This window comes from Ursus americanus, chromosome 2 (assembly GCF_024610735.1).
Source record: "Ursus americanus isolate L20-20 chromosome 2, mUrsAme1.1.p, whole genome shotgun sequence".
In the NCBI taxonomy this organism is placed as follows: domain Eukaryota; kingdom Metazoa; phylum Chordata; class Mammalia; order Carnivora; family Ursidae; genus Ursus; species Ursus americanus.
Window position 1 is genome coordinate 98058504 of NC_142128.1, and position 144179 is coordinate 98202682.

The following is a 144179-nucleotide window of genomic DNA, read 5'->3' on the forward strand; positions in this document are numbered from 1 at the left end:
AACAAAGTTTGAGATTAAACATTTGTTCTCCTACATGCAGTTTGGAGAGAGCTGCGTTTCTACATTTTCAAGGAGCCTGGGCTGCGTGTGTCTGCCTCTTCTCCCTGATTCCTTTCTGGGGAGACAGCCCAGCCTGGAGCAGGAGTGGATGTGAGACAAGATTTGTAGCTCTTGGTGTCCAGAACAGAAGGGCAAGATCTGACCTGGAGGCCAGACAATATATTTTAAACAATAAGGCTTCTAAGGTTATTCACACAGCAGGAGTCTCACAAACAAATTCCTTAGCCTGTCTGTGTATGTGCAGGTCTAGGTGGTCAGTTTGCAGGACAAATCATGAAAATACTTATCTATACAGAGCAGTTGTCATGGATATTGGCCTGTAGTTCTCTTTTTTTATGATGTCTTTATCTGGTTTTGGTGTACGATAATGCTGGCCTCATAGAACGAATTTGGAAGTTTTCCTTTTCTGTTTTTTGGAATAGTTTGAGAAGATTAGGTGTTAACTCTTCTTTAAATGTTTGGTAGTACTCGCCTTGAAGCCATCTGGTCCTGGACTTTTGTTTGTTGGGAGGGTTTTTTTTTTTTTTTAATTACTGATATAATTTCTTCGCCAGTTATCGGTCTGTTCAAATTTCCTATTTCTTCTTGGTTCAGCTTCCGTAGTTTGTGAGTTTCTAGGAATTTCTCCATTTTAGAAGATGGCATTTGAGCAAACTCGTAAAGAAGGTAAGGGAAGAGCTGCATGGCTATCTATAGGAAGAGCATTCCAGGCAGATAACCCAGCATACAGGCCCTACGGCGGGAGTGTGCCTGGAGTGCGAACCGAACAGCAAGAGAATAGTGTGGTTGCCGCAGAGTGAGCAAAGGAAGGGGTGGGAAGCAAAGTCAAAGAGGTGGTTCAGGGTCTTGGTAGTTACAGAAAGAACTCTGTTACGTGAATTGAGAAGGAAATCGCCATTAACGGTTGACTGGTCTGTTTTGAAGTAGTTTATTCAAGTACGTATTAATTTCTTAGGACTGCCATACAAGTTACTGCAAACTGGATGGCTTAAACCAACAGAAATTTTATTCTCTCAACGTGCTGGAGTCTAGAAGTCCAAAACCAGGGTGTCAGTAGGGTTTATTCTTCCTGGAGGCTGAGCCCTGAGGAAATATAAAATCTGGAGGAAGGGAGATAATACAGCTAAGACTGATGAACAATTAGTAAGCAGGAACGAACCAAGAGAATGTGGTGTCCTAGAAACCAAGTGAAGGACCTGTTTCAACTGTATCTAAGAAATGCTGCTGGTAGGTTAATTAAGACTGAGATCGAGCATTCAACTTAGCAATATGAAAGTCACTGGTGACCTTGATAAGAATAATTATGGCTGAATGACAAGGGCCGATGCCCTACTGAGTTCAGGAGACAATGGGAGGAGAGGAAAGGAAGAAAAGACAATTCTTTTGAGAAGCTTTGCTCTAAGAGAGCCGATAATGGAGCAATATAGAGAACTACAAGGATTACTTATTTTTTTTTATTTATTTATTTTTAAATTTTATTTCTTTTTTTAGAGAAAGAAAGTGGGAGGAGGGGGAGAGGGAGAGGGAGAATCCCAAGCAGGCTCCACGCTGGATGCGGGGATTGATCTCATGACTTTGAGCCAAAATCAAGAGTCAGATGCTCAACTGACTGAGCCACCCAGACGCCCCAATTGTTTTTATTTTTAATGGGAGAAATAATAACAAGTTTATAAAGTAATGGGAATTATCAAATAGAGAAGGAAGCATGAAGGATGCCAGAGAAAAAAAGAATTGCAGGCACAATGCTCTGAGTGAGAGGGATGAGATTTAGATCGAAGGAGTGGTGTTGACCTTAAGGAGAAGTGTGAGCAAATAATCCCTTCCAGCAGGCTGGGGTGGCTAGGACACAGATAGAGGACAGATGCCAGTGGCTGCGTATATGTCATGGTGGGAGCTTGTATAAGTTCTCTTCTGAATGCTACTTCTTTCTCAGTAAAGTGCAAAGCTAGGAGTGAGGATGGGGTAGGAGGTGTTGGAGTTTTGACGAAAGAAGGTATGAAAGAGCCATCCAGAAGAGTGGGAGAGTGAGGGACTAGGGTAATACAGTAGCGTTAAGGGTGCCCTTGAGGTGATTATCATAAATCTATAGTGAGATGACACAGCCTGGTAATGCGTCTTTCTCTAGTTATTATCAGATGCGCAGGTGACAGAGTGGGCAGAATTGGGTTTAGCAAGGAGTGGATTGTACCAAAGAAAGGAAAAGATCAGCAAAGGAGATAAGATTGTATGCAAGGGGGTGACACTTGATTGTGCATTTTAACATGGTAAAAAGCAAAATGAAGACTGTGTGTGGTAAGAGATGGGGAAATGGTGATTGAATCAACATATTACAGGTTCCACATGCAACAGAAGAACTGTCGAACTTGGGGTGCCAGAAGATATGAGCTAAAAAAACCGAGGTGGTGAGTAGAGCACAGAATTTGAAATGAATGTATTCTGGGGTTGTGTTACTGGTAATTATAAGGATCAGGATATGAGTAGGAGAGTGGATAATTGAAGTGGGGTGCAGGACAACTTCACCGAGGAGAGGATGTCAAAGAACTGAGACATCAGGATTTGAAAAGATCATCTCCATGGAGACTGAAATCACCAAGAACCATGGTTGGCAGAGTAGGTGACAACAGCAAGGAGGGGTAGGTGACTATCCACAGGACACGCCAACCTGGAAGTTCTTAGGGAGAGGTGAGGGAAAATGAGGAGCCAGGGGCACCTGTCTCCCGTCCGGGCCCAGGGGTATGAGGAAGGTGGGAAAGAGCCAACCTGAAGTGGAGAGAACAGAGAAACATGAAGAAGAAGGGAATGTTCTGACAAGAGGTGGTGTATAATGGAGGATGCACCCACAACCCCCCTTGAGCTCCGGAGGTCCCAGTAGAAGGGTTTATGACATGGGGAGGCTGGGAGATGGGACCAGAAAAGAAATGTGCAGAGTTGTATGGGGATCCTCAGGATGACCTGAGTCTGGTGTTTGGGAGCATGGGGTGGGCGTGGTTGATGTAAACAGAAATAAATGAGATTGGTTTCAATAGTCTCAAGACAGGAGGTAGTGAAGCCACTCACAGTGGTTGGGTGCGAGGGAGTGGTAGGGTCTTGGGCCATGGTAACATTCCTGCCAACCAGAGATGAGAGGCAGGGGAGAGGACATCTTATCAGAGCATCAAGACATCCCCGAGGCTTGTGGGGGGTGACGGCAGGGTTGTCTTACATAGAATTTGCTTGGTGCCAGGAATATTCTAAATGTATTAACTGTTTTAATCCTCATAACAACCCTAAAAGGTAAGTGTTACTATCACCACTTTTAGATGAGAAGCAGAGAGGTTAAGCAATTTGCCCAAGGCCGTACAGCGAGTCAGTGGTGGAGCCCAAATCTGCATGGAGACTGTCCGCCTCAGGGGCCATGCTCTTGACCGCTAACTCTACCAATAGTTGACGTTCACTGGGTACCATGTGTGCCCACTTGTCCGTGAACTCTCTGAGAGCAGGGACCGCCGTTCACCTTTTTCTCTCCGGCGCTGGTATAATGCCGGGTATTAAGAAGCTGTTTAATAAATGTTTGACTAGTAAATAAATGGCTGCATGAGTGGAATGAATAAATAGATAAATAAAATAAGCAAACTTGACCTCGCAGAAGGGTAGGGATTGGGTTAAAAATGAATGAATCATTCCTTTGCCATACCAAATAATTACAGATGTACAACCAGATACTTGTTGCAAAGCTATAAGTAAAATAGGACAATGAGTACATGAGTAGAACAGAAAGTCTGGAATTAGACCTAAATATACGTAGGAATTTATTAAATGAAAAATCGGCATTTTGAAATTATTGTGAAAACATGGATTTAAAAAACGATCTGGGGAAACTGGTTAACCATCTAGAAAAAATGCAGTCTGAATCCATGTCACACTGTCACCAGGATACAATTTAGATGGATCAAAAATTAAAATATAAAAAAATGAAATTCTAGAAGTCTGAGAAGCGAGTATATATAAATATATATTTAAAATATTTATTTTAGAGAGAGAGAGAGAGCACGAGCAGGAGGGGCAGGGGGAGAGGGAGAATCTCAAGCAGACCCCACGCTGAGTGTGGAGCCCAACACGGGGCTCAGTCTCATGACCCTGAGATCATGACCTGAGCCGAAACCAAGAGTCAGATGCTTAACCAACTGTACCACTCAGGTGCCCCAGCAAAGATATATTTGTATCTCAATGTGTGGAAGACATTTATTAATGCAATATAAAGCTCTAAAACATAAAAGATCGATGAATCTGATCAACATAAAAATAAAAATTTCAGTATGGCAAAAGCCGCAATTAATCAGGATAATAGAAGCACAAAAAGATGGGCTAAAATATTTGCAGCTCATACCCTAAAGGGCTTCCAAAAATTAAGGTTAAAAACAATTCAAAAGCATAGCGGACAAAGAACAGGAATGCTTAGTTAATAAAAAAAGGAAACATAAAATTGTTTTTAAGCATATAAAATATTCTCAGCCTCATAATAAGAGAAATGCGATTTAAATTAGACTGCATTACCATGTTCACCTCTCACACTGGCAAACAGCCCAGGTTGATAGCACACTGTGCGGTGAGAGTGTGGGGAAACCTGCACACGCGCAGAACTATGTATGTACAAGGCTATTCATTGCAGCTTTTGTAACAGTAAGAGATAAGAAGCCATTGATGGACGGGGATATGCCACACCCACACAACAGTGTCTTGCTACACGCGCTTATAAATACAAGCGCTTGTTAAAAAGCAGGAGGAAACTCTATAGGATGATGTGGAATGAGCTCCAAGATACATCGAGTAGAAAGAAATAAGGTGCAGAACAGTGCTCCCCTTTCTATTATTTTTTTCTGAGAGGATAAAGAATATACAAATGTACACATGTTTGGTATGGTTTGATAGGTGTAAAACACGGACGAAGGATATCCAAGAAACTGGCAATATTGGTTGCCTCGGGGGAAAAAATGGAGTACGCGGGGAGCAGTGGTGTCATGCGTGTCATGCATAGAGGTTACTGCGTACCCTTTGTACCTTTTGAATTTGTACATAAAGTACCTATTCCAAATGATCGTAGTGATATTAAAAAGAATGTCTTTTTGTCCTCAAGTTGGGGAGACAAAATATACCTACACTGCTTTACTACAAGATGAAAAGTGTTCCGTGTCCTGAGAGAGGCGGAGATGAAATTATGTTCCGTTGGCTAGAAAGAGCTGGTAGAAATTTAGCAGGAGTGTGCTTGTATTTTATTTAAATATATCCAAGTGGAACTGGAATGAGTACGCTTAATTCTAAGTTTAGGTCGCGGCCAGCAGCACTTTGGCCCCCAATAAGTCCTTTTCTGGTTAAAAGCAGGTGCCTGAGAACTTGAAGAATTCCACAAGAGCTCAGATAGCAAAAGCCAAGGGCCTGATATTACTAAAGGCTTTTTAAGCACTCATCACCCTCCTTTGTGACCTGTTCTGGCGGTAAAATAATCATGTTTAACACCATTGTGTGCCCGTGGGAGACAGAAGATGTATGTTATTTTTTTTTTAAAGATTATTTATTTATTCGACAGAGATAGAGACAGCCAGCGAGAGAGGGAACACAAGCAGGGGGAGTGGGAGAGGAAGAAGCAGGCTCCCAGCGGAGGAGCCTGATGTGGGGCTCGATCCCATAACGCCGGGATCACGCCCTGGGCCGAAGGCAGGTGCCACCCAGGCACCCCAGAAGATGTATGTTATTTTGAGCAAATTTTAGTAAAAATGGTAGATGCTCTTTGGACTCTGCTAGCAGATTTGCCTCTCAGCTCCCGGGAAGCCAAATTTATTTAAATTGCCATCCTTGTCTGTCATCTCAAACGGAGAAATGGACTTTTTAGGTTCCTCAAACTGAGATGTGGTGGGTGAATAAATTCCCAACGTGGCATCCAGCCGGGGCTGATAGAAAGGTGTGGGTTTGTTTTTCTCTTTAAAGCCAAGGAAAGAGACAAAGTCTCAGGGTAGCCGCTGATTCAGGCACCTAATTTACTAATGCAGCACATTGAGCACTTCTGCCTTTATCTTCTTTTCCTTTCCTTATTTATTTATTTATTTTTTAAGGTTTTGTTTATTTGGCGCAGAGAGAGCGAGAGCACGCAAGCAGAGGGGGGGCAGCAGGCAGAGAGAGAGGGAGAAGCAGACTCCCTGCTGAGAAGGGAGCCGGACAAGCCGGGCAAGCCGGGTCTCCCTCCCAGGACCCTGGAATCGCGACCTGAAGGACCTTGGGATCACAACGAGCTAAGGCAGACGCTTAACCCACTGAGCCACCCAGGCGCCCCATGTCTTTATCTTCTGAAGTAGAAGTTTCAGGTGACTCATGAACTCTGGCCCTTTCCATATCAACTAGCAGAAACCGTCTTAAAGATTAAAAAATTGTTAATTTGAGAGAAAGAAACTCTATCTCACTATTGCTTGAGCCACCAAAAAGCCTCTATTAAGATTTGCTTTGTATTGTCCCTTTAAATGAAATATTTGACACATGTATTTCTCTGCTTTCTCACTCTCATTCCCCAGAGGCAACCACTATCCTGACTCCGCGCTTATAATTTCCAGCCTGTGGATTGTCTTTTCACAGTCTCTGTAGTCTGTTCTTGTTTTAACGAACACAAATTCTTTGAGGTAGTCACACGTATCAATAGTTTTTTATAGTGAACTCTGTTATGTCTTCAAAAAATCCTTATGACCTCAAAGTCAGATATTCCACGTCTTCTAAAATTAAAAATTTTTCATATTTAAATCCTTAGACCAAGTGGAATTGCTTTTTTTTTTTTTTAAGATTTTATTTATTTGACAGAGATAGAGACAGCCAGTGAGAGGGGGAACACAAGCAGGGAGAGTGGGAGAGGAAGAAGCAGGCTCATAGCAGAGGAGCCTGATGTGGGGCTCGATCCCAGAACGCCGGGATCACGCCCTGAGCCAAAGGCAGGCGCTTAACCGCTGTGCCACCCAGGCGCCCCTGCTTTTTTGAATAAAGTAGGGAAGGGGTCTAATTTCAGTTGTTTTCCCTTCATGCATTTATCAATTGTTTCTAAATAGACAAGCGTCTAAGTGGACCATTTTCTAAATAGTCCCATTGGTCTGAAATGTCCCTCCTGTCCTATATCAGTTCCATAAATGCATGGGTCTTTTGACTCTGTTCCATTCATTGTCTATCCTTACTGCAATATCTCCATCTTAATTATCATTATAATAAGCTCTATAATAAATCGAAGGCCAGGCCAACTTGCTCCTTACCACATTCTTCTACAGGAGTGTCCTGGCTTTTTCCTCTATTCTTCCCAGAATTGGCTTACTAAATCCCACAGAAACAAGGTTGGGATTTTAAAATCGCATTCCATCTATAGATGAGTCCAGGCAGAATTGAAATCTTGATTTTTTTTTTTTTTTTTTGCTAGAAAACCAATCTACAGAGAGAAAACCTATCTATAGAAAGACTCAATATTAAAGAAATCTGTGTAGGCCTTTATTAATGTTTTCCACTAAAGTTGTATAATTTTCTACATATGGGTCTTATATGTCTTGTTTTGTCAGATTTATTCCTTTGGTACCTCACAGGTTTTTTGCTGTTATAAAATGCTGTCTTCTCTTTTTAAAAATATTTTTCCAAACTGTTGCTGATGTGTAGAAATGCATTTTATTTTTAATATTGATCTTATAGCCAGCCAAACTTACTATTTCTACCCATTATCTGTAGATCTTTTGAGCTTTTATGTAGACAACTGTATCTGTGATTATGACAACTTATTCTTTTCCAAATCTTCTATTTTCCTTCTTACATTGTGTGTGATAGAAACTCCAGTACAATGTTGAATAGAAGCAAAACGGAGGGCATTTTGTCTTATTCCTGATTTTAAAGGAGCTGCTTTTAAAGCTTCTCCATTAACAACATTTGATGTAGAATTTTTGTAGATGCTTTTCATCAGGCTAAGGAAGTTCCAATCCTATTTCTAGTTTGCTTGGAATTTTTGTCATGAATATGTGTTGAATTTAGTAAAATGCTTTTTTCTCCATCCATTCTAATAACATGCTTTTCTCCCTTGAATCTATTAATGTAATAATTGACATTTATAGATTTTCTTTTTTTTTTTTTAAAGATTTTATTTATTTATGTGACAGACAGCCAGCGAGAGAGGGAACACAGCAGGGGAGTGGGAGAGGAAGAAGCAGGCTCCCAGCGGAGGAGCCTGATGTGGGACTCGATCCCAGAACGCCAGGATCACGCCCTGAGCCGAAGGCAGACGTTTAACAACTGCACTACCCAGGTGCCCCATTATAGATTTTCTAATGCTAAATCACTTCTCTCCTGAATAAGCCCAGATTGGATACAGACTTTTTTTTTTTTAATATTGGACAGATCTATTCCTCGAAAATTAGGAATCTCCAGTTAAACCATGTGGCTCTGACATTTTATTTTTTTATTATTTTAAAATTGTTTAATTTTTTAATTTAAATCCAATTAATTAACATATAGTGTATTATTAGTTTCAGAGATGGAGTTCAGTGATTCATCTGTTGCATATAACACCCAGTGCTCATTACATCAAGTACCCTCCTTAATGCCCATCACCCAGTTACCACATCCCCCCACCCACCCCCCCTCCAGCAACCCTCTGTTTCCTATAGTTCAGAGTGTCTTATGGTTTTGTCTTCCTTTCTGATTTCATCTTTTTTTTCCCTCCCTTCCCCTATGATCATGTTTTGTTTCTTAAATTCCACAGATGAGTAAAATCATGACATTTGTCTTTCTTGGACTTATTTCGCTTAGCATAATACCCTCTACTTCCATCCATGTCACCACAAATGGTAGGATTTCATTTTTTTGATGGCTAATATTCCATTCATCTTCTTTATCCATTCATCTGTTAATGGACATCTGGGCTCATTTCAGTTTGAGTATTACGGACATTGCTGCTATAAACATTGGGGTGCAAGTGCCCCTTGTGATCACTATGTTTGTAGCCTTTGGGTAAATACCTAGTAGTGCAATTGCTGAGACATAGGGTAGGCTCTATTTTCAACTTCTTGAGGAATCTCCATACTGTTTTCCAAAGCGGCTGCACCAGTTTTCATTCCCACCAACAGTGCAAGAGGGTTCCCCTTTCTCTGCATCCTTGACAATACCTGTTATTTCCTGTGCTGTTGATTTTAGCCATTCTGCCTCATGTGAGGAGATATCTCATTGTAGTTTTGATTTATATTTCCCTGATGAGTGACGTTGAACATCTTTTCATGTGTCTGTTGGCCGTCTGTAGGTCTTCTTTGGAAAAATGTCTATTCATGTATTCTGCTTAATTTTTAACTGGATTATCTTTTTAAGTATTGAAAAAGGATGGTCTCTTCAACAAATGGCGTTGGGAAACTGGACAGCAACAGGCAAAAGAAACAGGACCACTCTCTTACACCACACACAAAAATAAATTCAAAATGGATTAAAGAGCGAAATGTGAAACAGGGAACAATTAAAATCCCATAAGAGAGCACAAGCAGTAATTTCTCCGACATGAGCTGTGGGAATTTTTCTAGATAGATCTCCTGAGGCAAGGGAAACAAAGGCAAAAAAACAAAACAAAAACAAAAAACTACTGGGACTTGATCAAAATAAAAAGCTTCTGCACAGCGAAGGAAACAGTCAACAAAACTAGAAGGCAACCTACCAAATGGGAGAAGATAATGGCAATTATTCATTCTAACATTTACTGAACATCTTTGTACAGAAGTATGGGCACCTCAAAGTTGGCAACTGAGGAAAAGATAGCTCATGAACCCAAACAGCAACAATTAAAAGCTAAGTGTTGTCAGATAACAAAGAAAACACTCCTGAAGATAGAGCAGAAATCACTTTCAACCAGTATAGTTAGGAGTATCCCCCTCACTCGTAAAGTCTTCTTGAAGGGTAGTTAATACCTCAGATTTGCTGCCAAAAGAATTTTCAGGGGGAAAAAAGGAGACAGGAGTTTGAATTTTACTAATATGGTTTGGGGGGTTGATTTGCTCTCAAGAGAAAGAACAGCTATTCTCCTATAGTAAATTCTTGGGACCTATTGTTTGGTTTATCTGACACATATACATCAAAAGTATAACATGACCTATAAAATTTTTAAAATATGTTTTAGATTAAATTCAGATGGGGGCGCCTGGGTGGCACAGCGGTTAAGCGTCTGCCTTCGGCTCAGGGCGTGATCCCGGCGTTATGGGATCGAGCCCCACATCAGGCTCCTCTGCTATGAGCCTGCTTCTTCCTCTCCCACTCCCCCTGCTTGTGTTCCCTCTCTTGCTGTCTGTCTCTATCTCTGCCGAATAAATAAATAAAAAAATCTTTAAAAAAAAAAATTCAGATGGCACAGGACTTAGGCACCTAAATCCATGGATCTGAATTTTAATTTTAGGCCTTCCCTTCACTTCCTCAGCCAATCCAATTATTGTCATGCTGATTTTTTTCCCCCAGAGAGGAAGAGAGGGGAGGGTAGGAGGGAGGGGCAGAGAGAGAATCTTTTTTTTTTTTTTTTAAGATTTTATTTATTTATTTGACAGAGATAGAGACAGCCAGCGAGAGAGGGAACACAAGCAGGGGGAGTGGGAGAGGAAGAAGCAGGCTCCCAGTGGAGCAGGGAGCACCCTGCGGGGCTCGATCCTAGCACCCTGGGATCATGACCTGAGCCGAAGGTAGACACTTAACAACTGAGCCACCCAGGCGCCGAGAGAGAGAGAGAGAGAGAGAGAGAGAGAGAGAGAGAGAGAGTGTCTTAAGCAGGCTCCATACCCACACGTGAGCCTAAGGTAGGGCTTTGATCTCACAACCCTGAGATCATGACCGAAGCCAAATCAAGAGTCGGGCACAGTTGAGTGAGCCACACAGGTCGTCCTTCTGTCATGCTGATTTTGAAAAAAGAGATGTATTCAAAGCTCAGATGTACGATTTTTTTTTAATCCGCTAGTAGAAAATGTAATATAAACTTACATTGTGTGAGTTGTTTCTTATTCAAAGATCTGATACCAAAAATAGATGGAAAGGAGGTTGCAGCGCCATATATGAGAAACATTTTTTGGAGTCAGTTAACAGTTTCTCCTGAATACGCCCTCAATCTCTGAGCTTGCATTTGTGTCCGTGTGTGTAAAATGGAGGTGATCTCCTTTCTCAGAGTGGTTGTAAGGACTGCACAAGAGGATACAGATGTCCATAAAGTAGGTACTCAAAAAAGTTCCAACATTTCATAGTGGGAAGAAAGAGATTAACACTATTTAAAAAGCCTTTCCTAACAGATACTCAATACCTTTATTGTAGAGGGAAAGATTATCAAAATACTCTCAAAAGGACAACTCTGAAATGCCAGTTCTGTTCTTAAAGGACTCAAAACTTTAATGGTGTTCACATCATACAATCAGGAAGTAGAACCACCCCTCAAAAAAGAAAAAAAAGCAAAAATGCCAAGATCTTCTCCAACTACTTTTTTACTATGAAACAGAATTTTCTTACAAATTAAGTAGTTTTTACAGTGGTGACATTTTCATTGATGTGATCTGTTTTAATTACTGTAGTCAGAAGGGAAGTTGGGCCTGTTATTTTTCCAGAAATTGAAAAAAATACCATCATTAAGATAAGGAAGAGAAAGATTTGTATCTATCTTTCTGGGACATGTAAGGTGAGAGTGCAGTCTCACAGTTGGAGAATTTGTGGATATTGCTGGAGGAATTGGAGATGCTCTCTAGCAAGCGGGTAATCCCTCTTCCCCGAACACTGCTGTTTTGGCCAGAAATTCTCACCCCAGATGGTTGGTCACCTAAGGATACTGGAAATACAAGAAGAGAAATGCAGCAATTTTATGGTTTTATTATATAGAGATCCCTTGATGGACTCTTATCCTACTGTAGACCTTTCATGAATAGGACAGAGATTCTTAGGAAAGGAAAACAGACCCTCAGAGCAAAGGCAAAAGGCTGAACAAGAATATTTTTTGGTTTTAGCCCCAGAAACCTTAATTGAAGTTCTTCAGGCGCCACTTGAAATTTCATGTCCCTAGCTTTTAAATTTTCCTATCTGCCCAAAGACATCACAAAACTATAAAACTACAGCTGCTACAAGCTAACAGGCTTTATTTTCAATGCCTTGAACAAAAGTCTGGAGGCTAAGTTAAATTGTATTAAAGTGATACAAAAATGTACATATCCAAATGGTTTAAGGTGCTAATAATGCCAAATCAAACTCTCAATTCAACCAGGTCCTATATCTTAAAGCTAATTTAGAGCACCTGTTTAAGTACCATACCATACCCTACGCTTGCTGAGGTGCGTTCTTAGGAAACAGAAGATGCTTACCGGTGGGTGTGTTTGGTCTTTGTTCCTGATTAGAAGGGTTGAAATGAGAAAATCCCGGACTCTCAACCCTTAGCTTCTGTAAGTAACAAAGAAAAATACAAGGGAAAAGAAGTTTTATTTCTTATCAATTATTGGATCATCTACTTTGCTTTCAAATTATTCTTTATAAAATATCAACTAACACCCATTTTCCCAATGTCTAATTAACTTTTGAAGAGTAATGCTGTACAGGGAAGCAGAAAGTAGTGTCTGGAGGGGAATTACAGGGTCAAGAGAGGGTTATTTTTAAAGATGAGATTATAGCATGTTTCCTGGTAAGAAGGATTCGGAACTGAGAGAAACCCTGATGACGCAAGAAAGAGAAGTAAATTGTTGGAGCCATCTTTGAGCAGGTTAGAGAGTAAGATCTAAAACACAAAGACTGGTCTTAGCAGGAGCACAGACAATTCATGCATTAAGACAGGAGTCAAAACAGAGTACATGGTAGATGCAGTGGGAGGAATACGTAGAAAATCTCTTCTGACTGCTTCTATTTTCTCAGAGAATAGGAGGCAAGGGCATCAGGTATGTCAAACAAGGATTGAGTCTGAAGTGAAAGGAGGTGAGACGTAACCCCAGGAAACTGGGAGACATGGACAACTGACGGTGTTCTACTAAGGACTCACTTGAAGTTGGTAGTGATATTTCATAAGACCAGTCAGTATAGGTAGTTTCTTTTCAGCCCCATTTAGCTTCATGAGTATAGAACAGAGTAGGTGGAGAGTTATAGTTAATCCGGGTTAATGTCTGTCAACCAACTACTGACTGTATCAATTATTTATTCTATTTTGGGGGTTCCCTTTTTATTGTTTTATCAACTATTTTTAAATACCAACATTTTACTTATTACCTCCTACGTTCCAAGGCAGAGTTCTTGGCATTTTTATATACCGTTGCATTCAATCCTACAACTACTAGCCCTTATTACTGTTCTGTTTTACAGATAAAGAATCAGCACAGAAAGTTCAAATAACTTGCATACAGTCACACAGACTATATGAAGAAGGCCTGAAATCCAATTCAGGAATTCTAACTCCAGAGTCTATACTCTTGGCTGCTATGTTGTTAGTATTATATAGAGGCCTACTAATAAATAAATTTCATGGAGGGAAGAAAGGTAGGGAAATTAGATAGCTTTTGACCAAATCCTGAATCAGGTCTTATACATTCTTGAATATTTTAAATATTTATATTATCTACATTCAGATTTTAATTTTTGAGATGAATTTTGGATATGATTTGTATAAAGACTAATTGCTAATGCTAATTTTCTCAAAACTTCACTAAATATATAAAAAAAATACCAGTAAGGAAAAAGATTAATGCAACTGGGTCCAACTGGATTAAGAAGTGTTCGACATTCCAGGGGTGCCTGGGTGCCTTCAGTCAGTAAAGCAGCCAGTGGACTCTTGATTTCAGCTCAGATCAAGATCTCAGAATCCTGGGATGGAGGCCGGCCCACCCTGGTCTGGCTCTGCGCTCAGCAGGGATCCTGCTCCGTTTCTCCCTGCCCCTCCCCCTGCGTGCTCTCTCAAATAAATAAATCTTTTTTAAGAAGTGTTTGACATTCCATAAAGGATTTAAAATAATGTCTTAGAAAAGAGAACCGAAGTCCTGATCTTTAGCTATTGTTGACCAGGACCGCACTGAGTAGCACATATAAAGTCATCAGTAGCTCCTAAAAGTCAGTTCTTTACCTGGTAACGCCCCGCATCCAGTACAACCATTTTGGGTGTCACGCTATTGCTGGCCTCATAATCTTGAAGTGGTACATGAGTCTCTGTGAGCTGGATTCCAAAGAGAGTAGCCAGAGAATTACTGATGCAGTATCTTTAAAAGGAAATAAGAAAAGCTCATTATCAGAATCTGATCTAATTTATTCTAAAATGATTCATATTTTTAAAATGTCTAATATAAAGAAAAAGCATGTAAGATATACTGTTCTAAATTGGGGAAAAAAGAAATTTAGAGATTTGGAGAAGAAATGGGAATGGGTAGCGATACGCATCATAAACTGGTCATTACTGGTAAGCAATATTCTGATTAGCAGATAAAATTTCAGGTTCATTATAAGGGAACAGGATTAAGAGTAAAGATTACCAGAATTCTCAAATGTTTAAGGCTGGCAAAGGGCAGCAACAGAAATTAGGCTACCACTTTAAAAAAACTTATTTATCCTCAGAACCAACTGTAACCAGCCACGGAAAGGGACCACCACAGCACCCAAAGATCTGAGGCTCCAGATGCTTTCACTACAAAATGAGAAAAGTGTCTATATTTTTGAAGTACTTTAACAAGGAAATGCTGTTGTTAATGATATTAGGGAATTTCACATCCTACAAGGAAAATTTTCAGTAAGTGCTTCTGAAAGGTCACCCAAATTACTCAGGTGGTAACTATACCAACAAGTATTACATGGACAGAATAATAAAAGTAACATGAAGTTTAAAAAAACACCAACCCCCTCCTCAAAAAAACCAACCCTTTGTCTTAGAAGAGAATTATGGAAATGGAGGTGAAAAGTGTTTAACCCCATTTGCAAAAGCAACAGCAACAGCAAACAAAATGGCAAAGAACCCAGTGCAGAATACAGCATCACGAAGAAATGTCTTTCTCCAACTTACGCAATTTTCTTGCAAACAGCTAAAGCACAGAAGAGAATATCGTTTTCTTCATGCCACTTGCACCTGTACAAAAAAAGGACTTTAATATCTTTAATGGCAGCGCACTGCTTAAAGATTTTTATATGCCAGCTAACTTACCTAGTTAAAATCATTTAAGAAAAACTGACGCTATTACTCAAAGATGAAGGTTTCTCATTTAACCAATGAAAAATAGATTTTATTTTTCAATAAAAAAGATTTAAAATGTTATCTCCTCTGATGCAAATTCATGATGCTATGCAAACCATACATAACTGTAACACATAAATTCTACCTTGAAATAAAAGGAGTGTTACAGAGACGCATTAATGACTATGGTTAACATGCAGTTGTTCCACAACTGTTTACTAAGTGCGTACTTCTTTACCAGGTATTGTTCTAGGCACTAGGGATACAGTATTGAATGAAACATGGGCTCATGGGCGTGGAGCCTAGTTTAAAAAAAAAAAGAAGAAGAAAAAGAGTGAAACACAGAAACTCTTACCCACACAAAACTTACTTTCTAGTAAGGAAGACAGATCAAAAAAGATGTAGACATAATACACAGTAAATTAGATAAAGACAAGTTCTAAGGAGGAAAAAAATACAAAGACAAAAAAGATGATATGAAACATTAGAGAGGTGACATCTTAAATAAGGCAGCCAGGAGAGGGACCACCAAGAAGCTGATGTTTGAGTGGGGACCTCAGAAGGTGAAGGACTGAGAGGGACTGACGAGCCACATATTTTTACAACGGAAGCCACTATAAACCTGTATCTTCTCACGGAGCATAGCCTATTCAGACTCAACAGTACTACCTGCATAATTCAAAGTTTGCCTGAACCTAGCAGTGATCGTTTAAAAATTACAATCATGCTAAACAATAAGTGTAAAATATCAGTTATCTACACTTAAAGTTATTTAACTGAATGGAAGACTACCTAAATGTTAGATTAAGAATTTCTCCCGCCGGGGGCGCCTGGGTGGCACAGCGGTTAAGCGTCTGCCTTCGGCTCAGGGCGTGATCCCGGCGTTGTGGGATCGAACCCCACATCAGGCTCCTCCGCTATGAGCCTGCTTCTTCCTCTCCCACTCCCCCTGCTTGTGTTCCCTCTCTCGCTGGCTGTCTGTATCTCTGTCGAATAAATAAATAAAATCTTTAAAAAAAAAAAAAGAATTTCTCCCGCCGCCTTTCTAAAAAGTGATTCAGTAAATAGGATTCATAAAACTTTCAACCTAAGCCTATGAAACTATTTCAACCTATTACTAAGTGCGTACTTCTTTACCTAGTTTAAAAAAAAAAGGAGGAGGTTAGGTTGAAACTAAGCCTATGTTCTTACATATGCACACAGAATCAAGTAATAAATTTCCAGTTAGTTTGGCTCCTCTTCCAAAATTAAACCTCAAGTTCAGTACCTCATATACACATTTCCATCACAAATCATATTTGAAATAAAAGCAACAATTGAAAAACCAACAATGCATTCCAGGATTAAAAACATACTCAAGAACAAACCTATGGAAATCTGATCCCAGGGAAAAATGCCTCCAAACCTACAGTTACACTGTTAAAAATAACATGGTTTTCATCTGTTTTTGTTTTTATTTTAATTCCAGTTAGTTAACATACAGTGTAATATTAGTTTTGGGTGTACAACTTAGTGATTAAAAACTTACATACATCACCTCGCACTCATCACAAGTGCACTCCTTAATCCCCACCACCTATTTAAGCCATCTCTCCATCCCCCTCCCCTTGGTAACCATCAGTTTGTTCTCTATAGTTGAGAGTCTGTTTCTTGGTTTGCCTCTCCCCGCCCCCCCCCCACCATCATTTGTTTCTTAAATTCCACATATGATGAAATCATATGGTATTGGTCTTTCTCTGAGATTTCTTCTTGGTTCTCTTCCCCAAAATCATCCCACAAATCCCCCTAAAATAGGAGTGTATTTTCTAGTAAAAGAAGATTCACTCTAAAAATCTGTCGAAAATCAAAACTGCTTCGTTCACTTTGTTAAGCTATTAATATTCACTTTGCAGCCTCAAATCAAGGCCTAGTTTTGACACATCTTAGATGGGCTTCTTTTATGAAATTCCACCCTGAAGTCATAAGGTCACAAGTGAGTCGGCTCTTTTGGGTAAATCTGTCCAACACTATCTCATTCACTCAAATGATGTGTGGCATAAAGGCCTTGACACCCCTCTTTTCTTATCTCAAAAAGTCTCGATAATCTCCTTTCCTCCTATTTCAGCATTAAGATTCCTCCTTCGTTTCAAGGATAACCCAGCCTTTACCTTGCTCAGGAATCATGACCACCTGACAGCTACAGACACCCTACACTATAGTCAAATGGAGTCACTAGTTTCTCTTCAACAGTTTCTGTGCTTTCAGTCCTTTGAGTCACTGTTCAGGCCATTCTCTTCTCTTGGAGGGTCCTTCTTTCAACCTAAATCTCTGCTCACAGAAATTCTATTCATCTTTCCAAGAGAACCATTTACCCCATTAAGTATTTCATATATTTTTAGCCCTTACCCTGAAGTGCTTTCTCCCTGATGTATCATATCCTTTGAAACACCTAGGAGTTATCAGAAATTATCATATACAACTCCAGTGTCTTTACTGTTCTTGTCAGACAGGAGGCACTGAGGGCTAGGACATGCTACTCTTTCCCATATTTCCCACAAAAACTCGTCACAGGCCTTATGTACCAGTGCTGCCCAAATACTGGTTAAAAATTAAAAACTCGGGGCGCCTGGGTGGCACAGCGGTTAAGCGTCTGCCTTCGGCTCAGGGTGTGATCCCAGCGTTATGGGATCGAGTCCCACATCAGGCTCCTCCGTTATGAGCCTGCTTCTTCCTCTCCCACTCCCCCTGCTTGTGTTCCCTCTCTTGCTGGCTGTCTCTATCCTGTCGAATAAATAAATAAAATCTTTTAAAAAAAAAATTAAAAACTCAATAAATTGGGCCAAGAAAAAACAATTCTAAAGTGACATCAAAATATAAAACTGCACCCCTTAAAACTACTATTGCTGGGGCTTCTGGTTTAAAATGCATAAATTTATCTCCTCTTGCTCCCAGCACTCTACCAAATGACAGTCAAAGAATAAAGATGGTAGCAGCCCACGATAAAGGGACAACAGAAAGAGGCCTCCACGGAAGAGAGTTTAACAAATGTGTAGGATACAGAAAGCAAACGAAGCCATGGTAACTAAGGAGGCTAGACAAAGGAAGTCACAGCCTTCGGTCCTCACAGAGCTGGCTGCACAAGGGGAGATCTGCCCACCAGAAGTCAAAAGAGGCACTGAACAGATGCACTCGTCCCTGGCCAGAGAACAGAAGTAAGACAGGAAGCTGAACTTCTGAACAAAGAATGGTCAAGTTCCCTGGCCCTGTACAAAGAAGTAAACTGTTCTTAGGAGAACCAGGCAGCAAGAATGGATGTTGGTACCTTAAGGCAAAGCCCTCAATATTGTGGCATTTAGGATTCTGTCTCAGCTTGACATCTAGCTCCCTCATCTGCTTCCCCTGTAGTAAAGCCCAGCTAGTTGATAATGCCCACCGAACACAGAGCACTTAGTCAGCTTTGCAACCCGATTTCTAAACATGAACATAACCAAGGACAATCAGACATTCAAAGAAAGGATGCAACACAAGACAGGAGCACCACAACTCACAACCTCAAAGAATGAGACAATCCAGAGAACAAAAGCAAACAAACATCCCTGCCCCACCACCAAGTACCCCAATGAGACCTGTGGAATTATTGCATCTATGATCCTAGTTTTCTTCCTCATATCTTCAACCCAAATCAGCACAGATGATGGCAATGACAATCTGTAACATGATAGTAACTGCAGGTTGAGGGGTACTGAGACCTCCAAAAGTCAGCCTCTGCCAGTTTTAAAATGTCAGAGCTTGTCTGGGCTCTGTGCTGGGTCCTCTTCTTTTCATGCCCTCTGCCAAAGTGACCTCATCAATATGCTGTAAGACCCACTAAAGCAGAAGACTGGTCTCTCTTCATTGTATTTTCAGTGCCCAGAATGGTGCCTGGCACACAGTGAAGTGAATGCTGGCATTATCCAAACCTTTTCACTGAGTTCTGGGCCAGGACCACCAGCTGCCTGCTTGTTATTTCTAGATCTTCCCTCACCAGGGCCTCAAAACATTCTAAACTTGCTCCTCTCTCTCTTCCCTGTCTACAAACCTAAGCATGGTCTTTATTCCTTTTCAGTCTCCCTTCTTGTATCCAGTCCATCAGCAAGGTCTACTGGTTTTTATACCCAGATGAAATCTACTTATTCCTCTCCATTTCTACTGTCACCCCCCTCCAAGCCATTTCTTGCCTAGAGAAATAGTCTAATAGTTATAGACTGTACTTCCTTTTTTGCCCCTTTTCAATATATCCATTAAAAACTCAGGAGAGCTTTTAGAAATCTAATCAAATTCTGTTAATTTCCTGCTTGATTAAAATCCCTTCCTATACCCCCTAAATACAGAGAACTGATGGTTGCCAAAGGGGAAGCGGGGGGATTGGGGAAAAAATTCCTTCCTGTAGCTAAGAAGGTCTATGGGGCTTATGGTCCTTGCTTATTTCTTCAACCTCACCTTGTGTATTCACCACTTTGCTCACTACCTTCCAGTCATACTGACAACGATTTCTAGTAAACACCAAGCTTTCACCTCCAGGCTTTAGCACCTCTCTGCTCAGGATGCTCTTCCATTTTTCACACAGCTGCATCGGTCTCTTGCTTCAGATCTCAGTTTTAATGTTACATCCTCAAAAAAAAGTCTTGACTATTCTAGAAAGTAGTCCTTGTACACACTCTTCTCTGCTAAAAGAGGAAGAGTATCCTATTGATTTCCTTCTTAGCACTGGTCACAAATTAAAATTACCATTTTGTTATTTACTATAAGTTTCGCTTTCCCATTAAAATGTTCGCTTCAGGGCACCTGGGGGCTCAGTTGGTTAAACGACTGCCTTCGGCTCAGGTCATGATCCTGGAGTCCCAGGATCAGAGTCCTGCGTCAGGCTCCCTGCTCATTGGGGAGTCTGCTTCTCCCTCTGACCTTACCCCTCTTGTGCACTCTAATAAAATCTAAAAAAAAAAATTTTTTAAATGTTAGCTTCATGAAGGCAGAGACCACATTAATCTTGTTCACCACTGTACCTTCAGCACAGTGCCTGGGACAGAGGAGATGCTCGATAAATACTGGCTGATTAAATAAAAGCTGCCTTATTTCATCCATAGGTCACACACAGTGAATTAATTCAAAGACAATTATGACAAGAAGCAACAAGGAGAATGGCAGATCTATAAAAGTTATAAATATGATGACCAGGATAGTCATCAATAGCCTGTTTAAGATTCTGATACTCACTTTGTCTGTTACCAATTTCACCAATACCTACCCATTTCACCTACCCATTTCTCCTAAAGCTAGAGACAAAAATTTACTACAAACTTTAATGTAAATGCAGAAGTTTAAGAGAAGTGTTTGAAATGAGCCCCATCTGCTTATATTAACAGATTCCAACAATAGTTTCTGTTGGCTACTAAACCCAATCTCCCTCCTAAAGTGCTATATATTGGAATCTTACATTAGGAAGCTCAGGAAAAGGCAGATCCATCCTGATCTAAGCGGTTTATTACCGAGGTGCTTACAGTACTACGTAACAGTTTCATCATGAGCAAAACCCACGGTGCAGCCCGCAGTGTCTTACACCAAAGCGACTCTTGCTGCGGCCTGTACTTGTTCAACTGAGCTCAACACTATTTCTTCGATTTTAAAACATGGGTTTTTTTTTTCACATTTTAGCTGAAGTTGGAATGCATCTTACAATTGAAGGTATTTTACAATTGCTATTGGTCAGCCTAGAATTAGTTGCATTGCCTGACCATGTACAAATCTGCTTGTTTTTGATGATAAACAACTGTAACTCATTTTAGTCAATAAACCATTTGAAGATTATTTGAGAAAGTATTGGTTTGTCTCTGAACACTTTCTGCTGACATCATCTGGTAAGATCAAGAAAGAACCAGCATCAAAACTCACAGAAAAGGTGTTTGTCAGTGGCAAAAAAGTATTTTAATAGACTGGCATATAAATACACATAACTGTTATGTAGGTATCATTCTAATTCATTTCATTCACTTTCTTTGTAGAATAGTCTATTCTGTACCTTTTTTCTCCTAGTAACCATACATTTTATCCTTCCCCTAAAATTATTTTTCATTTTTTTTATTTGCAGTATAGCTGACAATGTTACATTAGTTTCAGGTGTACAACACAGTGATCCCACAAGTCTATACATTACACTATGATAACAAGAGTAGCTACCATCCGTCATCATACAACAATATTACCATACCATTGACTATATTCCCTATGCTATAATTTTTTTTTAAAGATTTTATTTATTTATCTGAATGGGGGGAGCACATGCATGCACAAGCAGGGTTGGAGAAGCAGACTCCCCGCTGAGCAGGGAGCCTGATGCGGGGCTTGATCCCAAGACCCTGGGATCATGACCTGAGCCGAAGGCAGACATTTAACCGACTGAGCCACCCAGGCTCCCCTATACTTTTCTTTTTTTTTTTTTTAATAATAATTTTTTATTATGTTATGTTAGTCATCATACAGTACATCCCTAGCTTTTGATGTAAAGTTCCATGATTCATTACTTGCGTATAACACCCAGTGCACCATGCAATACGTGCTCCCCTATACTTTTCATCCCCAAAACTTATTCATTCCATAATTGGAAGCCTGTACTTCCTACTCCCCTTCAGCCATTCTGTCCATCCCCCACCCACCCCTCTGGCAACCATCGGTTTGTTCTCTGTATTTATGAGCCTATTTCTACTTTTGCTTTGTTTTTTAGATTTCACCCATAAGTGGAATCCTATGGCATTTGTCTTTGTCTCAGTTAGTTCACTTAGCATAACACCCTCTAGGTCCATCCATGTTTTGTAAATGGCAATATCTCATTCTTTTTTATGGCTGAGTAATATTCTAGTGTGTGTGTGTGTGTGTGTGTGTGTACACATATAACATCTTTTTTTTATCCATTCATCTACAGGTGGGCATTTGGGTTGTTTCCATGTCTTGGCTATTGTAAATAATGCAATAAACATAGGGATGTATATATCTTTTCTAATTAAGTGTTTTCATTTTCTTTGGACTAATACCCAGTAATGGAATTACTGGATCATATGGTATTTCTATTTTTTATTTTTTGAGGAACCTCTATACTGTTTTCCACAGTGGCTGTACTAATTTACATTCCCACCAAAAATAAACAAGGTAAAAAAAAACCTCTTGATTTCCAATGGAGTAACTTCTCAAGTTCACACCCGAGCCTTTATATGGCTTTATAGGGGTGTGGAGTGCACAAAACACTGGGGAGAGACAGAAGGGAAATAGCCTACGATTAAATTATAATGATTCTACAATGAGAAGATCTGTAAATATTCAGAATCTTGATAGATCACAGCACTGACCACAGCAAAGAAACTTAAAAGTGCCTTTAAGGCTCTAGGAGGCTGTCTGGAAGGGAGGGAGAGAGAAGAGTCATTTAAAAACTGTGTGGAGGGGGGAAAAAAGCAAAGGGGAAGGGGAAAAATTTAGGATTTTTCAGGACAAAAGAAAACAAAGAAAAATGGGAAGCCCCACAACCACACCCCTGCCACCCTGAAAGTACTCAAAGAAACCAGTTTGCTACACTGACAGAAGAGGGAGCCACTTGAACTACGAATCCCAAACCTCCCCAAATCACCAGCCCTGTCCAAGAAATACAAAGGAACATACCTCCATTTACTGAAACTCCCACAAGAAAACTGAAAATGAGACTCCAAACACTCTAGCTGATAAAGCCTCCCCCCTCACCTTCTTCCCCTCCCCGCTAAAAAACCACGAAGGGAAAACTAACATAACACTCTTGTGTTGAATTAAATAGCCTCAAACAAGAATTTTAAGATATGAAAACATGCCCTGAATGAGAAATTTCAAAAGAACAGGAAAAAAAAAAAAAAGAGTTGATGAAACTCTGGAAATAAAAATTATATCAGAAAAGAACTAAATTACATACACATGCTGGACTCCCTTCGGAAGAGAAATTAAATAGAACAGAACTAATATCAAACTCCCATCAAAGACAAATCTCCAGAAATAAAACCTGATTCTGCACACTGAAAGGGTTCACCGAACAGCTGAGAAAACGGACCTGCAATAATACACTCAGAGAAATGTCCTAATAAAACTATTAGACTTAAAAGAGGAAAAAACATTCTTAAATTCTCCAGGCAAAAAAAGATCAAATAACTTAAAAGACCAAGAGAATTAAATGAGCAAACTTCTCAAAAGCAGCACACAAAGACATACAACAGTACAGCTGTATTTTCTAGAAACTCAAGGAAATAAAAGTCAAATAAAAAGTTTTCAATAGGCAAGAACACGGGGACTACTGGTTCCCAAGAGCCCTAATCAATCTACCAGATCAAGATTCAATTTTTGTTCTGTAAAGTCCACAAATACCATAGTAACTAGCTTAAAACTACAGGAGATATAATGAAACATAGAAATGCAATAGTAACAGGAAAATTTTAATACACCATTCTCAACACATGACAGATCAAGCAGACAGAACTCAAGCAATTAAGACTTTTTTTTTTAATAACTGGAAGTGTGTACCTCTTAATCTTCTTCACCTATTTAGCCTATCTCCTCACCCACCTTCCCTCTGGCAGCTACCAGTTTGTCCTCTATAGTTAAGAGTCTGTTTGGCTTTTTGTTTGTCTCTTTTGGTTTTTAGTGTCCACATAAATGTGAAATCATGGTATTTGTCTTTCTCTGACCTATTTCACTCAGTATAATATAGACATAAGAAAGACAATTATCATACGGTTTCATTCATATGTGGAACATAAGGAATAGCACGGAGGACCATAGGGGAAGGGAGGGAAGAGAATGAGAAGAAATTAAAGAGGGAGACAAACCATGAGAAACTCTGGACTCTGGGAAATAAACTGAGGGTTACAGAAGGGAGGGGTGTGGGGGGATGGGGTAACGTGTGGTGATGAGCACTGGGTCTCATATCCAACTAATGAAACTTATTCTCAGGTAGTTCAGAAAAAGAAACAGTGTATATACATCTTGAGAAAAAGTTATAAGAATATGTATTAATAATTAGGGAATTTGAGAGAATGTTATATAGAACATTACTGTACTATTCTTGCAACTTTTCTATAAACATGAAATTATTTCAAAATAAAAAATACTTTCAATTTATTTCACTTACATATTTCTTATATGTAAGTCTAAGAATTCCATGTAATAAAACATGTTTAATAATATTCTTTCATCAGCACAAAAATTCTAAGTGATAAAGCACCATGTCAGTGATTTGGTAGTGTGTTTTGTTTTTAGTTGTAGACAAAATGACAATGTATCAGACAATCAATGGAATCTTACTATTCAAGGAAATGATTCTGAAGTTTCATAGGAAAATACTGCCTGTGATGAAAAAGGAAAAACTAATCCTGCCATATTTCCCCAGTTCAAAAAGTCAAAATCACTATTACAAAATCACCATAAATACCTTGTGTTGCTAGAATAATCCCACATGGCCACATCTAGGAGGCTCCGAACCCAGGTTTTAGAGGGCTCCTTAAGAAATTTTTGCTGGTAGATCCCCACTACAAGATCTTCTACAGTGAGAAGTTCTAGATTTTGCCTGATTTCTTCCATTGGTAAATAGAAAAAGACAAACAATTACTGAATTTAGGCACACAGAACTATATACCAAACTGGAAATACAGATGTTATTGTGCACTTCAACGGTGACCTAGTTTTACTTACCTGATGCCTTTGCCATATGCCTCAAGCACCAGTTGACTCTGGCTCTGTCATCAGACTGGAGAAGGGAAAAAATTTACTTGTATTTTCTCCTACACTGAGTTAATTTTAATCAATTGCTGTCCTTTCAAACTGAGGAGGTGGGGGTGGCAGGAAGGGAAAGACTAAAGAGTTTGTGACAACTAAATGAGAACCATAAAAAAGAGCAACATGTATTTTAAAAGACTACTGCTTTTAATAACCAGTTACATTTATAAAGCAACGGTAACAGACTCTGTGAAAAGCAAAGGGAATCTAGGGTAGGCACATGAAGAAACCAATGTTCAGAAAAAGATAAGGTAATCTGTTTATGGTTACACTTAAATAGTAAGGTTAAAACCAGTTCTTCAACTCCTAGCTAAAAGCATTTAGACAAAATGAAGAATAGAGCTCTCAAAAGATTACAAAAGAGGGTCAAGAGATTGCTACAAAAACAGTTCTGAATAAACAGTAATCTCACTTAGAAGGACAGGTGTACAGATTAGAACACACTTTTTTCAGAGTAAAAAGATACTGAGAAGATATTTCAGCAGGAGAAACTAAAAACATGAGATCAAAATAGAAATACATTCAGCTTTTGCAGTCTTCAGAATCCCTCTAATACCACAGAAATCATTCTACCTAATCACATTCAAAACAATTCAGAATGAACATGTTTTAGCTCACACAGCTAACATACAAGCACATTTACTTTCTTTGGGTACCTTTCATGGATGTTTCAGTATCTAAGTGGATGCCTTAAAAAAAAAATTCTTACAATGAATTACCTTGCAGTAGATAGGTGGCCAGTTTCCTGGGTTTGGGTGAATAAACCTATAAAGGTTTTTTAACACAGTTGCTTGGTTATGCCCAGATTCAAAGTTTGAAATAGGAATCTTGTGACTAGAATCACCTGAAGGGAATAAAAAGGAGGAAGGAGTTCAAAATTTGACCAAGACAAATATTACGAAGTAGGTAAGGAAGTAGGGGTACAGGAAGACAGCACTGGTAACTCATAGTTAAGCACTTGTACCAAGCCTAGTTATGGTTAGGTACTTTCTATAATTTATCCCATAATCTTAGGCGATAGGGGATACACACATATTAGAGAAGACACAACCAACAATCACAGAAGTTAGCGCAGTAGGTTAATAGTTGGCAAGCAATGGAGCCAGGACTCAAATCTATGTTTTCGCCATTCCCATCTTCCTTTCATAAATGTTTTATATATAAGGCTGGAGAACTTAATAGCAATAACTGCTTCGTAAAAAGTTGTATGATTAAGATTTCCACTTCCAGTTTAAAAAAAAATGGACAAAGTAATTCAGACCAATTTCCCACAGAAATCTCATACATCTGAGGATATCAAGAGCACATACCGTAGCAAGAAATTATTAGATCCAGATGAAAGAGAATACAGAAATCCAGAAAGGCTCTCCAGAGAGTCTAGCTTTGGGGGCAACTTTGTCCCTGCAGTTATTTGCCAATTCCAGAAGAGGAAACTGAATAGCTGAGAAGTGTGCTTTTGACAGCTTTTGGGACCTGGTTTGCTAGGCCCGCAGTTATCTAGCAAAAGCAAACCTAAATCCTCTCTGGATGATGGGAACATCGTTGTAAGACTCAAATTACTTTAAAATCATTTTTTCAGTGTGGCAGGGAAAAGGGCAGACGGGAAGGTGGGAGAGGAGAAGCCTGAGAAACTAAGGTAAGCTGGAGCCTCTGGAGTAATGGAGGGGGAATTTCCAGTTGCAGTGCTGAGAAGCGAGCAGCTGAAGAAGCAGCTTGCAGACCTCCCAACAAAGCCTACAAAGATCTCCAAGTCTGGATTTGCCATGGTAGTCAAACGACAGAGAAAGCCTCAGCCATAACCATCAAACTTGAATCAAATAAGCCTAAAAAAACTGTTTTAACTCTTGCTCCAAAAACCTTTTCAGCAGCAGCTTTTTTTTTTTTTTAAGATTTTATTTATTTATTTGACAGAGATAGACAGCCAGCGAGAGAGGGAACACAAGCAGGGGGAGTGGGAGAGGAAGAAGCAGGCTCATAGCGGAGGAGCCTGATGTGGGGCTCGATCCCATAACGCCGGAATCACGCCCTGAGCCAAGGGCAGATGCTTAACAACTGAGCCACCCAGGCGCCCCTCAGCAGCAGCTTTTTTTTTTTTTTAAAAGATTTTATTTATTTATGTGACAGAGAGACAGCCAGTGAGAGAGGGAACACAGCAGGGGAGTGGGAGAGGAAGAAGCAGGCTCCCAGCCGAGGAGCCTGATGTGGGGCTCGATCCCAGAACGCCGGGATCACGCCCTGAGCCGAAGGCAGCCGCCTAACGACTCAGCAGCAGCTTTTAACGAAGAGGAAAACAGTGAACCAGAGGAAATGCCTCCAGAAGCGAAGATGAGAATGAAGAATATTGGAAGGGATATACCTACATCAGCAGGACTAACTCCTTCAATAAAGGAAAGCATGGTTTTTCTGATAACCAGAAGCTATGGGAGCAAAATATAAAATCTTGTCTTGGAAATGTCCATGACCAAGACAAAGGATATGTTTTGAAACTGGAGTGTGGAGTGGGTGTTAAGTTAAAAGGAATAGTTTCCTTTTGTAAAGAATGGTAAAAGAATATCCTTGGAACCACCTCCCCCCCTTTTTTTTTAAGATTGGGTGGTGATACACTAATAAATAAGAGTTTGAAATTAGAGTTAATTTATGTTTTGTATTCAGATTTCAAGGCATTTGTTAATTTGTAGTATCATGTGATTAGTTTCTAAAAGGTTACAGGTAATAAAAAAAATCAGAAATGGTACTTTTCTAAGAATTGCATATTTTTTTAAGACACAACTATTAGCACATTAAAAGGGAGGCAAAAAGTTATTGTGTATTTAAACTGCAAGCAATTACTCTTAACTCCCTTATTATAACCTACACTGGCTCCCAGGAATAGCCTTATATAGAGGGAGTACTGTATTGGGAGGAAAATGTTACTGGAGTATATTAAATTAAAATACAGTTTTCCTAATGGGCATTTGTTTTGTTTCAAGTCATCATAAATGAGGTATTGCACTGCTATCAGTTGGTACAGATGCTTAGCTCTTGAAAAATTTTTTTAAAAATTTTATGTAGACTGTTGCATATTTGAAATAGCCCACTTCACCTTAATGGGTCTTGTCTACCTTCATTACTCTTCAAAGACCGTTTGCTACCAAAGTAAATCAGTATCTTGAATGTGCTTCCCTTGGTTTTTGTTATTAACTAGTTCCTGTAAGCATTTCCACCAGATCCAAGGCAAATCACAAAGAAGCTCTTTTCAAATACAAACCACCACCAAAAATTTAAATGTACGTATAATAAATATTTGGCTGGGGTTTTTTTTTAAGGTAGAACCAAAAAAGCAACACTGTATGAAGATAAAAAGGAGAATGATGTACTTTCTGTAACTCTGTTAAAGCTTAAGTTATTAACTTGTGAAAGGGAATTTGATTTGGACTTAATACAAGAATTCTTATTTTAGCCCAGTAATAGGATTTGAAGTGTATACGTATTAATCAATGGCCTCTCAAAAAGTACAGTTTAGGTACTGAAGGACCAAACTAAAATGCATCTTTAAACATACCTTATGGAATCTTTGACCACATATATGTTGTTAGATCTATGTATTGTAGGGTTTTAAAAAACTTTTTGTACATGAAATTTTTTCATGTGATAAACACATCTTTAAAAGCATAGTCACAGATAAAAGAAACATACAGTATAATGATTTCCTTGAAAACTCCTGCAGTGTTCAATCTGGAGGCAGCTTCAGACTATCTTATTGGTGATAGCTACTGGCTGAGCTCTTTTAATAGGTAATAGAGAAGCAACCTGTATATATTCTTAATACTTTATTTGCATTTAAGTTTAGAGTAAGCCCCAAATAAAACAATGGAAATGTATATAAAACTATCAGTTCTTACATGATTTAATTATATCAAGATATATGAATTTAACTTGCTTTAATGTAAGCAGACTTTCCGCTTTTATCCATTTTACTCTTTACGTTAAAATAACAACCCTCTCCTACATGTTCTTTTCTTGACTCAAATGAAATATTAACCTAAGGTCAAGATGGGAGAGAAATGACTGAGATCAAGGTCTTTACTAAAATACCAGTAAATTTGGGGCACCTGTATGGCTCAGCTGGTTAAGTGTCCAACTCTTGATTTCTTTGGTCATGATCTTGGGGTCCTGAGATTAAGTCATGCTGGGCTCCATGCTCAGCAGGGAGTCTGTTCAAGATTCTCTCCCTCTCTCCTCCCTCCTCTAAAATAAATCTTAAAGGCCAATAAATTTGTCATACTAAAGAAAAAAAATCATTTTTTTCAGTCTATATGAATAACCAGGTGCATGAAGAAAGAAGAATGAAAACCAAACCAAATTTGGTAGGAAGAGATCCAAAGGTACTCCAGCAGCTGAAGTTATTCAGCACAGATTTTAAATAATCATGCTTATATCTGAGGAGGTCAAATTATGAATTTTAGCATATAGTTAAAAAAAAGGATACAGAAGAGTTCAATTTCTGATAATTACAGACTAGAGAAAAGCTGAACAAATCAAACACCTGCTTGAAAGCACTGCAGAGACAAAACTGCAGTAAGGAATTAGGGGTCCAAGACCCTGGAGAGGGAAAAATGCTGGAGAGCTTGATTCTGGCATTTGGGTTCACTGGTAATTTGGGCATTTACCAAATCTCGAAGAGGAGATTTAAAGTCTGAGAAAATGAGCAGTTTTCAATAGACCAGACTTGTAAGAATTAAAAATATTACTTCACGGGCACCTGGCTGGCAACATGGGTGGAGCATGTGACTCTTGGTCTCTGGGTTGTGGGTTCAAGTTCCATGTTGGGTGTAGAGATTACTTAAAAATAAAATCTTAAAAAAAATCTTACTCCAGTATTACTTGAATATTTTTAAATTACATACTTAATATATACAATTGTCTTCTGGCTTCCATTGTCTATGCTATGGAGTCAATTACAAATTTCACAGATGGTCCTTTAGTGGTCATCTGCCTTTCCCCCTTTTTTAGAGATCAACTAGAAATAGATGGGACTCTTAAAATATGTGAACCCAATTCTGTATTATCTCAATCCCTAAAACTGAATTAAGGTACTCTGAGTAGGCTAGTGACAGCAGCTTTCTGCCGGAATCAATCATAATTTTTTTTTTTTTTTTGGAGAGGAATAACAAGTTTTCCTATCTACTGTCCTCACTCAAAAATAATCAGACATATGAAGAGATCTGATACCTTGACTGAACATCAAGAGAACCAACAGATCCAGAAAGAAGACCTCTATAATAAGGTTATCAGTCCTAAGACTTAAAATGTTCAGGAAAATAAAAAATATCGATAATTTCAGCAAAACCATAAAAAAAGAACCAAAGGTAAATTAAAAAAACTAAAGACACATTCTCTAATCCATGTTAGAATGGCAAATAAGCTTGGTAACAAAACTAGGTAAGATTAATCTCAGTCTTTAACATGATTGCACAAATCCTAAAACAAAGTATTAGCAAACCAAATTCAGTGACTATATTGGGTTTAGTGCTGGAATGGAATGTTGGTTTAGCATTATCAAGTTACCAGATGAACAAAAGACACAAATCACGTGAGACACAGAAAAACCATTCATTATAATGTGCAACTGGTATCTCTAACCAAACTGGAATAGAAAGGAACTTCTTTACCCTGATCAAGAGTGCATACAAAAAATGAGAGAAGAAAAAAGAAACAAAAAGCAAACAGCATATTCACTGGTGAAACATTAGAAACTAGAGTCCCTAGCCAGCACCCTAAGACAAATTTTTAAAGTTTTAAATAAAAAATTTGTGTAAATTAGAAAAAAGTCATTTCACAGATATGACTACATAAGGAATGTACTAAAAACTCAATTATAGTTTAGCAATGGCTGGACAAAACTAAAATACAAAAGTAAATAAAATATAATTTTAAGAGATCTCACTTATAAATAACAAAATGTATAAGTCATAAATTAAACGATATTAAAATCATTGTGAAGAAAATTTAAAGTATTGTAAGGCATTACAGATCTAAAAAATAAGAGTAGACCCCTGCTCACAGATAGAATTACGTGAAGCTGTCAGTCTTCTCCAAAATGATCTGGAGATTTAAGGTAATCCCAATCTAAATTTCAACAAAGCTTTCTGTAAAGCATGATACTCTGACTTTAAATTGTATAGAAGAGCAAAGGGTCAAAAATAACGATGATGTTCCAAAATAAAGTCAAGGAACTTGTCTAAGTATTAAAATATTGTGTTCCACGGTATGGATACCAAAAACCAAGCAGAGCAACAGAACAAAATAAAAGATACCAAAAAGACCCAGGCATCAACAGAAATGTGGCACTGCACACTAAGGACCAAACTGATTATTGAATAAATGATGCTGAGGCAACTGATTATCTACATGGGAAAAAAGATGAAAAAGATCCCTATTTCACACCATATAGAAGTCAATGCCAGGTGGATTAAGAACTTGGATATGAAAAACAAAACTTAATAAAAACTATCCTTTATGGCCTTCAGGTAAAAGAGGATGCTTAAAGAAGACACTAAAACCCCTCAAAACATAAGGGAAAAGACTGATACATTTACTAAATTAAAAATAAACACTTTCATTCATTAAAAGACACCATAATGACAATAAAAAATACAAGGCACAAACTGAAAATAGGTATCCGCAATTAAATCAATAAGCAGATACATAATAAAATTCCACAAACAAACATGAAGGACAACCCAACAGAAAAATTAGGAAAAGGTAATACTGAGTTAAAAAAATACAGGTACAGAAAGAAGCACACAATGTTAATTATATAAAAGTTCAAAAAAGCAAAATTAAATACATAATTTAAATAAATATGTATTCACAGGATGCCCGGGTGGCTCAGTTGGTTAAGCGTCCAACTCTTGGTTTCAGCTCAGGTCATGATCGCAGGGTAGTGAGTTTGAGCCCCACGTCGGGCTGTGCACTGGGCACAGAGCCTGCTTAAGATTCTCTCTTTCTCGGGGATGTACTGTATGGTGACTAACATAATATAATAAAAAATCATTATTAAAAAAAAAAAAAAAAGATTCTCTCTTTCTCTCTCTGCTCCTCCCCTCCATCCCCCCAACTCCCACTCAGGCGCACTCTTTCAAAAAAACCAAAACTATGTATTCACAATAAAACTATTCAGGAAAAGAAAGGAAATGACTAGCACAAAATTTCAAATAGTGTCTCTCTTATAAAGAGGGAGGGGGATGCAATTAAGGAGAGATATAATGACCTCCAATGATAGCACACTGCCCTTATTTCTTCGGCTGACTGGGGAATGCCCTGCTGTTCATTAATATTCTTTATAACTTAAGTCAATGTTACATTCTTGGCGTATGAAGATTTTAAAAGCTGACAGACCTTTTGTACAGGAAGCTGAAAGCAGTTTTTAAAGCTTTGCTTGTTTTAAAGCAGAACTTCTCAAGGAAATTAAGCAGTAAGATGGACAGAATCAGAGCTCCCGTGGTTAAAGTGGGGGAGAATGAGAAGGACCAAAGACCTCCTATCCCCACAAACTCATACAGAACCTGAAGGACCCTTCCAAGAAAAACATGGCAGTGAGGTGGGGAAATCAATAGATTCCTTATCAACACCTCTTCAAAACCTGAACTTCTTTGATTCTGATGTGCTAAACCACGGTGCCCATCCATGAAGTGCTCCCTTGAGTTCACTTACGCGTATTTCATAAAAGGCCAGGTAGCACAGGAGCACTTGAAAGATCTGCATGCACATTCCTTAGCTTCTACTCACTCTGCATCCACATGTAAACTTGCTCCAGTGTACTCGTCTATGAACCATGATCTTTTCCTAAGCATCAGGTTGATTACACCAGCATCAGCATTTTTAGTGATGTTAACATAGCCATCACTCTAATACAGTCATTTATTTATCTTTTTTAACTGGCATACCTCCCAGGGTTATCAAATTGGCAATTTAAAACCTGTCTAAATTGCCGAGCTCCAAAGCAGCTCACCGATGAGCTTTCCTGAATGGTGTTAAATTAGTTTGAAAAATAAATTAAGAAAACATTCCTAGAGTCTTTAATAGGTTTCTGTTAATCTGGTTAACTTGAAAATGTTGTAAAAATACGCCTTAAAAACTTTTTTTAAAATCAAGTATTTATCAGAACCAAAACAATCAACAGTAAGTCCAGTGGCACTCTCACAAATTAAGAGTCTGGCAAATAGCAAGGATTCCAACGCACTCGATAGATGAACCAACCAGAAACAGCTTAAGTAAAAATGAAGTTAATTCACCAGCTAAGTTTCTATTTTTGTCTTTCCACCAGCTATTTCGTGAATAACCTCAGATGATGTAACACGTGGGGGAGATTAGCCAGGTTCACACTTCAAAATCTACAACAGAATTTTTCTTCTGTATTATGTTTTTCATTCAAAGCTATAAAGGGACCAACTAAAAAAAATTTGCCCTTACCTTGTTCCACATTCTACTGCCCTGATCCCAGGCAAACAAAAAAAGGTCTAGTACGTATTTTTTATTAAGACCAGAAAAAACTCAAAGGACATAACCAAAAGGGACTCTAAAATATTCTCTTTATAAAGAACAGCATTATAAATATAACAAAATACCTGCTTGTTATGGCAGATTTGAAAAACTTATTTCTAACTTCAAACACTTCTATTAGGCTAGTTGTTTACATTTTTAAGTAAAAAACAAAACAATGATACTTTTGAATATAAATTAAAAATAAAACTATTATCATGATTTTCATTATAACCAGAGAAAACTGGTTAAAACCTAGTTCGTAGAAGAGTTTAGCTCAGAGCTTAGGTAATACAGTCATACCCTTCGGTATCCCACAAGTCTATTTAATGTTTTTAAGGATCACATACGCCATCTACCATTTCTATGACGATTCTCCAACAATAAGGTGATTCCTCCCCCGATTTATGTTTTCTGTGTCCATGTAAAGCAGTAAGTCTTTACCAGTTAGATACACATTCAATGCCTATTATTCTACCCCATTCCCTTATACTTACTTGCAGCCTGACAATGAAAGCGAAATCCTCGTGGAATTTCACCTGTAATACAAAATATTTTGTTGAGAGAAGCTCTCTGGTTTTACTATAGCCATATGCCATAGGATGACCAAGTCATAACACAGGTAGGTAATGGCTGTTGCTACGTGAAAATACAAAAAAATTAAACCTTCATAGAGGTTGTTTTTTTTTTTAACCAAAGGAATGACATTAAAGAATATTGGTATATTGTCTAAACTACTTTAAAAAGGAAGTTACTCCTTACAGAAAAGAAATAGTAGGTACAGAAAACTTGTTTAGGGAGTCTTAGTGAGGGGTCCGTGAGGCCCTTAATATAGGGCCTCATGTACACATATCTCACCAAAAAAGAAGAAAAGTCTCCAAATTCAATCTTTTTGATGTTTTACAACCATATGAAGAAAAGCAGTTATTTAATTTATCCTAAGCAACAGCTCTCACAAGTGTGAGTAGGATGATTAGTTTCTCTGTCATCAAAACATGAGAAAAAGCGCTGGCTTATTCTAATGAATTTTAAAGCGACTGACAAAACTAAAGATGAAGTTCTTCTTTCCCCAACCTCTACCCCTACACTCTTCTCCTTATATATATCTCCTACTTGCCTTTAAAGGTACACTGGTCCTTGAACTACCCTCCTGGGAACCTAACTGAATCCTATGTCTTCATTACTACTTGGTTTGCTGGAGTGGAATAGCCAGAAGAGATACTGAGAACATCTGAGAGACTACTAAGAATTAGGATATTTCCATACCTTCGCCTGTATTCCTTAGAACAGTCAACAATAGGTATTATTCTCACTTTACAGATAAGCTAATAAGTTCAGGAAGGTTAATAACTTTGCTCAAAGTTACAAAATAACAGCAGGTTAAAATCTAGTGATCTCCGAGGTGAAGGATGGGTTAAAGAAAAAAAAGAACAAAGGCTCTTTTAGAAAATTCCAAGATGTAAGGCCACAGGGAAGCGAATAGGCTACACATATTTTAGGCATACTATCCACCCAACTCTAATGCTTTCTTGAGGCTAAAAGCTTAAACTAAAAAAACTCTGTGTAAACACCTAGTTCTTAACAATTTTTCAACCAATTATGATGAAGTCTTATTACACTTTAAGAATTATACATCAGCCCTTAAGAAAACAAATACTGTTAAATAAAGTCAAGATTAAATGCATACTGTTTAAGATCTAGCATCTAGGGGCGCCTGGGTGGCGCAGCGGTTAAGCGTCTGCCTTCGGCTCAGGGCGTGATCCTGGCGTTATAGGATCGAGCACCACATCAGGCTCTTCCACTATGAGTCTGCTTCTTCCTCTCCCACTCCCCCTGCTTGTGTTCCCTCTCTCGCTGGCTGTCTCTATCTCTGTCGAATAAATAAATAAAATCTTTAAAAAAAAAAAAAAGATCTAGCATCTACTCACTCTGACTACTTACCGGGATTTATAAAACTGTGGAAATCTGCCATAATACCTCCTTGGAGAGAATATTTAACACAGCCTATTTCACAAGGGAGGAAGCGCTGTTCACAATGAGGAGGTAGCTCACCATGGCTAAAAATGTTCAAAAAATAAAAAATGCCTCCAAGGAGAGCTAAAAAATAAATAAATAAAAAGAAGAAAAAGGTAAGACAACACAAACAGTTGAGAGTTTACTCCTCAACAAAAGCAAAAGTTTTAGAACCATTTTTCTTGTGTTCCTATAATCCTAAGAGCTGGAAAAGAGAAAACTAATCATCTGTACCAGGTAAACTAATCAAAATTTTTATAATTACACTTATCAAGAATTACAGTGGTAACCACTCTGCATGAAGCAACAAAATTATTCAAACTTGCAGCCAGCTCTACATAACTTAGCTAAACATAAGCCCTGAATTTTAGGAATGACTTAAGAAAAGCTGTGACCCATATTCAACAAATACAAGAGGTTTGGAAAATAAAGCCAAGTAGAATCAGTATAGAAAAACTCTGATATAAACTATGGACAATTTAGGTCACTCTTCACTTTTTAGCAATATACACAAGAACACCGATAAATTCTCTAAAGGAAGAAAGAAATATGAGAATGTGTGAAGGGCCTTATTTAACAGGATTGGCCACATTTAAGACTGTTAAAAGTTTATTAATCTTCAACAAATTCAGAACACAAAACAGCCAGAAGGAATAACAAGGACTCTCATTAGCTAAGTTCTTTTCTAGGCTAGCTCAATAATTCAACGTCTTTATAATTTAAATGTATTTAAGAGTCTAGCTAAAAACACTTAAATCTAAGAAATATATTTAGTAACATATAAAGTGGTTATTAACCAAGAGACCAGGTTTTTGTATAAAACAAAACAAAATCTCTCCACTGTTATTTCAACAAATGCAAATTACCCCAGCTTTTACAACGATAGCACCACCATATTTCAACACTTGTAGTCAATTATTCTGAAATGCAGGATCAAAATGAACAGAACACTGATCAATATATCATAGTGTTTTGAGCACCCACATTTATCTTAGCGTTCTGCTTTTAGGATTACTCTACCTTGATCACTTTTTAGAGACAAATTTGACATATCCGGGGGTGAAACATTCTGCCTTGGTACAAGCATGCCTGGCTGCTTCAGTGGAGTAGAAACAGGTTTCTAAAGAGGAAGAAAATAATTGATCACATACTCACACTCTTAGGGGGCACTTTACACAAATACTTAAATTTAACAAAAGAACTGAAAAACAGTTCACAGATTACTTCAGTAACCTCTGTAGGCCAATGAGCCCGATGAGTAAATAAGCACGTATTTGTCAGGGACACCAACATCCAAAGGCAGACAAGGGCAAAATCTATAAATATTTCTGAATCAAAAGGTGAGTGGTAAACAACCAAGTCAACTATCGCTGAGAACGATGTGCCCACCACTGATAATCTACATGAATCCCACCGAGTTACATAATACACGCCAGCCCGGTGGCCAAAAGAACATCATTCGACAAAGCACTCTAATTTGTTTTTCACTTAAAGTAAAAAGCCAATCATGCTGACTTCAAGACTCCATGAGGGACGTATACGACACGGCTTACATTTTGTTTAAAAAAAATATATATCAAGGATCCCCTGTATAACTAAGAACCAATTCAACCGATTAGAGCTTCTATTCAAACATACATTTACAGAATAAAAATCTCTCAAACCTAAAGCAAGCAAAGCTCTCTTGAATTTCAATCCAATGCTGACAGTTTAAAGAATGGACTTTTACTATGTAAGAATGGAAAGCACACAGAGGGAGGGGAAAGAGTCCACAATTACACTGAATTTTCCTGATACAAATCAACAAGAAAATTTTTATTTAGTACTTTATCATTCTACTACACATAAATTTACCCAAATCAGCTTTATTCAACTGTTACCTATAAGGCACACTAACATTCACCAGCATGTGCAAGTTTTGTTATTTCAATATTTTAAACACAACGGCTTGCCTGGTTCTGGGTGTCATTGAAAAAGAGAGAATGGTCCAAGCTACTTTTAAACATAAAAAAAAAGGAGGGGCCTTTAATTATAAAGGGGTTGAAAGGAACCCTTAGAGATCATCTAGTACAAACCTTAAAACCCAACACTCTCATCACTGATCATGGTTTATTGGTTGCAGGTTTCCTAATAAGGATTCCCCCAGCCTTTCACCACCAAATAATGACGACATGTGCTCTAGTTAGAGAAACTGCTGGCTTTTTAACAGGCATTCTGACACCAGGAAAAAAAAAATGAAAAATTCTTCTTTGCACTAGACTGAATCACCCACTAGTCCCCCCCTTGGCATTCAGCCACTCACTCATCCAGCACTTAGTGAACATGCCCATGTTCCCGACAGGTAGCTGCTCTTCCCACGCTAACTTTACCTGCTTCTCTGGAGGCCCAGCTTCTTTTACCTGGGCTGCTCTCCACTCTCGAGCCATTTCTGCATATTTCTCCTTTTCTTCCTCCCTCAAAAGCTGGGAGACATTAAAGGGGGTTGAGAAAGGAGAGAAACAACAGTAAGGACCGAGTGCCCTTAGGCCCCAAAAGCAGAAGCCTAAACATTGTAAGTGGTTTGGTTTGCCCTAGGGCGGGAACGCGTGGCCTTCCTTTCCCTCCAGCAGGGGGCACGGGGTCCCTGGTCTCCTTGAGGCCTCTTTCCTTGTCGTCTCGCCCTTGCACTTGCCCAACTGCCTGGTCCACCCCCTGGGCCCCCTTGCCCCCCCCCAACACCCTCCCGTCTTACCGCCCAGTCAGCAGAGCAGTAGGGGATGGCATCAGCTACGCGAGCCACAGGAAGGCCTCGCCTCCGTAGGTCGGGGATCTTCTCCTGCACAAAGAAATAGTACGCATTACGGCTGGTCCTGCGGTTTGGCATGGCGGGCGAGGCCAGGATTCGACGACCTGAGCCAGAGACACCACAAGCCGCCGGCGCCCTCGCCGGGCTCCCGCCCTTAGTAACCGCGGCAAGCGCCTGCGCGCGAAGGCCTGCAGCACGCAACCAATCAGGGCGCAGTGCGCAGCCGCATTGACCTCGCTGGGAGAAAAACAGTCTGAGACGGACTCGTGGGGCGGTGGGGGTGGGGTGGACGGAGGGGAGCTTGGTCACAGGCTCAAAGCATTCTGATTGGCTGGGATGAGGCGTTGGTGGGGGAGCGGTCACGTGGGCGATTTGGCGCAATTCCTGTACATTATTGCGTAATTTGTGTCAAAGCCGGTAGAGAAAAAGAGGATGAGAGAGTGGTTGAAGTTCCTTCATGTTTTATAACTGTGAAAGGCCAACTCTGTGCCAAGCACTGTGGAAGGTGTTGGGTGGTGCAGTGAGGAGCGCGAAAAACACGATCTTTTCCCTCGAGAAGTTTACAATCCGGTGGGGGTTGTTTGAGGGGAAGATGACAAAACAAGCGCTTCAACCAATATCGGGTTTTTTTGTTACTGCATTTTTGTTTTTCCCCCATTCTTGAGTTACATTGGTTACAGTTGCAAAGAATATGGTTTTTTTTAAAGCAAAATTTAATGTGTTAGGAAGAAAGTGTACAATAAGAAGCTAGATTTAAAATAATGCCCTTGAATAAAATTTTATAGATTTTCTCATAAAGGTTGTGCCATTTTTTTGTTAGTTTTATTCTTGGCATATATTTGGAACTACTATGAAAGCTTTTGTTTCCATTGCATCCTCTTTGTTTTTTATTCTTTATTTAAATTCAATTTAGTTAACATATACTGTATTAATAGAATTTAGTGATTCATCAGTTGTGTATAACACCCAATGCTCATTACATCAAGTGACTTCTTTAATGCCTATCACCCAATTATCCCTTGTCCCCACCCACCTCCCCTCCAGCACCCTCAGTTTGTTTCCTAGAGTTCAGCTTCTCTTATGGTTTGCCTCCCTTTCTATTTTTAACCTTATTTTATTTTTCCTTTCCTTCCCCTATGTTCATCTGTTTTGTTTCTTAAATTCCACATGAGTGAAATCGTATAGTATTTGTCTTTCTCCGACTGATTTATTTCACTTGGCATAATACCCTCTAATTCCAGCCACATCGTTGGAAACGGCAAGATTTCATTCTTTTTAGTGGCTAAGTAATATTCCATTGTATATAAATACACCACATCTTCTTTATCCATTCATCTATTGATGGACATCTGGGATCTTTCCACGGTTTGGCTATTGTGGACATTGCTGCTATAAATATTGGGGTGCATGTGTCCCTTCAAATGACTATGACTGAAGGGGGTCAACTAGGAAATGAAAGAAGAATTTAAAAAGTACATAGAAGCAAATGAAAATGAAAACACAACAGTTCAGAATGTTTGGGATGGTCCTAAGAGAGAAGTATATTATAATACAGGCCTTTCTCAAGAAACAGGAAAAGTCCTAAATATACAACTTAATATTACATCTAAAGGAGGTGGGAAAAGAGAAAGAAATAAAGCCTAAATCCAGGAGAAGAGAAATAATAAAGATAGAGCAGAAATAAATGATACCAAAATAGGAAGGAAAAAAAAAAAAAAAGAACAGACCAACATAACTAGAAGCTGGTTCTTTGAAAGAATTAATAAGATCAATAAACCCCTAGGCAAACTTATCAAAAAGAATAAAGGACCCAAATTAATAAAATCATGAATGAAAGAGGAGAAATCACGACCAACACCAAGGAAATACAAATGATTTTAAGAACATATAAGCAACTATATGCCAACAAATTAGACAATCTGGAAGAAATGGATGCATTCCTGGAGACTTATATAAACACCAAAACTGAAACAGGAAGACATAGAAAACCTGAACAGACCCATAACCAGCAAAGAAATTGAAGCAGTAGTAGAAAATCTCCCAACAAACAGGAGGCCAGGGCCAGATGGCTTCCCAGGGGAATTGTACCACTCATTTAAATAAGAAATAATACCTAGTCTTCTGAAGCTGTTTCAAATAATAGAAATGGAAGGAAAACTTACTAACTCATCTTATGAGGTCAGCATTACCTTGATCCCAAACCAAACAAAGACCCTACCAAAAAGGAGATTTACAGAGCATGGATGCAAAAATTCTCAACAAGATACTAGCCAATAGGATCCAATGATACATTAAAAGGATTATTCACCACAACCAAGTGGGATGTATTCCTGGGCTGCAAGGGTGGTTCAACATCTGCAAATCAATGTGATACACTACATTAATGAAAGAAAGAACAAGAACCATAATATCCTCTCAATAGATGCAGGAAAAACCATTTGACAAAATACAGCATCCTTTCTTGATTAGAAGTCTCCACAGTGTAGGGACAGAGGGAACATACCTTAATATCATAAAAACCATATACGAAAAGCCCACAGTGAATATGATTCTCAATGGGGAAAAACAGAGCTTTTCCCTCAAGGTCAGGAATACAACAGGGATGTCCATTCTCACCACTGTTGTTCAACATAGTGCTAGAAGTCCTAGCCCCAGCAATAAGACAACAAAGAAATAAAAGGCATCCAAATAGGCAAAGAAGTAGTTACAATAGGGGCGCCTGAGTGGCACAGCGGTTGGGCGTCTGCCTTCGGCTCAGGGCGTGATCCCGGCATTCTGGGTTCGAGCCCCACATCAGGCTTCTCCGCTATGAGCCTGCTCCTTCCTCTCCCACTCCCCCTGCTTGTGTTCCCTCTCTCGCTGGCTGTCTCTATCTCTGTTAAATAAATAAATGAAATCTTTAAAAAAAAAAAAAAAGTAGTTACAATAACTCTTAAATGTCCTTTTCTGTTCAGTCCATCATCTGTGTCATTTCTGGGTCTGGTTCTACTGGTTGATTTTTCTCCTTATTGCTTCTTTGCAAGCTTGGTAATTGTTGATTTGATGACAATTGTAAATTTTATCTTTTTGAATGCTGCCTATTTTTGTCTTCTTATAAATATTCCTGTGCTTTTTCTGGGACAGAGTTATGTTATTTGGAAACAGTTGGAGTATAGATTTTCCTCCTTTTGAGGCTTACTTTTATGCTTTGTTATTTGGTATGAGAGCAACCTTTAGGGCTAATTTCCTCCTCTGCTGATATAATACTCTTCTTAGTACTCTGCCTGACAACCCATGAATTTGGAAGTTTTTCCGTTTTGGCTGATGGAAACATAAACTATTTCTAGCCCTGTGTGAATTTCAAGGATAGTTCCTTCTAATCCTTTCAGGTTGTTCTTTCTCTGGCACTGTGTAGTTTCCTCCCACACACATACAAATCAGTATTCAGCTGGAGCTTCAAGGGAGATCCTTAGCAGATTTCCAGAGCTCTTTCTTTGTACTGTTCTCTCTTTTCTGGTACTCTGCCCTGCAAACTCTAGTCACTGTGGCCTACCTAGACACCAACTCCATCTCCTCAACCCAGGGACACCCCAGGGCTCTGCCTAGGTTACCCCTCTTGCTGCATTCTGGATACTCTCTCCAGACAGCAACCTGGGGCAATCACACGGCTCACCTTGTTTGTTCCGTTCTTTCAGGGATTACTCACCTCTGCCCCTTGATGTCCAGTGTCTGAAAACATTGTTTTATATATTTGATCAAATTTTTAGTTGTTTAGGATGTTGGATAAAGTCGTTCCCTGTTATTCTACCTTGGCCAAGATTGCTTTACCTTATTTTGACATATTAAATCAATATGTAGATTTAACTGCTAAACTTTTAGATATGTAATCAGGACAAATCTCTCTGAGGAGACACCATTTAATACGAGAATAATGCTAAAGAATAGAGCTAATCATGTGAAGAATCAAAAAAAGAGCATTCTAGATGGAGGGAACAGCATATGTAATGGTTTCAGACAATAAATAGTTTGGTGTATCATCAGAGTACGCAGAAGATTGGTCAGTGTTACAGTAGTGTGGCAACTCAGGTGGAGAAGGTACATGCCGAGGTTGGAGTGATCAGCAGGAATTTGGACATGGCAGTGTCAAGAGTTCAAGTATTACTAAGTATGTGGGTGGTCATTGAAAGATTTTTTTAAAAAGTGTCATGACATGATTTCCACCCCAAGAAGATCAGTCTTGTTGCTATTTGGAGAATAGGTTCAAAGCAGCAAGAATGGGCATGGCGTGAATAGGTAGGAGGTCCCTTCAGAAGTCCATGTGAGAGTTGATGGTGACCTAGAACAGGAAAGAAACAGAAGACATGAAGGGGAGAGGATGGCTTCATATCGTACTTCGGGGGAAAAAAAAACTAACTGATGGGTTGGATGTAGAAGCGAGAGAAGGGGAGGAATTCTAGGGTTTTGGCTTGAGTAACCCAGTGGCAAGTCGTGTCTATTCTAAAATAGCAAGGACTGGGGAAGGGAGGACAGTGCTGGTACCAAAGAGGGTCCAATGTTCCTCATAATTTCTATTACTTGCTCCTCTTCTTCTTTGATACAACTGATTATTTTTTTCAATCTTATTTAAGTAAAATCCTATGTAAATGGATCAGTTTTTCCCTCTTTCAACCAGATTGATCTTCTTATTCAGAAATTCTGGAGGGTGTTAGGTTTTGGTTGGGGTGTGTATGGCAGGGGGATCAAGAATTTAGTTACTGATATGTTAATTTTGAAATGCCTCTTACACATTCAAGTGGAGATGTCAAGTAGGCAGTTGGCTGTCTGCATCTGGTGTTCTGGGCTAGAGACAGAATCTGGAAGCAATTTGGACATAAAGGTGGTATTTAAATTCATAGAAATGGATTAGATCACCTAGGCTGAGAGTGAAGAGAGGAAAAAAGTTTCTAGGATGGAGCCCGGAAGAACACCAGCATTTAGAAGTCAGAACAGGAAAACCCAGCAAAGATGACTAAAAAAGAATGTCTGAAGAAGCAAGGAGAAAACCAGGGGAACCAAGACAAGAGAGTATTTACAAGAGGAAGTGTTTCATTTATTCAATATATATATATGGAAAGTCTGCGGAGTACCAAGCTCAGTTTTAGGGCCAAGAACACATTCAGCATTACAAAGCTTATAACATAGTGAGGAATAGACAATAAAGAAATAAACAATTACATATATAATAAGATGTCTGAACATATTATTGGACAATAAGTCCAATGAAGAAAAATAACGCAGGATAAGGGAATAGGGACTGATTGAAGCTGCAATTTAGGGGGTTCAGAAAAGGCCTTATTTGAGGAAATGAAATTTAAGCAAACAGTGGAAGGAAGTGCGGAAGCAAACCATGAAGATGTCAGGCAAAGGGCATTCCAAGCAGAGCGAGTAGCAAGTGACAAAACCCCAAGGTGGGCACACGTCAAGTATGAGTGAGACACAGCAAAGCAAGTCTGGCTGCAGTGAAGTAAGCAAGTAGGAACATAGAGAGGGTATTGGAGACGGAGTTGGGGCCGCACATTGCAGGGCTTACAAGGCCATCGTAAGAACTTTATATTTCACCTAAATGGGTAGAAACCCATTGGAGACTTGGAGGACATCTACTTTTTTTTTTTTTAATATGAAGTATGAAGTGATTGTCAACCTGGTGAGTGTTAAGAGACCATCAAGAACACATGGCATTTTAGGATAATATTTTTCCTAATGTTAGATTTTTTTTTTCTGATGCTAGTTTAAGTTAAGGCCCTGACATTGTTCAGTAAGCATCCTGTGCCGATAATAATAGTAATAGTAGTTGATGATCACTAAAAGCTACCGTGTCAGACTCTCTGCTAAGCACTGCATAAGGGCCATTTCATTTCTCCTTCTCACAACAATCTTCTGAAACAGGTTATAGGATCATCCCCATTTTGCAGAACAGGAAATTGAGGCTGAGAGTAGTAAAGTGACATCCCCAGCCCGCGCAGCCCATGAGTGCCTCTGACCTCTACGAGATTTCCTGCTTCTTTACTGCTCTTCTTCCGAGCTATTGGTTATGGATACGCAAGGATGTTTATTACAGAATGCTTTGCCGAAGCAAAAAAAGGGATTTCCAAGTTCCTCACCATCTCTCGATGTTGCCCATATGCACAACCATGCTCTTGAGTAACTCAGCCTGAAGCTTAGTTGATCCCTCTGCTTGCTCAGTTAGATCGTGCGGATTCCACTTTGTGTCTCCCTGCGATGTCTCTCCCACTTCCTATTTGCTTCCCGTTTCTGCTACCCTATAGCCTGGTTTCTGCGCTCGTTCCTTTTTGGGCTCTTGTAATGAGCTCTTCCCATCAATCCATCCTACACCCTGTGGCTGAAACAGAAGTCTAATCTTGTTCTTCTCTGAGAAATCCTTGTGTGGTCCATAGCCTGTGGAATTAAGTTCAAACCTGGTGGGGCGCCTGGGTGGCATAGCGGTTGGGCGTCTGCCTTCGTCTCAGGGCGTGATCCCAGCGTTGTGGGATCGAGCCCCACATCAGGCTCCTCTGCTGTGAGCCTGCTTCTTCCTTTCCCACTCCCCCTGCTTGTGTTCCCTCTCTCGCTGGCTGTCTCTATCTCTGTTGAATAAATAAATTAAAAAAAAAAAAAAAAAACCTGGCAACGTGGCTCCCCTTGGTCTGACTTCAGTCTCCCTTTTTGGCCCTATTGCTGACTCTGCCCTGTGTGAAACCATGGTCCAGGCAGCAGACCCCACTCTGCTCTGTGCCTGTTGCTTGTGTCTGCACTCCCTCCTGCTTTACTCCTGCTTTTAGAAATTCTGCCCAGATCGTGTTTAAGACTTAGCTCGGAGATGACCTTTTCTTGAGGAGATCTCCGACCAGCATTCCTAGTGAGTAACTGACCCCTCTCTCTTTGTTCTACACCATACCTGGCATTTATTCTAATATAGGTCCTGTCGCACCATCACAGTTAAAGACTGTATGTCTGACTCTTCCCCACCCCAACACACACACATTGCTACATCTCAACTGTAAACTCTTCGACACAAGGGGCTGTGACTCATTCATTTTTAAATTCCTTTCATCTTTAATCTCTAGACAGCATAGTATCTAGAATATAGTAAGCGCTCAATAAATGTGTATGGACTAAATGAATGAATTCAGGGAAGAGAGAAGAAAAGATGAGGAAAAGGGAAAAAGACCCTAAAAAGTTTGTAAATAATTAGACAAAAATCCACATCGATCATCTCTGTGTCTAAGGCACTCACTCAGAATTGGGGTGGGAGTATGAAATTAACAATTCTAGGAGAGAGCCTTCTGCACAACGCCAACACAAAGGTCAAGGCTGCTGTTTTTTAACACCAGCTTTTGAGAGCCCACAAATGACCTGTCTTTTGTTTGAGCTGTTTCTTTTTTATGCTCAGTGTTCCAGCTCTCTCATTCCAGCTCCCTTCCCTGCCTGTTTTCTGGGGGTGAGGGCATCAGAGGACATACTCGTTCTCACTCACTTCCCTCTCTTAGGTCCCATCTTTGACCTGTGCTGGGGAGGAAGGCCTCTAGGAGAATGTGTAGGGCTAAGAAGCAATCCTCTGGCTTAATCATCAACGCCTAGTGCCCAAAGCCTTGATAAAATACAGGAAGACAGGCCCTCTTTCATCTTTCCCCTTTGGGCTAAAGGATACTGCTCCATCACTAAGCCTGCTCTACTGCTGATTTTGGGGGCTGTTGATGTCGTTCAGGTCTCCAAAGGACACTAACATTGAAACAAAAAGAAACAAAAGGGAGCCCCTGGGTGGCGCAGTTGGTTGAGTCCAACTCTTGGTTTTGGCCCAGGTGGGGATCTTGGGGTCCTGGGATCGGCCCTAAGTTGGGCTCTGAGGTCAGCACGGAGTTTGCTTAAAAAGACTCTCTTTCCCTCTCCCTCTGCCTCTCCCTCCCACCCCTGCATGCTCGCTCTATCTCTCAAATAAGTAAATAAATCTTAAAAAAGGGGTGCCTGGGTAGCGCAGTCATTAAGCGGCTGCCTTCGGCTCAGGGTGTGATCCCGGCGTTCTGGGATAGAGTCCCACATCGGGCTCCTCCGCTGGGAGCCCGCTTCTTCCTCTCCCACTCCCCTGCTGTGTTCCCTTTCTCACTGGCTGTCTCTCTGTCAAAATAAATAAATAAAATCTTAAAAAAAAAAAAAAAAAAAGAAAAAAGAAAAAAGAAACAAAAGCAAAACCCGGAGATAGGGCTCCTGAAAGAGAAGCAAGCTTACTTCATCTTTGGCTCTGTAACTCACAAAGAAATTATAGTTGAACTATCAGTCAGTAAGGGCTCCCAGGGCTTCAATTGCTCATAATTAACTTGATTAACTGCTTAGGATTGAGACGGAATGAGAGCAAGGTGTACATTTGGGGGCTTTGTATCTGCCTAAAGATACAGGCCTGACAAAACACCTGTCACTTCTTCGTGCCTCTCTCCTTCCTCGAGGGATGTCCCAGAAACTGAGTAAATTGTGGCACAGTCTAGCAACTTTTTCTACGTTGTAGAAATATTAGAGGATCTAGAAAATTATGCAAAAGATATAAATGCAAGACAATCCTACCCAGAGATAACCATTCTTAGTCTTCTGTTGTTTCCATTGACTCTTTTAACTGCATTTCCCATATTTGGGACCATGCTGTAATACAATTTTATGTTCTGCTCTTTTTTTCTCTACATTGTCCTTGGAAGCTGTCCTCTGCAGGGAAATTGTCATTAGAAAGCTAACTCAGGCGGAGGCTGCCCAGTGTTGGTGAGGTCTGGCCTCAGGATGGGGCAGGCAGACACCGTCTCATTCAGCACGCTGCACCACTGTAGTTTGCTTTGAAGCTTGAGACAGCAGGCTTTTGGGTTAAATCTGCTTCAAGTACATGGAATCTTCAGCACATTTTCCCGATCTTTTACTTATTATATACTTACCACTGTTCTTGGCAGTAAAGCTTTTTAAATTTTTTGGCACCCTGCACTCTACATTTGCATTTCCTTTCTTTAAAGCATTTTCTTAATGAAACAATTTATTCCTCAATATGAAAGGGCTTCCAGATTGAAAATGTTTCTGGTTTCCAGTATAGGGCACCTAGAATCTCCAATCCTTTTATTTCAGTTCCTTGCTTCAACTTAGATTTCTTAAAACTTATAATTCATTGAAGGTGGTTTTGAAGCTGTGGTTGATGGGGAAGAAAACAAACCCAAAAGGTAGCACAAGGGAAGGAAAGCTGAACAAAACTTAGATAAGAAACATGGTATCAATTTTAAAGTCACACTTCATAGAGTCTTCCTGGAAGTCAAGATCAGAGAGGAGAAGTAGAAACGTGATGTTATCTGTGGGCTTTAAAAAGACTTTTGTTAAGCAGAATTCACGTAGATGCATGCCTGTGTGCCTGCAAGGAACTCGTGTTTTAAAGAGGATTCAAGCTGCATTATATTTATAACTATGGGGTTGCTACCAGCTACCAGCATGTCTCCTTGCGGTGGTTCACTTCTCTTCACGTCCTAATTCTGTTCTGGAGTGTGCTGCTTTGACAAAGCAGTCAGCTATTCCACTCCCCCGAATCCCCAGGACACAGGATTCTTGCTATAGCTTCCTTCAAGTCCTGCTCTGGTCCCATCAGCGCCTATGTTCTGACATGTTTGTCTCTGGTAGCAGCAGAGAGCTTCAAGTATTGGGGATTCAGACCCTGCCATGGCTGTGAAAAGCTAATCTCTGCTGGGAGTCCTGTTCTCTCTGGCCAGGAGAAACGAGTAACTGGAGCATCTGCAGATCTGAATCTGAGGCTCATTTCCAAACATCGACTCAACAGCTCCCCAGGGAAACAATGAAAGTAATGAGGTGGTACCTTTGAAACCCTAGAGGGCTGCACAAGGGCTCAAGGAAGGCAGTTAAGACGCAGTGTTTTGGGCCCCACCCAGAGTTTCTGATCTTAGTTTTCACAAGAGCCAGGGAATCTGCATTTTAAGCAAACACTTTAATGCGATTCTGATGCTGCGAGTTCAAACACCACACTTGGACGAACACCAGGATTCTGATGTCGCCCCTCTACCATCAACAATACGGTAAAATAATACCATCTTTCTGCCTTTTTTCTCCTGCTGTCCCTTAGGCTGAATGTTTTGAATCCTTAGGTGTACCCTCAAAGTTTCTCTTAACCTTCCATCAGCTTGGTAATAACGGTGCATTTGGGATGGGCACACACTGTGATTGAATCCGGTTTGGCACCTTCTTAGGGATGGCTGGGAGCCCCAGGCACTCAGGAAGATGCAGGCTAGACCAACTCTTCCTCTCCAGCTGGAAGGTGGATATGCAGAGTGACACACAGAAAACAAATCCCCAGGTTGGCGGACAAGGCCCCTGTGTTCCATGACTCACTCTAGCACGAGCTCCTCCCCGAGTCTCCTGAGACCCTGTTGACACGCGCATGGGCTCATGCTTAGAGCATGCATTCGAAGCTCACTTCTTCAGTGGGCACTCACTTCCCACTTCCCGTGCCCACGCGGGTTCTCTTTGCTCAGTCCGTCTCCCGTTTCCAGTTTCTTAACTCTTAAAAGTTGTCCCAGTTTTGCATTAAATAGTATTGTTCTGTATGCTTACACACCAAACAGTGCTCAAACTTTTGGGCATTGTGTGCCCCTGCCCATGCACACACAGTCACACGCACGCATACAGTCGACGGCAGAGCATAACACAAATACATGGTCATATCAACTCTCTGGTCTAGGTGTCCCGTTAATGGCACAAAGGGTATGTGCGTTGGAGTCAAAAGACCTCAGTTCAAATTCTACCTCTGCTATCGACTAGCTGCCTAATCTTAGAGAAGTTAATTACACTCTTTGGGCCTAAGCTTCTTCATTAGGGTTAACCGAGAAAGCTTGTAAAACACCTTGAACTGTGCTGACAACCTAATAGGGAATGTTAGGTCCCTCCTTTGCTCTTATTTTCTATCTTTATTTTATTTTTCTTCTTTAGGAAAGGAAATAGTTCTCCAGATCTCTCTCACGTAACGTATCAGTCAGAGTTCTTAATTACAAGTATCAGAAATCATCTCTGGCCAAAACATACAGAGAGGGAATTTATGAAAGGATATTGGGTGGCTCACACAGATGCCAGGAAGGCTGAAAAGCCAGGTGCAGAAAATGGGCTGGAACCCAGAGCGATGTGCACGTGCAAGACCACAGCCAAAATCGCACCTGGTGCGATCTGGTGGCCTGACCTCGGTCACAGCTGCTTCAGAAGACTGGGGGTGAAACCTGGTTCTCTGCTGTGTCCGCTCCTTTTATCACTTGCTACAGATTCAAAAAGCTCTGAGCGTGAGGGTCCCTGGCCAGGCCTGTGGCCTGGGCCCGTACCCCAGCTGGGGTGGCTGGGGAAGTGGCTCTAGACTTTCTGGCTTCCACGGTTGGAGTTTCTAAAAACCAATGATGGAGGCAGGCTGAGTCTGAGGACCCAGAGGGGGTCCCATAGGACCAGCTAAGAAGGTCCTTGGCTTTGTGCAGGACAGGATAGAAATCAAACCTGAGCTGACAGGAAGTGAGAAGAGAGTTTACTGAAGACAGAGCGTAGATACTGACAGAGCATCTGAGGGACTCGGAAAGGAAAAGGAGAATGAGTCTTGTCTTTGCTCGGGGTCTGAGTATTTTTTTGAGGATTCTGGTCTGGTGCACATGTCTTCTCATATATCCAGGAACCATTCAAAACAAGGGCGAGTGCTCAGGTGTCCTCCATAAGTTACTTATGCCCTAGAGCCAGGGGTCTTGGCATCAAGATGTCTGGAGTTAGTGGTCTACATGATGACCTCACCCAGTCACTCCTTAGATGTAATCTATTGTGCAGAAAGACTCCAAAGAAATCATTAACTCCTTGACCTGTATAAGCAGGACATACATTACCTGCACTATAAGACACGTGTAAGGTCCTTGCAAGAATAAAGGCAGGAAAAGGAGCAAAAACACAGTCCTTCATGGGTCCTTTTAGTTTCCCTGTCTCAATAAGAAGGGAATTCAGATGTCAAGCAGTCCTAAAAGATCAGTGGCCAGAGTCCTTTCTCACCATTTCTGATGTTCACATCTCATCCGTGTCTCACATGTAAATTCATTCTAAAGTGTGTAGTCTTTCTCTCCAGGAACTCTCCTCAAGCCTAGAACTACTCTGTTTTCTGAGGCAATTTTACACCTTTCTGCCTTGTCTCCTTTCTTTTCTCTGTCCGGAATTCCCTATCCTGCCCCCTTTCCACCACCAATCCCTGAACAGTCCAAATCTACCCGTTCTGCAAACGCCAATGAAGATGTTACCATTCCTTTCTTGAGGTGCTGCCCCCTCCCCCAAATTGCTCCTTGCATTGTGTTCTGAGGGAACTTTTGCTATGTCTCCATTATCACCTTTGCTCCATTTTACTACCAACATGTGTTTAAGGGCGTAACCTTCCTCCCTCTCCTGGACCCAAGATGAAGCATAACGACAGGAAGTCCTAGCTTTATTTACATTGTAGCCTTGGTTCTTAGGACCTAGTAGATGCTTAATACAAGCTTATTAAGCAAAGCATAAGTTTCTTCTCCCTTGTCTCTCTACATAGACATTCAGACTCCTTTCCTACATACACGTGACAGATCCGCTTAAAAAATGGAAATAATCCCTGTGTGCGCCCTGCGAACTGTAAAGTATTGGACAAACGCCTTTGATCTAAGCCGAAAGGCCGATTCACGATTAAGAGTTGGACACATGGAAATGCCATCACTGTTTATTTCATTCTAGTTTTACATATTTTCTGTTGAAGAGCTATATGCCCTTCTTATGCCTCACAGCGTTCTCACAGGAGAAGGGTGCAGCGCGGGTCTCCCTCCTAACTTCCCGGATGCCGCAGACCCTCTGGTGTCCTTGCATTGCCCAGAAGGGAAGCAGACGGAGGGACGCGGGCACAGCAGCCGCAAACACCTTTGCCCGGAGGACCCGCTAGGCGCAGTCCCGTGACAAGTTATGCCAAGTCCCCACGGGTTCCCCCCCTCTTGCGTCGGTCCCTCTCCCGCTTGAGGTTGGCCACAGCCACCTGCGTCCCCTGACGGACGTCCCCCCCCCCCCCCCGAGCCCCCACTCCGCAGGGTCCCGGACGCCTGCCTCCCCCGGGCGGAGCGACGCCGACGGCCCCCGGCTCCTCGCAGCCCGCCCGGCCGCCTCCCCCGCACCCTCTCCCCCGGTGTACTTTGTCACTCGGCGCGACCTCGGGGCCGGCACGTGACCCAGAAACTTCGGAAGCCTCGGGGCGGCGGGCGGCGGGCGGCGGGCGGGAGGAGGCGGCGGCGGCCGAGCTCCCCCGCGCGGCGGGCTCTGCGGCCGGGAGGCGCTCGCCCCGCGCCGCGCTCGCTGCCTGGCCGTGCGGGAGCGCCGCCGGGAGCAGCGCCGAGCCGGGGAGCCCGCGGCAGCGCGCGTTCGGCAGGCGGCGCGGCGGGCCCGGCGGGCGGCGGCGCCGGGGGACGCCGGGGGCCCGCTCGCGCGCGCGGCCGCAGCCCCGCCGCTGCCGCTGCCGCCCGCTTACCCCGAGCCTGACGCCGCGGCCGTTCCCCGCTTCGCCCTCTCCATCTGAATGGGAAGTTGGGGAACATGGACGGGGTCGTGCTGGCGTGGATCGCTCTCTTCTGGCTAACAGGTAGAGGCCGATAACTTTACGCAGATTCCCTTGGGGCCGCTGTTCCCACCCCACCCCACCCCCATTTCCCCCTGGCTGGGCTGAAAGCTGCTTAGCAGGTCGGCGGTAAGTGGGGGAAGGGGCCGTGTGTGTGTGTGTGCTAGAATGATGGAGGAGGCGGGGGAGAACCCCACTACAAGTGAGACGGATGGAGATGAAGGTGTTTGACTCCTCAGGAGCTTGTTCTGTCGCTTGGGCATTTCCTCTTCCACACAACGGTTCTTCTCGGTCTTACCCTGAGTTGGTGATGCTGTGGGCCCTGGGAAGAGCTTGGTTAGGAAAAAAAAAAAAAAAAAAAAGAAAGCTCAGAGGAGACATTAATTAAGAAAACTGGTTTTCTGGAGGTGAGGGGTGGAGGAGTGTCTCCCTAATTCCTTCGCTAGAGAAGCCAGGAGACCCAGCGGCGTTATCTCTGTGGCTCCGGGGGGTGCATTGGGGCGGGATGAGGAGGGAGATGGGGATGGAGGCTCGATTGGTTGTGGAGTTTAGGGCCCTGCTCTCTCGCGCTTGGTACCATTTGAGGAGTGGTCCCATAGCGGAGAAGAACCTTCCTCCCGAAATAAACAGGATCCCCTCCTCCAATAAGGAGAAATTGCAGAGATAGCAGAGATCAGAAGGTAGAGCTTCTCCCCAGCATTAAAGTCACTTCCGCTAGCTGGATACTCCGTGTTTCCCCCTCCCTTTGGGTGAACTTTCTCCCCACCCGCCTGAGGTCTGGAAAGGCTCACACGAGGGTCCTGCGAGGTTGAGGGGCCAGTGGCCAGGCAGGGTGGCTAGCCCTGAGAGATTCACAAAGTAGCCCAGCTTGGGTGCTGGTGAGGATGGGTAAGAAGGAAGGTTCGGGTAGTTGGGAAGGGGCTGAGACAAAGATTCCAAGCAAGGTGGAGACAGAGTGATGGAGGAAAGGAACAAGGGATCAGGAAGGTTTCAGGGACAGGGTGAGAGCAGTGCAGGGCAGGAGAGAAAACAGAAAATGGCACCCCCCAAAATGAAGTTCTGTCCCCTCTGGGGGCACCAATCAGAAGATTTGGAAAAATCAAGTCAGTAAGAAGTTTAAAATATCTGAGGCAGTCCTTGAAAGAGAGTAAAATGTATTTAAGAAGAAAAGCAAAAACTATATTTCCCTTAGCTTCAGAATAAGATTATCGATTGCCTCAGTTGTCCCCCCCCCCCATTCCAAATGAAGGACACCTAACACTGGCTGTGCTCCATGCTGGCTTTAGCTTTAGGGAATGGGGGTGGGCAGGGCTCGTCTGCAGAGTTAGCCTCTTCTCTTGGCTGCTCTGAGTTCATCCGTCCCACATTATTCAAATATGAATCATCTCTAATTTCAGGGTTTGGCTGATCCACGGCTCCCCACTCCCCTGGCCTCCCAGTGCCTTCCACTTCCACCCTCACTGATTCTGAATGTCCTTGCTTTGCCTCTACTTCTGTGTTATCATGCTAGAAGGGAACTTAGGCCTGAAGCCCGTATCACCACCTCCCTGAGGTCAACTAGGCATCCCGGGGCGGGAGGGCTGTACGTCAGAGATGCTCTTCCAGACACCCCAGGGTGTGCCCAAGAAAAGCACTTGAGGGATTTGCAGGGAGTGGGAGCAGGAGGGGAACCTATAGCCCTGCTAGATGGCCAACAGCTGTTGATGAGATGAAGTCACATCACTGGAAGGGGCCGCAGGCCATCTGGGCCAGCCCTCTCAGTTTATAGAAATGGAGACCCAGAGAGATAATAGGCACAGAGCAAATGTGTCATGGAGCAGGGACTCGAACCCAGTTCTCCGAACCCCAGGCCAGTCCCATGCGCACTCTTCGAAGCTGCCTCTCTGGGTTTTTTGGTTGTAGGGAGTTCTGTTTCGTGTGTATTTTGAGGGGAGTTGCTGCTTTGTCCGTGCCTTCTCTTGCCTGGTGGCAGGCAACAGGTTAGTTCCGAGGGCCATCTCAGCTGTCAGATGGCTGGGCTTCTGCGCTCTGCACGTGAGGCTGGCTCTCAAGATCCCACCGATCGCTGCAGGCATCCCCTGAGCCCAGCGTCTGCTTCCCCCCTCAGCCCGTCAACCTGTCAGTAGTGCTGCCGGACAAGCTGCCTCCCTCTTAGCCTCAGCAAAGTAGAGGAGCTAACAATGGCGGCTGGGGGGTGGGGGAGAGGAGCAGTCAAGGATGAGAGGGATTCAGACTCATCGTTCCCAGCAAAACCATGAGAGGAAAGGTAAGAAATTTCAGTCCAGCCCAATCAATGAATTCTCTCTTGAGGGGGTGGTACAAAGGGAGGGAGAAAGAGGACAGATTAAAAATGAGTCAGAGAGTGGGGGGGGGGAGGACGACACATTCATTCTCCCTCTCCCTCCCTTTCTCCTCCCCCACTTTCTCTCTGTCTCCTCCCTCCCCCCTCCCCTGTTTGTCTCTTTTAATGCAGGCTGAGCAATTTCTAATCAACACTTCAGTTTTTTCCCTCAGTCTCAGGCAGCTCCTTCCTTGTCTTTCGTTGCTGAAATTCTGCTGTATGCTTAGCCTCATGATTTCTTATTGTCATCGCGACGCTGCTTCCTGTAATAAATTGTTGTTGTTTTGAGCAAACGCAGTGCTTCTCAGCTGCTATTCTAGCAACAGGTGCCATCCAGCCGTAGGACCTGAAGGAGGGTTCACTCGGTCTTTGTTCCTGAACGCGGATGGCGTTTCCTCCTTTCCTGGCAGCACAGGCTGTGAGAAAGGCTGGCGCCGTGTCCACCCCGTGAACACACACTCGCGGGTGGGGAGCAGGCGATGCATTTTCCTGGAGACTCTTGGGTCTTTCTGTGCTGAAGATGCCTTGCTTTCTTAGCACGTCCTTTGGTACACCTTTTGGTTTTATTCATTCCTTTATTCATCCAGTCTACAGGCACATATTCAATTCCTGTGCTTCCTAAGTGTTAAGATAGGTGCTGAGGCTAGAGAGAGAGAGAAGACACCGTCTTCCCCCTCCAAGAGTTGTCAGTCTAGTCAGTGGCTCCAGTGATTTTGATTCAGAAGCAGAAGGTCTTCCGATGAGACACGGCCCTGCCTTCCAGCGCTCGCAGCCTGGTGGCAGGACACGGGGATGGAGTAGCCGTGGCCAAGCAGTCACGGAGACCTGCACCAAGTGCTGGGAGCTGCTTCACGCTGGCTCCTAACTCAGCCTCCAGGAGGAAGAAGGTATCCAGGGGTGGTTGTTACCTGGTCTGGTTTGCATTCAGGTAGATGCCTGGTGACCATGTGCCCGAGACGTTTGGATGCGGAGAGTTAAAGCTTTAATATTTGCCCCGGAGAAGGAAGAACCGCTTATAGAGATGGCTGACACCTCAACTTCCATTGTCTCCTTGCCTGTCCTCCATACCTTTCAATTTCTCTCGCCTCTCTGTTCTTTCCCCTGCAGAAGACACCTTGCTCTTACCAGAGCATCTTCTTTCAACACGTCATCACAGCTCTCCCCACTCCCCTCCTTCTCTCAGCCAGATGCTTCTCTCTAGACCAGAAGAGGGGGCTTGTTTCAGTATCACTCTTTAGAGTTTAGACTCACATGATTCTGCTGGTTGGCTAGTTTCTACAGACTTGGAATTACTAATAGGGGCAGTCTTAGTGCAATACTACACCAGTAGTCTTAGGGCAAGTACTTAGTGCTCAGTACATGTTCGTAGTGTTCGTACCAGGACTGGATTGGTGGAAGGAAACCTGACCTGGGAGTTAAGGATTGGATTCTAGTCCTACCTGCTCCATAGATTGACTATATATCCATGGGATCTGGGTCTCATAATCTGTTGAATGAGATGACTTGTAAAGTCACTCTCAGTTCTAAGACTCTATGGTTTTGAGTCTTTTCTCCATTTAATTTTGAAGAGTTGGAAGCCACAACTAAAGAGTGACAGGTCCAGTCTTCTTTTTATAATTCACCCAGTGAAAAGCCCGTTTCTTCAGCCTTTCCCTGATCATTAATGATTGGAGTGAAAGACACCAGCTGGGGAGGGAGAGCTCTTGTTAGGATTTTTGGAGAAAAAGATGGAATAGCATTCAGGGCTTGGCGGATAGGAGATGGTTCACTCTGAACGCTTAAATTGTGGTCATATTGGGGACTGGTAAAGGAAGGCAAGCACTTTGGACCAGGTGGGATGAATCCCATTATAGCCAACATGGCCCCCGGATGTCCCTTCTAGTCTCAACTTTTTGTTCCAGGACCCACTCACCTTTTCACTCCTTCCAGCATTTTAGCTTTTATGCCTCCTTTTTCCCCAATCAAGAATATAAAGAAAGGTATGATGTGGTTGTTGTTCTTGCTTATTTATACGCTGTAACGCTTTTCCATATGTCAAAGGACTTTCATATACATTATGGCTTTTGATCAGTCTAAGCAAGAATGGCTGATATTACGTACTTCTACATAAGAAGACAAAGGCTCAGATAGACTAAATAACTTGTCCAAGGCCATGGTATCTTATTGATTAAAAGAATAAGAAATAGTGTCACTGACTTAATAGGACTTGGTTGTGTCAAGTGCCAGAATCTAAGGGAAACATTCTTTTCTGCTTACGGTGGGTCAAAGTAGAACTCTTGATTTAGGTGAACATACATGGTGTCTATTATAGGGCACTGGGTAGTGAGGTTCAGAATTCATAGAACTCAGGGAAATATTGCAGAGAAAAGTGAGAAAGGATGGCATTTAGGTTTTCCAATTAAATTCTAAGATCTAAAGGAAAGGCATCCATGAGAAGTGAGGCACAGGAGAGCAGAAGATGTGACCCAGTGACAGCAGAGACTGCTGGCATCTCAGAGCCCATCTGGGACTAGGGGCTGGTGCTCTGCACCCAGGAGCCACACAGGATGTCGCTGTGGCATATGTCTGCTTAACATTTTGGTCTTCGAGATAGCTTCTGGCTCTCTGAAAATGAAAGAAGGCATTTTGGATGACTAGTGTTCTTTATGGGCCAAGAAACAAAGAAGAACTCAGAAGAGCATGCTGCTTCCCCTCTTCTCCTGCAGTGTCTGCAGTCCTGCAGAAAGAGATGCCTGCATTAGGAGGAGAACCCTCGCGTTCCGCTGGGATCCTGCATCATCACTCCTCCCATGCCCTTGGCTCACTGGGAGGCAGACTCAGAGGCAGTGCAGGGAGAGGGATTAGGTTCAAACTGACCTGGGTTTGAATCCTAGCTTCATAGTTTACCTTATTTTCTTTGGCTTTAAAAATGGGAAATTAATGTACCTTACAGGTTTGTTGTGATCATTAAAGTGGAATTGTGTAAAACTCCTAGCACAATGTTTGGTACACAGTAGGCCCTCAATCCTAATTATGAACCCCAGATCGGTATATTGGTCAGCATTTTGAGATAGCAACGAGCAACCTCCAAATCCCAATAGCTCACAAGAGCAAACATTTAGTTTTTGCTCATAGTACATGGGAGCTGAAGTCAGCTGCGAGTCAGCTGTGAATTGGCTAGAATTGGTAGACTTGGCTCAGTTCCAAATGCTTTCTTATTCTGAGACCCAGGACAAAGGATCAGCCACTGTCTGGGCATGCTTTTGTTGTGGCGGAGGGCTCAAGAGGGTAGGGGGAGGGCCTAGAGTGACCAGAGCCAAGCATGCACATGCTTTTAAGCTTCTGCTTGGACATGTCTTATGGCATGGCATGCCGAAAAGCCCAGGGTTTTTGGAGTGGTAAGTGCACTCTGCCTACAGGGAACAAGGCAAGAGTCTGGAGGGAAAACTAATTGGGAGCAAATAATATGATGTATCGACTGGGTTAAATCATTCAGCAAATGTGTCAAGTACCTGCTATGCAGCAGAGTCTTTAAAAGGCTGCAGGGGAGAGTTTGCTGTGAATGACGTAGACAGAGAGCTAGATAGGAAATTCTCAGGCAAATGCGACGTCATTCTCCCAGGTGCTGTGACTGCGGTAAGAGCAAGAAGAAACTTCTAGAGGAAGTGATAGCTGAGCAAGTTTGGAGGGATACGTAGGAATTACTAGGGGGAAAAGTGGGATGGAAGAAGGGGGATTTACAGAGGAAACAGCATGTGCAAAAGCCGAGAATCAGGGAGGACGTGATTTCTGAAAATTACAAATATTTTAGTATGGTTGGGGAATTAGCACCGCAGGAGGAATGAAAGAGAGTGGTCCTCTCTGAAAGGGGGCCAGTTGTCCCTTGTGCTCCTGACATGGCTAGAAGGAGTCTTTAAAAGGGTCGGAGCAAAGGAGTGCCATGAACAGATGTGCATTTTGGAAATATCATTTGGACCACAGTGCAGAGAAGGTGTTAGATGTGGGCAAACTTGCAGCAGAGACCACCCGGGAATCTCCTGTGGAAAGAGAGACAAGGCATACCGAGAGCCCGAAGTCACAGGGTGCAGTGGGGATGGGAGAGGTGGACGGAGTGACTAGAGATGGAATAGTGATGGCCCGGTTGGATGTGCAGGTTAAAGGGGCAGGAGTGTCAAAGATCTCTTCGGGTTTGTGGCTTGGGATCACTGGGGATGGCATTCGTGGGCATGAACTAATACAGGAGAGAAACATGTAAGGGAGGGAGATAAAGGCTTAATATTTTGCATTTTTACCAAAGCACAGTCTAAGTCGCTGTAACAAAGAGACTCTAAAATATAGTAACTTACACAAAATAATTTCTTTCTCCTGTAACAATCCAGAACTCCTGGAGGTGAGTCTACCATTCCCAACATGCGGCTGCCAAGACTGCTCCCGTGACAGCCCTTCTCAGCCAGTTGGAGCAAGGAAAGCAGAGGGTCAGGGCACGCAGCTTGGGACGCATCTTTAGGAAGGTGGCCCAGAAGTTGTACCTGTCACTTCCCCTCACGTACCTTCATTCTGAATATATGGTCACAACTAGCTATAGAGAAGCTCGGAAATGTAGTATTTGGTTGGGTTGGCTGGATGGATTAAAACCTGAGAAGTTCCTTTACTAATGGAAGGGGACAGTTAGTGTCTCCTCCTATAGGGTGACAAGTTGGAGGTGTCTGTGTAACATCCACATGGAGAATGAGGTTATGTATTTGGGTCTGGAGCTCAGGTGAGAGATCTAAACTGGAAGCATAGATATCCAGGTGGTAAAGGTGGAGCAGAACTTCTTATAGGAGTTTGCTCTGTCCAAAGAGCTGGTCCATTCCAGAAAGCTGACCCACCTAATGAACCAGGACAGTTTCCAAAGTACTTCTGCCTTGCAGGAGAGGGACTAACCTCTTTTAGTGCAGCTTTGGTCCCATTGGAACAGCAGGTAGGCCAGCTAGACATTACTCATGAGCTCATTTCAGTTCTCTGGAAGACAAGGCAAATCAGACAGAAAAGAGATATGCTTCTGCCTTTTATCTGCACAGTGGTGGCTGAGAATGGGAAAGCATGGCTCAGTTGGACACACAGGACATATGCTTAATGAATGGCAAACTCAGTATGCATGAGTACCGGAGTTATGGGCAGCAAATAATAACTAGGCCATGAGCAAAGCCTACTTGGGCAAGGGCAGCACTGGCGTTTACCATAGCCCCATGGAAGAGGGGAGCTATTGCTGTCTTTGGGGACTATTGGGGGGAAAACTTACAAGAATGCTGTCATATTTTTTTCTAAATCTCCAAATGGTACATCCGGTCACCCTAACTGTAAAATGGGTCGAGCAATCAGGTGTCATGATAGCAAATAGGAGAAGCTGATCCTGGCCAATTTAGGCAGGAAAGGAATTTGCTGGAAGGCAGTTGATTAACTTATAGAACCAATGGGAAAGCTGGATAATCAGGCTTAGATAGTAGGCAAATACCAAGGGGAATGTCTATTATTCTTTGTGAAGTCTTTTTATTTTGTTTTTTAGCCCAGGTATATCAGGAAGATGAATAGTTTCTATTTTTTTAGGGGGGGAAAGAAAGATCCAATCTGCACTTTTTTTTACCTTTAAACCTTGAGCCTGCAGGGCAACATTTCTCCAAATACTTGGCTCCCATCCCGACAATGCTACTGGAGGACGGACAGGCTTTATTTCCTCATCTGGACTATGGACCAAACCCAGAGGACATGTGTGGCTATTTCATATCCATCTCCTACACTTAGAAAACCTGCCCATCCGTTGTCCCTAAGCAGTGTCTTAAGAAACTGGGACAATATGTTAAAAGTGAGAAGACAAAAGATAAATGTCTTAAAGAAGACCTAATTTGAAGGCAGGAGAAGGAAGATTGTATCGTCATACTGAAAGAAGAGAAACCCTAGGAGTCTGAAGGCCAAGATATGCTGGGAAACATGCAATTCTGAGGTCAAAATCCCACTTCTGGGACTTCAAGACTTAAAAGATGGATGAGCAGTATACAAAAATTTTAAAGATGCCTATCTTTACAATGATGATTTTCCATAACCTTCCGCAGTCATCTGTTTCTATAAAATGGGGCTATGTGGGGTGCCAGGGTGGCTCAGTCAGTTAAGTGTCTGCCTTCGGCTCAGGTCATGATCTCAGGGTCCTGGGATCGAGTCCCACGTCGGGCTCCCTCCTCAGCGGGGAGTCTGCTTCTCCTTTTGCCATTGCCCCTCCCCCTTGCTTGTGTGTGCTCTCTCTCTCTAATAAATAAATAATCTCTTAAATAAGATAAAATAAAATAAAATAAGATAGGGCCGTACTTCCTCTCAAAAGATGCTGGCAGGCAGGAATAGCTTACCAATTAACTAGTGGGGAAAAGGAACTTGCTTTGGGAAAAAATGAGATTGCTAAAATAAGAACAGCTTTGCTTTAGATACTGGTTTTGTTATTCTTGCAAGAACACAGTCCGTTGTGTATAGAATCCTTTTCTTTACATGAGGATTGGGGCAGGACCTTATTTTGCCGCATGAAGGGAGACACTGTCTGCACTTGGAGGTGATCTTCCCTAGCCTAGTGACTAGCTGGGTTGGGGGCTGCTCTCTGAGCTGTCATTCATCACTCCACTTTTAGGCAGCTTTTCTAGGTATTCGTCAGTTACCAGGGGTAACCTGCTAAGAAAGGTCATTCAGACTCACTCCTTCATTTATTCATTTATTCTTTCATTCTTTGATTCTTTCCACATTATGTGAGCTTCACCCATTTTCTGTGGCTTGGCTCTATCCTGGGGATCAGAGTCAACCGAATCCTGGTTCCTGCCCTCAGGGGCCTTGGAGTTAGAAATAAAGTTTATATTGAATTTCTCAAGATCCGGGACTGGTCTTTCCAATCGATTTTCCCAGAACTTAACATAGTGTTTTAAAATATGTTTTCGATTGAATTTGAATTCAGTAGTCAAGGGCAGTTTCTCTGTGCATCAACGGCACAGCAAACACTCCAGGAATGGTCTGGGGGTCTGAGAATGAGGGTTCCCTCTGCAAATGCACAAGAGCACGTAATCTCCAGCCGTCACTTCTGACCGTCAGTATGGTGTCCTCCAGGAATGGTCTGGGGGTCTGAGAATGAGGGTTCCCTCTGCAAATGCACAAGAGCACGTAATCTCCAGCCGTCACTTCTGACCATGAGTATGGTGTCCTCCAGGAATGGTCTGGGGGTCTGAGAATGAGGGTTCCCTCTGCAAATGCACAAGAGCACGTAATCTCCAGCCGTCACTTCTGACCGTCAGTATGGTGTCTGGTGCAGCTTGCAGTCAGAAATCCTCATTTTGACAGGTGCCTTCTATACAGGACGGTCCCTTGCCTTCACTCCTTTTTCTGTCTTTCGCTCTCTTCCCTAACCGTTCTTCTCCGGTGTTCCGCACGACTTGCCTTCGTTTGTAGGATGAAACACAGGTTTCTTTCCTCACCCTTGTAAATCTCTTTGTAAGAGCACTGACACAGAAGTCCCTTACAGTGTCACCAGGGCCTGGGCTCAGAGTGCCAGCCTTGCAGGACCCACACCCAGTGCCTCTCTCTCTGGCTGCCAGGTCTTCCTTCAGTTACATGCTCCGTGTTTCCCTGGGGGAAAGGAAGAGCAGATTGATAGTTAAAGAATGAAAACTAGGGGGCGCCTGGGTGGCACAGCGGTTAAGCGTCTGCCTTTGGCTCAGGGCGTGATCCTGGCGTTATGGGATCGAGCCCCACATCAGGCTCCTCCGCTAGGAGCCTGCTTCTTCCTCTCCCACTCCCCCTGCTTGTGTTCCCTCTCTCGCTGGCTGTCTCTCTCTGTCAAATAAATAAATAAAATCTTTAAAAAAAAAAAAAAAAGAATGAAAACTATTTTCGTATATTTGGAGTGTGCTTGGGGCCAAATCACAGGGATGACCGTATATGCCATGTCTAGGCATTCAGGTCTTGTCCTGGAAGGAATGGGGAATCAACGGAGGCCTTAAAGCACGGGATGGACATGATTAGGTTTTTGTTTTGTTTTGTTTTGTTTTAAAGATTTTATTTATTTATTTGACAGAGATAGAGACAGCCAGCGAGAGAGGGAACACAAGCAGGGGGAGTGGGAGAGGAAGAAGCAGGCTCCCAGCGGAGGAGCCTGATGTGGGGCTCGATCCCATAACGCCGGAATCACGCCCTGAGCCGAAGGCAGACGCTTAACCGCTGTGCCACCCAGGCGCCCCTGTTTTGTTTTTTTTAAACAACTCTAGATGAAAAGTGTGGAGAGTATGTTGGGCCGGAAGTACAGAGGCCACTTAGGAGGCTATAATAAAACTGAGAAGGAATGAAGGCCTATGCAAAGTGATGGTTAAGAGCTTTGCAGCCAGTCAGCCTGGGTTCATAGCTGACTGTCACTTGCTAACCCTGAGATCATAGGGAAGATACATACATTCCCTGGGATTCAAGTTCTTAATCTGTGAAATGAGTATGATAGTAATACCGACTTTATAGAATTTTTTGAAAAAATTCATGACGATACTACATGAATAATGCTTAACGCAATTTCTGACACATAGTGAGCATTTCCTAATTAATACCTAGTAGAAGGAATAGAAACCTAATTTAAGGAGGTGGCAGTGGAAATAAAGAAGGGTCAAATTTGAGAGATGTTGAGATTTAGTGACCAACCAAATGTATTCGGGGACAGAGAGGAAATCATCAAAGCAACAATTTCTATCTGAGGTGAGAGGATGGGGGTATACTGGCAAAGGAGCTGGGGGAGAGGAAGGATTGCTTTATAAGCAAGGAGTGGGAAAAGAGATCATGAATGGGGTTAGACGTTGAATTTGAAGTATCCGCTAAAACATGCAGATGAGGCTTCAGAGAGTTAAGGGTCTGAGACACAATGATAGTTGGAACCGTGGGAATGGATAAGATTCCTTAGATCAATACACAGATGAACACCACAAAGAGGCTGAACGTTTTTGTTTACCTGGCATACAAAAATATTCTTACTAGCCTCTATAGACTGCAGCATAAGAAGTACTAGGTTTTGGCGTCTGACAAGTGGTGAAATCGGAAAAACTCTGTAGGAGGTAGGACCAAAGCTCAGGACACTAACCTTACCCCAGGGCAGATCTCTTGGAAGTGGGAACCAGAGGTTGGGTGTTCCAGGCCAGATCTCAGCGTGCGTGCGGGCTTGTCCATCTTAGTTTTCACCCCAATTATGTACCATCTCTGAGGGGCCTGATCTGGAGGTAGGAGTGGAGGTCCCATGAAGAGGTATTTTTGAAGTTAGCCACATCAGTTTCAGATTTGGTTCAGTCGTGTGTAAGGGATATAGGAAACAATACCAAATCCTCTGGCGAAGGGGCTGGTATCATGGCCCAAGCAAACAGGCTGGAGCTCAGAGGAAGCCCTCAGTTCCACTTGGGCAAATGGTTTGAAAATCAGGAGGAAAGAGTCCACGATAAACATAGGTTAAGCGAAAGAGATGCTGCTTAGGGGTGTAAGGAATCAAAGCCCTCACCTGGAATTCAGGGTTAGGGCCAGAAGAGCAATTCTAGATCCCACCCCCCAATGGGAGTGGGGGTCCTAAGAGTCATGGCCAGGGCAGGCACAAGAACTGGGTGGCATTCATCCTACAGTTTGAAGTTTAGAGAGCTAAAGCAGAGACTGGCATTTTCAGCTTTCTCTCTAACTCTAGACCTTCCTTAAAGGAACTGGCCTTTCCTTGAAATTTCTGGTCCTGTCCTCTCCAGTTGTCCAGATTTATCCCTAGCTTAGAGTCCCAGGATTCCCATTACACCTGCACACGTACGCGCGTGGTTGCCCTTCATTTTCTGATTTCCAGGAGGTGCGTGTGTGTCTGCGCCGTGATGTGCCTGCCCAGGCACCATCACTGTTGAACTCCTAATTATACCTGTTCTGGCATTCCTGTTCAGCTTTGCCCATTCTGCACTATACACACTCAGCATCTCCCAGCACCTTCATAGCTTCACAGAAGTCAACAGACTCTTCTTGACAGCAGCAGCAATCGCTACATTTGCTGAGTGTTTACTATATACCATATCATCCTAAGTGCTTCGTTTAAAATTTCATTTGACCCTCAGTCAGTTCCATCAGGTAGTTACGATTATTATGTACCAGGGAGGACATATTTACCAGTGAGGAAACTGAAATTCATGAGTTGGGAAATTTGCCTGAGCTCCTGCAGCTAGGAAGTGGTAGAGCTTGGATTCTAATTTAGGACTCTCTCCAAAATCCATACTTTAACTCTCATGTTATAAAAAGGCAGATGTTTCTGACACTGTATTCCTTAATTCTTTGGGACATGGATTTATCTTGTATGTCATGGAATAAGCTGAGAACCAGCTAACCTCTGTGAATAACTAGGAGAGTCCAAAGGCGCCTGGGTGGCTCAGTCAGTCAAGTGTCCAACTCTTGATTTCGGCTCAGGTCATTAGCTCAGGGTTGTGAGATCCAGCCCCACATCGGGTTCCATGCTGGGTGTGGAGCCTGCTTGAGGTTCTCTCTCTCCCTCTCCCTTTGCTGCCCCCCCCCCTTAAAAAATATTAAGGGAGTCCAGTGACTTGCTCAAGTGACTCATCTCATTAACAGAGAACAGACGTGAGGAGGAGGTTATTCTTAGTAATCACCTAATGAACAAAACCCCACACTTAACTCTCTGTTAAAAAAAAAAAAAAAACCCCAACGAAACAAAACGAACAGAAAACCCTACAACACTTTTATTTAGCACTTGCCTCCTTTGCTGATTTTATTTATCCTACAAAGTCCAGGAGATGTGATTTCCCACGTGTAGCTTGAATAGGTAGCAGAGAAGAAAGGTGGTGTGGTCCAGGACAAAGCGTTGTACTGGGAGCAATGCCTGTGATTGGTTATCCAGCCCCAACCATTGCTAATTAAAGTCCCTTCACCTCTGTCCCACTTTTGTTACCTGGCAAATTGGAGCGTGAATAAGGATTTGGAGAAGAATTGCAAAGTTAAGAATTAAGGCAATAGAATTTAAGGAGAAACTGTAAAGAAATTTCTTTTCCCAATCCAGCTCTGTGAGCTAAGGAGTAGTGGAATGAGCCGCATCAATATTTGGGGGTGGGGGGGTGGAAACTATGGAGCCTAGAAGTTGAGATTCTTCCGTGAGCTTCCAGAGAGGAATTATTTACCCCTCGTTGGGGCTGATCTACACATTCTGGCTGTAATCAAACCTATTGGTGGTGAATATCCATGGAGATTCAGGAGCCTCAGTGTGGGAGGTGAGAGAAAAGGCAGGAAGCGGGAGGGAGGATTAGTGTTTGAGATCTACCAGTACTGGTCCTGGTCACAGTGCTCACCTCTAGAGTCTTCTCCCTGCCGGTTGTTTGTTAACAACCCTGTGAGTAAGGATTATGAGGCTCATTTTGTAAGGGAGGGCTGCTTAAGAGGCTTCGGTAAGGCCTCATTGCTAGTGGATGGCCAGATGGGATTCAAAGCCCCTATCTATTTGATCCCAATGCTATTTTACTATACCATGCTATCGATGACACATTTAACTGGTTTTCTCTACAAAATCCTAGAAATTCCCATAGTAAGAGCCATTCATTTGTGCATGCATTCCTTCATTTATTCCGTAGTACTTGGTAGGTTCAAAACACTAAGATTTGGTAAATCTCAAATACTCGCACTTCCTCATTCCACAGAATGCAGAAACTGTTTTCTCCCCAGAAGAATTAGAACCTAGTTTTTCATAATGGAGAGACACTGGTCTGGAAATCAGAAGACATGAGCACAAATGTGGTATTTTGTCCTTGTCGAGGGGGCTTCCATAGGAGACATTCATAAATAAATGTGTGTTTGCACCATGAGAGTGAGTGTGCTTGCAGGATGTCATTTTGAACACTGGCAGTCATAAAGGATGGAAGGCGCCCCGTGGAAACTAGTCTTTCCTTGTGTGTCTCAAGTCCACTGTAATTCTAAGGTGAAACTTTCTGTCTCAAGCTTGCTGAAGCTGACTCGGCAGCCTCCTGGATTTAATTCAGAACCTTTTTATCATGCCTTTCTATTCATATTCCTTTTTTCTGCCTCTCATCATCATTCTGTTTCTGCTTCTAATGTCAGATTAAGCTAGAAACTCTTGACTCTCCCATTCAACTGAGAAAGTTAAGTTCTCTTTGCTTGGAATTTCTAGATCTCGACTTAATAGAGACCTTTCACCTCTCAAACAGCCCCCTGGTCTGCCATTCACTGAAATTTCCCTCTTTCTTGGCCGCAGGTTGGATCTTTTCATCACTTCAACTTCTCATCTACTTTCTGGCTTTTTTTTTTTTCTCACTTTTTTTTTTATTACCCTTCAAAGCTTTTGAACTTAGTCTAGTGCTTTTGATCTGAAAATCTCCATTTCTCTTAAAGCTTTCGTTTTCCCTTCATCTCTGTCCCCTTTGCTTGGTTATCAGCTGGAAGGGAAGTCACTTTCTCCTGAAGTCATACTTTCCAGCTCCACGGTCTTTATTTATCAAATATTTGTCGAGTACTTATGGGCTTCACAAGCTGGGACAGCAAGATAAGTCATGTTTCTTACAAGTTTGTTAGGGGTGACAAGCATGAAAATAAATATTTGCAAAGTAATTATAAGAAATGTCTAGAAGATGCTGGGGTTCTGATGGCACAAAGGAGGAAGAGACTAACGAATTGAGGGTCCGAGAAGGCCTACAGAAAGCCTTTAACCTGAGCTTTGAAAGGTGGAAAAGAGTTTCCCGAGGAAAGAAGCATTCCAGAAACTAGGAGTACCATGTGCAAAGATCTAGAGGTGTGAGATAGCAAGTCCCACTTGGGGAACCTGTTACTTGCTTGGTTATCCTTGGTGCTCAAATAGAAATGCCACCAGAAGTGAAGCTGAGGAGGTAAGAGGGATTAGGTGATGGAGCACCTTCCTCGCCTTTCCAGGAACTTTGGGTTCTATCCTGAAGGCTATGGAGGTTGAGGGAAGGGTTTTGAGAAGGAGAGCCATAGCAGTTAGATCTAGAAAGATCATCTGAATTATATAGCAAGGAGAATGAATGGCATATGGGCAACTGTAAGTGGGGAGACCAGACAAGAGATTATTGTAATATAAGCAAGAAATGAAGAGGCACCAACAAAAGCAACGGTAATGAAGTCAAAGAGAAGGGAAGAAAGATTAACGATGTTAAGAGATCAAGTAGAAGGGTGCCTGAGTGGCTCAGTCAGTTAAGTGTTTGATTTTGGCTCAGGCCATGATCTCAGGGGATTGAGCCCCAGGTCAGGCTCCCTGTTCAGTGGGGAGTCTGCTTCTCCCTCTCCCTCTGCCCCTTCCCCTGCTTGTGCTCATGCTCTCTCTTTCTCTCTCTCAAATAAATAAAAACTTTAAAAAAAAGAGATGGAGAGAGATCAAGTGGATATGGCTTAGTGACTGGATATTGGGAGTGAAGGCAGATTTCTGGACAACACAACCAGGTGGATATTGATGCCATTAACTGTGACGGAGAAAGAGGGAAGGGACAGGTTAGGGAGGTGAACTGGAAAGATGTGACTGTGTGGTGTGAGGTGGGATCCAGAATGTGGATACCATTTGCATATATTCATTCTGTTTTGCAGCCATGGCAGATGGCCTTCAAGTCACAGTGCTTGACAAGAAGAAGGTGGCCATGCTCTTTCAGCCCACTGTGCTTCGCTGCCACTTCTCCACATCCTCCCATCAGCCTGCAGTCGTGCAATGGAAGTTCAAGTCCTACTGCCAGGATCGCATGGGGGAATCCTTGGGCATGTCCTCTCCCCGGGCCCAGTCTCTCAGCAAAAGAAATCTGGAATGGGACCCCTACTTGGATTGTTTAGACAGCAGGAGGACTGTTCGAGTGGTAGCTTCAAAACAGGGCTCGACTGTCACCCTGGGAGAGTTCTACAGGGGCAGAGAGATCACGATTGTGCATGGTAATGATACCGCTGCTTTGAATCCAGGAATAGGAGGGAGATTAGTTCCGCTGCCCCAAACACAAGGGGATGTCAGCCTCTCCGCCTTGCAACCCCTCAAGATTTTGATTTTATGGGAAATGGAAGCATCCAGAAGCCTAGCACGGGACAGTGCCCCCATGGGACAGTGAGGGGAGAAAGGGTGAAGGGTATAATATCTAGAACAGACACTGAGATGAGCTTTGGAAATGGTCTTTCTCAAACCTGACCTCTAGTCTGAGGAGCTTGTTATCAGAACTGAATTGAAATAGGTTCTAGTCGAAGAATGTTCTCAAATATGCCTTAACATCAGCCTCTATGGCCTTTTCCCAAACTCAGAAAGCAGACTTCCCTAAGAAGTTCCTCTGCTGGGAGAAAGGATGTAAGCACACACTGCAGAGCCAGATGGATGCCTTGGCCCAAGCCCCAGGTGGTTCTGTATCAGTTCTACCCTTTCTTCTGCTCCCTAAGTCATTGGGCAAGAAAAGGGCCCACAAGTCTGACCTGATCTATTTGATCACTTGAATTTTGAGGAACTCCTGTGAAGCCAGCTCATTTCCAGGAGTCCAGAGTAATTCTGGAATGTGTCTGGCTTTCAAGGGCTTCTGCAGACCTGGTTAGTTGAAAGCAGTCTTCTATTCCCAAAACTGGACTAGAACTAGACCAGTTTCTGGGGATGCCCTAAGTCTTTCACCTTAGGGATGCTAGTGTTTGCTATTGGTTTTTTGTTTGTTTGTGTATTTGTTTGTTTAAAATAAAGCAAACCTCTTGTCAACCACCATCTAGGTGGAGAAGTAGAACATGGCAGACATTCCTTCCAGAAGGGCCCCCTTTCACCCTCCCTTGTCCAGTGTTTTCCTTTCAGGGGGAAGTTTTAGGAACGGGCACTTCTCTTTATGATAACAGATGCAGATCTTCAAATCGGAAAACTCATGTGGGGAGACAGCGGACTCTATTACTGTATTATCACCACCCCTGATGACCTGGAAGGCAAAAACGAGGACTTGGCGGAACTGCTGGTATTGGGTAAGTGAAAACCATCAGCAGCATTGATATCTTAGACTGCTTGCACTGTTCCCTCTCCTCACTTCCCTGCGTGTTCCAGCAGCTTGCGTACACAGACTTTATTTCTTGTGCACAAACTGGCTTTAGAATATGCTCTTCATGAGCGGCAGCCATATTTGTTGTGTCTTGTTTCTTGGAGGCCCCTTCTGGCACTGTTCTGAGTGTCGCTTCTGCTTTCTCAGGGTTGGTTTTTTCCCCTCCTTTCCACTTGTGTACCTTTAACCCTGATTCCTCTCTGTTCTAATGCTTTACTTATCTTTTTGTGTGCTAAGCGTTGAAGGAAATGCCAGAGTAGAGACAACTGAGAGATAAGAATCCATGGGTGAGTGGGGATCTCCCAAGATGTCAGGAATCTTTTCCCATTCAGTTACTACACTTAAGACAGTCATGAGGAAGGGCGGCTGTAAACTGGAGAGTTTAATGATAAAACATGCCTGATGGAAAGAGCTATTGGAGAGCCTACTAGGGCTTAATTGGGAGGCAACTGCCTTGAAACCTGAAAGCGTCTGAGTCATTCTCAAAACAAATATATCTAATCCTTATTAATATTAATTTCTTCATAAAGGAAAATACATTATTTTTGGCTACTTGTCCTCTTTAGTGGAGGAATGGAGTGTCAGTGGAAATGACCTCCTTGTATGAAACTGAAAATTGAGCACATATTTCATGTTCTATAAATGTTGGTTGAACAAGAAAATTAGGATAAAATATACAGAAATTAAGAAAACTAATTGTAGGAGAAAAGGTAAACACTTGAGGCCATTTTTTAGATGAAATGACATTTTTTGTAGTTTCCAAGAAGCCAGGTGATAACAATTTGGAGGAATGTTTAACGTGCTTTCTTTTATTTTTTTTTTATTTTTTTTTTAAAGATTTTATTTATTTATTTGATAGAGACAACCAGCGAGAGAGGGAACACAAGCAGGGGGAGTGGGAGAGGAAGAAGCAGGCTCATAGCGGAGGAGCCTGACGTGGGGCTCGATCCCATAACACTGGGATCACGCCCTGAGCCGAAGGCAGACGCTTAACCGCTGTGCCACCCAGGCGCCCCTAACGTGCTTTCTTTTAAAGGCAAATAAGGTTGAAGGTTAATTTTTACCCCATGTGGTAAACTCAGGGCCCAGGGAGAAAATGGAATTTGCTATATAGGATTTTTAGTTTTCTCTATTGTGACTGTGTGCCTTTGGCAAATCAACTGTTCTGCTGCCTAACTTTTATGATTTATACAATGGATTAAGGTAATTATTTATTAATGATTAACCCTTTAATTAATCATAATTAACCCTTATTAGAGGGTTGACTTAATTCAAATACATATACCTTGGGTCTAATACATAAACCATAGCTCCTGTGATTGTAAAAGAATGGGAAGTATGACAGATATACAAAAGGAGGTAAAAAAGTGAAAACGCTTATATTGACATTGTGAAAGAATGCAGGGAAATCAGATTGGGGATCTGCTGCGACTCTGTAAATCAGAAGGGAATAAAAAAGATAAATTTCTGCCCAATCACACAACTCTAACGGCCAAGTTTGAAGGAACAAGTGGCTCATTGAGCCCGCAATTAGCTAATTGTGGACACAATTATTTGGCCAGTGCAGCCATTTGCAGAGAAGTAATTGCCTGTGAAGGAAAAGGAGGCCAGGTAAAAACCACTTTAAATAATTTGTCCCCAATTCTGCCAATGTGGGAAAATGAGTAGAGTGGAAGCCTTGTCATCTGAGGATGTGCTGAGGTATGGGAAGGGCATTCCCCTGGGTCAAAACATATAGTCACTTGGGGGAAGATAGTGTCCTGAGGACACTGAGAGGTGGGTAAAAGAAAGGCTCAGATGAAAATGGTCACCGAGGATGGGAGAAAAGATGAAGAGCAGAAATCAGTGTCACTCCAGAAAGAACGGTAAGAATGGTAAAGGAAGACTGGGGAGGCTGCAGGTCAACCCATCACAGTAGAAGAAGCGTACCTGTGAGATAGGCAGATCCATGCTAGAGTTCTTCGGGAGGAGAAACACGTCATTCCGCCGTGTTCCACATTAATTAGAAACGTCCAGAGTACGATATATCTGCCATGTAAACTTTTTAGGACAACACGAATTGTGTTATTTATTTAAAGAAGTTAGTTTGAAATCGACGAGAATTTTCTGGACACAGGAAGTACTGTTATTTACTTCCCAGATGCAAAATTCTGAGTCTTCTTTGTCTTGACACCCTTTATAGAATGTTTCAAAATATGGTCACAGTTTTTAAAATTCTAATGCTTTGGTTGTTACATCCTACAGGCCTAATTGTTAGGTATTCCTTTTATGTGAGACCAAGAGAGAAATCTGATGTCTGAGGTTAACGTCAAGGAGATGAAGACCTCAGGGGGCATATAACTGGGTGCACAGTTTGCTAATTGCAACCTCCATGAGTCACTGATTCAGTCATTGAATTTTACATTAGGAAATGTTGGAGGAGCTGGGAAGGTTTGATCTCGTTGAAGGAGGGCTTGGGAAAGGGAGCACGGGAAGTATCTCCAGTTGAAATTGTATAGAAGAGGGACTGAAAACTTACTGTGCCTGTGTGACTGGGTGGAACTGGAACCAAGAGCAGCGGTTACAAGGAGCAGAAGTCCATCTCAGTATGAAGAAATAACTGTTAACAACGGGGGACGTCTAAAGATGGAATAAGTATTCTCAGGAGTAGTGACTTCTTTGTCCCAGGAAGGTGGGAAGATCTTAAGTGTTGTTATAAATGAGACATTTATGTATAGGAAAAGGTGTTTAGGTTACTTTTGAGCTTCATTTCAATTTTAAAATTTTGAGATTGAAAAGTAGACGAACATGAGGGATGTGACCACCTTGAAAAGGTACTACCAGGACCTCAGTGCTCATGACAGAGATAGAAGGGGTTACAGGTTGGTCACAAGAATGTATAGGGTGTGTGCTCACTCACAAGGAAGCCAGAGAGAATAGACTGCGATCTTTTGCTGTAGGTCAGGGTTAAAAGGACTAATCCCACAAGAATGAAAAGAAACTATTGTTGGTGCCTGGAAGGAGCTGAGCATCGCTGTTCTTGGAGATGATCACAAAGTGGGGAGCAGAAAACTGGTTGGAAACTGAGGGCTTCAGGGGGGTGGGGGGTGGGGGAATGGGATAGGCCGGTGATGGGTAGTAAGGAGGGCACATGTTGCATGGTGCACTGGGTGTTATACGCAAGTAATGAATCATGGAACTTTGCATCAAAAACCAGGGATGTACTGTCTGGTGACATAATATAATAAAAAAATATTATTATTAAAAAGAAAAAGAAAACTGGTTGGAATTTCAGATGGCCAATTAGTGAGGAAAGGTGAGTGAAAGGGCTACATTAGAGGCAAAGTTAAGAATTTATTTTTTTTTCATCATATTCACAAAGGTGAAGATGGAAAAAGTTGACAGAACAAGATTGTGAAGTAACTTATATGTCAGACTAAGACTTTGGGGAACCAGTAAAGAAATACCAACAGAGGAATGAAGTGAGATCTCAGGGTCAAAACAATAATTAGCAGCAGAGTAGACAATGCAAAAGGGATGCTAGAACAGAGGGATGGGCTGTGGGGCTGCTGCCGCAGTGTGGGTGGAAGCCTATGAGATTCTGAACCAGAGCAGTGGATTGAGAAGTGACAACACAGAAACATTCCTGAGATGGAAGTGATGGATCTTGGTGACTAATAAAAAAAAAAAAAAAGAAATGAGAGAGAGGGATGAGTCCAAAGGACTCCATGATTTCTAGCTACCTGGGTAGCCAGCTGTTCCATCGACTAAGAGAGGATGCAGGTTGGAAAACAGGTTGGGGAGGCAGGAGAATGACTTTGGTCCTTGACATGTTGAATATGGGAGGCCTGTGGGACCCCAAGGTAGGGATGTCCTGCCGACAACTAGAAATGTAGGTCTGGAACCCAGTGGAGAAGCGAGGATCAGAGATAATAGATTCGAGAATCCTGAGTGATAGAGTCATGAGAGAATGGATGAGTCACCCAGGAAGATTATATAAAGTGGAAAGGGCCAAGGACAGAACCTATCAGTCTTCTAGTTTACTTCATGTGAGTGATGACACTGGTACTGCATATGTACGTGTCTTGATTTCTCCCACAACGCTGGAGGCTTCTCCGTAGCACTGGACCGTGTGCTCTTCAGAGTAAAGGACTAATGCTCATTTGTCTTTATATCTGTAATGCCTAGCAGAGTGTCTAGTATAAAGAGGCTGGTGTGAATGTTTTTTGAGATGATAAATGGGTAGAGTCTGTAACAAATGTTTTATGCCTCTTAAATGTTAGTCAGTGCTAAGTATGTATTTGTTGACTTATAAATGTCAGTACAATAAATGTCTACAGTCTCAAGGGAGATAACATGGTTTAATCTCATGATCATTAATTCTTTATCTGGCCATTTAAATGATTACTGGTGATAGGTCCATCAAGGTCTGTGGTTGGAAGCAACAGAATTGGACATGGCTAACTTCAGCAGGAAAATAATTTGTTGGAAGGGTATCATAATTGAAAGGAAGGATGGAAAATCGGTCTCTTTTTGAAAAGGATAGTGTGCTAGGGTAACACTTGTTAGCTTCTGTAAAAACGCCCCCCAAGTCTCAGTGACTTTCTACAGTAGAAACCTATTACTTCCTCTTGTCCTAGTCAGATATGGTTAGGAGGCTCACCTGGGTAGCTCCCTTCCAGGTGGTGGAGTAGGGGGTCTAAGTTTCTCCATTGTTTGGCTCAGCTGTGCTGGAGACATTTGCTCCCAGCCACTCAGAAAGAGTGAGAAAGATCATGTGGGACTTTTTAGGGGCCAGGTCTGGCAGTGACATGGGTCACTTCTGCTGTTATTTTGTATTTCCCCAGGAAAAAAGTAAAAAGGTTTTGATGAACTGCTGTGCCAGAGATGCTCTAGGGCCTACGTAGCAAGAACGAATAGACAATGTCTTTAGGACTCCATAGCCAGAAAAAAAATCAATTTAACTGTTTTTTTTTTAATTTCATTTTTCCACTCAAGAATCAGTCTCAGGCGGAAGAGCCCAATTGGCCTAGTTTGGACAGGTGTCCACTGCTTAGCCTTGGGAGATCAAGGGCTCTTGGTGGCTAGTCCACCAAGATATGGAGAAGAATAATTTCCCCAAAGGAAATTGGGGCACTCTTACAAAAAGAGGAAGAACGGATGTGAGATAAAAAAAAAAAAAAAAAAAAAAGCAATAAATGTCCACCAAAGTGATACCATTACTATGTCTGCTATTCATGTTAATGTATACTGATAATAATTCGTAGTTCAATTGTTGTAGTTCAAGTTTTTTCTGTAAGAACCATGTAAGGTAGGAGAGCAGGCATTATTTTCCTCATCTTCCCAATGAAGAAATTACTGTTCAGGTTTTATAACAATTATCCCTGTAAAGAAACAGTGATGATGATTCAATCCAAATGTCTTGATTCCTAGCCTCATCTCTTTCCGTGATACCACGTGACCAGTCTATATTAAGAAACTATAGAATGCTCCTCTGCATAAGCCTTATTTATCTATTTACTTATTTATTTATTTAGAGTGTGAGCACAGGTGGAGAGGGGGTGGGGAAAGAGGGGCAGAGGGAAAGGGAGAGAGAGAATCTTTTTTTTTTTTTTTTAAAGATTTTATTTATTTATTTGACAGAGAGAGAGACAGCCAGCGAGAGAGGGAACACAGGCAGGGGGAGTGGGAGAGGAAGAAGCAGGCTCCCAGTGGAGGAGCCTGATGTGGGGCTCGATCCCAGGACTCTGGGATCACGCCCTGAGCCGAAGGCAGATGCTTAGCGACTGAGCCACCCAGGCGCCCCAGGGAGAGAGAGAGAGAGAATCTTAAGCAGGCTCCTTGTGCAGCCCAGAAACTGATGTGGGCCTTGATCTCACCACCCTGAGATCATGACCTGAGTCGAAATCAAGAGTCGGAGGGTTGACCTACTGAGCCACCTAGGTGCCCCATAAGCCATGTTTTAAAAATCGTGATTGCTGCTTGAGGTCATGGGTGATAGTTTTTACTTGTCTCAGATTTGCTTTAGTATTTCACTTTATTTCTTAGGCAAACTGCCTATAACCGTTGACCTAGGCCCTTACTTCAAAGGCATAGTTGTTTTTGCCTGGATTGCATACCTCCCCCACGGAGCATCACCCCACCCTCCCTTTCCCAGACATCTGAACCATCTACAAATCACTGTGGATGCTTCTTTCAGAGGTTTCAGAAATATCTGAAGACAAGTGATTCAGAGAAATGGGAGGACAACTGCTGATTCAACATTAAACACAAAAACCATACTGAACATTCTTTAATCTCTTTTTGATGATTCAGAAGGTAAAGTCATACCAAAGTTAGAAATACACTTGGTGTTTTGGGTGCTTTGAGAGGACAGTGACAGACACCTTAGAAACATTTAGACACTTGGGATCGTAGAGCCATACCATCAGACAGAAGAAGGGAGTGCCCAGAAATCTGCCACCCTGAGATTAGATGTTGGTCTAAGATCTGTGGCAAGGACAGGATGTTTATAACCTGGACCCGTGCCACTGTTTGGATAGGAGGAAAGTTCCCTTGGGTAGCTCCAGCTGGCAGGAAAAGGACTTCACCATTCAGGAAGGCTCGAGCAGAGAAGTTATTATTTTAAAATCTAAAAGCAGCTCGCCTTGTTCTTACTTCTTTCCATGCTCAATATGAGGGCCTGACCCCTTCTTTCTGATGTCCCATGTGGTAGCTTGTTTTTTTAAGGGCCTTCAAGTAGAAAAATGAGGGAAAGGACCCAAGTGGAAACATGGCTGGGAGAACACTCCTGATTCTGGACTGAGAATAGAATAAGAGGACACGACCCAGGAGATGTTTAGATTAAAGCTAAGGAAGGCTTTCCTAATGGTAAATAACAATTTTTAAAAATTATGGTTGGTGGGAGAAATTATAGAAACTTCCTCTCTGATGAGCTTTCAACATGGAACAGGTTCTCTTGTCTAAGATATTAGGATAAACAAGATAGCTTTGTGTCCTTTCTATGATTTTGACTTTATTTAGAAGACCCTCAGATTGCAGAATTAATTCTGTATACGGGGTGATGCCTGAAATACTGCTGTCTTGTTTTGCTTTAATATTGTTTGTTTTAGCAAAAATGATGCATGTGTCTTGTAAACATTTCAAGCAGAACAGAAATGTACAAAAGAAGAAAATATCTCCTAATATCTCGCCATCCAGAGCCAATGACTGTATTCTACAGAACTCTTCGATTGCAAGGGCTAGACATTTAACCTGGCTGAGGAAAATTTTTTGGCTTAGGTAACTGATAAGTCCAGGTTCAAGCATGTCTGAGTCCCACTGTTCAGATTCTATTTTAAAGAAACCCTGTCTCTTCTGTGTTAGCTGAATTCTCAGGCAGGCTCCCCATTTGGAGCAAAGATAGCCCCCAACAGTTCTAGACTTCCATGGTCTTTAATGCAATCCCTCTCAGGACGATAAAGTGCCTTTCTCCATAGTTTCAGCAAAAGTCCTGTTGTTGGGGGGTAGGCTGTGCTTTGGGAAAGGAGCATAAGTATACCAACAGCCCCAACTGAACCGTATGAATTGAAGGGAAAAAGGAAAAGGAGTAGCTTCTTAAAGGGAAATTGGGCAGTTGTTTCCAAATGAAGAAGGCAGGCAAAAACAAACACTGTTAATATTTTGTGGAATTCATCCATTTGTGTTTCTTTATAGGCCGAATGCGATGCTATTCCAGGAAGCCAGAAATAGGTTTGCTCCCAGCAGGTCCTTGTGAGTAGGCGCGAAGTTGGGATTGATTCTTCCCTGTGACGGCAACGCCACAGAGATACCTTTGTTTTCCTGTCATGCTTCTATTTCCCCTTCGATCTCCTCCTGCTATTTACCCAGAAGTACTGAGGAAAGGGGTGGAGGAGCAGACATACATGAATTTTTAGAAAATCAAGGGATTCTCAACACTGTGCCTGAAATTGTTATTGTGGTCTAAAATACACCTTTCAGCCTGTTAGTATTAAGAAGCCATTAAGGCCACAATCAGAAATCAGGGAATTCCTGGGGGGGGATATCTCAGAACTTGCCATTGACTTTAGGGGTTTTTGACAGGTGCGTGTTTCTGAGGCCAAGAAGAGCTCTACTAGCACTCCCTCCTTGTCAATGCAGCTTCAGTCCGAATCCCATTGCACTCCCACCCCGTGACATTAGTTCTGGCTGTTAAGAAAGGCTACTGTGGCCAAGGCTCCTCCTCCTCCTTCTCTCCATCTTTGCCGACCCCAGCCCGGTGCTGCTAACCAAGGAGATTTGCCGATTAAAAGGGCTTCAGCTCCAAGAGTTCCCATGGCAACAGGCTCCTTGGAGGTCTTTGTTGCTTGCTAAAACTTTGATCTCTCAGAGTGGCTGCTGCTGTTTCTCTCCAAGATTTACAAACAGAAGAAGAGGGAAAAAGAATTGGGGGAGAAGAAAGAAAAAGTTTACTCCTGGCAGAAAGGAGAGAAGGAATTAATTACAGAGCCACACTCTAGCCGTATATCTGGGGTTTACTCCTTTGGAACATCTTTGGATTTGGGCTGTGCCCATATTTTCATTTGTAGACTCAATTATACCTCAGATATCTTGGCCCCAAGTGAAAGACCTTAACTAGACTCGATTCCACTTAGAGGAGGGCGGGAACCATCCTTTCTGTCTTCAGTAGACACCTGTGCCTTCAGAGTTCCAGAAAAGCCAAGATAACCATGCTGGCTCCCATGCAAGGAGAGAGAGAGCTAATTAGGAGTGAGCTCTTTAGGCTTCAGCCACATCGCCTTCTCTCCCAGTCCTCTCTCCTCGTCCTGGCCTGCTCTGCCCTGAGCTTATCTAGATGACTCTGCTGGAGGAATTAGAAAGTTAGCCAGGCATCAACTAGAATGTGATTCTGGGTAATGACTGTCAATGACAACTATTCTTCTACGTGAGCAGTGGAGTGGGGCTGTGGTTGCCCTAAAGACCTGGGGTCATGCCTTTTAGTCTTTGCAAGAAGTCTCCTGTGGCCTTCAGACCTCTTCACTGCATAATTGCAACCTCGCTCTTCGATGGGCACCATGACAGAGTCAGTTTTGCTTCAAGTATGATTTACATTTCAATTATGATTTACATTTAACTCGTCTTTTTTGCATACTATGTCCCTAGTACAGTGAAGATACAAAATAAAGAAATGACACTATTTTGTCCTATAAAAATTACTGTTTTTATAAAGATAAATATTATATTTCTGAGGCAACCGATTAAGACTGTATTTGATATTTAATATCTAGGCTATTGGTTCTCAAGAGGGGGCTATTTTGTCCCCCTCCCCCAGGAGACATTTGGCGATGTCTAGAAACATTTTTGGTTGTCACAACTTGTGGGGTGCTATAGGGGCCCAGGAGGCTGCTGAACATTGTACAAAGCACAGGAGAGACTCCTACACCCAACAAAGAATTATCTGGCCCCAAATGTCAATAGTGCCAGTGTTGCAAAACCCTGATCTTGACCAAAAGTCCATCTGGGTACTGGACAGGGTCCTTTGTGAAGAGCATGGGCTTTGGGGTCAGATATCCCTGGACTCAGTGCAGCAATATAACCTAGGGTAAGTCCATGTTGATGAGCCTGGGTTTCAGAATCTGTAAAAGTGGGGGAGGGGTAATGAAAGTTACAAGGAAGACCTCTTTTGAGGAACTCCTACCAGTTCCCATCCCCCACATTTCATTGTTAGTGTGTCATCCTTAATCTGAGGGAACCCTCTCTAGGGAATTCTGGGTTCTGGGACTCCTGCTAGAGAGCCGATTTCCCTTTAGCCTGTTCCATAGGCAGAGGCTTTAATGAGCCATCTGTGAATTGGCAATCCTATTACTAATAGATTCACGTTTTCTGAATGACATCTGTGTGGTGCCTTGCCAGTGGTGATCCTAATCAGCCCTGTGGGGACTCTTCCTGTTAGTGGATTTCAGGACATTCTGTCCCAGCATGCTATGTTTTGGTTACTATATTTTGGTTGCTGTTGGAAGTCCCCATTTCTCAGTGGATGGCCCTTAGTTAATTACAGGGTGTTTCGTGCGGAAATACAAGGATTAAGCCACACAGGCCATTTGGTGAAGTCTGGAGGGGCTTGGGGAACGCCTGACTTGGATCAGGATCTGGATGGCCCTGGAAAGGCTTTAGATAGGGTGACTTTCTAATTTACTGTCGAAACCAGGATACTTGAGAGTGAAAAGGGAAAACTTCTACTAATTTATGTCAAGACAACAGGCGTAAACTTGTACTGTCCAGTCAAACTGGTATGATGGTCACCCCATAAACATGACCACCTTGAAGGTTCTCCTTTGGTTTGAAGAGAACAGCACATCCAGAGAAGCTGGGGCAAGTTAGTGTCAGCTCATTCCTTCACCTGCTGAACTCTTGCTGCTAGCTGGTAATGTATTCATGGAGACCCCGTATGTGCACGTCTCCATTCATTTAGGAGAAACAAGCAGAGGGGCCCAGCAAAGAGATGGCGGTTTGCCTTAATGATCGGTCACTGAAAATTTTGCAGTAAGATGCCTGGAGGGTAAAGGATGTCCCTTTAGCTCTTCGAGACCCTGGGTTCTTAAGAGAACAAACGAGGTCTTGAAGGCGCTCTTCGCCGTCCCTAATCCCCAGCCACGCAGTCCCGCGCCGCGCCAAGCTCTCCCCTCCACCCCTGCTCCTTCTCAGCCTTTATCCCGCCTCACTATTTTTGCTTCACTTGTTGCTCATCGCTGTGGGAGGAAACTCGGCCTTCAATTAGCGCGCATTCCTGAAGCCTGCGGTTGCCGTGGTTACCCGGGCGCGAGCTGGAGCAGCTGGGTCAGCCCGCCAGCTTCATTGTAGTCTCTGGGCCTGGGCGCGGGAGGCGGGGGGTGGGGGTGGGGGACGGGCCCGCAGAGGGGAGGCACCGGGGGCCGCGGGAGAGTGGGTGTCACCGAGAAAATCGGCTCAGCCCTGGGAAGAAAGAATTGCAGGCCCTTGAAAGCCGGTCAGAAAACAGTCATTGCATTTTTCTCCAAAGCCAGGGGCAGCCATTCAAGGGCACGTTAGCATTTCACACGCGGGCGGTGCCTCGACTTGGGTCTGGGAAAGTGCCGCCTGGTGTACGCCCCTCGCAACTGAGAGGGGGTGGCCAGCGAGGAAAGGGCAGGGACTCTGACAGTCCAAGACCTACAAGCATTGTGTCCCTCGGTGGGTTAAGTGGCCATTCTTGGTATCTTTGTGTGTAAGCTGCCCGTGCCAGTCTGTTGGACGGAGCCCGGTGAGCTCAGGAAATCACGCTGGGTTCGAAAGTCCATTTCCTCCTTCCATTAAATCCCACCTTCCTCCATGTCGTTTTGGAGTCAAATCAGGCTGTCTTCTGCATTTCATCTCAGGCCAAGTTGTACATGTTCTATGACTAATAATACTTGGCTTCTAGTCCCTCTCTGGGGGCAGGGAGTTGGTTCACTATAGCACTTTGCAAAGGCAGAGTACTTTGCAATCATTTCTGTTATTGTTGATTAGTTTGTAGCAGCATGGTGAATCTTTTAATTAGCTCATACTCTGTGTTATGATGTATTCAGTAATCATTTTCTGGTCACAACTTTAAAAGCTGCTGAAAATTTCAACCATCTCTACATTTTGTACATCCAAAAATTATACTTTAATTATATAAGTAGAGCAATAATGCCACAAACATAAATTTCAGAGTTGCTCTCTGCAAATATTAGAAAACTAGAAAGCTGTTGCTGCACGTTTGTAAATTAAGGGTAAGCAAAGCTTGAGGGGGAATGAGATATTGGGGAAAAAAATACTGGAATGGGGATGAGTAGACCCAGGTTCTACTCCTGGTTCGGTTATTAGCTATGTGACTGGAGTAAGATCCTAAATCTCTCTGAGCCTCCGATTCCTGGAAACATGGAGTGGGTTATGGATTAGATGACCTCTGAGATTCTTTCTAGCTATAAAATCTACTTCTGAAATTCTGTGTGAATTGAAGAAGTCAGTGCTGGGGCGCCTGGGTGGCTCAGTTGGTTAAGCGTCCAACTCTTTTTTTTTTATTATTTTTTTAAAGATTTTATTTATTTATTTGACAGAGATAGAGACAGCCAGCGAGAGAGGGAACACAAGCAGGGGGAGTGGGAGAGGAAGAAGCAGGCTCATAGCGGAGGAGCCCGATGTGGGGCTCGATTCCACAACGCCGGGATCACGCCCTGAGCCGAAGGCAGACGCTCAACCGCTGTGCCACCCAGGCGCCCCTAGCGTCCAACTCTTGATCTCAGCTCAGGTCTTGATCTCACATGAGTTCAAGCCCTGTGTTAGGCTCCGTGCTGGGTATGGAGCCTACTTAAAAAAAAAAAAAAGAAGTCAGTGCCTTAGGCCAAGCTTATAATCACTGCCAAAAAGCCTGAAAATTAATAGTTAATTGCAGATGGTCCAATACTAGTCATTTTGTGGAGAGAATTCACTGTCAGAATTATGCAGTATAATTTAAAGTGACCCAAAATGTAAAAGATATAAAAAGAAAAAAGTACATGCATGAATGCTTAAATACGCTTTATAAATATATGTAAAAGAAAGGGAAGCTATATCCACATTTGTGATGGATAATCATAAATTATATTTATTGAATGCATGGTTGCTATGGGAATATAGAATAAAAACAGGGATGTGTGTGCACTTGGGAAATTTCCAGTCTATTTGGGATTCCAAATAGCCATAGAAACAACTTTACACTTGAGGGGGCCAGAGAAAACCATCTGCTCTCCTAAAAGACTTAGGAGAGAAACATTTTGGACGGTTAGGAGCTGAGAGACCAGGGGGTGGGTACAGCACAGCCCTGAAAATGGATCTAGGGCATGTTAGGAAAGCTTGGAAGTGGGATGAAGCCCAGATGTGCATTAAACAGAAGGAAGAAGAGGGGAATTGCAAGGAACTGGGGAAGAAAAGCATTCTGAACGTCTGATCGTCCTAACCAGAAAGGCCATTAGTATGAATATTGGCAAACCTGAGGAGGACTCCGAGGTAATACATTCCAAGAAATGAATGAAGAGAACAATGCTGTCAGCAGTGGTGACATCATAAGAATGAAGGAAGTATTGTTTTTTCTCCTTTTTGTGAGTTCCCATGCTTTAAATAATTTAGTGTCTGTTGTCAGCAAGTAAGAGAATAGAAGTTCTAGGATCTGAAAACAAGTTTGTCCTAAGTCTAAAACTTCGGTCCCTTCCATTGCACTTTGAAGGTTCACACTAGTAATCAGAGCTTAGATTTACGTTTTAAGAGTAGAGACAAAAGCAACTTTCTGGGCTAAATTTTGGATGCATATTGTATCTCTGTGTAATGACTGCCTTAAAAACACCATAGCCTCCGGGCACGTGGGGGGCTCAGTCATTAAGCATCTGCCTTTGGCTCAGGGCATGATCCCGGGGTCCTGGGATCAAGCCCCGCATCGAGCCCCACATCGGGCTCCCTGCTCCACTGGAAGCCTACTTCTTCCTCTCCCACTCCCCCTGCTTGTGTTCCCTCTCTCGCTGGCTGTCTCCCTCTCTGTTAAATAAATAAATAAAATCTTAAAACAAGACACCATAGCCTGGTAGTTTGCGACTTGTGGGTAGTGGGGTTGGGGGGGTGTTTCAATCCCCCCAGATAGCAAGATGGCATTTGGGGTGCTGGAAGGACTAGAGGTTGCTCCTGGCGTTGAGTCCTGAGTCCAGGGGTGCTAAACACTCTCCAGTACATAGAATAGTACTGAATGAATGAATGAATGAATGTTTCCTTCATGTTCTTATTAAGAGCCTTTTTCCATCTGGGATAAAAGGTACTTTCACAAGCAATGAACCAGAATCCAACCAGAAGCTCAGCATACCGGCCAGTGGTGATTTGCTACTGGAAACATTTCAAGGTCCAGTTGGCTGAGGTGGGCTGCTGGGGATGCCGAGCTCGGCACACAGTCCCTGCCCTGGAGGGGTTTCCATCCTGCTAGGGGAGGCACACGGAAAGGAGTCATTGCAGCGGAGAGATAAGCATCCCCAGGAAGGTGTGTACGGGGTCCTCAGGAGCCTGGAGGAGGTCCCACGCTCTCAGGGCAGAGTCCTTCCAGGGCTCTTGCCAGAATGGATTTCAGAGTGTGTGCAGTAAGGATTTGAACAAAGCAGGAGATTGAGAGGTGTATTAGCTGGTTTTGTTAGTAAAGGGGGTAAGTAAATCCTGCCTTGAGGAGCCTGGTCTACCAAGAAAAGAGCATTTGCACCTTGGGGAAGCGTCACTAGGACGTGGTGTGTTGTGAAATGTGCAAAGTTAAGGCCACAAGGAGAAGAGAAGTGGGAAACCAGGCAAGGACTGTGTCATGACTAGGCGGAACATGGTGTCAAACACGAAAAAAAAAAAAAAAAGCTGATGATCATTGGATTTGGCAGGAGGAAAGTCCTTTGACCTTAGTAAGTTTGTGAAACAGAAACGGGTAACTACATCTCGTTCTTAGACCGACATTGTTGGACAAGCCGTGCGGGCTAGACAGTGAGCCTCTCAAGCATAGGGTTCATGTCGTCTTCCTCTGTGTCTCCACCTGGCACAGTCCACCCTTCTTTGTTGACTGAATGATGAATGAATGAATGAATTGGAGACATTCCAGAAGTGAGCTGGTTTTCAGGAATATGTACAAAGAGTTCAGTTGGGGATAACTTCGGTGTGTCAGTGGTGGGAAACAGCTGAAATAGGGAATTATATAGGTAAGATACAAGGTTGTTTTATTCACAATGCCTGTTTCTGCCCCGACCATTCAACCCAAAGGATGGAATGTTTTTGTCTGCAAAGTTTGTGGTGGTAATTGTACGAAGCGGGTACTTGTGTGTGTATGTATGTACAAACTACTAGTACGCCTAATTTGTTTGGTCTATTCATGTGGAAATTTCTTAAAAGTAATGGATTCTGCAAGGTTTGGGAAAAACTGAGTGCTTACATAAAAACGGTATTTTCTACAGATAGTTTGCGCTGTGTTTTGGAAAGCATAGATGTGGCCTTCTATTTGCAGGGTCTGTTTTCTATCCTTTCCTCAGACATGAAAGTGACTTGTAATTGCCCCTCTTAAACTGAATCCTGGAAGAATAGCAGTGATTCACAAGTGTTGGTAAAGTGCTCCTGAAATCTGGAAAGTATTTACTGGAATTGTTTGGCCTTTCTAAGATCAGACCTTCATTGGATGTGATAGAATAGGAAGACAAGATAGAGCATTTCTAGCTGGCAACAGCATTCCTTAGGAATTGTTAGTCAAGAAGCTGGAAGCAGAATCATTTTCAGAAATATCTGATTCCAGCATAAATCTGCTTTTAAAAATGCCTTTAGTCCCAGTAAAATATAATTTGTGGTATAAAAGCCAGAGAGATCTGCACTCTCTCTGCTGTTGACATGATATAGTCATATTGTCTGCTGTCCCCAAACTCCTACTATGTCCTGAATTCTGAAGACATTAAATTTCACCCACTGTATGGCAAGATGCTGTCACCCACCCTGGGGCTAGCACTGCACAGGTGCATTATGGGAAAACGTCATCTTTCCCTGAAGCATCAGCTGCTTACTGTTACTTTTGGGAGAATGAGAAGCTCGATATACGTCTTTCTGTTGGAGACAAGCTTTGTGAATCTCCTGTCCATATTTTTGATGCCACCCTATCCTTAATTTTTAAATTACAAACGTAAAAATATAATCTAGAAATGAAAATGCCTTCATTGTTCTTCTATGATGCCCATTCCAGCCCCCCAGAAATAAGAAGGGCGAACAATTTGGTATGTAATACTCTTGCTTTCAGATTAGAATTTGAACATGGGTTCCTAGAGCTCATACTCATTGATGTTCTGTGTGTAGAAACCATGTCAGAAGACCAACAAGGTAACCTAAACAGCCTGTGGGGGGAAAGCCAGCTTTTGTGTTTTACGTGCTCATAAATATATTGGTCTGTATATACCCGTCCGTGGTTGCAAGTGTGTGATCTCTGGGCTCTAGACAGCCCCCAAAATATATTTTGTATGGCTTGTCGAGTGTTTTAAAAAATCTGTGACTCAGTTGCCAACATTTGAAAATGAGGATATTTCACACAAAAGTGTGTGGTCTGGCTAATTTTTGAAAAACAGGAAGACCCGGAAGACACATTCGTGTGGGGCAGCAATTGGCTAAAGGTGAGTAGTAGCAGCCCCTGTAGACACATGATCTGCCATTTGCTTCACCCCAAAATGCTCCCTGTTGTATTACATTTGGCTAGCTGCAATTACTTGCATTACCTGCTGTCCCTCTAAACATACAGAGCTGAGTTTGCAACTCTAATCTTGAAGTATCAGATTTGAGAGCCAAAAAATATTATTGATAGGGTGGTCATATAATTCCTCGTCCAAAATAGGACACCTTGAGAGTAAAAAGTAATGCTATTAATATTTACACCAGGACAACAGGCACACACCAGGACATATAGTCTCCCTCTTTACAGATCACTTTATTCAATCATTTCATTTGATTAATGAGAAAATTGAGACCTAGAAAGAGGATTGCCTATGGTAGCCCCCAAGTAAACTAATGGTACCCTGACTCCCAGTCCACTGCTTTCTCTAGTATAATGCCATCTATATAATAGGTACGAGCTCCATATATTCCTTGAATATATGGATTTCCTTCTTTCTTTCTTTTCTTTCTTTCTTTCTTTCTTTCTTTCTTTCTTTCTTTCTTTCTTTTTTTAAGATTTTATTTATTTATTTGTCAAAAAGAGCGAGAGAGCACAAGCAGGGGGAGCAGTAAAGGGAGAAGGAGAAGCAGGCTTCCTGCTGAGTAGGGAGCCTGATGTGGGGCTCGATTCCAGGACCCTGGGATCATGACCTGAGCTGAAGGCAGACGCTCAACCATCTGAGCCACCCAGGCACCAAATATTTGGATTTTTTATAGTTAACAGTTATCACATGGTTAATTCCCTGTGAGGGTGTACAAATCTGTAGTTTATATCATCAATAATATTCTATTACGACTGTAGTTAATTATGGGCTATTGTACATCTAGAGATGTTTAAAATATTGGTAGGCTTGGGAGCTCAAGAGTAGACACAAGAATCATTTTACTAGATACAATAAGAGATACATTCAGAAGTGCTAATTGTCTGGATTTTTTTTTAGTCACCATTAAGTAAGTATCTGATAACTAGTTTGCTAAAACACTGCATACTGACTTCTTGATCATTGGCTATTGCCTGGTATTTAATATTAATTACATCTTTAAGAGATGGCCAACATCCCAAATTCCCCAATCCTTAACCAGTTGTTTCCTTCTTGAGTTTCCAAGAGATATTTGTACCCAGAACACTCCAGATGAGACCAATGCATGCGCTGAATCACTTCCTCAGACTCTGGTCCCGAATCCCTGTCTGGCATTCCATCCTAGGAACTGGATTAGGCCACATGTGAGTCTCAGAGGCTCCTCATAGCATTTCCTGAAGGCTTAGGCCAAAGGCTAGCCAGAGAATTCTCCTTCAGGATGCCTTTTTCCAATGTTCCACTTGGCTCCTGTATGTTCTTCCAAGAGACCTCGCAAACAGCGGACCATCCTTAGCATGTTAGCTGCACAAGATAGAAGACAGAAAGAAAGTTGCCCTTCTTGCCAAAACCTAAAACAGAGCTAGCCTAAGTCACTCATTCTATCCTTCCTTGACCTTGGAATGTATTGTGGTCCCAATTAATTTTTCAAATGAGGGACCATTGACTCACGCAGGACATAGGAGCAGGGCACCTTTTACCACAGTGGCCTCGTATAGGTAGGGAGAGCCAAGAAAAAGTAAATGTCCTGGAGGAGATGCTTTTTCTTTGACTTTTCCCAGAGCTTCTTTTCTATGGAGTGCTTTGATAGAGGAAGGGACCAGTGACCAATCATGACCAATCTTTTAGATTCAAAATATAAACCACACCCATGGGTAACTTGTTCTCTAACGCACCTCAACCAACAAACTTAAGTTGTTTTCTAAATGAGCCAAATCCATGAAGCAGACCCCTCAAACTGTGGATTCAGTAGTGACACATGGCTACTGAGCCTTTGAAGTTCAATATTCTGGCTACATTGGTATGAGTAAAAAATAGTATTAAATTTCTTTCTTTTTTTCATTCTTTAATGTGTTTACTAGAAAAGCTAAAATTATATGTAGCTCACGTTGTTTCTATTGGACAGAGCCGTTCTAGGGGTGTATGTTAGGCACATAAGTGAAGTAAGACTCGGTTGCATGCTTAGGTGGGACCACCACGGCTTTTTGCCATCAGAAGTCTGAAAGGAGGGCAACTTGCTAGATGCTTCACAATGCAGCTTGTTTACTAGCAAGGCCTCGTGTGGCAGAAACATCTGGTACAGATGCAGAAGTCAGAGCAGGGCCTTTACATTTATCATGACACGAGAACATGGCGAAAGCATTGAGTGCTTCTTTCTCTAAATCAGGCTAGCTGTTAAAAGGACTAACCGCCTCCCCCACATCTTGCACAGTCTTGGTTCCTGCACAGCTCTTTGCCTTCCAGAGCCCCGAGGGGCCCCTGTTCTGACACCAGCCCTTAAGCTTGTCTGCTGTATCATGCAGAAGGCGCTTGGGTTCATACGACGCCAGCTGTGGGTCCCATATGGAAAAGCCATACCATATACATATGTATAGAGTATTTCTGAAACCAGAAGGAGTGTAGAAGAGCGTGCAAGTCATCTAACTTTATCTTTTCCTTGCCTTTGAAAATTTTAATCATTGAAACATCTTTAGGCTATCAATAGAATCACGTAGTGAGGCAGTTCTGGGGTAAAACCGAATACATACTTTTGTTTTGATATGGACATAGGACTGTGTATGGATGTATGAAAATGTAGGTTGTGCGTTTGGATACAGATGGATTTGACTTTCCAATAAAATGTGTGGAGAAGAATGTAGACATGAGTGGAGATGGTGTATGTCAGTCTGCTCAAGCGGGGCTTTTCATCTTTGAAGCAGAGATTTCCTCCTGCTATAAATAGTTGGAGAGAAAGTTCTGTTTCTGCTTCCATCTGGTTTAGGTGCAAAGTTCACTTCGATGGCTGCCAAAGATTGGTGGAGAAGGTTTTTGTCTTGACTGAGCTCAGCCTCTGTGACCTGCCTCTCCCACCACAAAGAGCCTGGGTCCACGGCCCTGTGTAGAGATGGTCCCAACTGAAGCCAACCTTCAAGCTGCATTTTCCTCTGGAGTAACCTCTTTCCTTCTTCTTTTCCTTCCACCTCTTCTAGGCAGGACAGGGCTGCTTGCTGATCTCTTGCCCAGTTTTGCTGTGGAGATTATGCCAGGTATTCCATCATTTAACTCTTTATTTGCTTAATTTGCTGTCACTCCATCTGTCTTGCTTCTGCATTAGTCGCTAATTGCTCCTGTAATTTATTTGCACGTTTGTCTGTATGTTTCTGTGGTCTTTTCCAGGATGAACTAAGGAAAAGACTTCAGATTGTATTTCTTCCGTTACTAGGCCCTAAAAGAATAATGATAATTAGAATAGGCTGCAGTGGGGACCCAGCACTTCAGTGTCAGGCCTTGCAGGCTCTTTGGCAATCTCCATAAGCATTCAGTATCTCAACTGTAACTAGACAACTATAAGGATCCCCCAAAGAGTTATTACTTACCTACATTTCCTTATTCCCTAAATTATATGTTACCCATTCATTAGTGTACAATCTTGTTGCTCTGAATTGCCTTTTATAACTTTACCAAAACATTTTTTCAAGCCTTATGAAAGTAATGCACCATCCTCCCTTGAAAGGTTGACATTTACAGATCTACATTGTTTTGTATGCAATTCAGGGGCTTCTTGGGCCCCCTAAGCCCCTGAGATCCATAGACCACATGGCAAGGAAACCCCAAATGCACACCTCTGTCATTTTATGTAGCTTAAGTTGAATGCACCAGCCCAGACAAGCGAACATTAGTTCGGTGCAGCCCCAGAGTCTGTAATGGAAGGAGGTTCAGAGAGAAACAAGAATGAACTATGGGAAAGAACATATGCAAACTCAGGGAGTAGGAAAGACTATGACTCAGTCTTGGTTTAGAGGGCTTCTGCCAAAGGGTTAAGAGCTGCATAAGAGTTGGGAGCAACAGAGAGGTACAAAATATTCTTGGCCATTGGTTTTGACTTTATTCAGGTTTTAAAACATCCAAAGTCTTTACAGTTGAGTTTCACTGATTATTCTTCCATGAATTCTCCTGTTTTGCCATTAGCTGGCCAACCCAAATATGGACATTCTTCATATTGTTGTTGATCCCAAGGACACAAATAGATACCTCTTTGTGATTCCCCCTTATCCGGAGTTCTGTCAGTCTGTACCCATTTGTCCATCACACACACAAACAATGTTACAAAGCATTGCTTCAAACTAGATGTTATATCCCCCAGTCCCAAGAAAGAGTTACTGTAGTTTTCATATCTGGTCCTTGTCCCTTGACTATCCCTCCCTTTTGACTCCCAAGAATCCTTTCATGAATAGCATTCTTTTGCTTCTCCGAGGTAACCTGCCGGTCTTTATCCTTGACTGCCTGACCTTACTTGTAGACACTGAGCCACACCACCCTTCTGTTCCTCAGGGCTCATATCTGTCTCGGGCCACATAATGTTATTGTGTTATAGCTGAGGACCGGGACAAAGCCCTCAGCTCTCTATTGTCCTCATCAGGAATGCTCTCCAGACCGTTCTCACCAGGCGCAAGACATTCTCATTTCCTCAGTGAAGAGATGGTGGCCTGGTAAATTTGAATGTATTTCAGATGGACGAGTGAGGAGGGACATTGAGGAAACATAAATTGTTTTCTTCCTGAGGAAATTATGTTCTAAACAAAGGTCAGATAATTTTAGCATTAACACAAAACCCTTTATATAACAAAAATATATTCTCAAGCTCCAACTGAATGTCCATTTAATTAAAGGAATATTTAATAACCAAAATTTAAGAAAAACAGTATGTACTTAAAGTGCATCATAAAGAAATTTTTGGTAGGTGGCCTTCAAACAAAACGAATCACTTTAATCTTTGGACTTTTAAATGAAATCCTGGCTCACTCCAGCCTGTCCCAGGCCTCCAGGGGGAAGCTGGGTCCTCTAGCCAAGTCCTGAAAGCATGACATAAAGTCACTCGACGGTCACAGTCATTTTTATGTAAGCCAAATGGAATTTGTTTCCTTTCTCGAATCTTTTGGATGAGCAAATGAACTAGAATTTGTGTCCGGCCTCTGGTGGAGGTGTGAAAATAGCAGAAGTTGACGAACAGCCAGCAGAGTCGTCAGAGCCCTGCACCATTTTAGCCATGGCTCTGCTGGCTGGCCTGAGCGCAATCAAACCAAGCCACTCCTGGGGCATGAGGACAACATATTCTGTCCCTGAGTCTTTGTCTCTAGTTTCCTCTAGCCATGGTTTGTTCCACAGATAGAAGCAAAGGGCTTTGACCTCAGCCTTGATGCTGAGTGCGGGAAAGGTGTTCCGGGGGTGGTTGGCAGGGAAAGTAGACGAACACATAAGAGACCCGGACCACCTAAATATGTTCTGATTTAGACCATGTGACACAGAGAACTCCTCCTCAGGACTTATATTTTTATAGGTAAGAATAACTTGACCACAAAAGGAACATATTCACCGAACCTGCCACTTCACAGCTCAGCAAGCGAGATTCCTCCTCTCCTCAGCTGGGAGCCTTTCTGCTCTTGTCCCATACTTGTTCTGACACTACAGTTGATATGATAAACCCTTTTGCCAGGAGGGGGCCCTGAAACTCCGCCACCACTTTGTGCTGGTCTTTACATGTGCTCAGTATGACCCCAGGTAACCTTGTTCCCTCTTCTGCATACCCCCGCCATGTCAAGTCTACACTTCTCACTCCCAGAGTTCCTCCTGAGTTGGGGAGCTCTGTGCCCTGTCATGAGATGCTTACTTCCCCAGGTCCCCCCCACCCCACCCACTCCTCTGACAGGAGACAGCGATGAGGTGGGCCACCTCAAGTGTGGGTTTCTCTGTGCGTCCTTCCAGAGTGGGTGTTTGTTGGCCTGGTGATGCTGGGAGTCTTCCTCTTCTTCGTCCTGGTGGGGATCTGCTGGTGCCAGTGCTGCCCGCACAGCTGCTGCTGCTACATCCGCTGCCCGTGTTGTCCAGATTCCTGCTGCTGCCCGCAGGCCTGTGAGTACGGTGACCAGTGGGGAGACGCCGAGCGACCAGAAGAGATGTCACCTCTCCATCAGACAGCTGTGTGCCCTGACTTTCTTCTCCACCTCCTTCCCTTCCACCTTAAAAGTTGGTTGTTCCAGGCTCACTCCTCTGCCAGGAGCCCCTGGCTCCCCGAGATGACCATCCTTGTTTGCCTTCTCACCTGCATGCACTTCTCCATACTTTTTATCCACACCAATCACCCCTGCCTTTGCATTTCTCATTGGCACTCCTGATGAAAGGAAGGGCAGGTTCCAGATGGTCAGGTTGGGGGTAAGGATTTTGCCCTCTCTTCAGGCATTCAGGCTAGAGGAACCCTTCTCTGGTCATGCCTCTCATATGCAGAGAACTCCGCTTTTGACAAGCAGAGTGTGCAAACTACAGCCTTTGCCCACCATCCAGCCACGGATGATTTTTATTTATTTCCGTGACAAAATGGTCCGCCAAGGGGCTCGTCCTCATTTGGGGACTCACAATTGTACCTTAATGGCCGAGCCCGTGCAGCCACTAAGTTGGGCACCCCTGCCAGAAACCAGGTACATCCTGAAGGAGGAAGATACACATGGATCTGTAGTGTCCTTAGGAATAAAGCAGTTTCCAGGAGGAGTCAGGTGATTTGCTCTGCCTCTGAGATCACAGAGCAGAGCCATGTGCCAGCTCATTGCCTGTCCTGCCTCTCTAGAAGAGGTTTAGAATCCTGGAGGTGGCCCAGAGTGGCCTGGTGCTGGGCTTCCTCCAGAGGGACCGAGGCAGCCCACAGACAGTGTGGTTAAGAGTGGGCTGCTGCTGTCACTGGGGAGGCTGCCACGACAGCGCCTAGTACTCCTTAATTACTCGGTTGCCAGGTACTAAACACCGTAATTCCTTATGTCACTGCCTTTTGGTGGAGCTGGAGGAGTCCAAGGGAGTGGGGGAGAGTGGTTCCGATGCATCAGTTCAGGCCTAGGAGAACACACATGCATGCGTGCCTGCGTGCACACGTGCATACATGCGCACACATGCATTCACACGCGTGAGCATGCGTGCGCGCACACGCACAGGCACACATCCAGGAGCTCCCTTAAGCACATCTTCAGGCAGTTTTGGTGTGAGGGTTGTGGAGGGTGGGACGATAATATAATCTCTTTTGCTCTTCATCTCCCTCCACAGTGTATGAAGCAGGGAAAGCAGCAAAGGCCGGGTACCCTCCCTCTGTCTCCGGTGTCCCCGGCCCCTACTCCATCCCCTCTGTCCCCTTGGGAGGAGCCCCCTCATCTGGCGTGCTGATGGACAAGCCGCATCCGCCTCCCCTGGCACCAAGTGACTCCACTGGAGGAAGCCACAGTGGTAAATGTAGTTCCAGACCGCCCTGCCCCATGCTCCTCTCTGGCTTCCACTCCGGTTCCTTACTGATAGGAACCATCTGCGCAGTGACTCTTCTTTGGAAAATGATGATCTCCATTCCAGAAATGGGATCCCTCCAGCTGTATCTGATATCACCTGGAGTGCATGTCAGGCTCTCCAAGGACTACAGGATGTAGCTGTCCCTGCTCTCTTCCCCGGCTCCTCAGTAACTAAAGTGATAAGGAAAAGAGGCAAGGTACCCCTTGAATGTTGATCATCCAGTTCATAAATAGTTATCTCATCCCTATCTAGTGTTCAGGACTGTAATGGGCACTGTGAGGAACACTAAGAAGTATAGGACATGGTTTGCGTACGAAGCAGTATGGCCCAGCCAGGGAGAGAGAATGGATTTTTATTAGGCCCATTAGATCTGCAAAGAGTATGGTGCTGGGAGTTCAAAGGAGAAAGAGCTAGAGCGGTTACAGAGGGTTCAGGGAACAGGTGGATTTGAGCTGGGCCTAGAGGAACACAAAGGAATAGGAGAACAGAGAGGGAGGTGCGGAGCACCCCCCAGGAGGGACACATGGTGGGAGCCTGGAGCTGGAAGAACAGGGTGGGTGTTTGACAGTCTCCAGCTTGGCCAACTGGAAGAAAGTGGAGGGCTTTGGTGGAGCCTCATCCAGATTAGGAAAGGCCCTGAAACCCATCCAGAAGCTCCCAGGGCTTGGTGCGGTAAGTGAGTGGGAACCACAGCAGGAAGGTTCCTGAGTTCTTGGAGAGCTGACATGCTGATAAGGCGAGTGGTAGCGGAAGAGAGTGGGATCAGAGATCCCGAGCTGAGAGGTGATTGAAGCCATTCACGGTCTATGAGAGCATCTGGGCCATGATAGAGGCCGTGGGAATTGAAACGAGTAGGTAAATCCGAGAGATACTTCAAAATAGGACTTTAGGGAATGAAGGAGAGGGGGGGCTTCAGGATGAGCCCAAGTTGTCTAGCAATGCACATGATAGACAGAATAATTGGTAAGGAGAGCTTATTTGGATGGAAATTTTTCATGTTGTTTTAGGGCACAATGAATGCATGGTTATTGGCAAGGGCAGAGGGGTAGAGGGGGTGGAGGGGCATTCAAGTGTAGCTTTCCTGGAGGCATTTGAATGAGATGACAGAGTATAAAGGTTAGACGTGTGTGAAGTATCTTTAGGAGGTGATTTTAAAATTCCTAGGTGTGGATGAGCCAGTAGGGTTGGTAAAACAGACATCTCTCCCCTGGAGGGTATCTGGACTTCTTTCAGTGGGAGCAGGAAAGAGCGTCTTGCCACTGAATGAACTGTCAGTGCTTGACCGTGGAAGGAGTGGATATCCTCCGTGAGTAATGGGTATTTGTGGTTTTTTTCTCCCTGAAACTATTAGTAGAATTCTGACGTCTGAGCCTGGGAATGAGTCACAGACTGAGAAGTAAAAGCTAATGATCAAGGACACACACGGAATTAGAGAGAGAAAGACAATACAGTTCATTTCCCCAAGGATGGAGTGGGCCTGGGGATGTTAATGGAACTTGTCTCATATTTCATTTGCAGCTTTCCCTTTTTCCAGTCTTTTTATCCTTCCTTCCCACCAGAACCCATTACTTTTTTTTTTTAAGACGGATTCTCATAATGAAATTATTCTTATTCATAGGATGACAAATACTTCCTCTCTCCTGATTTCAACCTTTTTCTAGTTCCTGCTTGTTGCAGTTCAATCATTTTGGCCCCATCCTGCCCTACTAACCAACAGCAATTAGAAGTGGCTTGGGGGCACCTGGTGGCTCAGTCGGTTGAGCATCTAACTCTTGATTTCGGCTCAGGTCATGATCTCATGGTGGTGAGATCGAGCCCCACGTTGGGCTCCATGCTCAGTGGCAGAAGTCTGCTTGAGATTCTCTCTCTCCTTCTGCTTCTGCCCCTCCCCCCTGCATGCTGTCTCTGTCTTTCTCTCTCTCAAAATAAATAAATAAATCTTAAAAAAAAAAAAAGAAGTGGCTTGAAAAATAGGAACATTTATTATTTCACATAGCAAGAAATCCCAAGGAAAGATGGCTCCAGGGTTGGAAATTGATCAATTCAGGTGGCGCCACTGAAGGACTTCATTCTTTACGTCTTTCGTTTGTCCTTCTGGGCCGGTTCCCCTCATGACCCTATGAGGACTGCCATAGTTCCGGGTACTAAATACGTGCAGAGATAGAAAACATATGCTTCTTCCTTGTGCTGCTTTTCTCAAGAGTGAGGAAAACTCTTCCAGAAGCCCCCTCCCCCCAACAGACTTCTCCTTGCAGTTTTATTGACAAGGACTGTGTCTTGTGCCCATTTCTATCCTAGATTGGCTTGAGCTAATCAAGACTCATGTCTTAGGCCAGAACACTATTCATCTTGGAAATGAACAAAATCAGGGTTCTATCAGCAAGGAGAAAGGGAAGGGTGCACAGCTGACGTCGGCCACAGCGAGTGTGGCCCAGGGTGTCATCATCTGGCTCATTGAGTCAGGATGGAATTCTTCATAATCCCCCCAGTGGATACATTTCTGTACTCATGGTCCCATGGCCAGACTCACTGATGGCATTTGGCTCTTTGTCCTTTAAGAAAAAGGTGGTTTAAGCCAATGTTTCATGTAGCTTATTTTTGAAAGAATGTTAGAGGTATTAAGAAATGCTGATTTAAAAGATGTAAAGTTCACCTATTTTATACTTGTATGCTACTTTAATTTTAGGGATTTTAGAGTAATCATCTAGCAACATTTGTACACAATACCCTTTCGAACCCTCTGGGTAGTTGAAAAGGCAAGGTTACCAAATGGGAGAGATGAGAGGCACCCTGATGCCTTCCCCTGTTCTTCGTTTGAGATCTCTGTTCCAACAGAAGAAGACTGTCCCCTCCTGTCCTGCTCTGGATGCAGCCTGTTCATCTTTGTTGAGTATCCATGCTCCACCCAATCGGAAGATTGGCTCTCATCGCCACCAGCCTTTCCTTCTCTAGTGACTCCTTCCTGGCAGCATTCAAACCATGCTTAAATCTCTCCCATTAAAGTATAACAATTTGCAAAACCCTCATAGTCCTCTGATGTTACTTCCCTGTGCATTTTTTCCTCTTCATAGCCAAACTCCTTCAATGTTTTGAATATTTCATGTCTCCATTTCCTCTGCTTTTCACCGGCTTCTCAACTAACTTCCATCTTGCCGTCGCTTTCACTACTCCAAAAACCAGTGCTTGTGAAGATTGCCCTGTTGCTTAATCTAATGGGTACTTCTCACTTCTTACATCCCTTGACTTCTCAAAAGCATTTACCACCTATGCCCCCCTCACCTTTCTTTGCCTTCCTCAACACTTTATTTAGTCATTTTCCCTACCTCTTTTGCTGTTTGCTGGCAATCCTTCCTCTGTACACACCCCAGATGTTGGTGTTCCTGCTTTGTCCAAGGTCTTCTCCCTGGGATATCTTATCTACTCCCATGGCTCAGTCTTCTTCTCCACACTCATCACTCCCAGTCATTATCTCCAACCCCTCCTCTGCTCCTCAGTCCCATATATCAAATTGCCTTCTGGACATCTCACAGGCATTTCAAACTTAAACTCTAGGAAATTGAATTAATCCACTGTTTTTCGACTTCAAACGAACTCCTATATTTCTTATCTCAGTGGATGGCACTGTTGTCCACTCAGCAGCCCAAACCAGAAGCAGGGACCTCATCCTTATCTCTTCCTCACTTCCCGCATCTGGTTCATCACCAAGGCCTTCAGATTATATCTCAAAATAACCGGTTTGCTTCCCTCCATCTCTATTGTACTATCCTAGTCCTTGCTACCATCATCTCCATCCTTGATTAATGCAACTATCTCCTTCCTCGGCTTTCCACAGCTCCTCTTGCCTTGCTCTAATTCATTTTCACATCTACCTGGCCCCCACTCATCCTTCTTACAAAAGAATTGAGTAGGCAAGTAGGGTTTTGAAATGTCATTTTCAAAACTAATAAGGATGTGTGTCTATATATATGCCTACTGTATGTATACAGAGAATATGCAAATTTTAAGCATCACTTCTCCCACAACTGAGCTGCTGTCACCCTGGGGGTGGAATCTGGCAGCTGTTCTATCATCCATAAACAGCCTTACTTAGCTCATTAAGATAGGACAGGAAAAACAAGGCTATATATCCATGGGTATCTGCCTTAGAGACTTCTTTTGCAAGTTTTATAAGATAGATTTGGCTGTAAAGGAGAAATTAGCTGAAAAATAGTTAATTTTCAGCGAACTGGGTCAAAAGTATCAGCCCAACTACTTTCACAACAATTTTTTAAGTGATAGCTTGGCATCAAAATGAATGTCCCAGTATTCCCTCCACACTAAAGCCAAGTTTGCCAAGGCTGATAAGTTAGAGGAGCTGAAGTAGGAAAAGCTACACCAACCAAAGTACTTCAACCAGACAGAACTTGAAAAAGATAAATCACCCATCCACCCTAAACTGAAACATCTCTGGGAGAAAAAAGTCATTTTCCAAAAAGTGCTGGACTTCGGCCAGTAGTCTAGGACATGTCGTATTAAAATATCACCATACATAAGAGTTCTCTGATCTTCAGACAAATTATGGATTAAAAAAAAACACCAAAAAACACAGCACCTTTTACTGGGAGAGTTGCCTAGCTTTTTAGTTATGAAACCAAAGGATGATACCTCTAAAGTCTAAATATCAGTACTTTGCCTCTGTCCTTCTTGGCAAATTAGAGGGATTTAGATTTCTGAAGACATTAGCTGGTGTGACTGAGAAGTCAAGGCTGAAAATATCTATTCTGGCGGAGGCTCTGGATAATGCCAGTATTGAAAGGTGAACCTACCGTCTTCATTCGAGGCTGTAAATAGTTACTGTAACTTTTCAGGGACATGATAACCTGTGCGTGCATAATCAAATCTGCCTCATAACGAGGACTATAATTTGTTATAATGACACAGAAAACAATCTAAGCTCTAGTCCAAGTTGCAGTGAACCAAGTTGCTCCTAGTGGCCGCCATGTCTCACCACCAGGAGACAGCTGGTACATTGTTCCAGAAAGCAACAACCCCCCACCTCCACTCTATCTCAGTATGACTGAATGCTTACCTTAATAGTGCTTCACGTATTAAAAACACCTAGATAATGCCATAGCTCAGGTAGAGTAGGCCCCTTCCCTAATGCCTATAAAATGCTAGTTTTCTCCTTTAAAAAATAACCATCAGCAATACCAACAAAACTTGCCTAAGCCTTGCTGCTCCCTCAAGCTACCATTCAAGTCCTCCCCTTCCTGGTCAAAACCCTCCAATAAATCAACCATGTGGCTGCTTCTGTCTTACTTTTAATCCCTTGTGATGTAGTTTCTATTCCTGATTTCTATTCATTCATTCATTCATTCATTCATTCATTCATCCATTCATCCATTCATACAAACACACATGTTTTGAGAGTCTACAGTGTGCCAGGCTCTGTGCTAAGTGCTGGGGATGCAGAAATAAACAGAGAGAACTGGTCCTTATCCTCAGGAAGTTTACAGTCTAGAGAGGGAAACTCTACTAAAAATACTATTTCCAAAGAAATCATTAACTTCATAACCATCCCCAGACTGGCACCAGTTCAGCTCAAACAAACATTTATTAAGTGCCTACCAAGCGGTGTCCTGGGCTTTACACTGATCTAGAATAAGGATTCTTTTCCTTCAAGAATCTTTGGGAAGGGGGCACCTAGGTGGCGCAGTCGTCAAGTGTCTGCCTTCTGCTCAGGGCGTGATCCCGGCGTTCTGGGATTGAGCCCTGCATCAGGCTCCTCTGCTGGGAGCCTGCTTCTTCCTCTCCCACTCCCCCTACTTGTGTTCCCTCTCTCGCTGGCTGTCTCTCTGTCAACTTAATAAATAAAATCTTAAAAAAAAAAAAAAGAATCTTTGGGAAGATTAGACATTTATAGAAATAATTTGGAACAAATGAGAATATATTGAGGGTCATAATGAAAGTTCAAAGTAAATGATTTATAAGAAAGAAATGAGATGGAGAGAGAGAGGAGAAACAGAACTTTCTAGCTCTGAGAATCAGAGAAAGCTTTTTGGATGTGGTGCCATTTGAGCTGCCCTAATAATTACAAAGGACTCATACTGATTTGGTCTTTGTTGTCTTCTTTAAAAAAATTTTTTTTCTTTATTTATCTTCTCTTCTTTATGAAGAGAAAGGTAGGGAAGTAGTAGTTGCATTTTATAGATGCGAAAACTGGGTCCCTGATAGGTCATCATCTATTTGAGGTCCCTCAACAAACCAGCAACAGGCCCAGAAACGCCTGGTTCCCTAGTTCCTAGCCCTGTGTCTCACCCATCAGACATAACTGCCTCAGCACAGACATCGCAGTTCCGTGGGATAATTGCATTTTAATTGAACTGTCTGTACAACTCTGTAAACGCCTCTGCAGAGACGGGAGGGCGTGTAGCTTGATAAATAAAATCATCCGACTAATAATTGCTTCGGCATAAGGATTATGGATCTAACCTCCAGGAGAAGGTGCCACTTAAAAGCGTGTGCCAAGATTCATTAATTTTTTAAAGTAATTCCACAATTTGAGGTGAATATGAGTGGCCCAAAATGTTCTCCTATAGAAAACCAGTGCACCTGCAAATGGGTGTGGGGGGCGTGCTTTCAGTCTTCAGTGCCAGGGCTGTGATCAGAGTGCCGTGCTAGACTGTATTTCCATCTTCCATGTGCATCATTTGTGTGCGGGATTTTGTTCACAGCCAGGGTGACATGACCAGAAAGCAGAAAGCAGGGTCTCCTCTGAGGCACACGTGGTCGGTCATGTGGCTTCTTCATGGTATTTGCCCTACTTTGGGAACAGTGAATGCTGGGAGTTGGGTTACTTGCTTCCATCCCGTTGTATAGTGCTGACTGGCCAGAAGATAGGGCTGATAGGACCGTGCCTCCGATCGTACCACCCGTGGCACACCTACGAGCATTTCCTGCTCTGGGCTTTCTTGTCTTCCTCTTCTGTCCCTCCTTACCACGTCTGCTTCTGGGCTCCAGAGTGGCTTCAGTCCGATTACGTTGTTCTAGCCCCAGTGCTGCCAGTTATTCTTGAGCAAGTGTATGAAACCTCTCTGAGCCAAAGTTTTCTCAACCATAAATCAAGGCTAAGAGTAACTTCACTAGGGGTTGTGAGGAACGAATGTCCATGTAAAGCATTTAACACAGTACCTGGCACATGTAGAGCGCACGATGAGTCTTGTCTCTTACCATGGTGGTTCTGTCCCCGTTCCATTGCGTCCTTCTCTCTCTCTTGTTTCTCCTGTTTGTGAAGATTAAACTTGCCTGTGTCTGATCACCCTTGGGGCTGGTATTGGACTTGACTGATACTAAGTGATGTGGGGCTTAAACAGCCTTTGTTCCTGACAGTATGAGTGATGGGAACGTAGGAGATGGTATTATATCTCTCAAGCTTTAGTTTTGTTTTTTATTAAGCCCCCCAAATAACACCTGCTTGTAACCATGGAGCAGCAGGTTGAATTAATCGTGTCTAGAATATGGTATTCCCTCTCCTGAAAGGAAAATGTCAAAGAAATAAAATGGAACCATGATTAGCCACCCAGGTATTTCGCACCTTGTTTGCACTAACGCATCTGATAATCTATCATACTGGCTCCTATGCACCCCCTGCTATGGAATTTTTGCATCATCTCCCGTGAAACTAGAGGCTTTCAGGCCACCTTCGTCAAGGTCCCTGATGTTTGGGTGTCTGTTTTATTTACGTGCTCTCCCACGGAGTGAAGATGCGACCCTCCGATGGTATAGAGGGATGTGTCCTCAGTCTAGAAAATTGTCCTTTTTTTAAGTGTGAGTATGCTTCCCTGAGCTTTAAGTGGAGCTGTAGGAGGTCAGAAAGTAGGAAGCAGAACTTCACAAATGACCCAAAATGTACTGTAATAGAACGTTGTTGTTCGCCTGCTGTTCCTGCATTCCAGGAGCACCCTCCGATAAAAGGCATCTCAGGTATGGTTCCATCAGTATAAATATAGACGATGATCTCTGGCGATTTCAAAAAGCGTTGTTATAAGCAGGAACTACGTGTTGTACTTGGTAAAATAAATGGAGGCCCCTTCCTGCTTTCTTCAGCTGCCCTTCCTGTCCTTTTCTCAACAGTTCGCAAAGGTTACCGGATTCAAGCCGACAAAGAGAGAGACTCCATGAAGGTCCTGTACTACGTCGAGAAAGAACTGGCTCAGTTTGATCCAGCCAGAAGGATGAGAGGCAGATGTGAGCATCTTAGTTCTATGTGATCTGTGCATCAGGCAGGATTTTTTGGCTCAAGGGGGTTTGGGGGTTACCAGACTTGGGCAGCCCTGAGCTCTCAGGGCTTAGAACTAGCAGGGGTGCTGGTGAGGTCCTGAAGACAGTAGCCCCGAGTACACGGAAGGGAGAAAAAGGGCTCCTGGTGTGAAAGAGAGCAGTCGCGTACCACCTTGGTTTGTGCTGTTCCTGTCCCTGGGGCCGTGAGCATTGCTGGGGCCAATGCAATCCTGGGGTTGGAAATGTTTTATTCAAAGGGTCTTTCCCTACTACTCTCTTTAAAATATATGCAAAGTCATGGCTAAAGATGTGAGTTTTTTCCCAACATGGAAACCCCTACCGTTGAACCACAGTCCGGCTGCCGACTGGCTACATGGAGGCCTCAGAGAAGTGGAAGAACAAGTCTGCCAAGTGAATCTACAAAAGAGAGGCCTATGTTCCTCTGATAGCCCCAATGGCAGAGATGGGGGGCTGGCAAAGGGGCTGCCCCTCTTGTCAAAAGAACCTTGAAATTACTGAGTTCATAGATGGCAGGGCCACCCAACCTCAACTCACAGCCCTTGGACATGCTGCGGCTGACACAGCTGATTACTGGGGGTGGGTTCCAAACGACCATCGATGATGAGAGGCAGCGCAGGGCAGGGCTGGCACGGACGGGCTCATTATTGGAGGGTGCTGGCAGGCACGGCAGTGAGGTCACTCCATCTCTCTCTTTGAACCCTCCTCGCCTTGGAAGCGAGGAGAGACTTGAGGGAATTGTTGGGGAAACAGTCCCAGACTAGAGGCACTTTATTCAGATTAAGGACAACATATTCCTCCCCGTTTGCAATGCTAAATTCATCCTGTCTGAGCTGCATCCATTGCTGCTTCCTCCCACCGCACTGACTATAAAAAGACCATCTCCAGATTGGAATGTCAGGAATGCAGATGTCACCGCATGACAAGCTAGTTGTAATGTGTTGCCATGGAGCCCTGGAAGGGGACAGAGAGAGCCATCAAGGAGAAGGAGCCTGGGGAAGAAAGCTATGAATCTCTCAGCTCAGAGAAAGAGTTAAACACTGAGGTTGAAACTAAAGGATGGATCCTGATTTAGGGGATGTCTCCTGTCTACCTGGATTAAAATGGTCTCCAGGGACTGGCTGGTCATAAGGTAATGGAATCTGAGCATCCAAGGGGACCTTAGCGATGGCCGAGGTCAATCGTCAGTGTACAGATGAGGCAAAAGAGACCCAGAGGGTTGAAGTGACCGGACCAGGATTGGAACCCAGGGCTCTGATTCCCAGTCCTGTGCTCTTCACACAAGAAGTTTTTGAGCAAACTGGATGGTTCCATGGTAGTAGCTGTTTCTGTTCAGAGATCACAGCCTTCTACCTCCTAGGACTTGAGTGTGTTGGAGCAGAAGAGACTGAGGTGGCTGAATCCATCTCCCCCATTTTACAGAGGAGGAAAGGAAGCAGAGAGGGAAAGCACCTGGTGTTGGTACTTCAGGGCCAGAGCAGGGACTGGAACCAGGGTCTCCTGGAGCTTGCAGGTTGACGTTACAGTAATTACGTAGAGATGAAGTAGGAATAGAGTCTGCTTGACTTTGAGTGGCTCTCTTTCTGAAGAGCAGAGTAAACCCTGGCGTGGGTGGTGGCCAAGGGACAGTCTTGAAGATCTCGTTGTAAGATGGATCTCATGGTTTCAGGTTGTGATAAGATTCTGTGAGAACTGGGAATTTCAGGTCCCTGAATTTGCTAGCCAGGAAGATCCTCACTTTCCTTGCCCCTTGTAAGTAGGGGCTTGCTCTTGGGAGATTTTCAGTCCAGAATCCCAGTGCAGTGATCTTGCAGACGACAGCTCCCAGGGCAAATATGTTCCACCTCCTGTTTTTGGAAATAGTTCGTACTGGAACAGAGCCAGGCCAGTTCACTGATACGTCTAAGACGGCTTTCACCCTGCAATGGCGGGGTTGAATAATTGTGACAGTGTTACAGCTTGCAAGGCCTAAAATACTCAATATCTGGCCCTTTACAGGAGAAGGTGGCCCATCCTGTCCTAGAGCTGCATTATTAGGTGTTCATGAAGCGGAGATGTCGATGTTTGTGTTCTATGTGGCCGAACCGTGACAGCAGCGTACGACCCAGACAGTCCATCACTATGGATGGTGAAAACTGAGCCCTCATTATGTGGAGAAATGGAAAAGATCCATTATTCCCTGAAGTTTAAGGAAAGTTCTGGGCCAACGATGGGATTTTTCAATAGTTTCACTTGATGCATTTTAAAGTTCTCTTCTGTACTGTTCCCAGGAGATGAGAATTCACTGGGATCATGAGAAAAGGAAGGTTCTAGATTTTATTAATCAGGAGTATCTGCATTATGTTCCTTTCAAATGGGTACTAACTAGTCCATTCTCCTTAGGAGGAGGAAAAGGCTTAACAATTAGGTTATGATTGAAAACCAACTGATTGCATGACCAAAATGAATGGCATTCGCAGTAAGCCCAGACCGGATACAACAGGACAAGGAGGCTGTGTTTATGCAGCAAGGGGAGGGAGGGCAGGCCCTTCCTTTCCTTTGTGGGTGGCAGTGCTCATCCAAGAACTCTTGGGGATAGGGAAGAGAAGTAGGGGGGAACCTGATCTGTGCTGCCCACATCCTATCTTGGCTTACCTTTGACTCAACAGCCAAGCCTTACACCTTGTAAATGTTGATTTTGATAATATTTTGAAGTCCTAACCAAAGAATTTTAGAAAACAAACGGATTTAGTTGCATTACAAATAGATTCACTAGATGTGTTTTTTAAGTAAAATGATATTCAATCCATTTCAAAGTTCTGTAAACAAATGGTTGGGTTTTAGGGTTTTTTGTTTTTTGTTTTTTTTCTTTCTAGACTCAGATTCTCATTCACAAGTGCTTTTGCAAAATGCTACTTAGGCCACGTTAGGAAATGAGAAAACTGTGACCATTCCCCACCCCCTTCTTTGTAGGAAGAGTACAAGTGGAGGCCAAGAGGCCGTAAGTGCAGCCCACCTCTCTTTTCTTCCCATAACTCTACACAGCTGTCCTACCCACCCAGGGCCGCATACACCTGGGATATTCTTTAGGGAGGCAAAGAAGTCTTTGTAGGCCCTGGAAACGGACTTGGTACAAATTGGGAAGGGTAGTCCACGTTCCTGGATGAGCATCCAGAAGGGAGATGATTGGGTACTAGGTGTGCAATCCCCTTGACCCTGTGGACCGTGCTCTATGGTGAAGCACACAACTGAAGGAGGCTGGAATGGGGTTCCTCTAAAGCACGGGGCTGTACTGGTTCTGACGGCCCATCTTGGGACTCGGCCAACAGTAAGGCAGATTTTGTGAACTGTGGCTTCTCTCTCTTTTTGGCCCTTTTGGCTCAACATGCCTGGGATTATCATAGCTTTCAAAGAATTATACAAGAAGAAGAAAAACATTGGAACAAGGATGCTGATGCCCCAGGAGGAAACCAGCTGCAAAGAGCCCAACTTCTGGGAAACGTGCGTTAGGTGGACAATAACAATTGTTTTCCTTTTCTAAGAACAAACCATGTAGGAAATCTTCCTCTCTATAAGCAAGTAGGCTTCTGGAGGGAGCCAGTTTCCGCTGAACTAAGAACACAAACACCCTTAGTTCAGGTCTACAACCAAACCTGAACAGGACTGAAGCCTTCGGGAGGGAGCTTCCCCAGAACCTTGGTCTCAGCCCCTAACAGAGTTCCCACCCTAATGTGTAGAAAGTTCTGACATGCCTGGTTTTGTCCCTGCAGATAACAACACCATCTCTGAACTCAGCTCCCTGCATGAGGAGGACAGCAATTTCCGCCAGGCCTACCACCAGATGAGAAGCAAGCAGTTCCCTGTGTCGGGGGACTTGGAGAGCAATCCTGACTACTGGTCAGGTGTCATGGGAGGCAGCAGTGGGGCGAGCCGGGGGCCCTCAGCCATGGAGTACAACAAGGAAGATCGGGAGAGCTATAGGTACAGGTGAACGTGGCCGAGCCAGGGCTGCCGCTCAGGGTCTGAGGGCAAAGGGGCTGGAACTGGAAGGCAGAGTGGCTCTGAGGCTGTGCTTTTCTCATAGCATCTCTGTCTCCCAGTCTAGGGTGTCCTCTGCCACACCTCTCCTGGGACTGTTGAACATCCCCTTCTCATATTTTTTAGGCAAGGGAACACTTGTGACACCATGTGTAGTGATAGTCATTCAAGTCCCTTTGAAATGGGTACTCTATGCTCCTTAATGAATGTGATTAACATTTCCTTGCCCTTCTCATAACAGTTTATGCTATAACCTTTAAAAATTCCCATCATCATCTCCCTCATTTTTAAAAAGATTTATTTATTTATTTATTTATTTATTTATTAGAGAGAGAGCGAGAGAGAGCAAGTTGGGGGGAAGGGACAGAGGAAAAGACTCTTCAGGCAGACTCCCAGAATCAGCTTGTTCTCACAACCCATGAGATCTTGACCTGAGCCAAAACAAGAGGCAGATGCTTCACCAATTGAGCCACTCGGGGGCCCCTCCATCATTTTTGATCATTGTTATGGGAAAGGTTAAATGCCAAACATGTTATACTGTTGTATTTGATTCTCATAACTCTGAAAGGTAGGTACTGTTAATGTCCCCATTTTAAGCTGGGGAAACTGAAATGTACCGAGGTTACCTGGAGTCACCTGGTCAGTGGTGGGGGAGGCCGAGGTGTGCACCCTGTTTTGTATAGCTCCTTCCCACTGAATAGCAGTCACCACCCACCTGACCTTTATCTTGAAGGACAATAGACGTTGTCTTTCAGTTAGACTTACCAAATGCAGGTAATTTGCAGAGCTAACTTGGCCGTGGGCTCTCAGGGAGGAAAAGCCTTCTCTGTATATCACCAAATATCACAGGGTATCTATCCTCGGTATCGCAAGCCACACCACCCACGCTGGCTTCGAGGGTGTGAGAAGTGAGACGTGCACTTGTCAACCAGAAGTCGCATAATAATGATCAGAAGGCCCCACTGTGTGCTTCAGCACCATATAAATCACCAAGTATTTTTAGCCACACAACTCCATTTTTGATGCTTAGCACAAATTCAGATCGGCACGGTAGCCCTCACTTTACTGTTTGCAAGTCCCAGGCGCCAGGGGTGTCCAAGGCTGTTGGGCCAGCCAGGAGCACGTGGGCGCCCTTGCGTCCCCCCAAGGCTCCCTGCCTGCCCTCCCCCCCCCCCCCCCACACACACAACCTCGGGCCTGGCAGAGGCGCCGACCTTGGGTACGGGCCGGGCCCCGCTAACCGCCACCCTCCTTGCCCTCTGCCCGCAGCCAGCAGCGCTCCAAGTCCGAGATGCTGTCCCGGAAGAACTTCGCCGCCGGCATGCCCGCCGTCTCCATGGACGAACTGGCCGCTTTCGCCGACTCCTACGGTGCGCGCTCCCGCCGGGCCGATGGCGACAGCCACGAGGCGCGGGGCGGGGGCCGCTTCGAGCGCTCGGATGCGCGCGCGCTCGCGGGCTTCTACCAGGACGGCTCGCCGGACGAGTACTACGGCCCGCGGAGCCGCAGCCGGGAGCCCCTGGGCGACGCGGGCGGCGCCTGGGCCGCCAGCCCCCCGCGCCGGCGGCCCGACGACGCGCCCCTGCCGCGCCTGGTGAGCCGGACGCCGGGCACCGCCCCCAAGTACGAGCACGGGCCCCGAGCAGGCGGCCTGGAGCGCCAGGCGCGGCCCGAAGGCGCCAGCCGCGGGGGCAGCCTGGAGACGCCGTCGCGCCTGAGCGCGCAGCTCGGCCGCCGCAGCGCCTCCTACTACGCCTGGTCGCCGCCCTCTACGTACAAGGCGGCCTCGCCGCCGGACGACGACGACGACGAGGACGACGACGACTCTGCGGACGACGACGCGCTGCCGCCCTACAGCGAGCGCGAGCTGAGCCGGGGCCCGTCCTACCGCGGCCGCGACCTGCCCTACCACAGCAACTCGGAGAAGAAGCGCAAGAAGGAGCCCGCCAAGAAAACCGTGAGGCCCAGCCTGGTGCCTCTCGCGGTGGGGGCCCGTCGGGGGGTGGCAGGGGCGGGAGCGGCGGGGAGGGAGGGCGCAGCGGATGCTGGGCTCCTGTGTGCCGGCCGCGCCCTGCCCGGCACCAGGTGGAGTCGCTAAGCCTGGGGCCCCAGGAGACTCGCTAAACGCAGAAATAGCAGGTGCGTAGATGGAGAGTCTGGGATCCTTAAGACCAGCTTCGAGAAGCCTCAGGGATTCGAGGCATCATTACCGCCATATGCGTTTAGGTGGACGTCTGAGATCTGTTTGCGGAATGTTCTCTGCATGCCTATAGGCGCATTCCTCCCCATCTCCCACCTCTTCTGGGGAGGGTTTATAGCTTGCAGAAAATTCCCGAAGCGTTCACATCCCAGAGAAGGTTAGTGGCTCCAGCTATTTTTGAAGGACAGCTCACTTCTTTCCTCCTTTGACATTTTGTTGAATGTAAGCTATAAACGGTGCTCTGTGTATGTGAGGGAAAACCTTTGGTCCCTGCCCAGTTAATTGTCTCTTTTGAATTGGCCTTACGGAGGTTTTATTGCTTTCTCTGTAAATGCCAGGAGCAGCCCAGTCCATCCCTCAGCCCCCAGATGCGAGCTCTGGACCTCAGAGAAATGCTGGGGGACCAGTCACAGATGTCCTCTCTCTGCTGCCGAAGTGTCTCTGCCCCCTGTGCTCTGGAGGCCACTCTGCAAGCCCAAGTGCTTATGCGCCCTCCTCAGTTACCCTGCCTCTTCCACCATTTTGTTTTTCACAATTCAAGGCGGACGTTTTCTTTAGCGTGTAATATGGGGAGAGAATATGAGTGGAAAAAAGTTTTGACAGGATTATTAACCCCTCCAAAACAAGTATCTTTTGTTGTTCTCCAAAGAGAACAGTGAGACGACCCATGAGGTACCATGAGCAGGGAGTGAACTTTCAGGTGACATCGGGTTTGTGGTGTGTCCTCCACACCGGCTGTTGTGGAGCTGTGAACATTGTAGTTGGCCCTGGAGGGTTGGGAAGTCGTTCTGTGGCCATAGAACTAAGTACTATCAGACATATGTTGGCTTCAGCACCAACGTAGGCTTAGGAGACATAAGCACAAGCCTATTGAGATGCCCTGAGTCAGGGTGGGCAAGAGTGTGAACAGTTTGTGGACTCTGCCCAGGGAACCATCGGTTATGTTGTGTTGGGTTTCTTTAACCATCATGTGGTTTAACGTTGTGCTCTTTCTGCACTTTTCCAGAGTGACTTTCCAACCAGGATGTCCCTTGTGGTCTGATGTTTGTTTTGAAGACACCTCTTTGGGCGACTAGAAATCAGAAGCAGACTACTGGGACAAGACACAAATCCAAGAGCCAGCAGGCCCCAGGACCTTCCCTGGCCACCACCTTGGAAGATTTGCTGATCTCTGCTTTGGCAAGGGATGGGGGGCAGCCTTTAAGGGAGGCTGATTCCAGACCTCAGCACACATCTAACTAGTCTGGGAAACTTCAGAAGATGACTGCGTGTGAGAACGTTCCCACACATGGAGTGTCTCACCCCCTGAGTTCATATCCTGCCTGATGTTCTTCCTTAGCTGAACCAGGATTCCTTTTCCAATTCTGAAAGGGAATTAGCTCTTGACTGCTAATCTCTAGAAAATGCCTCTGCCTACAGTATGTTCTTCTGTGCCTCCTGTGTTGTGCTTAGAGACAGGAAAACTTGTTACTACTATTAGAAGAAGGCCTTGGACCAACAACAGAAGATAGCTTTAGGCAAAATATACCTTTTATCCCCATCTCCTCCCAGTCACCAGTCAATGACTGTTGTGACACTAAAATCAGAGGGCTTTTGGTGAGCTCAGTGACAGTGACCTGCTGGACTATCACAGAAACAATTTCAATTTGCTGTTCTGAATGACAGTTCTTGAGTGGCTGGGACAAGACAAAAGAGAGTACACCTTTGCGAAAAGCTATGTCAGCAGTATTTCCTTTTCCATTCCGAGAACTTCAACTGCTTTTCCTCTTTCTGCTGTGCACAGTGACATCTGAGTCTTGGACATTAAGGGCTCGCCTCCTCCTCCTTTCTCCTGGACTTTCCACAGGTTGGTGCCACCCACAGAGCCCCACTTCCCTCTGCACTCTGATTAAAATGTCATCAGGTGCCTTTTGATAAATGCTGAAAATACACACATGAAAGAAAAAAGGAAGGAAAAAAAAGGAGAAAGCAGCATTTTATTTTATTTACATTTTATTTATGTAAAATAGAGAAGAATGAAAAAGAATTTAAGAGGAAAGAATAGGTGATCTCATCGTATTTCGAATGTGGGCCATTTTCCCCACAAACTCCACTCAGTCTTCTCTGGTTTTTTACTTCATTTGCTGTGAGTCGTTTCTGCCATCCCAGCTCTGTTACTCCAGGACACCAGAGACACGTGGAGCACGCACCTCTTCCCTCACCAGGCTGATGTTCTGGATGCTGTGGGAAATGAGTGATACTGTTCTCTCAGGAAGGAGCACTTCCTCTTCCCACCCTTGCCTGAGTGATAGGTTTTGCCTAAATCCCAAAGCTAGCTATCTCCGGATTTTGTAATTTGTACAGATTGCAAAAAATGGCCACAATTTCCTCCCTTCTCATCAAGAAATGCAGTCTGTTTCGCCACCCCTCGATCTGGGATTGGCCATGTGATTTGATTTGGCCAGTGGCCCAAAACAAACGTAACACAAGCAGAGACTTGAAAAATTCTTGTGCATGGGGCCTGTCTTCTCTTGCTGTTCTTGGGAACCTTGAATTGCCCCCTGGGTGAACAAGCCTGGGCTATCATGCTGCATGACGAGAAACAAAGGCCCAGTAGCCCTTCCATCCCGTCTGACAGCCTAGCAAGTCTCAGGAGATTGCAAACACGTGTGTGAGCAGCCAAGCCGGACAGAAGAACCGCCTCGCTGAGCCCAGCCCAAATTCATTCCTACTCAAGGCCTGAGAAGTTGGTGCAGCCTTTAAATGTTCGTTTCTCTTCAAGGACAAACAGACTGTTTCTCCTTGTCTGGATGTTCACCCCTTAGTCCCCAACTCCATCTAACCTTAGGTGTCTCACAATCTCCATTTTCTTTGGCAAACATTTGCCAAAGCTTTTCACCCTGTACCATTATGGTGGGACCCATGGTTCCAGCAAAAGTCACTGGAGGACAGTGATGCTTGGCCTCCCAGCAGTGGTCAATTTTCTACCCTTGAGTCCATGGGCAACCTATTAAGGTTTCTTCTTCAACATCTTCTTGGTCTTCTCCAGAGCGTCCTGACTGGAGCTGGGCCCTCGTCCCAGAGCACCATTCTGCTGGTATCCATTTACTTCGTGGCATTTCCAAAACAGTCCTACATGTGCGATGAAATATAGAAGTGGCTGGTGAGGGTCAGAAGGATGAGTTGCTACCGTTGCTTGGATGAGACTTGGCCTATCAAAGAACTTTGCCGTGGCTTTGGCCTGTCCGAGAGGAACCAGGGACAGTTCAGCCCAGTGCTGGCACTTCCAAGGGCAGGAAGGCACAAGCCATACCCCTGGTGCTGAATTTTAGACTCGCTGGTGTCCCTGGCCTCTGAGAGCCTAGGTCTAGTCTGTTTGGGCCCCAATTCAGATGGAAAGGATGATTAAACATCATCATTTCTTAGTCACCAGCTTTGGATTTCAACTTGCTCAGGCAATTCTGGAGAATATTGGGTAGCTGTAGAAGCTATTATCTCATCATACTGAGCACTGTGTCAGGCTTCTCTCCACCAAAGAGCCCCATAGCACCAGCTGCAGAGACCAGACATAATTGCTTTCGTTAGCCGAGGGCATGTAGGATTTTGGAGAAAGTTAGGGGAGTCATGGGAAAGAATTATTAAAATTGGAAACCTGCAATTCCAAAGACAACAAAACTATAGACAGACAATACAATAAAAAAAACATGAAGACAGCAGGCTCCTGAAATAACCTGGGGAGATGGGACCAGGTTGTCCCCTGTAGGGCTGCATAAATCACTGAAACTTCCAGAGAGAGAGAACACTGTTGTTTTGGGGGATGTGGTTAGAGACAAGACTGGCTAGACAAGTAAAGGCAAAGCTGGCCATCCTCGGCACCCCGGCTTTTCCCAGTGGGTCCTTTTGTTTCTTCCCTGGATAGTGTTTCCCACATGGGAGAACTTACACATACTAGCTTCCTTCCTAGGTTTTATTGGGGTACAAATAAGTCTCGTGTAAGACATGATCTCTGTCCATTGGGACACTGCAATAGAATAGGGGAAAGAAGACATGCCCAAGAAAGAAGTAGGAGACTGTACGCATACAATGTGAAATATTGCTATGGATAAATTACAACAAACCCAGAGAATTAAAGTTTTTAAATTTAAATGGGTATATTTTGATATTTAAATGTTGTGTGTGTTTGTCCATCCATTGTATTCAAACATAAGCTCCGTGTTCTGAAAAGCCAGTATTAAAAAATCTGATTGGAAGAGATGAATTAGGGTGGGGAGGGGTACAAGGCAGAGGGCCCAGCAGAATGATGCTGGAGCTCTTCTGTGCCTGTGAGTCACAGCTGAGTCAGGGATGTGTTGGATAAGGGGGTGTGGATGCAGGGAGCAAGAGGTATCCCCTAGAACAGCTTCTTCAGCCCGTGCGTAGATTCGCTAGGAAGCTGGGGACATTCGCCCTGGGCCCGATGCGACGTGTTGGCTGTTCCCGCCCAAGCGTGCTCATAGGCGAGATCTGCGTCTGCTCGGCCGGGGACTCAGTTCTGCAGCCGGGAGTGTTGCTGGCGCCAATGCAGAGAAAGTCTGGCAGAGAGAACGGGCCTCTCATCTCCTTTCACGTGATCCTCACGCTGCACCTGGCACAGGCCTGGGGGCGGGAAGGGGCTGCCACTCTAGCCCGAGGCACTCCATGCTGGAAACAGCCACATCCGCGAAGTATTTCTAACTGCTCTGACAGACATCGCTATCGGCAGTCTTTGAGAGAGGCTAAAGTCGCAGATACCGTTGCAGTCCAGCCCCCCTTTTCTTTATAGATGGAGAAATAAACCATCATTGCCATTGGTGAAATTACAAATCTAATCAGGCCTTGAGATCCCAAGCCTGTAAGTCTTTTCTGCAGGATCAGTGTTTCTCCAAATTGCCTAAGCATACAAATTATGGGATTGCTGTTAAAAAATATCTTGTGGGGCCCCATCTTGGAGATTGATTGGGTGGGTCTGGAGTGAGTATGTGTTTTTTTAACGTATATTTCAGAAGAGTCCTGTGATCGGATGTGTTTGGGAAATGCTGGGCTAGATCATACCTGTGATGTACGCCGAACAGTTGGTCCTGAAGCTTCCTTGGGCTTTGAGGATGTCTTCAGACGTCCTCTTCCCTTGGGAATGGCAGCGCTGGAGCACCCAGCAGTCTGGCTGTGACGGTGGTGACTGGCTCGCCGGGGTCCAGAGGTAGGAGAGCTGTGTGAGGCAGAGAGAAAGGAAAACTAGGAACCCTCCTTGAGAGCTGGTTCTAGATGTTTCTAATCCTAGAATAATGATCTATTGTGACAATCTCAGAGCTGACAACAGGAATTACAGGTAATTTTCTCATTCCCTTGATGTCATTCTGAGCAAAACTTAGATCATGAATAGAAAGAAAAGACACCATCGGGGAAATTGCGAATCATGTTTTGAAGCATTCAGATTATCCGCCTAGCTGGCCAACTCCCAGTTCCACCTTCAGACCCAGAGTGGGCTGGGAAAGAATAATAAAATCTACGCTATATACCCTTCCAACATCAGATTTAGATGCTGCCAGGATCTTGCTAGAGTTTAAAAGTGATTTATAGGATGCAGAGATCCAAATTCACCAAAATAGAGCCCCAGGTACTTAAAGTCCTGGAGGAAAAAAGTGCCTAGTTTTTTTTTTCTCGCTAGGATCCTACCTCCTAGTCACCTGGGAAGCTGATCCATGGAGCTTTAAGTAAGGGGCTTTTCCTATCAGAGTGGAACAGAGAGAATGTTGAGCTGCTTCAAGCAGCATACTGAGTTTTGGCACTGCCCGAGGGTGATAAGTTTAATACTAAGAGTATTTGTGTTATTTTTATGGTGTATTACTGTTTGCAGAGCACTTTCACAGGCATTATAGCCTTCGGTCCTCCCAACACCCTCCTGCGACAGACGCAAGGTGGGTGTCGTGGCCTCCTCATCAAACAGAAGGTAAAGCTGAGGTCGAGAAAAGCTAAGTGATTTGCCTATAGTCCAAAGGCCCTCTGTGTGTCCAGGGTTCTTCGCAGATAATTCATGCAACACCCACAGGATGGGTACCTGGCTGATTGCAGCTTGTGCAAAGAGCCCTGGACCCCGTGCTCACCCACATGCCACCGGTGGGACGAGGCTGCAAAGCTGGGCAGTCAGGGCTGCTTCATGCTGCCCGCTCCTCAAATGTGGCTCTGCATGGGAGCCAGCCTCCCTTGAGGGGCGGCTCCTTTTTCACTAGCTGTGCTGCGAGGGGAAAAGGCTTTGACAAAAATATGCTTCACAGTCCTTCTTGAAGAGGAATTTCTGAGCCAAACTACAAATTCAGCTAGACTCGGAATTCCAGGGTTTAGGGGCAACCCGCTTGGAAGTGAACTATCTGGCGTCTTTCCTGCACTTGGGGGACTTTAGAGAAGGGCTAGATGCAGAAGGAAGTGGCACAGCTGTGTAGTTAGAATTTCGTTGGAGCTTCTTGCTGGGGCTGAACCCAAGCACACGTGGCCCGACCCATCTCTTCTGGGAAAGCAGAAAGATACAAATAACTTCGCTCTTACCTTGGCTTTAAGGAAAAGCCACTTTATTGACAAAGGTATGAGACATTATCCAACGGGAATTCTCCTTTTGGGAATATACAAGAGGGGACTAGAAGGAACAATAAGACCAAGGGGTCAGAAATCTGTTTCGTGAGAGTCACCTGCCCAGTTACTCTGTGCCTTGTCTGTGGCATTGAAACGAAAATGTTGTATCACTCTTGCCCATGATTTTTTTTTTCAGTGTCAAACATAGAAAGTGAATTTGCTTGTAATGTTTTAATCTAAATAAAGTATTTCACCTACATTTGTTATCAAGAACTCATAATTAATACAACTGTTTTTAATCATGATCTGACATTAAATGACCTCAGGGGGAAAAAAATCACATGATCCTGATTGTTTTGAGTACTGTAATAGAGGGTTAAACACCGTGGATTGTAGGGGAGGCAAGTGCTAAAAGAGCATAAGTGTGTTTTCACAGTTTCATGAGCTGTGGCCTGGATCGATCTTGTTGCCACTCTCACTGCTCTCCACAGACTAAGATTCAGGAGAATATGAGGAGTAGGAAAGATGGTGGTCATTGTGATGGTACCTAGCTCATTTTCAAGTAGGGCACAAGTATTTGCTTGCTAGAAATGGCACTTGGGGAAGGGAGGAAGGAAGCTATTTGTGGGAGGATAGTTTAAATTCTGAAGAGATCTGAAAAATTCTACAGCGTCATAATTCAGAGAAGGTCACTTAAAACCTTTGTTGGCAAAAGAAGGGATGAGTACCTCAGGGACCTCTTAATCCTTTCTTATTAGCCAGGCCCTATCGAGGGAGTCTTAGATTTTAGAGTCCTGGTTGAATAGAAAGCCTGTCCACTTGCTTGAAGCATCGGGACTCAAGTCTCTTAGCAGTTAACTTAAAAATGTTCACATGTAGATTTAACTTAAAGATAGTCTCCAGAACAGTTTAACTCTGATTACCTCCTCTGGACTTTCTGCTGTTTTGTCCATTGTTTTAATTTTATCTTACTTTTTCAGCTTTATAAATTGTTGTGTTTAGACAAATAAAATATCCATTTATAAAGTGTTTAGAATCACCTACATGTTTTTTTCTACACATCTTTTCTTTCTGCATTTCAGGTCTTCTCTTGAAATCTTTTCCCTTTTTTCTGAAGGAAATTTTCTCTAGTGGTGGACTTTTGGTAGGATACTCTATCCATTTTTGTTTATCTAAAACAAAGTTTTTATATCATTCTTGTTCTTGAAAGATAATTTCACTGAGTAGACAATTTTAGACTAATAGTTATTTTCCCTTGGCACACTGAAGATATTAGCATGTTCTCTTCTGGCTTTTACTGTTGCTTGTAAGTCAGTTAGCAGTCTAACTATCCTTCCTTTGTAAGTGATCTTGTCTCTCTGGCTGTTTTTAAGATTTTCTTTTTGTCTCTAGTGTTCTTTGGTTTAATTAACATGATGTGGATTTCTTTTTTACTTATTCAGATTGGGATTTGCTGTGCTTCCTTAATCTGTGGATTGGATTTTCCATTAATGATGGAAAACCCTTAGTTATTAACATGTCAAATATGTTTCTCTTTAAGCTTTCCTTTCAGAATTCCGATTAAATGTATGTTAAGCCTTTTCGTTCCATCCTCCATATTGCTTAAGCTATCTTTCGTATTTTTCATCTCTTTGTCTTTTTGTTCTGCATTGGGCAATTTCTTCAAGTTTATCTTCCAGTTCACTATTTTTCTCTTCAATTGACTCTAATCTCCTTCTCTGAGTTTTAATTTCAATTAATAAATTTTTCATTTCTAAAAGCTCAGTTTAGTTCTTTTTCAGATTTGCATGGTCGTTGTTGATACCGTCCTGCTCCTTATTCTTGTAGACAATTCCCTTTTATTTCTTTGACTACATTAAGTGTACTAATTTTATACTTTATACCCAGTAATTCTATCTGCAGTCTTTATAGGTTCTCGGTTTGTTACTTCTGCTAACTCTGAGTCATGGTTTCTTATTTCCTTATATGTTTTGTAGATTTTTGATTATGGACTCATGTTTGGTAGAATGCCATATTGCATTGATGCCAGTCAAGAAAGACCTTTTTTGCTCCTTACCTGTCCTCCTTCTCTCCATAATGACCCCACATATACACAGTAACTCTGGAGGGTCCAAGAGAAATGAGTAACTGAGTGAAGAGGGAATGGAAGTGCTAAGTGGGTTAAATCTAGGAGGTACGCACATTTCTAACGCAAGCTTCTAGACTAAAATAAGCCTAGGATAAAAGAGAACAAGAAGCTTTAACTTTACATATTGTTCATAGTTTGATCATTATAAAAGAGTCACTATTTTAATTATAGAAATAAGACTATTGGGGGGTTAAATGTGAACAGAAGTTCATCTATTTGTCAAGTGACCAAAGAAATTAGGGATTCAGGTTTTATTCAAGAAGCAAAGAAGGACTAGACCCATAGGATGGATTATAATTAGGCAGTTGTGGGGGAAAATATGTTATCTTCTGTTTGCATCTATTGATTCCCATTTGTTTAATGCAAAAGTCATATTTTTATATACATTGGATTCAAGAAATAACTAGGCTTAACTAGGTTTTGGAAAGGTTCCGAAAAATCTTGACAGATACATCCTAATGATACTTATCACACCATTTAGGTGAAAGACTTTTTGCTGAATTTGGTTTTAAGCATTTCCTGAAAGCGTCAGGTGGTCTGAGATGACTCACAAAACATGGCAGGAATAGAGGTAGTAGCTGGCCCGCCCCAGAGAAGGTCAGTGAGTTAGCCTAACACGCCATCTAGCGGCGCACATCCAAGGTACTCCCTCTGGTACTAAATATCCAGGTTTCAAGGTATTGGCTAGAAGTGTTCCTCCCTTTGTTCATGAGGTGTATTATTATTTTATTTTATTTTATTTTTTATTTTATTTTATTTTATTTTATTTTATTTTATTTTATTTTATTTTATTTTATTTTATTTTATTTTATTTTATTTTATTTTATTTATTTGACAGAGAGAGAGACAGCCAGCGAGAGAGGGAACACAAGCAGGGGGAGTGGGAGAGGAAGAAGCAGGCTCCTAGCAGAGGAGTCTGATGTGGGGCTCCATCCCAGGCGCCCCCATGAGGTGCATTCTTAAAAAGCCATGTATGAGTTTGCTTTTGGCAAATCAAATTAAAGTGCATTAGGAGATTTTTATTTAGAAGCGATGAGTTTTTCTGTACGTTTTCCAAGTGTAGACCTTGCTATATTATATTTTCAGGGCAGACTTTTGTGGATACCATGTGGGGAAAATCTTATGTTTCTTCCTTGAGACCAAGTGGGAACGAGACACAAGCCTCCCTTAATTTAAAGCTATTTTAAAGTGCGCTTTTTAACACCATTGAGTTACAAGTCTTTTTTGAAGTCAGGTCAGACTTTGATACGACAGAGTTACAGTGAAGCCAGTTTCTCATTAACAAAAATTATGTCACTGAAATGTGCAACCAAATAGTCCATTCCTTGGCTTTTGGCTGTAAAAAGATGAATATCTCTCTCTCTCTCTCTCTCTCTCTCTCTCTCTCTTTTCCTCCTTTCCTCCTCACCCTCTCTTTTTTTAAAAAAACAAGCAGAGAAGACTCAATAGTCTCATATTAAAACACTTTTTAAATACAACCCTTGCTCTCAGGAGATGTGTTCTTATATTTTGCTTACCGGAAACAATGTATTCTTCCTGGCTCATTTGTTTTTTCTGGAGATGTTCAGTCTCCAGCAGAGCAAAGCCAAAGAGATATGTATGCTGACTCCATTTACCACTGTTCTTATAAAAGACCTTTGTTTAACTGAGTGGGATTCATTTATAATAGACATACTAGCATCCCTCCTCCCCCATAACCTCTTGGTGTTACTGTTATGGTCCTAGAAACTGGCTTTTCTCGTTCCTTCATGACAGGGAGACATGAAGTTCCAGCTGAAGTTTTTCCTTTGGCAGGGATATTAGTAAAAAAATTTTTGGTTGCAAATGACAGAAAGCCAACTCAGACTAGCTGAAAAAAAAAAGGAGGGGATAGAGGTAGTTTATTAGAAAGATCCTGGGGTAACTCATGAGGTGGAAGAAGAGCTGTAGGAATTGAGGGAAAATCTGGGTTTAATGTAGTCAGATTCTATATCCATCACTCACATCTACTTATCTGTGTGTGTGTGTGTGTGTGTGTGTGTGTGTGTGTGTATCACATCTTCTTTATCCAATCATCTGTTGATGGACACTTGGGCTTATTCCATGGTTTGGCTGTTGTGGACACTGCTGCTATAAACATTGGGATGCAGGTGCCCTTTTGAATCTCTATGTTTGTATTCTTTGGATAAATACCTAGAAGTGCAGTTGCTGGGTCAGAGGGTAATTCTATTTTTAACTTTTTGAGGAACCTCCATACTGTTTTCCAGAGTGACTGCACCAGTTTGCGTTCCCACCAACAGTATAAGAGGGTTCCCTTTTCTCTGCATCCTTGCCAACATTTATTATTTCCTAAATTGCCAATTGTAGCCATTCTGACTGGTGTGAGGTGGTATCTCATTGTGGTTTTGATTTGTATTTCCCTGATGCCAGCTGATGTTGAGCATTTGTTCATGTGTCTGTTAGCCATTAGCATGTCTTCTTTGGAGAAATGTCGGTCCATGTCTTCTGTCCAGTTTCTTTTTTTTTAAGATTTTATTTATTTACTTGACAGAGAGAGAGACAGCCAGCGAGAGAGGGAACACAAGCAGGGGGAGTAGGAGAGGAAGAAGCAGGCTCCCAGCGGAGGAGCCCGACATGGGGCTCCATCCCAGAATGCCTGGATCACACCCTGAGCCGAAGGCAGATGCTTAACGACTGAGCCACCCAGGCGCCCCCCAGTTCTTGACCAGAGTTTTTGTTTTGGGGGTGTTGAGTTTGATGAGTTCTTTATAGATTTTGGATATTAGCCCTTCATCTGATATGTCATTTGTGAATATCTTCTTCCATTCCATATGTTGCCTTTTAGTTTTGTTGACTATTTCCTTTGCTGTGCAAAAGCTTTTTATCCAGATGAAGTCCCAACAGTTCATTTTTGCTTTTGTTTCCCTTGCCTTTAGAGACGTGTCTAGCAAGAAGTTGCTGCAGCCAAGGTCAAAGAAATTGCTGCTTGTGTTCTCCTATAGTATTTTGTTGGATTCATGTCTCACATTTAGGTCTTTCATCCATTTTGAATTAATTTTTGTGTATGATGTAAGAAAGTGGTCCAGTATCATTCTTCTGCTGTCCAATTTTCCCAACAACATTTGTTGAAGAGACTGTTTTTTTTCTATTGGATATTCTTTCCTGCTTTGTCAAAGATTAGTTGACCATAGAGTTGAGGGTCAATTTCTGGGTTCTCTATTCTGTTCCACTGATCTATGTGTCTGTTTTTGTGCTGGTACCATACTGTCTTGAAGATTCCAGCTTTGGAATACAGCTCAAAGTCCAGAATTGTGATGCCTCCAGCTTTGGTGTTCTTTTTCAACATTCCTTTGGTTATTCAGGGTCTTTTCTGGTTCCACACAAATTTTAGGATTGTTTGTTCCAGCTCTGTGAAAAATGGGTCTTGTTTTTTTTTTTTTAAATCCATTCTGATACCCTATGTCTTTTGATTGGAGCACTTGATGCATTTACATTCAGAGTAATTATTTATTTATTTTTTATTAGTTTCAGAGGTAGAATTTAGTGATTCATCAGTTGCACATAACACCCAGTGCTCATTACAACAAGTGTCCTCCTTAATGCCCATCACCCAATTATCCCTTCCCCAGTCCACCTCCCCTCCAGCAACCCTCAGTTTATTTTCTAGAGTTCAGCATCTCTTATGGTTTGCCTCCCTATTTTCATCTCATTTTTTCAGAGTAATTATTGAAAGATATGAATTTAGTGCCATTATATTACTTTAAAAGTCACTGTTCCTATAGATTCTCTCTGTTCCTTTCTAGTCTTTGCTTTTAGTCTCTCTTTTGGCTCAAAGGGTCCCCTCAATATTTCTTGCAGGGCTGGTTTAGTGTTCATAAATTCTTTTAGTTTTTGGTTATCTTGGAAACTCTTTATCCCTCCCTCTTTTCTGAATGACAGCCTTAAGGGATAAAATATTCTTGGCTGCATATTTTTCCCTTTTATCACCCTGAATATATCATGCCAGTCCTTTCTGGCCTGCCAGATCTCTGTGGACAGGTCTGTACCAGCTTATGTATCTACCCTTGTAGGTTAAGGACCTCTCATCCTGAGCCGCTTTCAGGTTTTTCTCTGTGTAATTTGTAATTTTCACCATAGTATGTGGTGCTGTTGACCTATTTTTGTTGATTTTGAGGGGGATTCTCTGTGCCTCTTGGACTTTAATGTTTGTTTCCTTCCCCACATTAGTTCTCAGCTATAATTTGTTCAAATAAACCTTCTGCCCTTCTTTCCCCTCTCTTCTTCTGGGACTCCTATAATGTGGGTATTATTTTGCTTTATGGAATTGCTGAGTTCCCTAAGTCTACCTTCATCATCTAATAGTTTTCTTTCCCTCTTATTTTTAGTTTCATTATTTTCCATAATTTTATCTTCTATATCACTGATTCGCTCTTCTGCTTTGTTCATCCTCATTTCTATGGCCTCCACTTGGAATTGCATCTCAGTCGTAGCATTTTTAATTTCAGCCTAATTTTAGTTCTTTTATCTCTACAGTAAGGGATTCTCCAGTGTCTTCTGTGCTTTTTTCAAGCCCGCTAATATCCTTATAATCATTGTTTTAAATTCTAGTTCAGACATCTTATATCCGTATTGATTAAATCCCTGGCAGTGAGTACTGCCTTCTGTTTTTTCTTTCAGGGTGAATGCGGCATCTCTTCATTTTGTCCAGGGAAGAAAGGAAGAAAGGAAAAGAAAAAGCAATAAAAACAACAACAAGAATTAGATCCTGGGTGTATTTTGGTCTACTTATTAAAAGAAACTAGTTCCCAAAATAAGACAGAAAGAGAAAGATAGATAGATTGATATATATCGATCTATCTATCTATATAAAACACAATGAAAGGAAACCAAAAATAATATATATGTGTATGTGTGTATGTATATAGCATATATAAAAACTAAAAAAGCATAAAAAGAATTGAAAAAAATTATAAAATAACTGAAAAAATTAAATAAACTAAGGAATAAAAGTACAAAGGATACTAGACACTATTTTCCCCTAGAGCTGAAGTTTGCAGCCCTCTGTGATCAGTAAACTCAGTGAGAGCTGGTTGTCTGTGCCTGTCTTCTGGGGGAGGGGCCTGTTGCACTGATTCCCAGGTGGACCTGCCCTGGTGGAAATGTGCCTCCAGGGCACAGGGAGGCAGGGCTTGGTGTAAATGGCCCCTCACTCCACGAGGTTGCGCTGGTTTGCTCCCTGAAGTCTTTAAGCCCTGGTCGGATGGGGAGGGATGAATATGGCTGCACCCAGCACTCTAGCCCCTCACTCTTTCAGTGAGCCCTCACAGAAGAGCAGTCAATCACTCTTTTCTCCTCAGTGTCCACCAAAACTGTGTGTTCACCCTGCCTGTACCCAAGCTTTTTTATCTCAGACAGGCGACTGAGTTTCAAAACTCCAAATTTGGGGGTTCCTATGGCACAGACCTGTGCTGTTCCTCCCAGGGTCTTGCCAGGCTTCTGCCTTTTGTTGGACCCATCCCAGGAGAGCGGTCACACAACCGCACAGTGGTTCACAGTTTATGGCAACCCAGAGCAGAAAGCCAGCGCCTACATTCACTGTTCTCAGCTGGCTTCCACACCCCTATGCCTGGGAACAGTACAACACTTAGGGGCCACCCGTTCTTCTTCTGACCCAGGGGATCATCAGATCATGGTGTGACTTCTGGGATCCCACCCTGCTTTGCCACCTGAGCACCTTTAAACCAGGCACGTCCCCCACTGCAGCAGAGTTCTAGAAGTTCTGATTTTGCACTCCTTTACTTATAATGTATCTAGTTGTATTTGAGGAACGAGACAAACTTAAGGTCCCCCTCCTCCCCCACCATCTTAACTCCTCCTCCCAAAAATATTCTTCACCTATAGTCTTAGAGGCCTAAACAACCCTCAGAGATACTATCTCTATCCAGGCCATCAGGGTGGCTATTTTCATTACAATTCATAGAAAAATCCCACCAGCACCCTCCACATACCAGTGTATCTTCTTGGTTATACTCAGCTTGTTCCAAATTCAGAAATCCATCTCTGTGTCACCACGTTATTCAGGACTTTTCATCTCTTTTGGGGTTATTCTCCTTTCTTCTATCGTACCTCCTGTGCTATCCCCTAATAATTCACCCTTTCTCTGTTGCCAGAGATTCTAGATCGTTTCAAGAAAAACACTTGATGTTGGGCAAGGGCTTTCCTCTTCCTCTGTAAGTTCCATAGAACTGGGGGTTTTGCTTCCTTATCTACCTTTTTATTCTTTTCTGTAGAAGCAGGAAACAGGAACTAACTAGATTCCGGAGAATCTGCAGCTCACCATGCCACATTTCACACTGTAAAGCACTTTCTCTTTTCTGGTCCCACATCCCGTTTCATTTCTTGTTCTCAGGGGTGGTACACTTGGGCAGAGTCATCTCTAGGCACCTTGGCTAAAGCATTCTTTAACATGCTTACTGGAAACCCTGCATTTGGGGACTTATTTGTCCCTCGGAAACCTCATTTGACTGTAATCTTTATGTATGTGTATGTGGCATTGGTCATGAAAAAATAAAACTGTGCCACCTCAGACCCCTAAGCCTTAACAGGACATTATTTTACCAGAAAATATTTGTACATGCTATGGAAAGTTTATTGATGGGTATATATACATATAATATGCATTATATGTATATATATATATTACATATATATAATATGTAATTTTTATGTTAAATTATGTGGCTTTTAAAATATATATATTTTTAAAAAATACATTAATTGCTTCTAAGCAACCAATATCTCACACTCCTCTGACTATAGAATACCCATGACACTACACTTTCTTTCCATCCCAGCATTTGACCCAGGAAATCAGACAAAATATTGAACACATTTTAACAAATTTAGAGTAACAGATTTTTTTTGATGTTACAATATTTTTTTATTCAAGTATAATTAACATACAATGTTATATTAGTTTCAGGTGTACAATATAATGACTTAGCGGTTCTATACATTTCTCCGTGCTCATCACGAAAAGTGTACTCTTAATCCCCATCACCTATTTCACCCATCCTCCCTCCCACCTCCCCTTTGGTAACCACCAATTTGTTCTCTGTATTTAAGAGTCTTTCTTTTTGTTTGTCTCTTTTTTCTTTTGTTTGTTTTGTTTCTTAAATTCCACTTATGCATGAAATCATATGGTATTGGACTTTCTCTGATTGACTTATTTAGCTTAGTGTAATACCCTTTAGTTCCATCCATGTCATTGCAAATGGCGAGATTACGGGGTTTTTGTTTTTTGTTTTTTTTGGTTTTTTTTTTGATGGCTGAGTAATATTCTATTGTATATATACACCACATCTTCTTTATCCATTCATCTGTTGATAGACATCTGGATTCTTTCCATAGTTTGGCTTATTGTGGACACTGCTGCTATAAACATTGGGGTGCAGGTGCCCCTTCAAATTACTATGTTTGTATCCTTTGGATAAATGCCTAGTAGTGCAATTGCTGGGTCATAAGGTAGCTCTATTCTTAACTTTTTGAGGAACTTCCATACTGGTTTCCAGAGTGGCTGCACCAGTTTGCATTCCCACCAGCGGTGCATGAGGGCTCCTTTTTCTCTGCATCCTCGCCCATACTTGTTATTTCTTGTGTTTTTTATACTAGCCATTCTGACTGTTGTAAAGTGATCTCATTGTGGTTTTCATTTGAATTTACCTGATAATTAATGATGTTGAGCATCTTTTCATGTGTCCAGAGTAGCAGATTCTGGAATGGAAACACCTATTTATTAAGAGTTCTTCCCTCCAGAGAAGTGGACACCATGTACAAGGTGTTCCTCATGAAAACTTGGGGAGTGCTCATTTTCCCAAGGAGGCTCTTCAGATTTAAATAATTCTATTAAATGAAGGTGGATTTTCATGAGGATCCAAACTCTGGTCACTCAGAACAGGTCATGGAGAATTTTGAGAAGGAAACCTCCTCTTGCATTTGAGGGCTTTTTGTCCACTTTCAGTGCTTCAGAGGGAAAAGTCTTCAAGAACTGGCAAACAACTCTTTATCACAGCAAACGTATCTCTCATTCCAAGAAACTTATCAACACATTTTTTATCTCTCAGGGAAATTCAGGATTAAATAAAGTGTTTTAAATTCTTGACTTTAGGAGACCAGCATTTTTTTAAAAGCTACCAAATGCTCCTCACAGTTTGAGAGAGGAAAAAAATCCACCTAAAGACTCTCAGTGTAAGAACTGTAAGATATAAAAGGGAGCTACTTAATTCTGCCTTGCAGTGGAAGGTGCCTGGCACACAGAGATGAACTGATGGGTTCCTGGGCCCCTAGATCCAGGCAAAACAAAACAAAACAAAACTAGCAGCACATAGTTCATTCAAGAGGGCAAGCACACAAGCTACATTACATCTTGGTAATGACCCTCAGTTATGAAATTCCCTATGTGAGAATGTTTCCTAAGCAGAAAACTCAAATAACAAATAGTTCATTCAAAATTAAGATACATGGCAAGACGAAAGTCTGACTTTGTCACTCCCTGCTCAAAACTTTTCTGGCTCCCCACAGTTTTTCGGACACAAAACAAGTGCCTTAGAACATATACAAGGTTCTCTGTGATCTGACCCCTTCCTGCCGTTGCAGCTTGATTACCAGTTTCTACTTCTACTTCTTTTCTGTTTCTTTGCTATGCTCTCAGATGCAGAACGCTTTGTAGCATTTGAATACACGGTGTTTTCCTGCACCTCTGTGCCTTTACTGCAGAATGCCTTCTTCTCTCTTTGTGCGTTTTCTTCTGCACACTTTAGGATTCAGTTTGGGTGTCATGTCCTCTAGGAAGCCCTGCTCTCACCAGGCTAAGAGCCCCAGTTTCATTCTCCCCAGCACTGTTCATCCTGTCGCTGCATTCAACACATTATTTCAATATGATCTCTTTTTGTGTCTGTCCACCCACTGCAATGCAAGTTCTTTGAAAGTATTCTTTTTTGGATCCTTCAAATCACTATGGTGTATGACACACCATAGGTTCTCCAATGTTAGCTTCACTAAACCAAAGCAAGATTATTTATGACATTCTGAAAGCTCTGACCTCAGGGGGGCTAGAGACCAGTCACTGCCCTGTGGCTGAATGTGCCCAAACGCTTTTACATCCAGGTCACATCTCAGCCAGTACGAACGATCTCAGTCACTTTAGGGCTTTCCTCTTCGCTGTGTGCTAGAGCAGAGCTCGGAAAGCTTTTGAAAGGGACTTGCCAAGAAACTGCTCCCTTTCACAATGACATACAAGCCGGGAGTGGTTCAGAGGGCAGGAGATGAGGACTGTTGTCACTTATAAGCCATGGGTAAGAAGCCAAAGATTTTGGAGGTAGAAACACCTGAGGCCCACTGCTCTGGATGCTAACCTCAGGTGCTCACTTCAGCTGAGGATTCATATCCATAGAGGTTATTGAAGAGGCTGTGGATGAGACAAGAAGGGGGCAACAAGTCCATAGGCCAGCTAGTTGCGAGCATTTCACCAATGCCTAGACTAGGAATTATTATCTCCAAGCTCAAGAGAACCATGCAAGCGTAAAAGCTATGTATACAAAATAGAGACGTTAGGATTAGACAACTAGGGGGCTTGGAAGATCCTATCCTGGTCATGGGGAACTAAAAATATGCCCGGACTTTGTGTCTGCTCCCTTCCTATCTACGGTGTCTGAGCCTCAATTTCTTTTAGTCTAAAAGGCAACAAATCGATGTAAGAGGTAGAAAATATCAATGCTATGAGCACTCTTCAACCTCGTTCTTTCAGTGTACACCGATTTCTGAATGGCCAGCTCAGTGTCTGCAATTTCTAGCATCAAACAAGGTAATGAGTGAGGGAAGAACACAGAGGATCCGGGCATGGCTTCCTTGATTCACACGGAAGGATCAGAGCATAGGAGAGAAGAGCCCGAATGATGACGGTCAAGATGAACTCGAGGATTGGAGAGCTAAACACACACAGATTTAGGGTATAACCATCGTTTATTTGAGCTCTTGAGGAACATATGAAAAGAAGATTCTAAGCATTTGTCATTGTTGTTATGAGTGCAATCGTCTTGGGCAATTTTGGAGAAACTTCTACATGTGCAATGATAAGGCATGGATTACACTGGCTATAACAGCATTTTAAAAGTCTCCCTTTTTATCAAGGCCATCCTTTTGTCATCCTGCACAAAGGGATTTTCTTTTTTTTTATGTCTTCTCTAAGGAGGTGTCTCCATGCTTGACATGAAGACTGGAGGGAAAAGGCCAAGACACCCTACTGTGTACAGAAAATGGGGTGGGGGGGCTGATGATTTTGGAGACAGACTCCCCAACAGTCCCCCATTGCCCAGACTCTCCCTGACTCCTATCATCTGGCCTTGGCTGTCCTCGAGTATGACCTTCCATTTCAACAGAATTTTGGATCATTCCATGGCATGTTTATATATATATAAATATATTGTTATCTGATCCTTGTAACAGCTCTGCGAGGAAAGCAGAGAAAGCATTTTTCGCCCTCGATCTTACATATGGGAAAATCAAGACCACAAAGAAGGGGAATGACTTTCATGAAGTGATTAAAAAAAAAGACAACAGTGGCACTGGAGCTAGCACCCAAATCTCCTGAATCCTGGTTCATTACTCAAGACACACAAGTCCTGCTTGTAAACAAGTGCAAAGATTGTGCGATCGCATATTCAAAAGGGAGATGAAAAGGAAACATAAACTAAAGACCCTGGGAAGGGTCAGTGCCCATTAACACAGTGCAAGAGGCTGACGGCCAACTTGCATGGGATGCGGAGAGGATCTGCAGGTCCTGATCCTGGGCCAGGTAGTGGGCAGGTCCAGAATCAAATCCCAAGAGAGAGCTATAGATCCAGGCAATGGGCCAAATCTAACAAAATAAAATTAGAAGGGAAAAATGCAAAGTCTTAAATGTTGATCTGAAAGATAATTGCAAAGAGATGAGATGGGGAGATATTCCTTAAAAACTTTATTCAATTTACTCTTTTAAAAAAGATCTTACTCATTTATTTGAGAGAGTGAGAAGGAGAGTGCACTTGAGAGAGCACCAGTGGTGGGGGTGGGGGGAGAGGGGCAGAGGGAGAGGGAGAAGCAGTCTCTCTGCTGAGCAGGAATCCCAATGTGGGGCTTGATGCAGGCTCCATCCCAGGACCCTGGGACCACGACCTGAGCTAAAGACAGACACTTAACCAACTGAGCCACCCAGGCGCCCCTCAATTTACTTTTAAAAGGATTGTTTGGGCACCTACCATGTCTATACAATATTCTGAGCACTGGAGTTGTAACCTCAGTAAACAAGAACAAGACAAATAAAACCCCTAACTTCATGGAACTCGGATTCCAGTGAGGGAGACAGTCAATGTAAAAACAAAGAAACCATCTCATGCATTATGAAGAAAATGAAGCAGAGTTATAGCCATTGACAGGTAAGAGGTGGGACAGTTTTGGAAGAGAGGTAGAGAAGGTCTCTCAAAGGGGGAGACTATTCATGCTGTTACCTGGAGATTAAGAAGGAACCCAGACGGGAGGATCACTGGGCAGTGTTCCAGGCAGAGGGAGAGCAAGTACAAAGAGTTTAAACATCCTCAGGATGTTTGAGGAGTAGAAAGGAAGCCACCACAGCTCATAATTAGTGAACAAGAACAGAAGTAGGAGATGATGTTGCAGGAGCTGCAGGGGCCGGGTCACCTAAGCCTTGAAGGCCACATCAAGTACAGCACACTGCTAGTCATCCTCCCAAAATCTATTTTCCTTTTCTTCCTCGGTAAAGGAAGAATCCTTAGCCAGATGCTAAGCTTCCCAGTCTTCTTTGTTGTGAGTTGTGGTCATACCACCAAAGTGATTGCCAATGATATGAACAAAGGAGATGTGCACAACACCCACCTCATTTGGCTGAAGGGAACATGCTTGTCTTGAACTTCCTCTCTATTCTCTTCCCTTGAGTGACCAACCCTGCAAATAAAGACCACATGCGAGCCTGTGGGAAGGTGGAGTGAGAAGATGGAAGGAAACTGCGTCTCTGACCACCCTCATCGGGCAGAATTGCCCTGCCAGCCTAGACTGTTATGTGAAAGAGAAATAAACTTCTATTTGAGATCTTTATTATAGCGATGTAGTCTTTCCTATAATTATGAGATATCTGGATTTTTTTCTAAATAAGAAAGCATTAGAAAGTCTTTTTTTTTTAAGATTTTATTTATTTGACAGAGATAGAGACAGCCAGCGAGAGAGGGAACACAAGCAGGGGGAGTGGGAAAGGAAGAAGCAGGCTCATAGCGGAGGAGCCTGATGTGGGGCTCGATCCCATAACACCGGGATCACGCCCTGAGCCAAAGGCAGACGCTTAACCGCTGTGCACCCAGGCGCCCCAACATTAGAAATTCTTAAACAGATAAATAACATGACCTGTGCTTTACGAACATTTTGAGTTCTGCATGGCTAACAGATTATAGGAAGGCCAGCAGGTGAGAAGGGAGACCAGTTAGAAGGCTGAGAAAGACAATGGACTGAGATGATGGCATTGGAGATGGAGTATAGAATGGATTATGAAGACATTTTGGAGGTTAGAGCGAACAGGCTTCCTGACTGATGAAGTTCTGGAGAATGATGCAGAGGTAAAAACATATCTGATTCCCAGGTCTCTGACTTAAATAACTGAAGAGACTGTGACAGATTTCCTGAGGTGGAGAAGACTGAAGCACAGGGTGGAGTGGGACATTTTGACAAGGAAAAAAAAAAAACCCGAACCAAAACAACAGAACAGCAACAACAAAACCAGGAATCTTGACACACACTGGTAAAAACAATGAGCAAATTTATTAGTCAACAAAATGTAGAATGGGTCACAATAATTGGTTGTTTCAGTGGCTTAAATTTACGTTATCCATGATCTCTTTCTAACTGCTCTTTGCCATCCACGTTGAAGCTTCATCCTTCTTTTTTTTTTTTAAGAGATTTTATTTATTTATTTGACAGAGAGACAGCCAGCAGGAGAGGGAACACAAGCAGGGGGAGTGGGAGAGGAAGAAGCAGGCTCCCAGCAGGGGAGCCTGATGTGGGGCTCGATCCCCAGACTCTGGGATTGCGCCCTGAGCCAAAAGCAGACACTTAATGACTGCGCCACCCAGGCACCCCTGAAACTTCATCCTAAAACTGATTCCTTTTGTGGTCAGCACCTGGGACAACGGATTTTTCTGCTCATACTCCACAGCAAAGTAAGAGAAGCTATTCCTTTTAGGATTTAATACAAGCCTTTCTGCCAGCCTGAATGTGCTGTCTTAGGTCTGCCGTGTTCTGACTGGCTTACATGAGTAAGTGCTGGAGTTGGAGTCACTATCTTCTGAGTCACCGCTGCTGCATGGAGAGTAGGGGATGACACGATGAGGGGGCAGGCAGGGATCAAGGTTTCTTGGGAAGGACAGGAGGAAGGATGGATTAAGAGTTTATGTTCATGTACTCCAGCTCTTTGTTCCTTTGTCCCAATCTGTGAAGTGGAGGACAGATACATGTGCATTCTTAACATAGAGAAGAAGACACTTTTGCATCCATCAGAAGAAAGAAAACTAGAGCTGAAGTCTCTCTGGCACCAATAGAAAAGGCCCCTTCTAATATCAAAAGAACCCACAGGACAAAACTGCTGTATGAATGATGTCATGTGAATATCAGTGACTTTATTATGGTGACACAAATATGCTGTCTGAGACTGATGGGTCCATGCTGCCCTGTAGGGGAGCCAGGCAGAAGGCAGCAAAATAAAAGCCCTTTTGGCCCTGGTTTCTGGGTCATAGAAAGCCAGTCGTTTGCTCTGGAGAATGATCACAAAGGATTCTAAAACTGTCTTTCTTTTATAAGTCAGGCTTGTAACATTTTCAGAAACCAGGCCTTGAATATAAAAAACAAACTGGGATTGTGCCATAGAGGTCAAAGGAGGTCAAAAGGAGTCCAGAATGAGGGAGGTATGAGGAGAACTGGCAAGAATGATGCAATATTATAAGCCACACCTGCTCTCCAGGGAGGCCCAATCTGGGGAGGGGGGCTGCTTTCTTGGTTATCATTCTATGAATATGAATCTTGTCTAAAAGCTGTTCACAGTTGACTATGGAGAGGAACTGTTAGGAGAAGGTCTTAGTTAACTTTGTGATTAACTCTGGAGCACCGAAGATTGTCATACTGATGTGGGCTGGGCTCATCTCTTTTTCCCCAAGAGGAAGAGAGCAGGGCATATGCTCTATCATAGGTATTGCTGCTAGGAACCTAACAAACTCAGGGGACGTGAAGCATTTGGGCACCACCCAATTAGTTTGCACTGGACACACAGAGTCTGGACCCTCTTAGCCCCAGAGTGTACCCCAAGCCATCAACTCCAATTGCTAAGGATGGAGGTAGCCAAAGACACCAGGCAAAGCTATGAAGCCATCAGTGCTTCATTTCTGAGTCTGAATCTTCTTGGGGTATGCTCCCTCTATCATTGTATATTTCTTCAGGAAGATTTTGGCATATTGAATTCTGAAAATGAGAGTTAACAGTTACTACAAGGGTTGAACAAAGAAGGTAGGAAAATAGAAAACAAGCAACTTTCATATTTAACCTTAGGAATAAACTGGAAGTTTGACATGGAGTAACAGTAACTTAGCATTACCCATACCACTCTCCAAACCGAAGGCCTGTCCTTTCACCTATTTTTCCTGGCTATGTTGATGACCTCACCAATTCCAGTTAGTTCACCTGAGCCCACGGTCACACTCCTTCCGTTTAAATCCCATCTTTGCCACTTTAGAACTCTGTGAATTTAGACAACATATAGGGCCTTTCTGAGCCTTGGTTTCCCCATTTTTGAAAGAGAATAGGAACATGATCTGCATCACAGAGTAGCACAGGCCATGACACAGTAAGAATAGATAAACGTCAGAGACTGTTATGACTAGCCAATCAATTACTGAGTCCTGTTGATTTTACCTTTTAAGTATCTCATGCATTTACTTTCCATGACCATCTTAAAGGATGTGCAGTGAGATGAAAGGCTCTATTTGTACTGAGCAGACTACTTGTTGTGGGAGGAAAATCAGAGGGAAATATGCTCACCAGTGGGCAGTGGGGAAGGGGCAGACAGGGACAGCTCAGGCTTTTTGAAGGAGGTCCTTGTGAGGCAGCACTGGGGTGGAGGGTATGAAAGGACAACAACAGAGAGAAGAGAAGCTGAGGCTGGCAGGTGTGTGGAACTTTGCTGCAAGAGATAAGAGTTTTTAAGAGTTTTTCTTTCTGTTAATTTTTCATATAAACATCTGTATTGTGACTTCCAGAAAACCTAGAGTGAAGATCTACATTTTTTCTCTGATAATGTTTAAATTAAATTAAATTTACATTCAATTAACTGACAGTGTATTATTAGCTTCAGAAGTAGAGTTCAGGGATTTATCAGTTGTATATAACACCCAGTGCTCCTTATTTTAAAAGTAATTTGCAGGAATATTTGGATTTCTTTTACACATGGCATAATCCAAGATGGTCTTTAACTGATCTATTTTACTTGGACCACATATGGTGCCCAGAATGGAGCACAGCATCCGGGGGTGTTCTCAGCAGTACAAGACAGTGGAAGACCATCATCTTCCCTGAGCCAGAGAGCAGACTTCTGCCAGCAGAGTCCAAGACCACACAGACTTCTGTGGCAGTCACATCACACTACTGACATACTTTCAACTAAAATCCTGTGAGATTTTTCACATACACTGCTACTTTTGTCCTCCGTCATTCATTTTTCACATGGAAGTTTCAAAAAATCTATTCCAGTCACACTGGCCTCCTTCCAGTTTCTTGAACTACCCTATTCTTGGCTCCTCCTCATTTTTAGTGCCTCAACTTTAAATGTCCCTTCCTTGGAGAAGCTTTCCTGGTCAGCCTATATGGTACCTCTCTCCATCACCCTATTTCCTTTATGGTGCATGGTGCTATCTCATTAGCTTGAGTATTTATTTGTTACTTCTTTATTGCTTCTCTTCTCCAGTAGCATAAAATATGAGCTTACATGGAATATAAGCTCCATGAGGGCAGGAATCTTGTTATTTTGTTCATCACTGCATTCTAACACCTTGCTGAGAATTGTGTCCTGGTCAGATATTTGCTTAATTAATCAATGTAAAAACAGAAAACCATAAGGATGAAAAGATTTTAAAAGATGACTTTAAAAAAGTAAGTACTCGAGAGTGTTTTCTTCATTTGTCCTATTCTGTATAGGGATAGAGCTCTCAAATAAAAGACTCTCGGAGTCACAAAATATTAGCACTATAGTTAAAGAGCTCTCATAGATGAGAAACCTGAGGCTTAGGGGTCCTGTCCAGAGCCAGACAGCTTGCTAGGGTCTGTAGTGTATTGACTGACGGCTCCCCTCAGAATCTGTCTATGTCCTAACCACAAGAATCTATGAATGTAACTTTATTTGGGGGAAAAAAAAATCTTTGAAGGTATAATGAGGTTGAAGACCTCAAGATGAGATCATCCTGGACTATCTAAGTGGAGCCTAAATCCAATGACAAATGTCCTTATAAGAGATTGAAGAGAAGACACAGAGAAGTAGAGAAGGCCACCTGAAGACAAGAGACAGAGATTGGAGTTACGTAGCCTAAAGCCAAGGAACACCGAGAGCCACCAGAAATGGAAAAGTCAAGGAAGGTTCTTCTCTAGAACTTTCAGAGTGAGCACATCCTGCAGACAGATCGATTTCCAACTTCTGTCCTCCAGAACTGTGAGAGGATAAATCTCTGTTGTTTTAAGTCTTCAAATTGTGGTGATCAGCCACAGGAATTAATACAGGGGCACAGCAAGGAACCATAACCCATATTTCTTCATCAGTGCACTTTCCATGAGTTCCTGATTCCCCAGGGTGACTGAGTAATTACACTATAATCAAGTTACAAGTAGCAAATCAAACCATTAGCACCCAAGTCTGAAGGCACTTAATTCAAAAGTAAGTACACATCTAAATCCCAGGCAAAACCAGTAAGAGCTGAAACCCAAAGAAAGAAAACCTGAATTTTGAATCTGGGGACAGTTGCTTTCTTAAGTCACCCAAAGAGGAGATACATTGGGCTCTAAAACAGTCCTGACTTTCAGGTAGTGATGGGTGGGTCTTGTGGCTCATGGAACCACATTTCTTCCCCAAACTCCATTCCAAGAAATTGAAGCATCAAGACACTGAGTTCACTTTGCTCAGGGCCACCCTGAATGCACAGCCCATCTTGGTACAATTGTGCTGAGCAAAGGTCCCTCTTTCGAGATTCTTCTCTTTATCTAAGGTGGGAGAATGTGCTTGAGCCAGAGGTAGACTCTTCTCTCTACCAGCTCATTAAAAATGCTCACCACGACATCAAGAGTCCTTACCAAGCAGTCAGTGCTTATAATGGGATTGAAATTTAATCTTCCTGGCATTTCACAAAACTACACATGAAATTCTCTGAACAGTGCTTCTCAAACTTTATAGTGCATTTGAATCTTGTTAAAAATTCAGATTCTGGGTGCGCCTGGCTGGCTCAGTCTGTGGAGCCTGTGACTCTTGATTTCAGGGTTATGAGTTCGAGCCCCTTATTGGGTGTAGAGATTACTTAAAATCTTTTTTAAAAAATGTTCAGATTCTGATTCAGTAGGTCTTGGTAGGGCCTGAGACTCTCTATCAAAGCTCCCAGGTAATGTTAATCTTGCTGGGTTTTGAACAGTCCACAGCAGTAAGGGAATAGAGCTGATTCTTGCATCATCTTTTGACCTAAGTGGTGATCTTTGGAACTCCTATAGATCTGTTTGCATTATGCTTTCATGGAGCTTGTCCCAGAATAACTCTTTTTCTTTCCCTAGACCACTTATCCATATTCACAGCAGTGCTAGAGCAAGGGGAAAGTGGGTTGCATATGGAAAGCTAGTGTAGATAGATGGTAGACAGATAGATAGGACATAAAAATGCTAAACATACAAACAAACAAAAGAAATAAATATTTGGTGTCAATCAAAACACCAAAGTGAAGAAATATTTAATTTTCTGAAATCCAGCTTCTTCTATGGACAAATGCTTGAGAAGACAGTAAAAAGGTCCATGACTCATCTTGAATATACTAACTCCTGTCAGCTTACAAACTGGACTTATATTAGATAACTTCCTCAAATAGAATTTATACATAATCACATGATCAAAAGAATCTGGTGAGCATGTGTTTATAATCCCTCAGACTATATATAAACTCCCTGAAGATAGTAACCATATCTTTTCATCTTTATATCTCTAACACTAAGCACATACTAGGTGCTCAAATATTTGTTTGGAAAAAAATATGAATGCCTTTGGCATTTAAAATAATGAACTATCTCCTCATGTTATATAATGCACAAGTGATAAGACAAACTTAACCTTGCAAAGGTTCAGAGTTGTGCCCTCCCCACCGAGAGGAAGGGGTGAAAAGGGCAAGAGTCATGGAAGCAGACTATCAGATGAAAATCGGTGAGTGCAGAAGTGCACTGCATGCAGGGTGTGGGGGTGGGTTTAGAACCACCTGGCTATCTACACTTTCCACATCATTGGCTCAATACCTGGGCAGGAAGAGAGTTTTAGGGGTCACCTCAGGCCAGAGCGGGAAGCGTATGAAGAGGAAGGAATAACTTGGGTGGAGTTTTGGTAGAAAAGGCAAAGGCAAGGAAAGTCTGTCTAGCTGGAGGTCAGTGGATGGAAGGAACAAGGGCTTTAGAGGACACGAAGGCAGAAAAATTCCTATTTCAATATCCTGCATATGGGGCACTCCTAAATCTTCTTCTGTGGCCCAGATTCTCTTCTGAACTCCAACTGTGTAGCTTCCTAGACATCTCAACCCTGAAGACAACAGACTCCTCAAAGTTGACGGGAATAGCACTCAATCCATCCTCCCCTGTCCTGACTCAGACCTGCATCTCCTATTGAGTTCCCTTTGTGTTTAATTTAGAAACTGTGGAGTCATCCTCAACCTGTTCTCTTTCACCACGCAATGCAACCCCGACACTAGCTAGGTTAAATTTCACAGGTTAAGGGCACATCGCCCCCGTAAGACTGCTCTCACTTCAGATGCCAACCACAACTGGCTAAAATTGAGAGGTTTTCCATAACCCCAACAGATCTGATAATTCACTAGAATGACTCACAGAACTCAGGAAAGTGTTATACTTCTGATTATAGTTTATTATACAGGATGCAAATCAGGACAAGTCCCCAAAAGAGACCATAGTCCAAGGTCTGGGAGGGTCCCAAATGTGAAGTTTCTGTGTCCTCAGGACACAACACCCTTCCAGCCCGTCAGTGTGCAGGAAGGTCACTCAAGCCTCAGCGTCCACAGTTTTTATTAGGCATGATTTTATTTATTTATCTATTTATTTATTTTTAGTTTTTAAAAATTTTTATTATGCAGGCATGATTGCTTGAATCACTGGCCATGTGATTGACCTCTGTCTCTAACCCCTTCATCCTGCCCCAAGGTTGGAAAGTCTGGCTGATACCACTTAACTCAAAGCCCTAACCTCCCAATCATATGGTTGGTCTTTCTGGCATGGCCAGCCCCCATCCTGAAACTACCTAGGGGCTCACCATGAGTCATCTCATTAGCATAACTCAGGTGTGGTCCAAGGGGTCCACCATGAGTAATAAACATACTGCTATCACTTGGGAGAGCCCCAGGATTTTGAGGTTACCTCCCAGGAACCAGGAACAAAAGCCAAATTATTGTAAGTAAATTATTGTAAAAGTTAAATTATTGTACAACACACCCCCAGAGCCATTACTAAGCCATGCCAACTTCCCTTCCTAAGTATATTTTCAATATAGCCCCCCCCATTCCATCCCTACTACCTCATTTAGGTCCTTATTGCCTCTTGAGTGAACTATAGCAATAGGTTTCTAATTGATTAGTCACCTTACTCCTAGGTGCACTTTCCCACCAAGCCATCCTTCACTCCCCTTGTAATTATAAAACCCCAACTCCATCACATTCTTTTCTCTGCACAAAAACTCTCAATGGCTCTCAACTGTCTATAGCAGCACTGTCTAACATAAATATTACATGAGATGAATACGTAATTTTAAAGGTTCTAGTAGCCTCATTTTTAAAAAAGATTTATTTATTTATTTGAGACAGAGAGGGAGGAAGAGAGGAGGGAGGGGCAGAGGGAGACGGAGAGAAAGCCCTAAGCAGACACCACGCTGAGAAAGGAGCCTGATGCAGGGCTTTATCTCATGATACTGAGATTGCGACCTGAGCAGAAATCATGAGTTAGAGGCTCAACCGACTGAGCTACCCAGGCACCCCAGCCTCATTTTTGAAAGTAAAAAGAAATCGGTGAAATTAATTTTAATAACATATTTTATTTAAACCAACATATCTGAAATATTGTCAACATGTAATCTGCCCCTCAGTTGCTCTGGCCGCACTGCCTGCACTCGGGAGCCAAGTATGGTCAGTGGCTATCCTACCGGACATCCCAGGCCTACTGTACAAGGTCAGTTTCCTGCCCATGATGTAAAAGTCCTTCGCATGCTGCCCCCTTTAATTCTTTCTCCTACCCCCTCCCAGCACAGACACCTTTTCCTCTGGTTACCCTGAACCACTCGTTCTTTCCCCAAACAGACCCTACTCTTCCCCCTTCCACACCTTTGCACACACTGACCTATCGCCTCAAAAGCTCTGTCTCTCCCTGGGCTAGGAAAAGTCACATATATGCTTGAGTATTTTGTCTCCTGTGTGAAGACTTCTCAGAGGCTCCAGGCCAAGTCAGTCACGCTCACCACCGAACTTTGGTGGTGTTTGTACTCCTCTGTTAGTGCAAACCGTATTTTCTGCATCAAAGATGGCGACACATGATTTGACGCATCCACTGACAACTAGGCAGACTCTTAGAAAATCAACAAATACATGTTGTTTGCAATTATAGTACGTATTATGTCACATCGAAATTGTGTGTATGTGCCTGGGTGGTGAGCTCCACCCAGACGGCTCCTCCTCACTGCTGTATCCCCCATTCTAGTCCAGTGCCTGGTGACTGGTAGCTCCTCCCCACTTAGTAAATAGGAGAGATGTCTCTCCCCGGATACGGCAAACACTCCTAGGAGAGGAAGAACATGGACCAGTTCTATGTACTCGTCCTCTTCTCCTTAACCTCTACTCCATTTTGCTTTATCAAAACACTTTCGGGATGTTTATTCCTACTCAAGGTATATCTAATTGATGACAATGAAAATTATTACCGATCATATAGGGGTTTGCATTTTGACAGAGTTCAAAGTCTCAAACTAAGAAGATGAAACATAAGGGCAGAGGGAGAGACATCTTCAGTTAGAGAGAAAACATTGGTCAAGCCGCAACATTTTCTGGAGTCTCTGAAAGCATACCTCTTACAGGTACTACTCAGGGCGAGACTAAGTCATTTCAAAAAAACACTGTAGCATACCACTTTTGAAGTTTGGTGCTTTCTTACGAAACTAAACATAATCTGACCATATAATAAAGCAATTGTACTCCTCGGTATTGACCCAAAGGCGCTGAAAACTTATGTTCACACAAAAATCTACACACGCTTATTTCCAGCAGCCTTATTCATAATTGTCAAAACCGGAAACAACCAAGCTGTACTTCAGTAGGGGAATGGATAAACCGCGCCACGCCCAAACAATGGAATATTATTCAGCACTAAAAAGAAACCACAAAAAGACATTTAGGGAACTTAAGTGCATATTTCTAAATGAAAGAAGCCAATCTAAAAAAACTGCATACCATCTATCCCCATTATATAACATTCTGGAAAAGGCGAAACTATGAAGACAGTAGAAAGATCGGTGGTTGCTGGGTATTAGGAGGTAGGGAGGGCAGCGCACAGAGGACTTTTAAGGTAGTGAAACTGTTCTGTATAGTACCATAATGATGGATACGTGATATTGTGCATTTCTCAAAACCCACAGAATGTACAACACTAAGAATGAACCCTAATGGAAACTATGGACCTTGGCTGATAGGGGCCAGTCCAATGATTTTTACAAATGTACGTCTCTAATGCAGGATGTTAATGGGGGGACGTTATGTCCATATGGGAGTGAGATGTATTTGGAAACAGTGTATTCTGCTCAGTTTTGCTGTGAACCTAAGACTGCTATAATAAATAAAGTCTACTTACACACACACACACACACACACACACACACACACTGTACAATGAAGACAATTCTGTCCATACACTTCTGCGGTGCTTGAGGAAAACACGGACTTCTACGCCCTCCCAGGTTCGGAAGTCCCGAATACCAAGGTGGGTGAGGTACGTGCTTGCCGCCCTGACCACCCTGACCACAAGCATTTCCTCATTCCTGTCCTCTGGGACTGTGTTCGATTCAGTGTCCTCTCCATTTGCCTGGCCCAAGGCCTGACATTTATTTGCTGTTCAATGCACATGTGCTCAATCAGTGAATCAGAGAGTGTGGGCAGCTACTCAGCTATGAAATTTTATGCAGTATGTCTTTACAGGGAAGGATGTGAATGACATATAAATTAAGAAAAGCAAATTGCAGAGCTATGTAAATCCCCTTTTTGTAAGAACAAAACACTGTAATTGTGCGTATGCAAAAATGTACATTTGTATCTTTCTTGTCTACATATAGAAAAAAACTGAATGTAAAAAGTATCTCTGGGCCTTGCAGTTGGAGAAGTAGAGAAAAGGACACGCCTGCTGTCAGTTTTTAAAATGTCATACATGAAACATGCGTAAGATGGAAAATTTATCAAGTAAAAGATACACAACGAAAGGGAAAGTTTCTTTCCTTTTCCAGCTCACATCCCACTGATAACTGTTTCCTGTAATTTATTGCCAAAAATATTTTAACGTACATATTCATGTCATATATACATTTGTCTCTTCTTGTAAAAATGTTACACATTGCCCTGCAACTTGCTCTTCTGACCCTTGAGGTTATAGAACTATTTTATTCTTTTTTCAGGGCCATCCTTATTCATCATATGGATTTACTGTAATTTAGTTAACTTGACTTCTATTTTTGAATACTGAATATTTCCAAACTGTCGCTGCTTCAGAACAAAGTAGCAATAAACATTCTAGTACATACCTTTTGCTAAACATTTGCAACTACATATATCGGGTAAATTGGATTAAAGGTAAGAGGAGATGGGCATTTTTTGGTTCTGACAGATATTGTCAACGTATCTTCCAGAAAGAATACACCAATGCACATTTTTGCCAACAATTTATGAAAGCGCTCATTTTCTCCTCAGTCTTGCAGAAGCAGGCATCACTAAACATCGACATCTGCCAATCAGATCAGCGAAACAACAATATTATCTCTTCATTCACTAGCGTATCTGCATTTATTTAATTATGAGTGAGATGGTACCTCCCGTCATCTGCCTTCTGGGCTATTGTTCCTTTTTTTCTGCAAACATTAGTTTCTTTTGGCCATTTTCCTTCTGGCTTGGTCATCTTTTTCATACTGATTCATTAAGGAAGTTTAACTTTTTACCATTTTCTTTGTAAATACATTCTCCAGTTTTTCATTAGTCTTTCGGCTTTGTTTATGGAATTTTCCCCAACGCAACTTTAGAAATGTTTATGCGGTCAAGTATATTAATTTTGTTTCTTGATGGCTTCTGAAGTTTGTTCTAACTTAAAATGATCTTGCTTATCACAGATTATAAATTCTTCTAGAACTTTTATAGTTTTTTTTTTTTTATGTTTCAATCATTGACCCAGCCAGAATTTGTTTTGGTAAGGAGAGGAATGTTTACTTTAACTTTGCAGGCATCTGTATTGTTTGAGTTGTCTAAAATAAGGATGTGTTTGCTTTGCCAATTTAAGCATTCCAGTAAAAGGGAAAAAAAGAAGATAAAGCATAAGAACCCACAGGACAAGGCCTGGCGGTGGAAATATCAGGTAAGAGCTATTTTAATATATTGACCACCTATTATTTGTCAGGCCCAGTGCTAGATATTGAAGACATAGTAAGGGCTTGGATCGCAGAACTGACAACAGTAATGGGAAGGAGGGGGAAGGACTGACGGAAGTGTTTAGCTCATAGAATGATTGCCATGGCAACAGGAGCCTGAATCATCACTATGGAGACAAAGTGCTTGAAATTATGACTGGAGGGATAGTGTGACTCTGTTGGTGAGGATTTTGAAAAAGGTAAATAGGTATGTTACAGATGTTTCAAAATGACACTGTTTCTCTCAGTAGAGTTTATTGGCTTTTTTTCCCCAGTGTGTTATTTCAGGGAGGCTAGAGATAAAGTAGTTCAAAGATGACATGGATCGTAATAAGCACAAGCTTTATTTGGTCATTGCTAGTCATGAACGAACCAAGCCAGGGAACAGCCTTTTATTCAAAGAAGTTACTATCTAATAGGATACGTATTACATATAAAGTGTCCTGATGTCTCAGAGCTCTGATCCCGAGGATACCTTGCTGGGAGAGAACGCTCATACACTTTCTTCCCTGCAGCAACCAGAAGATGTCTAGCCAACACTGAAGGCCAAAGAGAAACTTACGTATGGTTGGGAATGGGGCTTTGTTTTAGTGGGAAACTGGAGTAGGGCTTGAAGTATTAGATTATAGCAACATGTGGTAGGCTTCGCCCACTCAGCAGTACAGGTTATTATCCATGTCCAAATAATAATGCCTCTTTGCCTGTCTCTCCCACCCCTTCATGTACTCCAGCCTCACTTTCAATGGTGATGGGGACTTGGGTAGGCTCCAGGGCAGAGGAATTCATACAGGTGCTCGTCAGTCTCTGACGCCATGATATTTCTGCCATTGCTGGCTCTGGACACTGCTCCTTGCCCTGCCTAAGATCTCTGTTCCTGCTTCTGCTGACTGTCTCCCGCAGCGCCCAGCCACCGTGTCATCCTAAACAAGATTACCACTCCTCGTCTACCAGTCCACCTTTAGACTCTTCCCTGATCCCCACAGCACAGCCCAAACCAGATTTTCACTCTGGGTGTGTATTTTCTTAAAGTTCAAGGGTAACCAAAGGGCAGCTTATAGCTGCTTTTCAGATGAGACTCCTTTTGGGGCCAAGGCCCAGGCTCAGCCTCCACCATGTGACAGAGGCCAATTTATCTCCCTCCAGGAATGCCCTCAACAAGCCTATATTCCTTTGTATAAAGTGATCCTATAAAATTGATATCTGATTTGATCTGTAGCAAACATATGGGAACTTGCCTCTTTTAATTCGGTCAGATCAGCGTAGTCTCTCCAGGAATATTTGAGGTTCCCAGCCCACAGACTTCTGCCCTAAAAGGTGCTGTAGGTGCCCTGCTCTATAAGTCACTTTCAGGAGGAAAACTATGAAGAATGGATGCACACTGACATTACCTGGTTGGGGGTTGGGGGGCTTTGAAAAATACTGATACCTGGGCTTCATTTCCCAGACATTCTAATTTTATCAGTCTGGAGTGTGGCTTGCATGTGGAGTTATTGAAAATTTCCCCAGGTGGTTCTAACACCAAAGTTGAGAAACTACTTTTATCAAAGTTATATTGGGGCAAATTAAATGGAAATAATTCTCTGTTAGAGAAAGCAAATTCCAGTAATCTTTGGCCATATCAGATCCCAGAAATGGAGGGTAGATACACTTCATGTCTTCCATAGGCCCCATTGGGGTCCCCAGAGTAATCAATTGGAATTAATTCCATCACCCTGGCCTGGTTGGTCCCTAGGTATCCCCTACATGACATGGAAACCACTGGACTAGACTGGACATTAGAGTAATCTGTGTGGACATATTAAGTGCTTGGTAAATGTTTATTAACATTATTATCTGATCAGAAGCTGTCTGTGCTGGCATTAGAACACACAGATAGAGGGGCGCCTGGGTGGCACAGCGGTTAAGCATCTGCCTTCGGCTCAGGGCGTGATCCCGGCGTTATGGGATCGAGCCCCACATCAGGCTCCTCCGTTATGAGTCTGCTTCTTCCTCTCCCACTCCCCCTGCTTGTGTTCCCTCTCTCGCTGTCTCTCTCTCTGTCGAATAAATAAAATCTTAAAAAAAAAAAAAAAAAGAACACAGATAGAGCCCTCCTGTCACCCCAGCCACCCAGTGATACAATAGGTACTTTGGGGTATGAGGCTGCTCAGCGGTCCCTCACAGCTATTAAAGAAGTGACCTCCAGTTACTGTCCATTTGGTATTAGACAGACATCCCTCAAAGTCAGTGGTCATAGGAGCAGCCAAATTTCATGAATCTGGTTTACACTGGCTATAGCCTTCTCCACACACAAATTTAAAGTCGTAGGGTCCCTACAGATCATAATGACGGAGAAGCAGTGAAAGGCACACTTCTGGCATTTTTTATTTGCTTGTTTTAGTTTTTTGTTTCTGGTTTTGAAGTCCCAAGCCTCAAGAACCCTACTGGGGGGCAATAAGAGTAAAGCCGACTGGGTCAGGCTCTACCATACAGACACAATACCGCAACGTTTATTTCAAACAGCACATAGAAATGGCGGTCGTCCTACTTCCATGTGGGAGAAGCCTGAGTGCGCCTGCCTCGTGTTCCTGGACTGGAGTCAACCATGCAGATATTACTTTCTAGGTTTGGACTCTTCAGTACACTTGGTAACGGGGTGGGGGAGAGGGGAGGCAATAAACCCAGACATCAGACATTTGTGCAAAACAAAACAGAGAGAATGAAAAGACTATTCTGCTTAAATCTCCTAACCTAGCCGATGTGCACATGACAAGGCCAGTGCAGTGTGTAGAGGGGTCCCTGGTAACATGGATATAGGCCATGCATGACCTCTGTCCCCACAGTGCACAGGAATCATGGGGTTACTGGGAGTTGTCGTATAATGTATAATGCAGATGGGTGAAAGGATGGCATCAGCTAGAGTGGTCGGAAGGCATCAGGAATTTTCACTCTTCCTTAGCTGGTCTCAGATGAAATCCTTGGGAAGAGTTGGCCTGTGACATCTGGAATAGGGCGAGCACCAGAACATGGCAGCTAGTGCGTGTGTGCACTTTGGTGTGGGACTGCCTGGGCTCAACTCCAAGTATACCTGTGATTAGCCATGTGACTGTAGGCGAGTTCCTTAGCCCTTTATGACAGTTTATCTCCCTGTAAAGTAACAGTGATGATCATAGTACCTACCTCACTAGTATCCAAAATCTATAAAGAACTTACGAAACTCAACATCCAAAAAACAAAAAATCCAGTCAAGAAATGGGCAGAAGACACAAACAGACGTTTCTCCAAAGAAGACATACAAGTGACTAACAGACACATGAAAAAAAGCTCAACGTCACTCGGCATCAGGGAAATACAAATCAAACCCACAATGAGACACCACCTCACGCCAGTCAGAATGGCTACAATTAACAAGTCAGGAAACGACAGATGTTGGTGAGGATGTAGAGAAAGGGGAACCTTTTTACACTGTTGGTGGGAGTGCAAGTCGGTGAAACCACTCTGGACAACAGTATGGAGGTGTCTCAAAAAGTTAAAAATAGAGCTACCCTAGGACCCAGCAATTGTATGACTAGGCGTTTATCCAAAGGATGCAAACATAATGATTCTAACTAAGGGGCACCTGCACCCCAATGTTCACAGCAGCAATGGCCACAATAGTCAAACTATGGCAAGAGCCCAGATGTCCATCGACAGTGGAATGATAAAGAAGATGTGGTCTATATATATACAATAGGATACTACTCAGCCATCAAGAAGAATGAAATCTTGCCGTTTGCAATGACATGGCTGGAACTAGAGGGTATTATGCTAAGTGAAATAAGTCAGAGAAAGATAAATACTCCATGATTTTACTCATATGTGAAATTTAAGAAACAAAACAGATGAACATAGGGAAAGGGAAGGGAAAATAAAATAAGATAAAAACAGAGAGAAAGGCAAACCATAGGAGATGCTGAACTCTAGGAATTTGCGGAGAGGTGGGTGGGAGGAGATGGGGTAACTGGGTGATGGACATTAAGGAGGGCACTTGACATAATGAGCACTGGGTGTTGTATGCAACTGATGAATCACCGACTTCTAGCCTGAAGCTAATAATACAGTATATGTTAACTAAATTGAATTTAAATA

The 144179-nt window shown here is 43.0% G+C and overlaps 2 protein-coding genes and 1 pseudogene across 7 annotated transcripts; 2 read left to right on the forward strand and 1 right to left on the reverse strand.

Annotated features, from left to right (window-relative positions):
* Positions 1-11592: 11592 nt before the first annotated feature.
* Positions 11593-38456, reverse strand: MAEL (maelstrom spermatogenic transposon silencer). The gene is made up of 12 exons (XM_087866590.1): positions 38292-38456; positions 37930-38022; positions 36581-36680; positions 35489-35644; positions 34045-34086; positions 25744-25868; positions 24941-24995; positions 24681-24822; positions 15062-15124; positions 14135-14267; positions 12399-12474; positions 11593-11872 (listed from the first exon to the last, which is right to left on the reverse strand). The coding sequence occupies exons 1-12, from the start codon at positions 38421-38423 to the stop codon at positions 11676-11678; spliced, it is 1314 nt and encodes a 437-aa protein (XP_087722716.1). The 5' UTR covers positions 38424-38456; the 3' UTR covers positions 11593-11675.
* Positions 26000-27570, forward strand: LOC123790970 (PEST proteolytic signal-containing nuclear protein pseudogene; annotated as a pseudogene).
* A 13372-nt stretch (positions 38457-51828) lies between the features above and the next one.
* Positions 51829-114199, forward strand: ILDR2 (immunoglobulin like domain containing receptor 2). Of its 6 annotated transcripts, none has more exons than XM_087859120.1 (10): positions 51831-51987; positions 67895-68227; positions 69152-69271; positions 88556-88612; positions 91329-91475; positions 92652-92828; positions 100998-101111; positions 104912-105128; positions 106449-107136; positions 108386-114199. In XM_087859120.1, the coding sequence occupies exons 1-10, from the start codon at positions 51942-51944 to the stop codon at positions 108419-108421; spliced, it is 1935 nt and encodes a 644-aa protein (XP_087715246.1). In that variant the 5' UTR covers positions 51831-51941; the 3' UTR covers positions 108422-114199. The 6 variants fall into 6 exon arrangements, with proteins under 6 accessions (XP_087715258.1, XP_087715259.1, XP_087715261.1 ...); XM_045797239.2 differs by having other exon boundaries at positions 51832-51987; positions 104912-105122; XM_087859132.1 differs by lacking the exon at positions 92652-92828 and having other exon boundaries at positions 51829-51987.
* The last annotated feature ends 29980 nt before the right edge of the window (positions 114200-144179 follow it).

Excerpts from the sequence above, each read along its gene's own strand:
- ILDR2 (XM_087859120.1), top strand. The coding sequence starts at position 51,942 with ATGGACGGGGTCGTGCTGGCGTGGATCGCTCTCTTCTGGCTAACAG. Across the intron at positions 92,829-100,997 it reads CACTGGAGGAAGCCACAGTG|TTCGCAAAGGTTACCGGATT; the intron begins GTAAATGTAGTT and ends TTTTCTCAACAG. Across the intron at positions 105,129-106,448 it reads CGGGAGAGCTATAGGTACAG|CCAGCAGCGCTCCAAGTCCG; the intron begins GTGAACGTGGCC and ends CTCTGCCCGCAG.
- MAEL (XM_087866590.1), bottom strand. The coding sequence starts at position 38,423 with ATGCCAAACCGCAGGACCAGCCGTAATGCGTACTATTTCTTTGTGCAG. Across the intron at positions 34,087-35,488 it reads CCACAGTTTTATAAATCCCG|GTGAAATTCCACGAGGATTT; the intron begins GTAAGTAGTCAG and ends TTTGTATTACAG. Across the intron at positions 24,996-25,743 it reads GGCCACCTATCTACTGCAAG|TCTGATGACAGAGCCAGAGT; the intron begins GTAATTCATTGT and ends TCCCTTCTCCAG.